The 122,967-nt window shown below is 33.8% G+C and overlaps 1 protein-coding gene and 1 pseudogene across 2 annotated transcripts; one reads left to right on the top strand and one right to left on the bottom strand.

Moving 5' to 3' along the window:
* Positions 1-28,048: 28,048 nt before the first annotated feature.
* LOC149963075 (uncharacterized) lies at positions 28,049-87,038 on the bottom strand. Of its 2 annotated transcripts, none has more exons than XM_090170454.1 (5): positions 86,757-87,038; positions 37,899-38,225; positions 31,193-31,847; positions 30,040-30,344; positions 28,049-28,551 (listed from the first exon to the last, which is right to left on the bottom strand). In XM_090170454.1, the coding sequence occupies exons 2-5, from the start codon at positions 38,102-38,104 to the stop codon at positions 28,401-28,403; spliced, it is 1,317 nt and encodes a 438-aa protein (XP_090026580.1). In that variant the 5' UTR covers positions 38,105-38,225; positions 86,757-87,038; the 3' UTR covers positions 28,049-28,400. The 2 variants fall into 2 exon arrangements, with proteins under 2 accessions (XP_090026580.1, XP_090026581.1); XM_090170455.1 differs by having other exon boundaries at positions 28,049-28,542.
* On the top strand, positions 53,700-55,305 carry LOC149963076 (uncharacterized; annotated as a pseudogene).
* Positions 87,039-122,967: the final 35,929 nt, after the last annotated feature.

Here is a 122,967-nt window from a genome sequence, read left to right as displayed (position 1 = left end):
GAGTTTTGCCCATCTATGGGCGCAGGAGCTTCACTCCATATTCTTACGTTACCCCGAAGTATTTATTGAGAAAGTGGGCCGAACTAACCTGGTCTATCATGAAATAAAAACGGAAAATAGTCCACCTATAAAAAGTTGTCCTTACCGAGTAAGAGACGAGAAAAATAAAGTTATTGAAGAACACGTTAGGGAGATGTTACGTAGTAATATCGTAAAACCCTCACTTAGTCCGCGGTCAATTCCCGTTGTGCTAGTATATCAGCCCACTAGAGGGAATAAGATACGTTTCTGTATCGAATCGATTACAGGAAACAGTGCCGTAATTAGCTTTTCTTGGGCCCTGTGCAAAGTTCAATTTTTGGCCCCCTAATTTTTTACGATAATCAGAAGGAAATCCCTAATCCTGCTGAAAATATTGCAACGGTACGAGAGTCTTTAATCGCTACTGAATACTAAATTGATGACAAAAGCGTAGCTTAGGAGAAACCCCTGCTAGCTGGTTGGATCCGAGAGATATGCCCACGAGCAACAGTAAGAGCTGGTGGACCATCTCTCGATATTTATTATTACCCCCCGGGTCACGAAAACGACTTCGTCTAAAACACGAAGTAGCTAAGTTCTTAAAAACGAAACCCGAGCTCAATCTAACAATTGATAATTTTACTTTTAGTATAGACTATCTATCTCAAAGCCTCCGTGGGAGCGTGTTCGAGAAGCACTAGGTCAAAACATAGACTACTAAAAGAACCATTGTTCTTATTTTCAGGTCACTATGAAAATCGAAGAAAGGGTTACAGCGGTACCTTCCTTGCTCCGTCGAAACTCTTTACCTCCGCCCTCATAGTTCACTTAAATTTGTAGGTGCTCCACCCGTCGGAGGAACTCCTAACGATTATTGTATACCGCTTTCCGGATTTTCCTGGCCATAAGCTACTTGGAAGCGAACGTAATGTCCAACTAGAAATTGCAAATCAAACAACCATCCTTGCCGTAGGAATAGTTAAAGCCGACGTCGACAAAGCCTTTATATTCGGCCCCCATGCGTTGACTTTATTGCAACTTTCTTTCTGCCCGTGTGTTAGTTGCCTCACGCAGACGGGAGGATTAAGATATTTCATCTCTAACACATGGTACTCACACAGGTCCAACGATGTCTCTGTATTTCACAAAATCTGAGGAGTACGAACCTCCGGTCTCGTGGCGTCCTACTTCTTCACGTATTCTAAATTTTACCACTGAAGAATCTGATATAAATGGAAACGTATGCCTAATGGATCGTTCCAACTCTCTTACTCCTCATCCATAGGCGTGCGCACGATAGGGCCAGGGTGGGCCATGGCCCGACCTGAAAACTGAAAGGGCGCAAAAAATCTGGGGGAAAAGGGCGCAAGCCTTAACATTGTCGGTGTCCAAAATTTCCTAAAATCCACCAAAATAAGATTCTAAACTAGAACAAGAGAAAATCGATAAAAAATGGCGACTGAAGGACACTGGCTCGAAATTAGTCGTTTGGAGCTAGGATACGTTTTTTTTGGGACTCTGTAGGCACGGTCACACGACTGCAAAAAAGCGATTCGATAGAACATTTCAAACTAGCTGCTAAAAACGGCTTAACCGTTTCAATGCTAGTTTACTAAATGTAGCTCACACGAGCCCTAAATAACAACTAGTATTCGTTAGTACAACGTCGTAACTATATTTGCTACAGCGAAATATATGACGACGGCATATTAAGCATGGACTCTAGACAGGGACGTCATTAGAATGGGGCAGGGAGCATTGCCCCCGGCATTTTTGTGAGCCAAAAAGGTCACGAAAAAATTTCATATAACTACATTGGTATATTCCCATTCGATCGAAATCCCATTCGACCGAATTCAATATGTTTCCGAAATATAGCCCAAAAGGCGGATTCGGTTCATTGGGACCTTTTCTTTTGTTTTTTACTTCTGCCCCGAGATATAGCAGGGTACGCAAAAAACGTTATACCTAAACAAAGTTGCTACAGGTGTACTAACGGTAAGGTTAGGTTAGGTTAGGTTAAGTTAGGTTAGGTTAGTCTCTCACTTCCCTAGGGTGGCGCGCTTTTATAAATATATTTATGCTTTGAACTTTTTATTTATATCAAGAATACAATAATTCGAACAATTTCATTTTTTAATGTGAATGGTTAAGTTTGTAGCAATTTCGTCGAGTAAGGCTAACGCGACTTCTTCATTCGATTTTTTCGGATTTTTTTGTGAGCTATTTTCTCCATTTTAGCTAACTGGCTCCAATAAGACTATCAACACTTATTTATATAAGAAGTAAACCTATTTAAAAAACGTCTCATAAAAACGAAATTTGATGTACTATAAAAAATAATATAAACGTGCAAACTTGGGCTGTAAACCGCACAATTGGGGTATTTTCGATCGATTGGGACTCAATGTTAAATCGTTTTCGAACGAATGGGATTTCGGTCAAATGGGACCAAAGCAACTACATTAGAAAGGTCTTGTTTAATTTCATGTATACATTCTTTTCGCTTGAATGCTATTATTTATTTCATTCTTAAGTAGTTCGGCGATATCCATTTACACTATGCAGCTTCAGTGACTAAACAGGCGACGGTCTAAACATCGATTTTTTTTACATTTTAAACCGGGAAGTTTTCGACGTATGGTTTCGTTTTTTGTAGGGCGGAGCTGTATGAGGAAATTGTAACCAAAACGGTGGCATTTTCGGTAGTACCTAGGGCTGCAGTCTGTAGTCGGTGTAGTGTAACGCTGTCGGGGAGTTTCCCTAGTTTTTTTAAGAAAATAAAAGACGTAATTTCTTGAAAGATGTAATTAAATAAAGTTTTGGCCCCTCCTGAAAAATCCAGAAATGGCATCCCTGACTGTAGTCCAATGGGATTTTTACCATTGCTGTAGTGTCGTTCAATCACTTTTTCTTCTTCGTGTATCCTGCTTTATCAGAAAAAGGTGCAAACGAGTGCTTTCCCCGCCGAAACTGCTCGCCGAACCGCCGAACCCTCTTCGCATTGCTTCGCGAACCAGCGGGTAGAAATAAAAATATTAAATCGAAAACGTAAATCATGCAACGATTTTAAATAATAATATAATAATAAATCAAACACGAATACAGATACCTGGATTAAAAAGGATAAAATAAAAGTTTGACGGATTTTTTTCGATATAGTAAAAATATGATATTATGGGATTATGAAAATCAAATTTTAAAAAGTAGAACACGTTTTTGTTAAAGCAACACGCGGCAATGTAATTTTGTAAACTATATTGGTTTTTAGTATAGTTTAAAATAAAAAGTACTATTGTTTCGTCACATACTCTACTATACCAATTTGTAGCCACATTTATTGAGAAAGAAAGGAACTACACAGGACTCAGGAGTGCCGTGGTATTTAATAAGCTTAACAAAAAAAGGACAGAGGGCGCAAGAGCTTAAAAGGGCGTAAAAAATAAGCTGGCCCGACCTGCTTAAATGCCTGCGCACGCCTATGTCCTCATCTATACTCTGCGAACCAGGACTTAATAATTTTAACTAACGACTTCGACGAAGACCTCTTTTCCCCACCAATGGAGGATCTTATTCCAAAAAATTCCGACATAGCATTCGAAATAGTGGACCCCACAACTTTACCAAAAATCGTGGACTACAATGAACTCGGTATGACTGTTGTATGGGCCACTACTGAAACCTACAGATAAACACTGGAGTTTAATGCTTTCAAAAAACGTCCCGCTGGACAATCACTTTTAAGTGAGGCTAATACTCCTAATCTAGACTTGTCTTGGATAACGGCCTCATTTAAAGATTGAACCTTTTTCAAATGGAATGGAAGGTACTGGTGTCCTCGAAGAATACGCCAGACAAGTACATGGTCGACTCGCAACTGACGTCCAACTTGCCTCGAACCCGAGCCCTCCTGCATGACAGGTGAGTGTTCCATTTGATACAAAGTTACAAATGTCAGACGACCGAAATTCAGATAAATAGCCTTGGAGATTCCGCTCAATTCGCGACTTTATTTTTTTCGGATACGCAAATTTTGGTTTTAAAATAATATTTTATATGCCGAGGGTTAGTTTTCGATTCCTTTAATGTTTTATAATTAATATGGGTAGTTAACTAGATGTAAAAATATTACATATTTCTAAATTTATAATTAATGAGTTAGGCCTTTGCTTGATTTATCACAGTCTGAGGTTCAATGGATGATATTATTTTCTCACAGATCAATTTTGGAAGAACCAGCAGAATCCCTAATTAAAGAGGAATATATAGACTTAAAAGTTATATCTAGCCCAATCACCGCATTGTTGGATGGAAATTGAATCAGATGTAAAAAGGACACAAGATCAACCTTCAATATCTATTAGCTTGCAAGAATAAAGATGCAACAGTCCCACCAGTGAATAAGGCAATGAAAAGAAATGAAACCATCAAATCAAGTAGGTTGTCGTAAACATATAAGTATGTTTACTGAAAATAACGGTATTTTACGCACTTTCACCGAGATCACCAAGGAGAAGTTTCATGAATCCGTAACAACAAGTTTGAAACTTATCTCTGAAAACGACGACTTAAATATACTCTTACAAGAAATTCGGTTAGATACAAGAATTCCTCAATGGTTAAAAGGATATGAAGCCATAAGCAACGTTACACTCAAGCCATCTAAAGTTTATTAGACATGGGACCAGTCGTTACTCTCAGATGAGACGATTATAAATTAAACGATCACCTACTTAGGTTCATTCGCCCCACCGGTAATATTGTTTAATAATTTCAAGAGTTTGAATAATAAATATTATATTTAAGTACTTATATTTAGATTTACAGATATTTCTAAGCATCAGCCGTCACCTACAAAAATTTTGTGCTGCAGAATTATTTCGAAATATCCTTAACCAACTTAAAATATTTGTAGATAAGGAAGAGAGTGCCAATTAAAGGGAATAGAACCTCCAGCGCGTTCTTTATGGAAGACCCCATCAATTTCCTTTATTCCCTTCACAATCAATGATTATCAGCGCCGCAAGTGTGAAAATATTGGAACCCTCGGAGGGCGACAGAAATACCAGAGGTTATATTCCCTTTAAGGTAAATGGAAAAATCAGGTCTACAAATCAAACCTCAAAATCATCGGAGTCATTTTAGCGGGAACTACAAATTGTATTCTACATTTCTGGTTCAACCGTAAATGCAATATGCAAGCGAATGCCCCGACATTATGAACTTCTCAATGCTCAGGCTATTAAAGGCTCAGGATAACAAGTGAAAGAGTATTTATATCGTGAATTACCGGACCTGGCCATAACGGATTGGGTAACCCGTAAAAACAGGGGTAGTTTGTTGTACAGAAGGAAACTTTTGTCTTTTTTCAAAAGGTTGATAAAATAGTTAATACTTTCTAAGTTTCTATGATCGCTTGGCTCTAATTCAACACAATTCTAACAGGAAGTTGGATACTATAAATTAAACATAAGTGAAATTTCCTTTTCAAGAACTCTTCAGTGACAAATGAATCAAATACCAAAGAGGCCATTTTTCAGAAACTAATTGAGAGCTACCTTAGGTTAACGGAGAAAGGATTACAGTTATATTAGCGCGCCAAGCATTTCGCTGTATTAGAACGAGGAATATCCCCAATTTTCAATTATAAAATGTCAAAGTTTTTCACGATAAATATATTTCCAATTGTTTAATTGCTTTTAAAGCTTTTATTTTTCCATTAATCAAATCAAAAATCAAATCAAATCAAATTTTATTGTTGTAAGTATATTCGTTATTTGTTAGATATTTGGGCTAAGTCAACAGTGTGACTTGTGAGCCCTACAACATTTTAAAACAGTTCCTTAAAAGACACCAATTTTAAAAATTGAAAAATTCAAAAAATCAATCAACATCTTAAATTATACACTTAAAAATAAACATTCATATATATAGATACATTCAAAAATACACTTTCCAAAATATAAAACTAAAATTATACAATAAAAATAACTGCTATACCCTTTTGATTATCCTATTGTTAGTTTTTATTTTTGGACGTAAATAAGAAAATAAATTAATTTTAGATTTCATTATTCAAAATCAGAGATTTCAATTTACACTTAAAAATATTTTATTTTTCTCTGATATCTAAAGAATACCTCGCCAGAAATCGCGTGGGACATCGTGTTAGTTAAATGGTCCCATTTTTTTATACTGAATTAATTCTGGTCTAGGTTTTGGATCCAGGTTGAAGATTTAAAAAAATCGGTGTGGGATATAAAATTGATTTAACTTAAAACTACTATATTTTAAAGTTGGATAAATCAGGTATTAGATTGGCCCAGCGGGAATTAACTCGGGGCTTTTTAAAACCGGAAGTAGTTAGCGTATTAATATTATATTAAACAATGTTTATAACGCATTGCAACAGGCCTGACACATTTTTAACAGATATAGAGGGGCAATGAAAACGCATAGGACAGTTGTGGCTAGCCTTGCCACAGATAAACACTGGCGTCCCTACACTAACTATTGCTTTAACCCCTCCTCAAGTCTTTAGGGAAAGAGAAAACCGAAATATTCCCCTTTAACCGACAGGGAGAGAACTTACAAACTCAACGCGAAAGGAATTGTTCCGAGTTTTCACCCAGTGACACAAGCTGGGATCGAACCTGGGCTCCTTTTGCTGCGAGGAGAAAGTGCTGACTACTTCGCCATCCTGAAAGCAAAAGCGTATCGTAACAAGAAAAAATAAACCGAATTCCTCTTTGGTCGATGTGTAAATTCAAGTTGGCTGCAAAGTGTATCACAAGAACTTTTTTAAAAAAACTAACCTTGCCATCATAGTGTATGCATAATATTTACTTTTGTTATCGTTGTCGTTTACTACGGTGCCGTGATAAAAGAATAACAAGTGAAAAAGGTAAACTGGATTTTTATTGAAATAGAGATTGTGATCGAGTCGATAGTTACATAGCTCAGGTAAGTTGACATTGATTCTCCTGGTCTTCTGTCTCTTGATTAGATCACTGAAAATCAACCTACAGCACCTGAATACGACATATTTCATATCGAAAAAGGAGGAGTATATCATGTTACGACCTAATATACATCGGATAATGTTAAGGTTGTTTACTTAACAATAAAACTTAATTGTAAATGAAATAAACCTTTAATTAACTGTATTAATAAATCATGTTACAACAGGTAAATTTACAACATTACAGCTCGTAACGAAGTCGCCGCGAGAAGTGCGCGTTTCGTTGATCTTTTTCCCCGCTAGTCAAACACGGGTGAGAAATAAAACAATTGTAGAGAAGGTGGCGCCATCATTATGCAGTTACGTTCATTAACTAAATATAGGTTAACATCAATAACAAAATAGCTAACCCTAACAGATAATATGTAAAGTCAATGGTGTCAGCACCGAAATGGAAATCGATATCGGATCAGCTTTTACGTTGATGGCTGATCATGATGTTAAAAAATTATTGACATCAAAAAGGTAGCTGGAGTGGCTCACGCTAAGTTGGAACACGCTGGTCACTTGGAGAAATTACCAATTATCACGGTAGAACATGGACGTCATCCTCTTTGCCAATTATATCCGAAGGGGTCATTTCAATGGTTACGAGCGCTGAGTATCATCCACCCAGTATAATTTCTCCCGCTTCTCAAGAACCTGTAGAGCTTGTACAAATTATGGAGAAACACAAACGATTGTTTTCTCCGGGAATTGGTTGTCTGAAAGGCATCAAAGTTCATGTTTATGTAAAGGATGACAACAAACCCAGAGGGGACAGTGACGTACGCATACGCGGATAAAGTGGACGATAAGTGGCATTGGATTCAAACGCTGCGAATCATATCACCGATACTGTTACCACAATCAGCGACTCCAATTGTACCGATACTCAAGCCAAATGGGAAGATAAGAGTTTCCGGTGATTTCAAAGTCACCACTTATAAGATTACTGACACCGAGAAATATCCACATCCTCGAGCTGATAGTATCTTCGCCAAACTTGCTGGATGCACAGTCTTTTCAAGAAATAAGTGACGCTAACAATCAGCTTGAACTGAACTCGACGATGAATCCCAGAATTAAGTGGTTATAAACACACCGAGGGGTCTCTTCAGGTAAAATCATTCATCTTTTAGATAAACATGGGTTCGCTTCTACAAAATCAACGTTCGCCATTCCAAGTCGATATACTTATCGGCGGAATTGACGTCAAAGATCACTTTCAAAGGTTGTATTAGGTCCTTACTGCGTTGGAGAAAGCGGGTCTCAAGCTGGTAAAAGAAAAATTCCAGTTTTAAAAATAATCAGACATCATTTGGGCAGCGAAGGTGTACATCCACAAACCAGCAAACTCGCTGCTATTCAAGACGCTCCGGAATCTAAGAATATCGAAGCACTGAGGTTTTTCTTAGGACTCAAACTACTACTCGAAATTCATACCTAATCAAGCCATGTAACTATCTCCATTATATCGATTACTTTGCAAATCTACGGAATGGAAATGGACCAACATCGAGAAAGAAACGTTTCAGCTAGCAAAGTGACTTTTGACTGAGTCACGGATGCTCGTACATTACGAATTAATTAAGAAATTCGTTTAGCGTGCGATGCCTCGCCGATCGGAATCGGTGCCTTATATCGCACGTGATAAATGGGACTGAACGACCAATATCTTTCTCATCGCGTACACTGCCAACTGCTGAGAAGAATTACTCCCTGATGGAGTAATAATTCTAAAAAATGCAGATCAAAATGAGTCTTGAATTTGGTTTAAAAATACAGCCTTAGTAACCTAGAAGAAATTAAAATATGCGGTGTAAAATATCCATATTTTTAGCTTAAAATAATCTTAAAATAAGATTGGCATAACAACGTTTTTAAAATTAATTTAACACTTAAATTAGGCCTTATTAGCTCTTAACAACGACTGTTTTTCAGCTACATTCCCGTTTAGTTAAAATATATAAGAAATAATATTATTTTAAAATAGTCTTAAAATAAGGTGGACATTACAGCGTTTTTTTCAATTAACTTTCAAATAAGAATTGATTTAACTCTAAAATAGTTTTTCCCCAAGCTACATTTATATTAATCTTATATTTAATTAAATATTTATAAATTATATTAATCTTATATTTAATTAAATATTTATAAATTATATTAATCTTATATTTAATTAAATATTTATAAATTATATTAATCTTATATTTAATTAAATATTTATAAATTATATTAATCTTATATTTAATTAAATATTTATAAATTATATTAATCTTATATTTAATTAAATATTTATAAATTATATTAATCTTATATTTAATTAAATATTTATAAATTATATTAATCTTATATTTAATTAAATATTTATAAATTATATTAATCTTATATTTAATTAAATATTTATAAATTATATTAATCTTATATTGAATTAAATATTTATAAATTATATTAATCTTATATTTAATTAAATATTTATAAATTATATTAATCTTTTATTTAATTAAATATTTATAAATTATATTAATCTTATATTTAATTAAATATTTATAAATTATATTAATCTTATATTTAATTAAATATTTATAAATTATATTAATCTTATATTTAATTAAATATTTATAAATTATATTAATCTTATATTTAATTAAATATTTATAAATTATATTAATCTTATATTTAATTAAATATTTATAAATTATATTAATCTTATATTTAATTAAATATTTATAAATTATATTAATCTTATATTTAATTAAATATTTAAGTAATTTATGTAAAATTTGATCGTGATCAGGAATTGAACTCGGGTCGCATTGTTATCATGCGGATATTTCACCGCCGAGCCATTGACTTCCTTAGGGAAAATATTAGAGTAAAGGAGCCATTATGATAACGCGGGTTTTTTTTGTGGAGATATCTTTAAGGGACGTCTCGATAAATTAATACCACTAGGCACAATTCTTCCGAGGAGAGGTATATTTTGGCTTGCCAACTTGTTAATAACCTATAAAAGGATAATGGACGGTAATATTTAATCCGTTTCATTTCAATAATATAATTATTTTTGACGTTGTTTTATTGGACAAGTTAGCTATAAATCGTATAACTTACTTTCTTCCTAGAAATCCAATTTATTTCAAATAAAATTTTTTTAATGTTCATTCATAAGAACGGAACCCATACACAATTTGGTATAAGATCCAATTATGTTTTATACTTAGGAATTCGTAAACAAAATAATAGTATTGTTTAATATAGTTTTCTCGCCAAATAAGAAGATCAACGGCTTGATGAATGTCATTTTGTTGTCCATTCTAATATTTATTCAAAAGAAGTACTTAATTTCAAGCAGATAATAGTGCTCTCAACACAAATTTATAGATTTAAAGCTACAATCTAAAAAGTTTTAAATTGAATGAAAGCTTAAATTAGAATGAGAATTGCTATTATTATTGCAATTAAAATTGAAACTAAAATATTCATTATTTTTGCGGTTTAAATTGAGTCTTAAATTTATATTTTATTTGCAGCTAATAACATGTGTAAAATAGCCCTAGCAGTATACGCTCAATTTAATCATTAACAAGCCTTCTTTTTCATCTTAAACAAGACTAAATTTAGAGGAGGAATATTAGGCCTAAATTAACCGTTATAAGGAGTCTGAAATAAGAATTCGTAGAGCTGAAATAAATCTAAAATAAGGATGTATCTGGGACTGTGGCAGTTTCAATAAAGTGTTATATAAGTTTTATTTTGGCCAAATATTTTGAAACTTAAACCAAAATATAGCAGCATTAACTAAGTCTCGATTTTCACTCTAAATAAGAATTAATTAAGTCTGAAACAAGGATGAATTTGGGACTATATCAGCTTAAAAGGAGTCTGTTTTTATATTAAAAATACAACTTCGGTTTTCTTACGGGTCGTCAAGATGAAATCATTGGCCTAATCACTGCTTTGGTGGCCTGGAGTTGACAGCTCCATTGAGAAATTGGTTCAGACGGGCGATCATTTTTTTTCCTCTCAAATTTTTTAATATAGCGCCACTATCACTATTCCGATCAAATTTTCTATCAATACCTCAATACCCGATCAATCTTTTTTTTAAAACCCACAAAGTTTAAAAATCAAATTACAATCAAATCTTAGTACTTCCTACCTAATGGATTGTTTTACCTTTCAAAAATCTTTAGAAAGCACCACTATCAAATCCCTATCAATTTTTATCTAAAGCCCTTAAAGTTACATATCAAGTAGTAAGTTATAATTTTTACCTTTTTAAACAAAAATTCTAAATTTGATACGAGTCAAACGACTTTTAAATGGTAGGCTTTCCAATCGCAGTGCGAGCCACGCATCCTAATCTCGCGAATAATGTATGGTTTGGTTTGGATTTAGTTTTATTTACAGCGCCCTAAAGAAATTTCTACAATTTGTGTACACTTTACCCGAAAGATGCAGAGTTCCGATGCTCTCGGCTAGCCCCCAAACCCACGTGATGACATCGAAATTTCGAAACAACCAATCAGCAATCACTGTAGCTGGCGCCCTTTTTCGGACACGGCCAACTTTAATCTATAGCGCAAGATCAAAGTTGGCCGTGCTTAATATAACGCGTACGTATGTACGAGTTACAATAAAACCTTGAACCTTGAACCTTTTAACGGACCGACTGAATAACGTGGAAAGTGAATGACGTGGAAACTGAATAACGTGGAAACTGAATAGCGTGGAAACTGAATAGCGTGGAAACTGTATAACGTGGAAACTGTATAACGTGGAAACTGAATAACGTGGAAACTGAACAACGTGGAAACTGAATAACGTGGAAACTGAACAACGTGGAATCTGAATAGCGTGGAAACTGAATAGCGTGGAAACTGAATAGCGTGGAAACTGTATAACGTGGAAACTGAATAACGTGGAAACTGAATAACGTGGAAACTGAATAACGTGGAAACTGAATAACGAGGAAACTGAATAACGTGGAAACTGAATAACATGGAAACTGAATAGCGTGGAAACTGTATAACGTGGAAACTGAATAACGTGGAAACTGTATAACGTGGAAACTGAATAACGTGGAAACTGAATTACGTGGAAACTGAATTACGTGGAAACTGAATAGCTTGGAAACTGAATAGCGTGGAAACCGAATAACGTGGAAAATGAATAGCGTGGAAACTGTATAACGTGTAAACTAAATAACGTGGAAACTGAACAACGTGGAAACTGAATAGCGTGGAAACTGTATAACGTGGAAAGTGAATAACGTGGAAACTGAATAACGTGGAAACTGAATAACGTGGAAACTGAATAGCGTGGAAACTGTATAACGTGGAAACTGAATAACGTGGAAACTGAATAACGTGGAAACTGAATAACGTGGAAAATTTTCCCCTTGTTGTTGCTAAAAGTCGCCACTGACTGAATTTTAAAGGCGTCGTTTTCCATTTAAACAAGCAGGATAAAATAGTACAAATAGTTTCACTTGCTGATTTATTTAGTGAAACATTTATTATTGCTTCTCTTTTCTCGAAATTCTTTTTATTTGATAAATATAGCGACTCCTTATGCATCAGGTTAGAATGGTGATATAGCCCCCTGGTGGTAATCGCTTAATGGTGGCTGTTGTTTCAATATTGCACCGAAAATAATTACGATTTTGTATAAATAAAAGGGTGGCAGATTTTTGGGCGGAAAAAGTATAAAGACGGCCCTGACTATAGATTTAAATTAAAAATCAATAAATTATATAAAATATTCAGATGTTCTATTTCGAAATTTAAAAAAAGGTTAATTAACAAAGAAATATAAATTAAATATTATTCTTATATCAATTGTCTAAGAACGAGTGATACTTCCTTTACAAAAGTAAATTTAGACTAGAAATGAAGTTTGTGAGTGAACGGGTGGAACACTTTTTACCAAAGGAAATGACGTTGTAGCAAATTAGGTTTCAATATTCACTATATGAGGTAAAATTTATGTAGTCGCAGATTTTTTTAATGAAATTTAAAGAATTATAGTAAAGTTGCACTTCAAAATTCCACGACTTGAGTTTTGGTCTGCTAGTGTGCGGAAGTGGTCTGCAAGTGAGCGAAATGGTCTGCGAAGGACCGGAAATGGCTTTCGCATGTGTTTGGAAAATCATTTTGATAACCTCACTGTTTTACCAAATAATAATGGTCCTTCTCTCGACAATATAAAGTTCTTAAAAACTTTGTATAATTAGTTATTGATTATTGCACCTTCTACCCAAATGATTACTTATGGCTTTTATTTACAGTAATAAATTATGCACAAAATATACCTTGTGAGACAGAGAAAAGAAACAGCTATTAAATAATAAATGGTTTTATCAAAGCAGTTGAAAGGTTGAATTAAGGGGGAGTAGCTGAGATCTATGAAGGCGCGGTTATTTTTTGAATTATTTTAAAAATCAATATATATTTTGGTACATTCATAAATGTTCAAAAATAATTTCCATCGATTTTCCTCACATTTACACAAACTGATTTACATATTTATCAGATCGAAATGTATATCTTTTAAAACTTTTTACTTAAAATTGAGTCTTGAAACTCTAACGGTAAACTGAGAAAATATTAAATTGTGAAGTATTACGAGAAAAATAAAGGGATTTAACTTGTGTTTATACCAGTGGTGGGCATTTTCTCTGTAACCTCACTTTCGAATATTAACTTCAAAAGAAGCAAACATTTATTAAGAAGAATTTAACCTTACACTTCAGTAAGACATGCTAAAGGCGCCTTCTCCATCAAGTTTTTTTCCCTAAAAAATAGCGCTTTTGCCTCAAAAGCAAACGCACGAAGCTTCTTCTTCGGCTTTATCGCCCGTGCGAGAACCAGATCTCGAATGGATTTTAGATAGGCTTCTTTTGGTTCTAGAAGTGTGTTAAAAAAGCGAAAATGGAAAGTCCGAAAGAAGGTTTTTTTTACATTAGTCACATTTAAGTTCGCGCCTGTGTTACAACGCGTTCGATGAGGTACAGTAATTAAATTAAAAACTACCTGTGTTTTATTGGAAAAAAAAACTTCCATTCTTGCCATGAAAATGTTTGCACTTTGTACAATGACATATTTCATTTACGTGAATTTGATTTCTGAGTACTCTTTAGGCGCGTCATGCTGAAATTAATCGCCAAGTGAAGCGCAAATAAAATCTTTAACCGAATGCTTCAGGCTCATGCGCTTCTGTAGACTTTATTAAAAAGTCAGTGTTTTGAAGAAAACACCTTTTAGAAGTACAAAAATCCGCTCGTTACTTATCGCCTAGTCGCCGAGAGGTAGCGCTTTGTCTCGTCGAAGTTGTCTATAGTATTATCATAAGTAACATAATACAAAAAACGGCGCGCCTGTCAGATCTGTGGCGGCAACGCAAAATATACAAATGCACCAACCAGAAACAAAATTTCGCGCGCCCACGATTCGACGAAACTACGAGTGTTTAACAATTTTTGTTCAGTCGAAATGATAAATATAAAATATTAACGATATAAAATTCAGACTCCAGCCTTTTCCTCTACAGGGTGCTGCGAGGCCCTTTTGCGCCAGCCTGTGCTTTACCGCAATGCTCTTACTACTCAGTCGTCGTTGGCATGATGCCAGCTAAGTCGCTCGCTTTATACTCACTATTGACTCGCAACACCCGGTATAATTTGAAAGTTTTTAACCCTTTTCTTCGAGGGATACCGGATTGGTAGAAATTTAAATTAGCAAAAAGAGACCTACAAAGAAAACCATTCCGGGTTGTGGAGTTTAAGTATGGCTGTGCATTATTTATTCGTACTTTTGAAATTGCGTATTTCAGAAATCTTATACGTTTTTTTTTAAATATTAGGGTCTTTTTCATAATTTTTAAAATAAGAGGGGTCAAATTTGAAATGAAATTCTGAATAAAACCATTCTCCGATTTTATTTGTGTTTTTTTTTCTGTATTTAAAGATTGCTTTATAAACAAGCAATCGTCTGATGTGTGATCTGTTTGTGATATCCAAGATGTAAGGCATGAAAATGTGAAAAACATTATTTCCGTGGAAAACAAATTTTTAAAGACAAACGTAATTTTTATTCAGCTAGCTATTAAAAGACAATTACTTGACCTGAAATAAGGCCTGTGCATTATCTATGCATACTTTTGCTATTTTAAGCTTGTCAGCCTTCCTTCGAGATGAAGATTGTATATTTTCCTTAGTTGGTGGTGGTAAAATGCACAAAATACAATTCAAAGGAACGAAACATACGTCTTTTTGCGAAGGCCAATAAATTTCACCATTATTTTTGTTGCATTTCGAGAATCTTAAAAGGAAATCATTTTCTTCTTTGATCTTTTCCACTACTAAGCTGTGCCGTATTTCCGCCTAGGCCAACCTAGGCCGTGGCCTAGGGGGCCTTCAGTGACCGTTATTACTGTATTCGAAGGTACAAATCTATAATATCAATCGTAATTTATATAATTTAGTACAATAAATACACTTATTTAGCGCGTACCGCTCAATGATGTTAGTGCAGTGTGCAACCTCTTTGAAGAATAACTGTCCAGTTTTAACTTCATATATATCTATTAAGTATATATTAGTTATCTCCTGAGCGTTCTCAAAGATGTTGATGAAGGCGAGGGAAGATGGCGTCAATTGCAAGTCGTGGTCTTTTCGTGGGGTTAATCAAATTGGAGAGAAGGAGTTACATACGAGGGAAAGGGAAAAAGTGGAGAAATTCGAATTCAGAATGGAAACCACTTTGTTCGTAATTATCACAAAATATTTATTTAACGCGAAACATAAATACGCTTGAAAATATATATGTATAAAGGAGAGCACTTTAAATATCTTTGGTGGCGGGGAAATCAATTATCTAAACTTTCGTTATTTGTAGGAAACAACGACTACAATTACACTCAAAAAGATTTCATTTGCGCTGGAAATTTAAATATACACTCTTGACTATAGATTCATAAAAAAGCATTTATCTTACGGTTTTCATTCGGATAGTTTTCGACATAGGTGAATTTCGTCATACCAGTGACAAAACTACTGGAGCTTCTCAAAGCGGGGAACAAAATTTACACTACTCACACTAAAAATATGACAATTACACCAAGCGACAATTAAAACTCCCAAATAATGACTAATGGAACTTAAAAAGCGAGGGATGCACTAATTCTATGATCTGTATAAATTATATTTAATTCTTAGGTATCACTCGAAATTTATTTAGGTTAAAGGTTAATTTTAATTTTAATTACTCTTAAACCACATTGGCAAAATTTGATTTATTAGGAGTTGAAATTTCAAGTCTTTTGACGTATTGAAGTCAGGGGAATTGATATTATATTTGAATCGTTGTTGTAGGTCAAGAGTATATGATATAAAAACTATTATACAAAGTAAACAAGAAAACAAAAAATAATATTATGTGCACAGTAGCCTGTTAAAATCATTAACGTAAGAAAACTTTTCCTTTCTCTATTCATCTATAAGGCCAGACAAATTGCCCCCTTGTACTCGGAGGCTCTTCCTTTAGAAAGAAAAACGACCGTTAATCATAGAAATAGAGGTCATAGTTGCAGTAAAGGTTTCTGTTACAGTGGCGGCTTAAGAAGGCTGGGTCCCCGGGGCGGCGGCAGGGTTTTGTGACACCCCCCAGGACCGTGCAGACGTTTTCACGTCGGTCTTCTTCAAGTTTAATCGTTCTGATTTGCAACCCCCCCCCCCCCCTCGAGCTTCTCCGATGACACCCGTGGCTACTCTGGTACCCGGGGCGGACCGCCCCCCTCGCCCCCCCCTTAGGCCGCCACTGCTGTTAACCTTAATACATTCCTCAAATTGCTGATCAGATTTATAAAATAAAATTTTATATGGGAGGGAGAAAGAGTGCGACTCCGAGTCAAATAAGCCGCTTCTATAACCCGTCCAGCCGCAGCTGCCGCCATTCGTTCCCGTCCAGCCGCAGCTGCCGCCATTCGTTCCCGTCCAGCCGCAGCTGCCGCCAGCCGTTCCCGTCCAGCCGCAGCTGCCGCCATTCGTTCCCGTCCAGCCGCAGCTGCCGCCAGCCATTCCCGTCCTAGTCCAGTAACTTTAGGATTTCACTTCGGAAAAAATGCCCCCGGGCTGAATTTTCGCATACACCTTTATTTAGTGTCTATAAACAATGTGTCAAAAGTCCTCATCATTGGGGTGTATGGAACTTTTTTTTTGGCGGGAAAATGCCCGGCAAAAATGGTTTTCACCAATATCTTCGTTATTATTACTTTTACAGCTATACTGTCAATTACAAAATTAATGCTGAGCACGTTTTTGACAAGAATGGTCTTTTAAGAATTTAGCGTCTGAGCAGTCGTTTTTGCGCAATCGCAGTACCAATGTTTTTAGTACAGCTTCCATGTTTTTTTTGTGGAAAAAAATATGCCATACCTAAAAATTTCACAATCGAAAGAGGTTATGGTCTTATAGAACCTCCGCAAAGTCCTAAAGTCTGCAGTGCCAACTTTCACCGCCATCTTGGAAAATGGCCGCCATTTTATTTTCGCTTATAATTCAAAAAATATTTACCCAAACTCAACATATGAGTTGTCATTCTTCTTCAAATTGTCTTATCCTTCTTTATAAGCTCTTAAAAGGTTGATTTTATCAAAAGGTCAAAGGTCACGAGCTAAAAAAGTTAAAATATCTTTAAATTATAACGAAAAATGGTATATTTCTTACATATTGCTTATTAATTAAAACTTCGAATAATATATCAAAGTAGCCCTGTTGCTCTGGAGAAGGTCAAAGGTTAATTGGATTAAATTGATTAAGTATTTATTTTAATATTAAATAATAACTGATACCCCACCCTTCGTTTTCTATTAAAAAAAACGTCCTTGGTTTAACGCCAATTTCGAATGAAAACTGTTCTGAGGCGAATTCTAAGTCAAAATATTGCGCTTTGTTCGAAATAAATTGTTTCAAGACTGCCCGACTTGACATTCAACCAACAGGGGGCATTCTAGGTCGTTACGACCACAGCACATGCAGTTTCAAAGCGAACGGTACGAAAGATATTTTTTGAAAACCAATTTTATAAAAATAAAGTAAATGTCAAATAATTAATTAATAAAAACATTAATAAATACATGTAGAAAGATTGAAGAACAAGAAGAAAATGAAATTGAAGAACAAGAAGAAAATGAAATCGAAGAACAAGAAGATAATGAAATTGAAGAACAAGAAGATAATGAAATTGAAGAACAAGAAGAAAATGAAAACGAAGAAAAAGAAACTCAAAGCGAAGAATAATAAGTTTAAAAAACGAAAAAAATTAAGAACATTAATTTATCATATCTATTTGTTTGTATTTTATTTACTGTTTAATTTATGTATTTATTAATATGGTAAAAATAAACCTATGCATTAAAATATAGAAAGATTAAAAAAACGAACCCTCTTGCATAGTAAAATTTTAAAATGTTTTATTAAAAGACACGACTAGTTTCACTGCCGTTCGGTCGCATCACAGGTGCGATGTGCATCTGATAATGCTACCGAACGGCAGCGAAACAAGGCGTGTCTTTTAATAAAACATTTTAAATTTTACTTTGCAAGAGTGGTCTTTTTTGTTAAATCTTTCTACATGTATTTATTAATGTTTTTAATAATTAATTATTTGATATTTACTTTATTTTTATAAAATTGGTTTTAAAAAATAGGTTTCGTACCGTTCGCTTTGAAACTGCATGTGCTGTGGTCGTAACGACCTAGAATGCCCCCTGATGGTTGAATGTCAAGTCGGGCAGTCTTGAAACAATTTATTTCGAACAAAGCGCAACATTTTGATTAAGAATTCGCCTCAGAACATTTTTCTTTCGAAATTGGCGTTAAACCAAGGACGTTTTTTTTATTTATTTATTATTTAATATTAAAATAAATACTTAATCAATTTAATCCAATTAACCTTTGACCTTCTCCAGAGCAACAGGGCTCATTGAAATATTATTAGAAGTTTTAATTAATAAGCAATATGTAAGAAATATACCGTTTTTCGTTATAATTTAAAGATATTTTAACTTTTTTAGCTCGTGACCTTTGACCTTTTGATAAAATCAACCTTTTGAGAGCTTATAAAGAAGGATAAGACAATTTGAAGAAGAATGACACCTCATATGTTGAGTTTGGGTAAATAATTTTTGAATTATAAGCGAATATAAAATAGCGGCCGTTTTCCAAGATGGCGGTGAAAGTTGGCACTGCAGACTTTAGAACTTTGCGGAGGTTCTATAAGACCATAACCTCTTTCGATTGTGAAATTTTTAGGTATGGCATATTTTTTTCCACAAAAAAAACATGGAAGCCGTACTAAAAACATTGGTACTGCGATTGCGCAGAAACGACGGCTCAGACGCTAAATTCAAATAAGACCTTTCTTGTCAAAAACGTGCCCAGCATTAATTTTGTATTCGACAGTATAGCTGTAAAAGTAATAATAACGAAGATATTGGTGAAAAACCATACACCCCAATGATGGGGACTTTTGGCACAACGTTTATAGACACTAAATAAAGGTGTATGCAAAAATTCAGCCCGGGGGCATTTTTTCCGAAGTTTGGTCGATTTTTTTCCTAAAGTTACTGGATTATCCAGCCACGACGCTATAGCTTCCGACCTCGAACTTTTCGTCCCAGTTATAAAACTTAAATAAACCTCTTATATTTAAACATCCACTGCAATAAAACCATTTAGTTCTCATGAATTCAATGTTTCAATATGTGCACAGTAGCCTGTTAATATCGTTAACGAAAGAAATTTTTTCCGCCGCCAACCGTTTGTGTCCAGCCACAACGCTATAACTTCCAAACTCAAACTTTTCTCAAATTCCTGATCAGATTTATTAAAAAATATATTTTAATGATTGTAAGACTGTTTTCTTTATATTTCAGTAATTAAGTCTCTGTTACGAGTTAATCTCAGTACGTATAAACACAAGTTAAATCCCTTTATTTTTTTCGTAATACTTCACAATTTAATATTTTCTCAGTTTACCGTTAGAGTTTCAAGACTCAATTTTAAGTAAAAAGTTTTAAAAGATATACATTTCGATCTGATAAATATGTAAATCAGTTTGTGTAAATGTGAGGAAAATCGATGGAAATTATTTTAGAACATTTATGAATGTACCAAAATATATATTGATTTTTAAAATAATTCAAAAAATAACCGCGCCTTCATAGATCTCAGCTACTCCCCCTTAATTCAACCTTTCAACTGCTTTGATAAAACCATTTATTATTTAATAGTTGTTTCTTTTCTCTGTTTCACAAGGTATATTTTGTGCATAATTTATTACTGTAAATAAAAGCCATAAGTAATCATTTGGGTAGAAGGTGCAATAATCAATAACTAATTATACAAAGTTTATAAGAACTTTATATTATCGAGAGAAGGACCGTTATTATTTGGTAAAACAGTGAGGTTATCTTGCGATTGACCTTTGGTCACAAGCAAAATGATTTTCCAAACACATGCGAAAGCCATTTCCGGTCATTCACAGATCATTTCGCTCACTTGCTGACCACTCCCGCTCACTTGCAGACCACTTCCGCACACTAGCAGACCAAAACTCAAGTCATGGATTTTTGAAGTGAAACTTTACTATAATTCTTTAAATTTCATTAAAAAAATCTGCGACTACATAAATTTTATCTCATATAGCGAATATTGAAACCTAATTTGCTACAAAGTCATTTCCTTTGGTAAAAAGTGTTCCACCCGTTCACTCACAAACTATAAATTTACCTTTCTAAAGAAAGTATCACTCGTTCTTAGACAATTGATATAAGAATAATATTTAATTTATATTTCTTTGTTAATTAACCTTTTTTTTAAATAGAACATCTGAATATTTGATATAATTTATTGATTTTTTATTTCACTAAATAAATCAGCAAGTGAAACTATTTGTACTATTTTGTCCTGCTTGTTTAAAAGGAAAACGACGCCTTTAAAATTCAGTAAGTGGCGTCTTTTAGCAACAACAAGGGGAAACTTTTCCACGTTATTCAGTTTCCACGCTATTCAATTTCCACGTTATTCAGTTTCCACGCTATTCAGTTTCCACGTTATTCAGTTTCCACGTTGTTCAGTTTCCACGTTGTTCAGTTTCCACGTTGTTCAGTTTTTACGCTATTTATTTTCCACGTTATTCAGTTTCCACGCTATTCAGTTTCCACGTTGTTCAGTTTCCACGTTATTCAGTTTCCACGTTATTCAGTTTCCATGTTATTCAGTTTCTACGTTATTCAGTTTTTACGCTATTCATTTTCCACATTATTCAGTTTCCACGCTATTCAGTTTCCACGTTATTCAGTTTCCAAGCTATTCAGTTTCCACGTTATTCAGTTTCCACGTTATTCAAGTTGCTGTCAATTTCCACGTAAATCAGGATGCATGTTATTCAGTTTCCACGTTATTCAGCGTCTCCCTTTTAACGTGATTCAAAGTCATTTTTTGTAAAAAAAAAAGACTGAGACAGACAGAGCACCAATAAGGCCACGAGCTTACCCCTTTTTTTGTCAGCCCCCATTATGCCATACTCCTACTGGCATCCCGTTGGCGCGTTTGCTAGAGAAGGTGAAAATAACATTTGTGTCTCTTCTCGAACGGTAGTGAGGGGGGGGGGTTGGAAATGAACAACGCGTCAGAAACAAGATCTGCACATTTATCCTATCTATCATTTACCTCTCAAAATCATTTAGATGGCGCCAATATCATTTTCAAATCAAAGATGAATAACTTTAATCGATCAATTTTTTTCCTCTCAACGCGACTATCACTATTCTGATCAATTTTTCTATCAATAAAAATCGGTGGAATCAATACCAATCAATTTGGATATAATTTTTTGGTTAAAAATCGTATCGAAAATGATAAAATTATAAGGTATATTTCTGAAATCAATCAAAAAAGTATCAGATTCAAAAAAGATATGATAGTGCCCATCTTTGGTTGGACGATATCAAGTGTGGTAAACTCGAGCAATGAATGAATGAATACTTTTGCGTTACAGATGAACACCATTATCGGAATTTGTAGAGCCGGATTTTCTAACTGTATTAAATAATGAAATATATTAATATAACGAAAGTATAAAAACGCCGTTTTTGGAGTATATTAGAGGAGCCTTCATTCTATTTCTTTCGGATTTTATGGCTATCCAGAACCGGAAAACTGGTTGTCAGAATAAACTAGGAAATTATTAAAGAACTATAAGTCATGAATTTACGAAGCTTGCTAATAATTAATTTATATTAATTAATCAACTCCTATTGGTTCCTTAAAAAATTGAATCCAACTCCAGGATGCAAAATACGATTTGAAAGTTAAACTAATATTAGAATTTAGATAACGTGTTAGGACCAAAGCCAGAAAACATTTTCTGGTTCCACTCGAATTTTTATATTTTTAAGCGCGCTTTAGGAACTAAAGCTTTCAAATAAGACTGATAAATTAAAAATTAATTAATGTTACTGTGAAATACGTACATGTGTTTTAGTAAAGGCAATGTGAGTTAAAATCAGAAGAATATAAAAATATTATTAAGGGCGCGGTGTTGGCCAAATATATTATGATATTAAATCGAAAGCTTAGCAACAGCCCCCGAATTCTGTTACTTTTAATTTTTTCCCCTCATTTCAATAACTTCGTTATTAATAATGCATTTAAAAATATAAGATGAAGCTTAGGGCCCTAGGCCCAAGATCCTATGACACCCTTCGAGTACAACATGAACAGCTCGCATCACTTTGAACATTTATTCAAACTAAACAGAATTTTTATTTGAGCAATTTTGGGAAATGTAACCTAGTTAGAAATTTCAAAAATCGAGTTGGAGAAAGTTAGTTTTGGCCTCAAAAAACCATTGATTCACTAGTTTCCTGAATATGGTAGCTCAACTTTAGTAACTATTTTAAAAGTGAGAAATGTCAATTCATTATTAGGCCAGCGCTCTATCCAAAAGCTTATGAACAAACTTCCTTAATGTCAGAGAAGAATGGGCGTGGATTCAATCATAATCGTTGAAGATTTTTGAGCTGGACATTAATAAAAAATTATTGTTAGATTATTGTTTTAACCCCAAAAGTTATTTTTATAGTGATTTTCAAGTAGTTAATTTTTTTTCCAGGAGGCATCATACTAACAAGGAGACTACCCGAGTTGTTTATCTCCGATTCGGTTCAAACTCGGGTGGTAAGTAGACCTTCATGTAACTTGAAAATCCCCAAAAGGGTGGACAAGAATGGGCTTTAGTTTTGCCATGGCAACCAAAAATGTTTTTCACAACTTAAAAACTGATTACTCGTATTTACCCAATATATGTATATTTACTCATATTTACCAAAATTGACGTATATTGGTCCAAATGTACCAAATTTAGCCATGATCTGAATTATGTATCTAATTGATTAACCTTTTTTTTTTAATTTTTTGAAAAATATTGTTATTGAGGACCCTTAAAATCTTCGATTTTACCATGTTAATTTTCATAGAGAAAATCAGTTTTTAAGTTGCGAAAAACATTTTTGATTGCCATGGCAAAACTAAAGCCCATTCTTGTCCACCCTTTTCGGGATTTTCAAGTTACATAAAGGTCTACTTACCACCCGAGTTTGAAACAAATCGGAGATAACCACCTTGGGTAGTCTCCTTGTAAGTCTTTTAATTGAAGTTCATGCTTTTGTAAAATATTTTACCCTAGAAATTGCTATGATGTATGTAGTTTGCTGAATAAATTAATATCCTTTAACTTGGCAGTTTCTTATATTTTAACTATTAATTTTCATTTTATTATTGAAGTGTTTTTGTAGAATAGACTTACTTTAATTGATATGAACACAGCTTAGATGTTACCGAATTTCTTTTTACCATGTCTATTATTAAGAATTTTTTACTGTTTGTGGGTTAAAATTGTGAAAATGGAGAAGAGCATTTCGTGTTAGTTGTTTAAAATTTTAATAAATAATTTTGTTTATATACGGTAATAAAGATTGAAATGCATGATAATAGTTTCATATTATTGTGGTATTTTGATATACACTGCTCAGTCCTTCATACGGACTTTAAGTTCTTAACAATAGGGCGCCAAAGTATTTGCAGTCGTCAAAATCAAACAAAATAACTGTACAAATAATTTTTTTCATAGTAAGTCAACAATTCACCAACAATCAAATAGATTTCATGCATACATAAGATTTGCCAGAATTAATCAGTCTTTCCGTTTGTCTCATTAATGCTTTCGTGTTGCAAACATAAGTCAATTTTATAAAGCCAGTGGCAGCTCCTAAAACTTGCCTTGGACCAAAAATACCCCGGAAAGTATTGACACTTAATTATACTACCGGAAAAGAAGCTATTTTAGTTTAACCGGATAAGAAAACCATTATTATATTTAAAAAAAATACGTCATATTGTAAAATATCTTTGGAAAAACATGCAGGTGTGAACCTTTTCGTATTTTAACTCATTTTTGTTTAATTGAAAATATATTTATTATAATTTACGAAAAAAACTTAACGTTAAGCCTTGGACAAAGGATGGCGAATAAAATAATAATAAGCAGCTGAGCTAACACCCAAGGCACCACCATAGTCCTAAGTCAAGTAGCGACTTGTTAAGTCTATTACCAGTGGCCGGGTTAAAATGCGTAGGTAGCATGCCCTTCATTCTACGCGAGCCCACAGTTCAATACCCAAACTATTACCTTTAACCTTGACAAATTTTTATCGAATTGGCAAACTGGAGAACTCTGCTGTAAATCCCTTTAACCAGGAGAGAGGGAACTTGCAAACTCAACGTAAAAGGACTTGTTCCGAGTTGTCACCTAGTGCAACAAGTTAGGCTCGAACACGGCTCCTCTCGCTACGAGGTGAGAATGCTAACCACTTCGCCATCCCACCTTAAATAAGGGACTAGAACATCAAAATGACGTGATATACTAATTGGGACGCCGATCGTACGATCCAGGTACTACCCAAGAGTCACCACTAGCTTTAAATTGAAATTAATACAGCTCAATATCATGGTATTTTTTTTTACAATTCAGTTACGAAACAAAAATCAAGAAATATGACCAATGTACCACTACTTCAAAAATAAACATTTTTGAATTTCAAACATGCTTATTTCAATTTAACATGATAAAAGAACAGTTTTTCTGACCATTCAAAATGAAGCACTCACAGAACAATTTTAACCTTATCGCGGATTCTTTTAAATGGAGACGACAACAAACTTAAACTCTAACCTGATATTATACAATGGATAAAAGGAATATTTTTCCAAATTCTGTAAAATAAAATCCTATCTTTGAAATTTCTCTAAACGGTTTCGGCTTGATTAGCGTAACGTTATAGAAAATTATTTTATATTCTAAGGTTGCGGATACGCAGGGACTTGTCGCTGGTTTTGATTTTTCACAACGAAACAAAATTGTTTTTAAATGTTTAAGTCGTGTAATGAATTGTAGGGCGCTCGCAGCAAATCAATCAATCTCAGAGGTCTGTGAGCGCCGTAAAATTAATCCCACATTGGTTTTGAGCTATTTTTAAAGAAGGACCTCCTGGGAATAATTTTAATATTATAATAAAATCGAATTCAGAAATAGCGCGATAAATCCTTTGTACGGTACATCCGAGGCTTCACATTAAGTAACTATCAAAGTTTCAAATAAGGCTTTTAATAGACGCAAATGGTAATTAAAATCATTATTTGGATATCAATATTTTTTATCTTCAAAATCAGTTTTGTATTTGAAATATCTACAATTTGTTTGGTATTTGTAATATCTACAAACGGTTTTTTAACGAAACGTAAGTATTTCCAAGTAACCACGATCATTATATATTTTGACACAATTAGTTTTTAACAATGTTTTAAAAATTTAGATTGATTATAGCCATTAGATATATTTAGGTTTGTTTATAATGGATTTATTTTGGATTCGGGTTACGGTATGTAATAAACACTTATATTTTACCATTGGTAAAATCTCATAAAGACAACACGATAATATATTTGTTCTTTAACGATATTGTATAATTTAATATCTAAATATCTGTAATGTCACACTTCGCAATACAACTAGAAAACTATTGCTATAATAAGGTTGTACTTTTCAAATCTTATCGTCTACTATATATACGAAAGGCAGTTCTAGCCTACGAAAGCCTAGAATTACGTCTTAAAAAGAGCTTTTAGAAACGATTCTCTTAAAATTTGAAAAAAGTTACTCGATTATATATTGTTCCCTTTGAATGACTGCATATAATATTCTCAAACCTTGCAAAACGTACCTTTAAAATTATACACGTAAATTATTATGTTTGATTATTAGGTCTTAATACCGTACATCACTTTTGTAACGCGTGAAGTAATTTTACCAAATTAAGGCACAGAATTTTACAATTAAAAGAATTTATCATTAAGCGCGGATTTTTAAATTATCTTAGAACATAAACGCTAGGATTATGGAGAGCATAGGCCTCACTCATTGAACTAGAATGTGTTGGCTTCTAAGAAATGCTATTAGAATATTCGACAACAATTCTTCGATCAATGCGTACTGACAAATATTTCCATAATCCATTCGGGAAACCGAAAACCAACTCTAACAATATTTGCATTAATAACTGAGCCAAAACTAAATACGCATAGGGAACAATCAGATTTAAGTAAATCAGTAAATTACGATTTACCGCAGATATTGCGATTGAGATAAGCCCTTTAGCCGGATGGCGTCAGATTTAAAACAAATCAATAGGTCTCATCTGCTGCTGGTGTGACCAGCTTACACAGATAGTTTCGGATAAATCGAGTAAAAACTACTGCAGTTATTTTGTCAGGGACACTTAGAGTAACTCACTAACTACCTGACTGTACTTGCTGACTAAGCTCCGTCATCAAAGTATGATTAATTTCTAGTTATTATTAAGATTATTATATCATAAGCTGAAGAAACCAAGTAATTCAAAATGGATTATAATATATCCATTTCGAAGATGGAGCACCAAATTTAAAACGCCATTTTATTATTTTTATTATTCTATCGCCATTTTCAGAAATTTAACTTATTGCAAAGCAGTCAGTGAAGCTTCGTTTAAGGAAATTTTAGATAAACTTACGTCGCGAAATTGGGGAAAAACACTATTAAAAACTACCGTACCCGAATTCAAATTTAACTAATACTGAATTTTTTCATTTCACATAACTCCGATGCAGTAGCGGCTCTAAGCGTGGGACTAGGTAGACTACCAGTCTTTCCAAGGGGATACAGATTTTTTTAAAATCGGAGCCCCATTTAATAGAAGAGTTTAGTTATTAATCTATTCCGAAGCAATTTTCAATGACTGCTAGCAAAATGCTCTTACCAATTTTAAAGGTTTCGGAACATACTGGAATGTGGCGCCATCATTGTGTTTGTTGCTCTTCGATCTTTTAAAATATAAGGACCTCACATAATAGGCACAAATTTTGCTGCCTAAGGGTAAAATAAAAGTGTCCCGCACTGCTACTGCCGGGACGTCACCATCAAATGAGCCTTCTTAGTTTTAAAAACGACATCTTTGATTTCCAAAAACATAACCTAAATCTCTTCATTTAAAGTTACTATTTACAATCCATCTAAGTGGGTTTCACTTGGGTAACAAATCAGTTGGCACTATCAACATATATCCTTTCACATATATATTATTACAATTATTGAGTTTTTTTAAAAAGGTTTTCTACTGCTGTATATTTTTGGCTTTATTTTTAATGCAAGTATAATTAGTTTTTCCAAAAGGTGGATATTTAAGTCTCAATGTATACGGTATGACCTTTATATAATATAGTCGAATAATTTAGAACTTTTAAGAAGGTAGAAAATTTTTATAATTTCCCGGTATATATAATTTTTTATAACATTCTACTTCCTAGTTCTATTTTGAAATATTCTGGATTAAAACTGTTTAAAAATCTTAATTCTTAGCAGTGATTAAAAAAATTAGTTATTATATCTAACGGCGATTTAGGAAAGTAGTAAAGGAAAAAATCATGACTGAAAATTATAATTCATTCGTAGTAAATTAAGTGAAAAGTGACCCTTAACTGCAGTGGGATAACGTTGTTTAAAGTCGTTTGGTTGGGCCATAATATTTTCAACCTTTCACAGTTTCAACTGGCATAACTATTTATATTGAGCATAAACGTATTTAGTTACGAATACAATGTCCTTCGAAGAAACAAAGTTTTGGTACATTATGTTTTGGGAAAGCTAGACTTAGGCTCTTAGTAGCCCCGTTCCTGTTAGTAACCATTTCCAAATTGTTGTCAACAGTTGATCCCTCATCCGTTTCTAAGCTCGAACCTTTTTATTTCTTGCAGAGGGTGGTAAGGATGGCCGAATGTAGAGAATGAAGGAGTGCAGTCCACTGTTGGCAATGTACTTAAGGACGATCTTCGGTTATCAGCTGGTTGATAATATATCCTATCGGATCTGAAATAAATTACCGTTTCGTTATACTGCAATTTTATCTTTATGTCATGCTGGAAGATGGAAAATGCGTATAAAAGCCATGCTTTTCATTGATTATAAATGGTCATCTCACATCGGCGTTTAAATGGGTTACTCGAGAGGGCAAAATTATTTATCTCACAAACCAAAGCTTCGTTCTTAGAAAATTAGAAACTTTTTTCCCATTGGAGATGTAAAAGCGACTACAAGGATGCGGAACTGTAATCTCCATAGAGCTTCATCCATTTTAAAATAAACGCTAACTTAATTTTCCTTAATATTACACTGTACAAATGTTAACAGCAATAGAGTAGCCAATCTGAAGGTAATCACTTAAACAGTTAATATTAAAATAATTTCAAATTAAAGTCGTATCTATGAAAGCATCTTATTTTCCCATTATGAAAAAGATATAAATAGAACCATCAATGTATTCGTTTGCACCATAAATATCGAACTACCTTATGTATTCTCTCCTCAATCTCGAAGGAGGGAGGAGCTCTGATTCTATGACGTTGGTCACGCGCTGCTCAACAACGGTTTCAACGGGCCACATTATGAAATTTTGCTACTTTTAAATTATAATTATAAAACATAATCATTCGTCCTCCTAATGATACACATATTGATATTTATGGCAGTAATGAATACTTGATAGGGCGTGAAATTAGCTTCTCGACAAATATCAGCAATAACGACAGGCCGGAGATAACGGATAGTTTACCAACGTCATTTTAACGACGTCAGGCGCATGCGTGACACTTGGTGACAAGAAAATGGGTATAATAATAATAATAATAATACCCAAGTCACCACCATATCAAGTGACTTATAAAGCCATTAATTCAGGTGGCCGGTATTTTTTCATATTGTGACGATCGTAGTAACGATCACTAGTTTTCGAATCATCAACTATATTTTAATTCTGGTAGCGATTAAGGATTTTAAACTTCATTAAAAATTATTTACAAACAATCAAACATGGACGATCTTTGATGAGAGTAGTTTCGCTTCTACATAAACTTACAAATTATAGCTTTGATAGGTTCCATATACTTTACGCGTTCTTGGTCTCCGCAAAAGCTGACACTTAAGCCGAAAATTTTACCTCTCCAGCTAAGGTAATTCTTGTTTAACAGATAGTAGTGTCCAAAAGCTCGCGAGAACCACGCCGCTTAATATTCACAAACCGTTTTCTTCACGATTGCTAACCTCAACTGAATCTTTAACAAAACATATAGATTTTGGATAGAATCGATCGCCTTCTATCCGTTACCCGCTTCCTTTCACTTGAGGGACTGACATTTGAGAGAACACAATTGATCGATAGTTAATTATCAAAATTAAATACCGTATGTTTACTATTTTAAAATAGCACCCTCCCTCCGAATTTCCCATATTCCCTATGTAACATTGAATTCAACATAACATGGTATAATTCTTCATCGTGGATGAAGAGTCTGTTCCCACCTTCCAAATAGGTGTATCGACATGGCAGCGTTTCTATCGTCAGATGGCGTTACAGGATATGAAGCGGGAGTCACGGCAGTGACTGAAGTTGGGGCGGACCGTGGCCTATATCCAGCAGATATGTTAAGTGGGATATTCCAGAGGTGAGCCGGGATTTCTCTGCCCATTGCCGGATGATCGTAATTGGTCATGCCGGCAGCTCTCGCCGTCCGATTGCTTTTCAAACAGTTAATTAGGCTCTCCGTAATCTCATTATCCTCGTTTTCCGAAGCTTCCGTCACGTGACCATCATCGGGCGTATTCACCTGGACGAGAATTGAACACATTTAGGACACTTTTTCAAAGCGAAAGTATGCTCTACTTTACAAATAGTCAAACGTCAGCAATTGGACGACAATACGTCACACAAAATCAATTGACAATTTAACACGTCCAGGTTAGTTAGAATCAGTACATTTTTTTAGAGAAAAAACCTTATTCGACAATTATCAACCTAAATTTTATAAAAATTCCATTTTAACCAAGTATCTCTATTAATTTCAATATAACTCTATTTGCTCAAAACATTTGTACAGTGATGATTTCACGGTAACGTGGTTGTAATTTCGCCACTTTTATCAACCTGGGAGACTCGCTATATCAACGAACATTGATGATAATCTATTTCTCGGTCCTCAAGCGATAATTACTCCAACTTAAATGATGATTGTTGTACAAAATTAAAACTTAAAAGTATTAGATGATAAGTGCACAGTGTTAAGTGAAACAAATGTTTAGTTGTGCTTCGTGAAATAAACGTTATTTTTAAGATAAGATGAGATTATTTATACAGCCATTATAAATAGCTGGAGGTTATTTAAGACTAAGCCTAAAGACGAATCGTAAAACCATGTTTTAATTATTTATTATAATTAACTATATGACGTTGTTTAATACTTGTGTTCTTCGTTCATCTGTGGCTATTTTTAAAGTAAGGAATTTGGAAGCTTTAACTGTGGCTTAATACCCTGCACAAGAGGACAAAGCTACGATAATCAGTGCTACGTTCGCGTCATAAGATATCGATAAAAATGCTAAGAAAAACCATAAAATGAAAAAGGAAGATTAAGTTTCAGTGACGGTACATGCGGGAAAGGAAATTGTCGATTCTCACTTTGGAGCCAGCTCTGGAGACGGACAAATCGTTGCTTGGTGAGGTCATGGCCGGAGAAGAAGAGATGTGATTCGCGTTGACGGTGCAAGATGCCATCAGGACGGAAGCGTCTAAGTTGAGAGAACTTCTGTTTCCGTACACGTTGCCGCATCCAGTTTGGGCCTCGTCCGTTAAGATCGCCGTGTCCGCCGGGTTCATTCGGTGTTTCGCCAGAGTCAGGGACTGATCCGAGCCATTGAGACCAACATCGACAGTCGCTCGAAATCGCTTTTTGCAACAACACTTGAAACAATTGGGAAGTTTAGGTCGCCAGAAGAACAGCCTCAGAAGACCGAAGAGGAGCCCCATGGCGACCAGAGAAGGGCCGATGCCCATGACTAGAGTGTGAATTGCCGGATTCGTGATTTCCACGTGAATTCCGATGATTGTCACAATAGAACCAATAATAGCTAACGCGATGCCTAAAATTATCAGAATGTCCGGTCCAAAATATTGCCGACGCGATAACATGCTAGTCATTGATGCCGTCACGGCTCTTGGCACAGCTTTTGATCCCAGGGCGGCGCTCCCAGGCAGCCCTACCATGCGACTCTCGTCCTTGTCTCCGGCCAAACCGATCACGTTGTTTCCGTTCTGCATTGCTAAAGGTGTGTTTCTGTGCGGAATCAAAGAACAGTTTTAGAATTTAGAAACAATATATCAAGTTTGTTGATGCCAATTCTGTCTTGTTAAATTTCGATAAAAACAACCGCAATTGCTATTAGGATCAATGGCTTTTAATAATAATAAGCTAGGCTAATACCCAAGGCACCACCTTAGGCCCAAGTCATCTAGCGACTTTTAAGGAAGAGTTGTACATTTTGACAGGGTGACCACTGAGAAACCCAAAAACAAATTATAAAAATATAGGAAATTCAACAGTCGATTTTTAGGAGAATATAGGAGTATAGGAACATTTAGGAAAATTTGCATAAATAAAATTAAAATTTGTTTTAATATAAAAGGAACTTCTTTTAAGCAGACGACGATATTCTTAATTCCGTTCAGTGCAGTTATTTGGAGAAGCAGTTTACATTGTATCAAAGGGATTTAGTATGTTGAGCGACATCTGTATTACGAAAAGTGAACTAGGCACGCGGGAAATTTTAAAAACCGCGCGAAATACAAAATAATATAATATAATATAATATTATAGGAAAATATATGAAAAATGATTAAATTAAAGGAAAGCATTGAAATATAGGAAAAAATATAAAATAAAGAAAGAATGGTCACCCTGTTTTAAGCAAATGCGATTATAGTATAGTACCTTCATGGTCCTAATGAGTCAAAAATGTTCCACAAATAAGGGTCCTAAAATGCTTTGTTTCAGAGGTTAAGGCCCACAAAAACCAGGCCCGAAATCAACGAAATAGTCAGTAATGTGAAGTTTAGTATTCGGCCTTGAACCCAATTGTTTCCATTTATTATGCATTGGTTTTTAACGGTGAAGCGATAAACACTATAGCAAATGCCAAAAGTGCATTATTGAACTAGGAGAAGTGTGCTAAGCCCTACAATTGTTTTTTATATGCCAAAGAATCCAGCTTAATCGACAGTTAAAGATGGTCAGAAATTTGCGAAATAAGCACGAGGCCATGGCAATTCAAAGTTTTTCCCCGATTGACGCTGGAATAGTGTTTCTTATTTTGCAAAGCGCACAAGAGCGAAATACCAGTGTTAAGGAAACTTTTGAAGACACGGAATGGTACTGATACCATTTTATTTGCGTAAAGCATGACCATTTAGCCTAGGCGGATGAAAAAAATTACACTTCAGTACCGCACCGAACATACTTGCCTAAGCTGTACTTAATGAGACCTAGCACTAGTTATGTAGGCGTTATCTAATTTTATCTCCTCTGAACGCATTAGGCCAGAGGGATAAATTTCAATTTCGTTATTTTACTTTTGGGAAAGTCAGCCCTTTAGACTTTGTCTATACTATTAAAGGTAGTGTACTTTTTAAAGAGTAATATAAAGCGCTGTATCGACAATTCCATATTGTTTATCCAAATTTAGGATAAATTAGGCAGATTTTACTAATTGTGAGTACGCGGGTATCACCTAATCTACGGGCGGGCTCAGCGAAATAGTGTAGAAACCCAAAGATACTACCAAGTACAGTTCCCTAAAAGACCGTTACCAGATCTACGCACATTTGCCGCTGTTGACGGACGCTTGATAGAGCACGGACAAATTTAACCAGGACAAACTCGTGAGGGAACGCAAAACGTACCAGAAGATATTGGGGAAAAGTTACTTACACCAATTTGATTCAACTAATTTTTATAGTTAAGTAAATTATTTTACGAAAATGGATTTAAACCAGTGGCGCGGATCGCTTTCTTCCCCAATGGGGGCCGAAGCTAACTAATAAACTTGGAATGAGGCTCCTGGCAACACTTTCTTGCTACGGATTCTTAAAAGTAAACGGCCATTAACATCGGCGGTTTAACCAATAGGGCAAAGCCCCCATTTATTTTTCCCAATGGGGGCTTCAGCCCCCGACTCAGCCCCGTAACCCTCATGGGATCGGCGCCACTGATTTAAACAATAATTACTTAAGTTTTTAAGACCCTTGTTGAAAACGATCCTGGAACAAAAACCTGGCGAGTTGGGAGACAATTAGATGTAAATCATATTATGGTTAGGCGAATTCTGCATGGTCATCAATTTAAACCGTATCACCTTCAAAAGGTTAAAGCTCTGACCGACCCAGACTATCCTAAGCGAGTTGACTTTTCTTAGTGGTTTGTTGACAAAGTAGGTCATGACCATCAGTTCTCGAGTATTCTGTTAACAATCGATGAAGCAAATTGTTCCCGTGGCATTATACTCAACTAGCACGGGACTATTGTTAGATCTTATCACGTGCAGTTTTGCCTAAATGTTTGTTGTGGTATTGTTGGTGACCATTTAGTTGGCCCTTTTTCATTCCGCCTAGGTTAAGTGGTCAGGCAAACTTCCAATTTCTGCAACATAATTTACCCAAGCTTCGCGAAAACGTGCCGTTAGAAACGAGCAGGCGAGTGTGGTTTCTGCACGATTGGGCTCCACCCCACTTTAGCCACGACTCAAGAGCTCATCTTTAAGGTGGATAGGTTGAGTTGGACCAGTTATGTGGTCAGCACGATGTCCTCATTTAAGACCCAATGCGAGTTTTTCCTCTGAGGCTATCTGTAAGATTTAGTTTACATGACTGAAGTTCGGAACGTTGACGACCTGCGACAACACGTAATTGACGGCTGTGAAACTATCCGCAACACAGTTGTAAATTTAAGAGAGTTCGAGAATCATTTGTACGACGAACATATTTTGTAACGTTTTAAATAAAACGGAAATTTGCATTTGTAACTTCAATTCTAAGTACTTTACATTTATGTCGATTCCTTAAAAAGTCTATCTAAGTGTTTTATTAAATTCATCGTAGGACTTATGTCACTTAATACTCAAGTCTATTAATGACATCAGTTATGGTCATTATTGTTTCACCATTAAAAACAAATGTTTACTAAGAGGAAGCAATTGTAAGCTTTCGCAAGTACGATTTCACATATTCAACAGAAAAAGTACCATTCCGCCTCCTTAACACTCGTACTTCGCTTTTGTGCGCTATCCAAAATAAGAAGCACTATCGCAGCATCCACCGGGAATAGTACTTTGAATTGATATTCGCCTCGTACAAGTTGCTTATTTCCAAAATTTATAACCATGTTTAACTGTGTCGATTAAATTCGATTCTTTGAAATAATTAAACTTGACGTTACTTAAATCATTGTAGGATTTAGCACACTTCTGCTAGTGCAATAATGAACTTTTAGCATTTGCTATTGTGTTTATGACTCCACCGTTAAAAACCCCATGAATAATAAATGGTAACAATTGGGTTCAAGACAGAATATCGAACTTCACATTACTATTTCATTGTTTTGGGACCCGGTTATCGTGGGCCTAAATCTCTGAAACCAAGCATTTTAGGACCCAAGTTCATATTTTATTTTGGACTCATTAGGTTGAGATTTCCAAAGCTTACGTACGGGGCATAGCTTGTCGCTTTGCAAGTTCTAGTCTCGTATTTAACAAGTTTTATGGCCTAGTCTTAATATCAATTTTATTTGGTAATTTACAATAAACATAATTCCGATTAAACAAAAATAAGTTAAAATACGGAGAATTTAACTACATTATTTTATCACCAAAAATTATTTTACCTTAAGTACATTTTAAAGAGTTAAGAGTTATTTTCAGCTCCAGCTAAATTAAGAAATCGTCGAAGCTTCTCTTCAGGTAATACACTAAAAAAAATTGTGGTGTTCTTGTGGTCTAATGTACCGAAATATTTTTTGGAGCAGCCACTTTTTATGAGCTAATAATATCAAATAATTTGATTTCTAGCCTTCATTTGTCAGTTGCATTAGCAAAATTAATTTCAGTTGCATGTAGTGTGTCAAGGTTATATCTCAACAACTAAAGTTATATGAAATTCTATAAGTAGTAGGATTGAAAAGATATCCATTTCCCGGTTGACATTTTATATTTTGATCTGTAAAAGACATTCAGTGGCATTTGAGTTATTCACAAGTGTTTAACCGGATTGCGTGACATTCTGTGCGTGAGTATAAAATTCCATGTTCTAGTTTCGTGATAAAGCTTTAATTTTTAATATTTGACGTGTTCCATGAGATAATTAGAGTCGCATGTCATGCACTCTTAAATCTAAGGACAAATTTCCAATAAGAATGAATTAATTACACATGATATATTTTATATGTAAATTCATTGCACGGAACAACTCCTTTTGTGTTGATTTTTCAAGTTCTATCCCTTCTGGTTAAAGGGGTTTTCCCTCTCCACAAAACCTGATTGAGTTAACGGTAATACTTAAAGTATTGAGGTGTTGGCTCGAGAAGCATGATAGGTTTGCCACCACGCTCCTACACAGTGTTTTCTTGCCCCTTGAATAAATTGCAAAATAATTAGCTTGCTGACTTGTAAATATTAAGATGCTACCTAGCTTAGCTGATTATATGTTATATATTAAGTCTATGAGAAATACTATAAATTAAAAAAACTGGTGGTTTTAATATTTTAACATTGTGATTTTTCTGAGGTGTTAGCCTTTTCAGAACAACTCGCATTTATTTAAATAATGATTAACCTTCACCTATATAATGTTAATAATGTTCTTTTTGTAGACTCAAAATTTTATGGAACAGATCAAAGTAATAAATTCGGTCTAAGCCGTAACAGTTGGTGAGTCCTAAATTTCATTAACATTTGTTGAATTTATGCCATATAATAGACTTATAATTGCCTGACATTCAACCTCAAAGTCACGGGTCTTGGTGAAACGTAGAACATGGAATTTAACCTAAGACATGAAAGTAGTAATTAAGAAATAGCGTGGATAACAAAAATGGCATTTAAGGTTTTTAGGGTGGATTTCTAGGAAACCTTGTTTCAATGTTGAACTCCTAGTGCGCCTAATATGATTTAGAAGAATTTAAATAAAAATGGTTGGTAAGAGAGATTTAGATTTTAAAATCGAATTCTTAGCGTAAAACTTTAGTTGGTTTCTTTTCTTACGCCCATATATTTACTATCCGCATTAACCTTTGACGGTAAAGATCTCGGATCAGGGGTTATATTTAAAAATTCAGACACGTCTACATGTATACATATTTTATGCAAATTATTTTCGTAGTTATTGATTTATTGTGTTGACAACACTGATGCCATTGAAAGTATTTCGGGCTAGTTACCCCAAGGAAGCTAAGCTGGCTTGGCTTTAAATAAAGTTCTAAAAAAATTGTCTAAATCTCTAACTGATAGTGTCAGGTCAAGAAAGCCTTCACTATTAATTTCGAATTGGACAACAAGATACAAATTAAGGATTTTTGTTGTGATATACTTAAAAACTTGTAAATAAATTAGTAGTTTTTACTTGAGTAATCAAGGTTTCTTAGAGACTCATTTTAAGTAGCGAGATTGGGGTTTTTACACCAGCGGAAAAATCGATTGAGTACACATTCTTTGACCTGGAAGGTTGGTTTCCGCAAATAATTCAGGAAATGACAATCATACCTATATATATTATATATATATGTTTGCTTAGATAATGTATTATTTTAATGTTACAAGGTTATCTCAAGTGTTCGTATACGAAATTTAATATTTGGTAGTTAAATGTTTAATAAATAGTTTTTAGCGCTTAAGCTTAATAATAATCCAAGATGCTAAAACTATATTTGTAATCACGCTTTGCTGATGAGTGATAGGTATCGCTATGCAAAATTTTCATAAACCTCGCTTTTGGGTTGATCTACCGATTGCTTTCCACTAACGCGTGTAACGACGCAATGACACCTAAGAGCAACAAACACACAAGGAGAACGCAACCCGTCAAAAGTCGTGCATTTTCTTATATACATTTTTCATTGGTTAGACGCATTATCGCCTGCTGCCTTTGGAAGGGGAAAAATCGGAAATTGTCTTCCCCCTTTCCGTAAAACGTTCAACGTAAAGGCTCGTCCAATGAAAGTTATACGCAACACTGCGTTATCGTGTTTAAAGGCTAGCTGTGTTCTCTTTGCGTTTGTTGCTCCTAGATGGCACGTACAAAGTTTTTATGATCGCTAGTGGCTAGTGAAAATTAATAATTTTACCTGATAAATCTATTGTTAAGACGAAGCGGTCTGGAGCTCCAAGAAGGGCCTTGATTGTCAGGCGAAGAACTGGAACTGATAGAAGGAGTGACAATGTGCAAAGAAGGCGGCGTTTTCCGGAATGTCACGTGGTGTTTGATGTTTGGCGGACGCAGTGGTGGCTCTCCATTGCGCTCCTTGCTCCTGTTCTCCTTAGCCGTTCGCATGGCACCGAAACACTGACGAGCCTTTGATTCAACATTGGAGAATTATTGCTTACTCGGAATCGATAAAGCCATCCTTATTTGCCCTAGCTTTGTATATTTCTTGTTGTTGCACTTGTTCTATCTGCAATAATATAATTATTATTATTGATAGATAAATAAGTCGTATGAACGAAACATTTCAACAACAATGTACTTATTTACTGTCGGTAGAATGACTATAGTCTGAGACCATCCGCGGGCATCATGGTTCAAAGTGTCCCTGGCACCTAGGAGCAACAAACACAGCCCCCCACACAAGGAGAACGCAACCCGTCAAAAGTCATGCATTTTCTTGTGTACAGTTTTCATTGGTTGAACGCTTTAGCTGCAGTCTGAAGGGGTAAATTCGGAAATTGTCTCCCTCCCCCCGCCCGTAAAACGTTCAGCGTAAAGGCTCGTCCAATGAAATTATTACACAACACTGCGTTAGCGTGTTTAAAGGCTACCTGCGTTCTCCTTGTGTTTGTTGCCCCTAGCTGACACGAGAGGGCGGAAGCAAAAACGTCACCGCCATGGGCTTTAATCACGCGGGAAGCCTTCAGTTTTAGAGAACCAGTGAGATACCGAGCTGATTTAGTTTATTTTACCGGAAATTTAGCTTACTCTTCGAACATAAGGGGTTTTGGAAGCAAAGCTAAAAATCGTCATTATTCTAAGTTGATATAAATACATCGTTCGCTCGACATCGTTGGTTTCACACAAAGAGTAAAACATTTGAAATTCTAAGCGCCCAAGATTAAAGTTGGAGTAGAGAAATGAACGTTAGGGTTAATTAATTAATAAAAAAATTAAAATAAAATTAATAATATTAAGTAATTAATTATTAAAAAAATTCATAATATTAAATAATTAATCAAACAATAAAAATAAAATTGATAATACTAGATAAATAATAAATAAAATTATAATTAATGATATTAATTTTGAATAACCATAATGAACTAAATATACTTTTATCTAAAGAGCTGTTTACAAATTACATTCGCAATTTGATACTTGTTTACCTATTATATATGCGATTGATAATTTATGAAAGGATAAAAACTTCGTTAGATTTGCATATTTAATTGTAAATATCATCATTGTTTTTATTAAATATGCAAATCTAACGAAGTTTTTATCCTTTCATAAACTATTTATAATAGTGTTTTTTCTTTTCTACTAGAAGTTGAGAACATAAAAAATTGAACGTCATTTAATTAAATTAAAGTGTATTGTGCAATTATAATTGAGAAAGTCAGAGTATCTATAATGTCATTTGAGAACAGCCCTTAAGTGATTTAAAATACTTTCATATTTCAATGTACAGCTTATAATTATCTAATTTTAATGCTATTGAAGTATTTCAAAAACAAGCAAGATTTTTGTTAACACAAATTTAAGGATTTCATTAGGTTAAAATAGCAATTCCTAATAATGTCCTTCGTTAACATTTAAAATTAAAATTTGGAGCTGTTAACAATTATCTTTAATTTTCAGAGCGAAAGTAACGAAAGCAAAGATTCTTTTATGTGCCTTTGCTACTTTGTGTTTTAACTTTTTGTATTATGATCGTTAAAACTGAAGAAAATCGTGTTTTTCTAGTGTTGGGTAGTATTTTAAATACTTGTATTTAGTATTTTATTTTAAATTCTTTTAAAGAAATGTATTTAGTATTTTATTTTAAATTCTTTTAAAGAAATGTATTTAGTATTTTATTTTAAATTCTTTTAAATAAATGTATTTAGTATTTTATTTTAAATACTTTCAAAGTAATGTATTTAGTATTTTATTTTAAATACTTTCAAAGTAATGTATTTAGTATTTTATTTTAAATTCTTTTAAAGAAATGAATTTAGCATTTTATTTTAAATATTTTAAAAACATATTTAGTATTTAATTTTAAATAAATTTTCTTGTATTTTGAACAATTTACTGAATATTATTAGCGAAAATACTTTATACATCAAATTGAAATAGTCTCTATGCAACTAAATTGTCCGCGACAAAACCCCATCAAGCCGCAAGCGGAAGAAATACGCGTAATTCATATTCACCCACAAACTCGTGAAAAATCCCGCTTATCGTCAAAATGTGAATTTCCTTCCACTGTCTCGCTCGGGAATTCTAGGTAGATGGGAGAGCTGACTCTAGGCACACCATTAGCCGACTGAAAAACTAAAGGGCCTTATCTTTAGGCGTGTGTATAAGGTGACATTGAAAACGACTTCGAATTAAATCTAAACATTTATTTACAATAAAACATTTCCAAATAAACTATCCATTTGGGGTTTAAAAAAGTTTCTCCGTTTGCGGAGACATTCTAAGGTCGACCATTCGGTCCGGGGTAAAACACAAGCACTCTTCTCCTGAAGATATTGAAAGAGTTCCTGTTTCTAAAGGGACCCCCAGCTGGTTTCAGGTGGTCGTTGCTCGGGGCTGTGGGAGCAGAGGGCCCAAACATTTGCGCGCGATGGCAAAATCGGGAAAACTTTCGAAATGCCTCGCTATTTCACTTCCACAGCTCCGGCATTACAATAGACCGATTTACAATTTTTAACCGGAAAAGACGACTTTAAAGGGGTAAAATTCATCCGAGGTAACGTGGTGATGGCGTTATTTGTTAGTAGACGGCTCTCTGATAGCAACATGACGTCATAATTTTGATTTTCAACGATTGGTTGAAAGTTTTCAGTTTTTAGTGGAGGACGGTTTTGTCGAGATTTAAAATACCAAATTATCTTCCCTGATTTGATAGTTTAAAATTGTATTATAGTGCCATCTATGGCGGAGAGTGTTAACTACTGTTAAAATTAATTGTTAATTTAAATTACAAAAATTATATATTTTTAATAAGAATTTAAAGTACTATAATTAAGTCATTAATTAATAACTTTTAAGAAAGTATATTTTTCATAAATTTATAGTGTCGCCATCTACCTCAAACATTATCATATAGGAAGGTACCTCGGGTGGATTTCGCCCCTTTTTGAATATTTTCCTGTAGGCAATATGTGAATGCGTCTATAGATACAACTAAATAGATTTAAGTAAAATAGATACAAGTAAATACGATTATATAAAATTCGGCGCGTAAATTTCTACAATCGCGCGCCGTTGGTGGCTTTGGAGTATTGAGGACTCGAGTCTTACGATACAATCAGCCTTTGGTTTTAGAGCGCGCGTAAAAGCGGAATATTCTCGATCTTTCAAACAGTCTTGTCTAGGTCGGTGTGGATGATTTTTGTTACATGCTGTTACTTCTTAAAGCCAATTAAAAAATTTGATCAATTGGATTAACCAGTCCACTGCATCGCTTTTTTAAGTAATAAAGCATTTTTTTCCGCTTTCAGGGAAATTACAGTATTTTGGGTAATTAATATTTTAAAATACTAAAATAAAGTATTATATTTTAAATACTTTACGCTATGAGTATTTAGTATTTTATTTTAAATACTTTACGCTATGAGTATTTCGTATTTTATTTTAAATACTTTATCATAGAAGTATTTAGTATTTTATTTTAAATACTTTATCGTAGAAGTATTTAGTATTTTATTTTAAATACTTTATCGTAGAAATATTTAGTCTTTTATTTTAATTACCGAAAGTAAAGTTTTCTACCCAACACTGTTATTCATGATAGTTTTTTGCCCTTCTACTTATCATACTCAAATAATTGTACCCTGAGAGAGGGCCCGGCCCCGGTAAAATATAAATTTCGGGCGCCAAGAGAGCTATTACTACTGTAGATAGCTATCCTTTTTCGGAGAAGTTTGTTCAAACCCAGACCCTAGGCTGCACGGGCCCCGCTGATTGATACCGGCTTCCCCCCTCTCATGTCGGGCCTGCGTTCAAAATGGGGAAAATGTGTTGCTTCTCTGCCTCAAATAGCAGGGATAAGGGGGATAATAATATAACATTTAATCAAATTATTTTGATTTATTTTCTTATTTTAAAAAAGCCGTTAAAATAGCCCTATCAATCTACTTAATGGAGATATCCTAACAGTAGCTATAATATTCTATCATTTTCCTTTTTTGTTATGAGAGTTATATTGACCTTCAACCTAAACAAAAAAAAACATAAAATGAAAAGCGAACTAAAACGAAAGTGCCATTAACCAACGCAACCCATTCAATAGAGTGTAATTCTTTTAGGGTGATGAAAAACTTTCCACTTTTTCTTTCAAAAGTCTGACTTTAGCAACTGTATAAAGTTTATCAACAATTCGTTGCGTATATAAATTCTATCCTTTTTTATCGTTACAGTTTTATCGCGAACAAAAAGGAAATTGTTTTGATCGTAAGGAATAATTTTGGACTTCAGACTTTACCGCCATCTATCATAACTTCTACATTTAATAGGCGCGTTTGTTGAAATGATAATAGGTCTTTTAAATAAATTGCACGATTCTATTACCGTCTCTATTTTTAAACCAATCGGATATCGATCTTACAATTATTTCGTTACTTTTCGTCACCGGCAGGCAACAATCCAATCGATTTCGAAGGTGGAGAATTTTCTATTTAGTAGGCACACTAAGATTACGATGGAACGGCTAAATAAATCAATGTTCCCAGAGCAGTTACCCGACTCAAGCGTCAGAACGTGGGGTTCTGGGCGCTCTGACGTCGACAAACTCGTGCGTCGTGCACGCGCAGCTGCGTGTTCGATTATTTATTAAAAACAGCGACCCAGTAAAAGCATTCGTTTATTCCATTTCAAGAGGAGAGCGTCATTGGCTAACTTTATGAAGTTCGTGTTAATGTAAAAGTAAATATTTTTTTCGATAGAAGGTCACGATTCTACGTAAAGTAAATATGCTTCTACAATTAGCACTAAAAATATCTTTTGTACATCGGAATATTTGCGTTTTAAAGAGTTAAACAAAACCCAATTTAATACTGAAATCTTACGTTTAACTAACTATTGCGATTACACGAGCCGTAATTTGGTTTCGGAATAAGTTTGAATCTCTATAAAATCAGTCTATTTTTAGTTTAGTACCCTTAAGGCATCTATACCCACAGAACCATCTACACTGCTAAAAAAAAGGTTGTATTTTAGACCTCTAAAGTGGTTTTAAAAATTCCAATAGTTAAGACCATTCAGGATATTGACCCAGAACAAATTTAAACCTCCTGCTCTCCAAATTCAGTCCTTTTGTGGAGTGTTTAAGTACTTAATTTAACTTTTTATCCATTTTACTTCATAAACAGTAAGAAGTTAAACCCGTCTGAACTCTATTTTCAGACCTTTATTAAAAGATATTTATTTATCTTTTAATTATTCATTACGACTAGATATTTTAACCTTTAATAAAGCCAGATTAAACTGGTTTTCACCCGAGGGCAATAGCCGAATGACCGTCTCTGAAATCGCGGAACAAAGGCGGGTTGCATAACCTAGAATATCATTTAAATATTTAGGGATTTGATATAGATCTAACAAGAGCTCTTCGACGCTTCTATTAATCAATATCTCCTATATGTACAATCTGTAATCAAACTTTTAAAGGTTAATTGTTTTTAAATATTCCAGGTGATTGGAATCTCTTCGCATTGCGTTATTTTAAAGAAAATATTTAAAATGGAAATAAAAACTAGTCTCGAAATTGGTCTACATAATTTTTTTCTTCGTTTAAGGTATTAAATAGTATTCAAAAGGATTAAAAGTAAAAACATAACATTTTTATACCTCAACCACGAGAACCGGAAAAGGTATAGTCTTAGGGCTACTTCCCTTTCAATGCCCCGAAAAAAATTGTGAAAGAGTAAAATGGGTCTGAAATAAGTTATTAGCCCTTTTTTAGTACCGAAATGGTTTGAAATATATTAAAAGTTAAATTTAAGTCGTTTTATAAACCTTTATTTTTAACAGTGTATACCCACAAAAACCAACTAATAATAATAATACTAACGTGCGCACTGCTAGCACGAGCTACTTCACGCGGCAGTCGAGTCGCCATGGAAACAAACGGAACGGTATCGCTAGTTGAACTAAAACGAAACCGTTAAAGAGTTTTTAATGTTTTAACTAAGTTTAACCACCTATGTAGGTCTAGTGTGAAGTGGTAAATACAACGTCGCACTGACAATTTGGCGTTTAACTGGAGCCTAACGAAGATAATTGGGACGTTCGTGGTACAATTTTATATTCGTTGACTATTATTAAGAATAACCATTTTAAATCATTTGAAAACATTTGGTAAGTTTGAACGATTCAAACTGATGTTTCCTAATATAACTTACAAATCTGGAAACTAAATTTGGTATTCACAAGACGATGGTGTAGGTACGTTTCATAAATTTGGAGAGGGGCAAAGCAGCTAAAACCCTGTGGTCGGGTGCAGCCCTTTGGCTATCAGAATTATTTAAAAAGCAAATACCGGAAAGGATTTAGTTTTTTCTTTCAAAACTTAATAGATAGATTTAAGTTGATATTTAACACAAAAATAGAGCCCATTTCAGTATATTTCAAGTATATTGTGATACAAAACCAATGTTTCTCAAACAATTAAAGACCGTAAGTTAATTTTATTTCTATTTAGCTTCTAATATTTTATATTAGTCAATTTGTAGTTTTTAACCGACCAAAAAGTTGGCTGGGGAAATTACCCAGTTAATGTTTTGGCGGGGTATTTCCTCCCCCGTTTGCTACGCCCCTGATAGACTTGGCTTCCTTCAGCTATTTCAGGCATTTTATTATTTTCTATGGGGTCAAGCGTCCGCTAGATGGCCACACAGAGTTCAGTTTTTGGTGTGACGTGTATAACGTCTACCACGAAATGCCCCCTGATTTTAAGCAATTTCGGTTCCTATTCTGCCGAGACCACTGAATATCCCTTTACCCCGAATCTTCATGATCCACCTGAGTTCACTTGTAAGTTGATTTTATTTGGCGAAAATATCCATTGAAAGAGGTTTTACATTTGCAGATTCAATGCCACTTTAAGTGAATAAAGCCCCGCAAATGGTTTCCCGAAATAATATTAGAAAATTTAAAACCGCATTTCCACAACATAAACTCAAATAGAAACGTTTAGTGTTTTTTTTTATTCAAAGAAGAAAGGGCTGATTTGAGTCTGAGAAGACCGCGAGCCCGGCGAAGACACCATCTGATTAATCAGGGCGAGATATGTGTGACGGCCACGCCAACGGTGGGATACGTGGAGACAGGGGTGGGGACACCCGTGGCGGAAGTATTCCGACTACCCATTGGGGGACTGGTGGTCGTCCTCACACGGCTATCCACAAACTCTGCCTCCCGGACCCCTGGGATTACAGGAGTGAGCCACTACTCCCGGCAACGTTTAGTGTTAAAAGATAAAGTTTAAAGACACATATTTACTTTGGCATTTTTAAAGGCACATCTAGCTTGTTTATTTTTCATATAAAGTATACATTAGACAGGTTAAGCCACCCTTGGCAAACGTGTAGATTAAACTTGTAGCTGAGTATAAAGATTGTAAAGAATAAAGCAAAGTTTTGTAGCATTGGTTTAAACTTTCTAATAAGGTTGCTTTTCACTAAAGAGAAAACGGGGTGACGGAGCACGTCACTTTTCAAAAATCTTCATTACCTCTAGTCCATTTTTTTCCGTCGATGATCACCGTTGTGACATTTTTTCCCTCGGGAAAACCTTCCTTTTTGTGTACTCGAAGCAATTTTGTGAATGGGATTTATAAAAGCTACAAATAAATGACTTTTGTTTTCTTAAAGTCACCGTACTTAGGTTGAATGGACCTTCGTGGTGACTCAAGGTAGACCTATATGTTACTTTACAAAATAAATTAAATGAAAAAGCGAAATAGAGGTAAAAGCTGGAGTTAAGTAGTGTTGTTAATATTCCGGAAAAATAAAATGCGGAAAAATTTCCAGAAAATTTTCCGCAAATCGGAAAATAAAAATTAAAACATAAATAACGTTTTAAGGGTTTTTAATTTTTTTTTACTTTTTATCGATATAAAATGTCTAATAACAGTAAACATATTACAAAACATTAATAGCGTTACATTGTTAATCAGTTTAAAGCTAGTCTAGAGGTTTAATTTTACTTTTGGATTCGAAAAAATTAGGCGAAAATTCAGCTTTATTTAAATTTGCAAACGATATTAAAATAATCATGGAATGAAAACGTTTTGTATTTTTTTCGGAAAAATACGGAACATTTTCCGGAAATAAGGCCTCAGTCATTTTCTAACTTACAACACTAGATTTAAGTAAGGAGCCAGGTCAGAAAATCAATAAAAATGAAGAATATTGCGAAACAAGATTTAGATTTGCTACTATTCTTTCTACAACGCAATACAATGGCGTAGCCATTAATTCGTCTAGGCGTTTAGACTAAGGCTGTGTTCAGTACGACTAGATGGTGCAGAAACCGTTTTCTGAAAAAAGTATTTCCATTGAAACCGTTGCTCATTTTGTGCAATCCCATCCGCCTAAGAGTACCTCAAAATCCAACGTTTTAAAATAATTTAGATAAAATATTGAAACAAAATTTCGACAACGAAACGACACTCCGACGAATATCATTTTCTAAATATACGTTTATTCTTACATGACTTTGTCTTACAAAAGACGTTACGAATAAAAACGGTTCTGGCGTAACTTATTAGCATAAGTCTACAATTATTTTAATAAGCATGCCAGCTAGGACCAAGCCTTTAAACACGCTAACGAAGGGTTGTGTGCGAATTTCATTGGACGAGCGTCACGAGCCTTTACGCTGAACGTTTTACGGGCGGGGGGAAGACAATTGTGAGGTCGTTGTAGAAATGGCTCTCAGTCAAAAATTTAAACGTGGAAGATGTGATTTTATTTTAAACTTAATGGTAGAAACCCTAACATTAAGCCTATTTTATCTAAATTGGAAATTGATTTATAATTATGACTCTCATGGCAGAACCTAGTTAACATCAATTTTGAAAATTTAAGAGTTAGTCAAAATTTTAATATATATACGGTTAAAATATCGAAATTAAAAATTGAAATTAAAAATTAAATATCAACCGGTCAAAAAATCGCGGTATGAGTTGTACCAGAAAAATATCACTTACATTACGTATAATAATTAAATAATACAAAAAGTTTCGTTAATATTGCATCTATAAAACCTAGTTGGTTATTTATTTGGTTTAATTTCAATTATACCAGCATATAGAATGGCAAGTCCCCCCACCCTGGTTTATGGGGTTTTCCTCCGAGCCCCTCTGTTCCACGTCCATAAAAACTTGTTTACGTTAAAGGTAATTGTTAGTGTAGGGAGCTATTGGCTCGAGTGCCATAAAGGGCTTACTGCCACTCGCCTACGCCTTGTAACCCGGCCACCTGAATTAATGGCTTCAAAAGTCGCTCGATGACTTACGTCTAAGGTGGTGCCTTGGGTATTAGCCTAGCTGATTATTATTAACTCTCTATCAAATATTTAAAAAAAAATTGAAATCATAATAAAGAAACTGAAATATCTGAACTTTAAAAAAACTACATTTACTTTTTTTGCCATGAGACAGTGGTATTGTTTTGGTGAGACATATCATCGGTACACGTAATCTATATTAGCTTTTCAAGGTGAAAATCGAAAAGAACTGACTTAAATTAAAGTAATTTATTCTAATTGGATAGTTAGTTAGAGACTCATTCATGCAATGCTCTTTCAAGGAAACTAATCCACGGGCGCATAAAAGATGAAAGTTTTCGTCGTAAATCACGGCGGTTCTTTAACAAATTATGAGAAATGAATGATTGCGGCCATTAAATGGGATTCGCACCGAAAGTAGCGGAATAATCGCTCGAACCAATTCTTTGTTATTCCGGTTAATACGCGCGAGGGCGTTAATGGGACAGCCTTCGCAACAGCTCCCCTTCCCCCGGGTCCCACCCCTCCACGTATTCGGACAAGCCCAGACTGGCTTCTACTAAATTGACGACGACGGAGATTCCAGCCAGTTCTCTCACTTTGCGTTATAAAGTCCGCCCTAATGGAGTTTGCTCACTCCAACTTCCTCTTTCACGGCATCGCGTGGACGAAGGTAATGCAATCGTTAAGTTCCCTTTTTTATGTAAAACCTTTATATAGGTACCAAAGCATTTGGGAATCATAACAAAAGCGTCAGATACAAAGATGATTCTAAGTAGTGAATGTCAAGAGCTTTCACGTGCTAGTTTGTTATTCATAGCAGATTTCAATATACGTGCAATTTAATACAATTCAGCTAAGCTGCTAATTAGTGAAAACGATCTTGAGTAAATGTTGAGAGATTATGGTTTTCTACTGCCGCTGTAAAGAGTTAAATTATTGATTTCTTTGGACATCAATATTTAATGGAGTGTCTACACGAGGAGCTAACCACTTCTTCAAATTTTGTACACCGATTACAGCGAGTACAGCATTTGTTGGTGCTAAATCTGTAATCAATTACGTAATCGCTTTAGTACAGATAAGCTACATGCTTGTACACCGATTACGGATAGTGGTCAGCCCCTCGTGTCTCATTGCTCCTGAGGGTAAAATTAGTAACTCATTTCATTGATGGAATCTTCGGTGATGGTGTCGGGTTGTCAAAGAAGAACATGGACTTATTAAACATCGAGTGAAATCGGCTCAGAGAACAAATCCCATTTCGCTACCCTTTTTTTTCGAAATACAAATTTCGAATTGCTTAAGAAGCGGATAAAATTACATAAATTTTCATCATGACCTTTTCAGACTAATATTTAATGCAGTAATAGCACTTCGTAGCTTTAGAAATGGCTGACATGTTCTTATACAATTTTCTATTTATGCATAAAAGAATGAGTGACGTTCTATGACGTCATAGTGCCGAATCCCTTTTGAAAGTTTGTGCAAAAACCAAATAAAAAAATCAAATTATCCAGTTTTTTCGTGACGTCAATAAACTTAATAAAATTTTATTTCAAGAGTATGAGATTTTCCACATCCTTAAAGTGGCTCTTTCTGCATTAATCTCCCACCTATAGTTAGACGAATAAAATATTACTCAAAAATTGTATTTTTCAACCTATCAGCGGGTAAATTTATCTTTCCACTGCCCAAATAGTCAAAGAAATATCGCATTTATAAATTATTAGAACCTTATTGAAGATAATATAGTACTTCACGATTCAAATAACCCGAAGTGACATTCAAATTATTAAAGGGCCACGGAATCAAATGAAGAAATCCTCCCAAATTTCAGGTAGCACCTCCTTTTCCGTACCTCGCGAAAACAGATACGACCAATCGTATTCAGGTATTTGTTCACCCCTATTTAGGAGAGTATCACTGGGGTGGCGAAGTGGTTAGCACTTTCACCAGCAAGAGGTTTCGGGTTCGATCCTAACTTGTGGCACTGAGTGAAAACTCGGAACAACTCCTTCCGCGTTGGGTTTGCAAGTTCTTTCCCCTCTGTTTTAAGGGGTTTTCCCTAGTGGTTCGGTTTACCTTTCCAAAAGAACTTGTTGAGGTTAAAGGTAATAGTTAGTGTATGGAGCTGTTAACTCGCGTGGCGTTAAGAGCTTGTCACCACCCTCCTACGCATTGTAACCCGGCCACCTTAATTAATGGCTTCAAATGATGACTTAGGCCTAAAGTGGTGCCTTGGGTATAAGCCTATCAAAACTAGTGAAAAAAACGATTCGGTCACCCTAAGAGGTCGGCGTTTGGATAAAACTTAACCGTTTATTTGGATAATATCCATAAACAAAAATTATCCAACAAATAATCAGTTATTTTTGCCTTTTTTCCCATATTAAATCATTTCTATCCATGAATAATATCCATGGATAAACGGTTAACCGCATTTTTTATGATTAATTGAAATTTTGCCAGTTAATTTATCTGTTACGCCGATCTCTAGTCACTCTTTAATGAATAATTATTTCATCTTTAAATACCGAAGTAAATATCAAATAACTTTACCGTCTAGTGAATTAAAAGTGGTTTAGTGTGTTTCGTTTGACGACCAGCCCGACCTGTTACGTGACTTTTATCGGTCGAGTCAATTCGCCTCTTGAGATGCGGCGGCCACTGACTTCTATCGATAAGAATCGATCGGATAAAACTTCTTTCTTGTTTCCGAAGAATGAGGCTTATTGAAAGCGATAACCGACCGAAGTAAATCGATTTTTCAACTACAACCTCCAGCTGGGTCGCTGTCGGCAGACTAATAATTTACTTGATAATTTTATCGACATTTTAATGTTAGTTTTGTCTAGTTCGATAAAGGTAGCGGTTCTGAATGCTCTACGTTAAAGTACTACTTAAACTGGGCCAAAAATATTATACTGTCTAGCGAAAATAGGTTAGAGACCATTTACGTTTTTTCGGAAAAGTTTTAGTTTAATAGTTTTTGGAAACCATAAAATAAGGAGCTACACCAAAAACCTATTAAATTAAATTGCTAATTTTATACATTTTTTTCGGAATCCTAAAACTGGAACAGAGATAATGGTTTAATATTCTACAATTTTATAATATATCGATTTGATATTATAATCTTTCCATTTAATTATACTTCAAAATTAAAGTCAACAAAACTGATTTATAAAATGTCTTAGTTAATAATTAATAGAAGATTGTTAGGTGGAGAGCAGGCTTTAATTTTTCATAATCTAAAACATTCATAATCTACAACTTTTATAATTAACAAAATTCACTGAAAACTATGTATTCAGTAACTACAATATCAATTATCTAAAATTAAAATTTTCTACAATATGCAGAACGTGCAATATTAATTATCTACAATATAAAGTACGTACAATATTTATTATCTATACGATATTAATTTCTACAATAATAAGTAAATATCGTATTAACTAACTATAACATTCATTTTCTACCGTCAACATCATCTACCGTATTCAAAATATACTAAATCCATTTTAAATAATATTTATTTTCTACCATATATATTATCTACCATATTCATTATAAACCATATTCATTGTCTATCCATATTCAAAGTCTACCCTTTTCATTATCTACAATATTCATTATCTTCAAAGTTTAATATCTACAATATTCGTAATCTTCCATGTTTAACATCTACAATATTCATTATCTACCATATTCATTATCCTCCATATTCATTATCTACCATATTCATTATCTACCATATTAATTATCTACCATATTCATTATCTACCATATTAATTATCTACAATATTCATTATCTACCATATTAATTATCTACCATATTAATTATCTACCATATTCATTATCTACCATATTCATTATCTACCATATTCATTATCTACCATATTCATTATCTACCATATTCATTATCTACCATATACATTATCTACCATATTCATTATCTACCATATTCATTATCTACCATATTCATTATCTACCATATTCATTATCTACCATATTCATTATCTACCATATTCATTATCTACCATATTCATTATCTTCGTTGTTTAATATCTACAATTTCCATTATCTTCCTTGTTTAATATCTACAATATTCACTATCTTCCTTGTTTAATATCTACAATATTCATTATCTACCCTTTTAGTTATCTAACAAATTCATTATCTAGTTTATCTACCCTTTTCATTATCTACCATATACATTATCTACCCTTTTCATTATCTTCAAAGTTTAATATCTACAATATTCATTATCTTCCATGTGTAATATCTACAATTTTCATTATCTACCATATTATTTATCCACCATATTCATTATATACCACACTCATTATCTACCTATTTCATTATCTACCACTTTCATTCTCTACCATATTCATAATGTACCATATTAATTATCTACTATATTAATTATCTACCATATTCATTATATACCATATTTATTGTCTACCCTTTACATAATTTACCCTATTCATTATCTACCATATACATTATCTACCCTTTTCATTATCTATCATAAATATTATCTACCATATACATTATCTACCCTTTTCATTATCTACCTTATTCATTATCTTCAAAGTTTAATATCTACAATATTCATTTTCTTCCATGTTTAATATATACAATATTCCTTATCTAGCATATTCATTATCTACCATATTAATTATCCACCATATTCATTATCCACCATATTCATAATCCACCATATTCATTATCTAACCTTTTCACTATCTACCGTAAACATTATCTACCATATTCGTTATCTACCATATTCATTATCTACCTTTTCATTTTCTACCCTTTTCACTATATACCATATTCATTTTCTACCCTTTTCACTATATACCATATTCATTATCTACCCTTTTCATGTTTAATATCTACAATATCAATTATCTTCTATGTTTAATTTGACGGTTAAATGGCCCCTACGGCGTTAGAAAAAGGAGGTCAAATTTGAGAAGCATCTCCTCTTTCATATTTCGTGATAGGGCTTTAATGAGACTATGGGAAATGATCATCTAGGCCTAAATAATTCAAATCCTTTAAGCCAAGATATTCAAAAAATGAAATAGACGATTTCAGAAACGATAGAGACCTACGGCGGCATATTTTTCCGGGCTCGATTTATGTAGATGTATCGGCTGCTAGATTGGAGTTTTGAAGAGGCCTGGAAATAAGCCTCAGTAAGCGAGCTGCAGCGATCTTTGCAGCTGGTCCGGATTCAGCTGAGCTGCAGAAAACCAAAAGTGTTGTCTGCTAGTTAACATTATCGATTCGTTTAGGCCTTGTAGGCTTATCTTAATTTTAAAAACCCCAAATGATAAGAAAAGTAATCCTAATTAAAATTTAAATAATTATAAGTAAAAATAAACTTCGAGGAACGAAATGGAAGTTTTTGTGGCACAGATTGAGCCTATGGTTGACGAGTCACGTAAAATACTACATAGGTATGTTTTGGTCGAGTCTTATGTTTAAACAAAATTTAATGAATTTAATTATGGTGGAGGAGGAACGTCATGTTGTGTGCCATCATGTTCAAATAACTCAAAAAAACACCCAATATTAGTTTTCATAATTTTCCAAGTGCTCCGAGAGAAAAAGAAAAGTGGATTGCATGTGTTAGAGAAAGTATCTCAAAGCCAGATAGGCCTGATGTATTATGGTCTCCCAAACCTACTAGCAAAATTTGTGGCAGTCATTTTGACAAATCTGGCGTGAAGCTCCAAAGTCAAAATATACCGTTACATTTTTCATGGAAATCTAACTCTACAAATTCTACTAAAGGTAACGATGATAGCCAGTTTGATTTTAATATTCCAGAAAGACCACATTTAAAACGTAAGGCAAATTGTAATGCTATTGGTGACGAGTATTTTAGGACTGATATTAATGAGGAAATATCTCTCGGAAGACAAATTTATTACCCTGAAAAGGTTCGATGTTCCAAAGTGAAAATTACATCGCTTATAACAAAGTCAACTATGGAACCACTGACAGATCACAACTATAACATAAAAAACAAATCCGTTATTCTTGATAATAAATCTATCATCAAACAGCAGTTGAAGAAAATAAAAAACTTGGAAGAAAATATAGTAAATTTTAAACAAAATATAGACGCTCTTCAACTAAACTACGATATAACTTGTGGAAATTAATTCAAATGGATCTTGACCTAAAAACTGAAATGGCAAATTCAAAGAAAACTCGATTTGATATTGAATCTATTGTAGACGACGAATTTGCGTTACATTTTTATATGGGATTTGAGAACAAGGAGCGATTCATGGCATTTTTCAACTTTGTTGAAAAAGGTTATCAAGATGCTTATGATACTTTCGATCTGGTCTTGAAAATGAAAACAAATCTAGAGTGAAAAAAGAGACACTGAGAAAATGTAAAACTGCAAGAAAGCAAATTTATAGCCCTATAAATCAACTGTTCCTGGTTCTAAGTCGTCTACGAGTACGCTTGCTAGAACAGGATATTGCTTTTAGGTTTGGAGTAAGTGTTTCAACCATAAGCTCCATTTGGTCATTTTGGATTGACTATTTAAGTAACCTACTGCGACAAGTTCCCATATGGCCAAGTCGTAAAGTGGTGGATAAATATATGCCTGATTCGTTTAAAAAGTTGTATCCCTCTACGAGAATTCTTTTGGATTGCACCGAATAATTTATAGAAACTCCATCAGATTATAGGGTACAAAGCGCAACTTTTTCAAGTTAAAAGTCACACAACACTGCCAAGGGACTGATAGGGTGCACCCCTAATGGTTTCATTTCATTTGCCTCGGAATTATCTTTTGGTCGCATATCTGACAAGGAAATCACGCAGAAGAGTGGGATCCTTGACCTCCTTAAAGAGATTCAGGGTTTAAAAAAACCCGGGTTTTTTTAAAAACACCCAGCCCATTGGGCTTTTTTGGGTTTTATTGGGTTTTTTACCTAAAATGATACCCTAAATCGATGATTTACTTCATTTTTATTTTTTATTTTCAATTTAGCACTACTTATTTATCGCTCTTATTCTTATCTTTCGTAGACGTAAAGTATCGTCTGCTCCATGTTCTGCTAAATATTTATTGAAAGTTGCAGAAGTTTAAAACTTACTGTTTAGTTAACACTGTTAACTTGCTACTGTTAGATTAGTGTTTACCAAAACACTGGTAATGTATTTTGTGTAAATACGTTTTATAAAAAAGCAATATTTTTGTATTATTATAGAATTTAAAGAATTAAAGTTTAATTTTTTAAATTCTTTAATATAGTTTAATATAGTTTAATTATTAAACAATAAATTTAAACTTTTTTCGTCATTTTTGAAACTATTTAAGGTGGGTTTTTTTAAGTGGGCTTTATTGTGGGTTTTTTAAGGTGGGTCCAACCCAAAATAACCCGTGGGTTTTTTTGGGTGGGTTTTATAAATTCGAACCCTGGAAGAGAATGATGAAGTAATGGCTGATCGAGGATTTTTGATAGAGGAAGACCTCAACAAGAGAAATATCAAATTAAATATACCACCATTTATGGGAATGAGGGACCAGCTTAGTTTAGAAGATGAAAATGAAACTCGGGAAATAGCTAGCGTGAGAATTCACGTTGAGCGAGTTATTAGAATGGTCAAAAGCTTCCGTATATTAAAATACACTTTTCCGAATTCTATGCATGATAAGTTAAACAAAATTTGGCTTATATGCTGTTATTTGTGTAATGTCATTGGTGATCCATTACTAGAAAAAAAAGGCGATAAATCAATTTCGATTTAACCAGTATTTGATGTAGAAATTAATATCACCAGGAATTTATGAAATAAAAATGTATGCAATTTATTTCACTTGATTAAATTTGCATATAAATGTGAGATTTATCACAGGTCCCTTTTGTAAACAAAATATAAATATAATGAATATAGATTCCTTTTTACAAAATATCACATATCAACTTGGTATAAATATTTAGATAAAAATTTCCTCCAAAAATAAGAATTTAGGTATCACATTTCATCATGATTTATCTATCCATAAAATATTGTAAATAAAATTTTGTTAGCTTCGGTAGCATAGCTGAAGTCCAAAATACTTTGTCAGCTTCGGTAGCATAGCTGAAGTCCAAAATACTTTGTCAAAAGCTATGCGTTCAACATGGAAATCACAGCCACTATACACTAAAAAATTGCACCATTTCAATCCAGTTATTGCCATTTGCCCTTGTATTTGATAAAAGAAATTATGATTTTTTTTAAGCTGATTTGACCATCAGTAATTTTCAGGTAGTCTGGTTTTAATGTGGTGATACATTCAGTAACCGTTAGGCCCATTTCTTTTCCTTTAGCCAATGTTTTTATTTCAAGGATGCCCCATTCTTCAAGAGTATTATCATAAATAACCCTGTCAGGTGTTGCACCAAGATAAGGGGTAGTGGGATTCACACAAAAGCCGACTGCATGGTGTTTTGTTATAGTACTGTGACTAGATAAGTAAAGTATCACTGCATCACTTTCACTTCTTAGGCCTTCTTTCATATATTTTGTCGAGATATTGGACCGCACTTTCTTGATTCGATCCACAAACTGAGTATTAACAATCTTTTTCCTTTTGCAAATTTCTCCAAACTGTGACGCTGTTACTCTAAGCTTTCGCTCCTCCATCCATTCCTTACTATTAGATTGTGCACAAGTTTTTTGTTCCAAATCCCAAGCTTCCTCAATGGATAAAACAATCTTGCTAGGTAAAGCAGTCATTACATTTGGTTCTAACTCCGAGTCTTCAGACATCAATGGCAATTTTGGTCTACAATTTAACACTTCAGTTGTATTATTGACAGTTGTTGCTAATGACTTTCTTGGTAATGGTATTGGCTGGTAATTACACTCTGCTAGGATATCCTGCAACATCAAGCAGCTGCTCGCACTTGTTAAATCTTTGGAAAGTTCAATCAGGGACTGTTTAGATACTTCAGTGTATGTGTTTTCACACCGTTTTACACGCTTGGTCAGTCTTTCAGCAGTGGAACTCTTCTTATCAGGAATGTGATTTACAAAAAGGAGCGATTCAAACTGTATACTGGTTCCTGCAAGATTTCCTGTCCCTTTACATTTGTTCCACTGACATTCAGTTTCCGTACAGGATATGTCTTTCGACAAAAAACTATTTCCCATTTGTAAATTGTCAAGCAAGTACCACAGTAAGGCCACTACATGTTTACACCTTCCACCAGCTCCAGATTTGCAACCACATTTTCCATAAGACACTGTACCTTTCAGGGTAATGATAGCAAAAACCGAATAGTGTTTTTTCAGAGTGAAAGATGCTTGGCAGGTTCCTTTCACAAATATACTAGAGTATCCATAATGTAACAGTGCATTTGTTAATTTAACCGGTTTTAAACATTTTATAACCATTTGTATAATGTTTTCTATCTTTGCCAAGTTTTTGGTGCGCTTTAATCTGATGTCCTCCAAAATTGTCGGGAAAGTTACGTATTACTTTGGTCCAATTTCCTCTAGGAAATGTAGGTTCATCCTCTATCTGAATATTAACATTTCTAAGTGGTGAACTACGTGATGGTGATCCCATATTATGACCTGTAAAAGAAAATGTTACACATAGAACAGTTAAATATTTCATAAACTTACCCTGATTTTGGAAAGTTTTATTTTACCACCAAATCGAAAGCTACGACAAGCCTACAAGGCCTAAACGAATCGATAATGTTAACTAGCAGACAACACTTTTGGTTTTCTGCAGCTCAGCTGAATCCGGACCAGCTGCAAAGTTCGCTGCAGCTCGCTTACTGAGGCTTATTTCCAGGCCTCTTCAAAACTCCAATCTAGCAGCCGATACATCTACATAAATCGAGCCCGGAAAAATATGCCGCCGTAGGTCTCTATCGTTTCTGAAATCGTCTATTGTATATTAGTTTTTAATTCGACAGATAAAAAGGAAGACGATAGACCAATCTAAAGTTTAGATGGAGTTGTTTCACTCTGAAATGTTAATAATCATAAAATCGTCTTCACTAACGACGTAAGTAAAGAAAATATTTTTTAAACTAACAATATTTACCTGTTATTGGTCAATTGCAACAATATGTTATTTTAAAAACCACTTTTGTAGATCGTATTGACCAAAACTTTATCCAATGTTTGTATTATTGAATAATTTAAATATTTTTTCCTTAATTAAAACTTTCATGGACAATATTATTGAAACATAATATTAATTGAATACTACTATATTTACAACCATTTTTTTATAAAAAGATAATTAACAACCAGGTTAATACCCAAGTCATCAACCAACTTTTAATGCCTTTAAACCCGTTACCGGTTATAATGCGTAGGCGGGTGATGGCAAACCTTTCATTCCACGCGAGCCAACAGCTCCCTACACTAACTACTACCGTTAACCTCTTCACGTTTTTCCGGGACGAAAAACCCGAAGAACTCAACGCAGAAGGTATGGTTCCAAACTTTTACCCAGTACTTCAAGCTGTGAGCGAATTCTCTATGGTTCTAACCACTCCACCACCCCACTTAACTATCTTTACTAAAGAAAAAATTGACTATCCTTTACTTACGAAAATATTTAATAGCTTTACTTATGAAAATATTTAATAGCTTTACTTATGAAAATATTTAATAGCTTTACTTATGAAAATATTTACTATCCTTTACTTATGAAAATATTTAATAGCTTTACTTATGAAAATATTTAATAGCTTTACTTATGAAAATATTTACTATCCTTTACTTTTGAAAATATTTAATAGCTTTACTTATGAAAATATTTAATAGCTTTACTTATGAAAATATTTAATAGCTTTACTTATGAAAATATTTATTAGCTTTACTTATGAAAATATTTACTCTCTTTACCAAACAAATATTTACTCTCTTTATCGAAACAAATATTTACTATTCTAAATTAAATCTTTACTATCTTTACTAAAAAACATCTTTATTATCTTTACTAAAGAAAATCTTTTTTATCTTTACTATCTTTACCAAAGAAAATCTTTATTATCTTTACTAAAGACAATCTTTACTAAGGACAATCTTTACTAAGGACAATCTTTACTAAAGACAATCTTTACTAAGGACAATCTTTACTAAAGACAATCTTTACTAAGGACAATCTTTACTAAAGACAATCTTTACTATCATAACTAAAGAAAATCTTTACTATCTTAATTAAAGAAAATCTTTACTATCATAACTAAAGAAAATCTTTACTATCATAACTAAAGAAAATCTTTACTATCTTTACTTTAGAAAATCTTTACTATCTTTACTTTAGAAAATCTTTACTATCTTTACTAAAGAAAATCTTTACTATCATAACTAAAGAAAATCTTTACTATCTTTACTTTAGAAAATCTTTACTATCTTTACTTTAGAAAATCTTTACTATCTTTACTTTAGAAAATCTTTACTATCTTTACTTTAGAAAATCTTTACTATCTTTACTTTAGAAAATCTTTACTATCTTTACTTTAGAAAATCTTTACTATCTTTACTTTAGAAAATCTGTACTTATTTTAAGCCTTATAAACTGTTAACCAAATGGGAACTTTAAGTTTAGGAAAATCCATAAGGCTTACTGGAATAGTTGCAAAAAAAGTTAAAATCTAGTGAAATGGTCGTTATAAATAAATATTTAAAATTGTTACTGAATAACGTTATTGCACTTTGGTGTTCAATAATAATAATAATCCGATCTTTAACGTGTTTTGCTACATAAACTAACTAAATGGTCACGCGAGACGGTTTTTCGTACTGAAAAGATTATTGTATCAAAGTTGTGAAAATTACGGAAACAATTAAAATCTAAATGGTGAAGAACGAATAAAACGTTTAAAGCGCCATCTTGGCGTTGCAGTTTAATCCGTTGAAAATATCGTTCAAGCTAAAGCAAAAAATGCCGCAGATGGAGTTCCATTTCTAATTATCGCGAGAGAGAGCAAGTGACAGCTTCATCTGTTGTTGCCTTTAGCGGCTAACCCTTGCCACTTTTCTTAAGCGGTGTTGGTACAAAAACTAGTAAGTTTTTTATAAAGACAGAGGTGGGCAAAAATAGTGAGCACTCGTTTTTGAAAATCCTGCAGTAATGAGCGAGCGCTTCAAATTCGAATTCCAGCTGCTCTTGTTCAACGAGAGGGCTAAATTGAGCAGCCTCTGGGCGAGCGCCGAATAGTTCGCTCCGGCGTTGATGGCTGACGGCGCGCTGAGGGAGATTCCCCCCTCAACGGGTTAGTTCCCTCACTTTTAAGCGCTCACCGCGCGCTGAGCGAGATCTCCCGATCTTCGGAATAGCCCCCTCACTTTAAAGCGACGCGTTAGTACCCTCAGTAGAAAGCGCTGACGCAGCGTTGAGGGAAAATAACCGAGAGAAGGAATAGTTCGCTCAGATTTGAGCGCGGATTTTGATCACGGTGAGCGACGGTAAAGTTCGTTTACGCAAATCGCTCACAGCGCGGCGAGCAAAAATTTCAAAAATCAAACATTAAACTATTACTCGGCTATGGGTTTATTATATACTTTTTTTATTAATAAAATGAAGGGTACTCTAAACGTCGGGAGTTAATGATATCTTCGATTGAATAAAATTCAAAGGTTCTTCCTAATTTATCCAACGATAAACTAGACTGCAAATATTCCGTTTAGTGTTAAAAGAGCTTTATTAAATATTAAAAGCCACAAATTATAACAATAGGCGCTAGTATACAATCTTTTGGTCTTGACAAACTTGGCAGGTGAAATGGGCTACGCGGTACGCGTTTCTTCATTTTTAGGGGATTGTGGCTCGCGCTACTTTAATCGAAAATATTAATTAATGATCGGTACCATAAAAACAAGTGGACATTTACTAACCCCTAATCGAACTCATTTGTAAATCTCCAGAATTTAATAGACAGTTTTAGCAACTACCTACAGGGGCGGTGCCAGAAGATTCTTAGGTGTAGGCTAATAATGTTTATCATTTGTGGGCCCCCTGTTCCTCAATATTGGGCCCCTCTATGTATTGACTTAAAATTCAATTTTGCAAATTCAGGTAATTTATTTATTATTTGATATTAGTGCGGTTTTTAAAATTTTACAGTATTAACTATCATCACATATTTTATTTGAATTTAAAAATCGACTTGATGTGGCCCCGTCAGATCGATTTGTGGGCCCCTATTTAAACACAAAAGTAGGTTATAGCTCTAGTTGCCTACCCCTATAACGCCGCTCCTGACTACCTACACCGGGATTTTAATCACAGTGAACGACGACAGAGTTCGTTTACGGTAAATCGCGAAGAGCAAACATTTCAAAAATTAAACTTCACATTTGACGGTATGAATAAGTTAATAATAAGATTATTTTTAATGTATATGTAAAATATAATACAATATCTGTGCATATAACCATCTTCGATTTTGTCCATTGTTTATGACATCGACAAAAATAACCATATCATCCAATGATCAAGCTAATTGCGAAGATTCACGGTTTTTAAATAATAATTTTTTTCAGGAAAAAAGGGAGGGGTTGGAATTAATATAATGGCCAGCCTGTGCCAATATTAAAACTGTTTTAGTTCCAAATTGAGGTAACTCGATTTACGCGAATTTTCTTTTTTGCCGTTTTTCAAACTTCTTTTACACTAAAAATATAAATATTACAAATAGCGGCCAATGTATAGTTACAAAGTTATCGATTATTTTCCATTTTTAAAAAGAATTACGTTATAAATTTTTATCAAATTTAAATAATATTTTTTAGATACCTGGTTTTGAAACTAATAGCGTTCTTTTCGTTTTTATTTCACACCGAATTTTAGTAATAATAAAAATGTTTGAATAATTCTAATGTCTAGTTTGTGCGGGTAACAAAAATCAACAGTGAAGAAGCTGTCAACGATCACCGTCAAGCTCAGCGTGTGGGAAGTGGGGACCCGCTGGCTGCCGGTGAGTATGAACAAGGAGGGAGGGGGGTGGCATTACCAAGGTAACCTATTTAAAGTTACTATAGACAATAGGCTATAATCACTATGCTGTAAACATTTGTGTCGCGCGAAAGCGATCCAAATCTAACGACTGACGATTATGATAAAAATTACATCATTCTTCCGAACTTCAAAAGGCCGTTATTTTATTTCTGGGGGGGGGGGGATTTCTATTTGAACTTGTAATAACTTACACACAAATATTTTCTTTACATTTTTCTGTTTTTATTGCTTACGATGTTACATTTTATATACAATATTGGAAATATTTCAATAATTATTTAAATCTTCGCTCTTGCTTGATACCTACAAAGATTCTCAAAAACATTGTGTGGAGCGTGTCATTTTCGCCTAATTTGGTTTGACAACAATGAAACGAAACCAAAATTAGTTACCGCCATACGCCAAACGAGGAGGCAATGAACACCGCTAATGCCCCACAATGGAACATTTTGAAAAAAAGGATCCACCGTGGAACTTCGGATGTCATTAGAAAGTGTTCATCTTGTAAAATACGGAAGCGAACTTAAAGCCTGAAACTGAATAAAAAAACTCAAGCCACAGTCGAAGTACTATAACTCCAAAACTATGGACTCGAAAAAATTAAACTTCGAAGGCGAGAAAAATTATGAACAGCTAAAGCAAAAAACACGAAAAAATTAAACTAAGGAAGGACCGAAATACGAATCGAAAGACGCAGACTTGAGAAAAGTCGACAAGAAACTGTAACGAAATGAGAAAGGAACCTACTATTTATACTATTATTGTAGAAAGGATTACGAAGCGAGGTATAAGTATAGGAAACTTCGAAATTGCCCTAGCATTGGCTATCTTAAACGGCTAAGACCCAAGGGAGGGGCGACTCATTGGCGTCAGTTCGGAATTCTGGCGTTGACCCCGTCATATGACGTTAAGAAGTACACGCTATTGTTGAAATTGAAAACTGCGAGAATGAAGAAAATGGGTTCGATGCAAAATAGAAAAAAACCTCCATCGACTGTCCCCCTATTTTAATATTTTTGTCAGGTGCAGTAACGAGTAAGTGGCGCCCTTGCTGTCTGGAATGGGCAGTGTTGGAAAAAAAAGCCCAAAGTGGGAAAAAAGGTTTGCAGAGCCAAATAGATTCTTTTACGGAGAATATTCGTGGGGGAATCCATAGCTTGACTACATGGGGAGGGGACCGTTAGGGGAAAAAATTCAATAGTGGAGGCAGAGGTAGTACGGCGGTGGCGGCCGCCACATGGGAGATTGTAAAGGGGGGTCGATACGCTCGTAAAAGAGTGTATAGGATTTTATGAATCGGGCCAAGCCGCCAATTCAATGCTTTTGAATTAACTAATATTATTCTAATGTCTGAATATGTCGGCTATAGATTCCAAGGTTCAATAATATCTAATCGGCCCGATTAGTCGCAACTTAGTAAATAGTAACACAGAATAAATAAACATTGTAAATAAATGTAGTAAAAATAGCTAATAATACCATTAGTTAATAATATTGTTACATAAGTATGACACGTCTTATTCTTTATATGCAAAACGTTTACTGATAACTAGCCACAAGAGACACTCTATATAGAGGGCTTCTCGTGTATGACGTGCCCTTTATCAGCATCTCGCTAGGGGTGATTTTTTACCGTGATGACGTCACTCTGTAAATAGGTTTTAGTGAATTATTTCCATTAAATTATGGATTTATGATATTACGTAGTATTTTTATTTTTATTGATTAACGTTTTCATGTTAGTCTATCCGTAGTCCAGAAAAATATACTTTGGAGCTAACGTTCCGTAGACGCGACCCGAATATACATGGTTTTCTCCGTTTTCCTATATGGTATTTTATTATAGAATACTTATTTCGGTTTCAGAAGGGCTAGTTTTGATCTAGTCTATGAAGCTATACGACTCATTTTTAGGGGGAGTTCAGTTTAGCGAAAAGTATATTTATATATGTATATTATAAGTCAAGCCTAAATTAGCGAGTGAATGCCTATTTCGGGGAAATATTTGGTTAGTCATGTCCCGCTGCGACGAAGAGACGTTTCCTATGAGTGGTCAACCTTTCCCTTTTCGTTAAGATGCCGAAAGAGACGCCTTCGTGTCTGGACTCCACCTGCGGGTCCCAAAATTGAAACGATTGGGATAGTTTGGAAAGGGGTTGAGGTTCCACCCCCCCCCCCCCTCTTTTCAAGCTTCAAGTTGAAAGCCGATCGCTAAAACGTAAATACAGCAAATTAGTTTTACCTATAGTTATTATTATTGTTACTAATTATTGATAATTTTTGTTTTTTTATATTTTAGGACGATTTACAGAAAAATATTTTGATATTTTCTGTAACGAACAAGAACTTGACCAAAGGCCAGATGAGCTGATGAATGCCAAGTTAAAGAACGGGGCAATGGAATTTGAACTCCAGTTGTATAAGGAGCAGTTGGACAATGCCAACAAAGCCCCCGAAGTGGCTGTAGCTGGTTGTTCTTGCGTAAAGGTCTCAAAAATTCAAAAACCAGAAGAAGCCAAATAATTGGCTAAAACCAAAACGGTCCTTTTCAGGACCACCTTCGTTTGGTCTAAAGGCCATTAGGCTGTGTGATTCTAAAATGCTGAACTATTGAACCTAAAATATATTCGCTGTTTTAATTGTTCCGTATTTTACAAGATGAACACTTTCTAATGACATCCGAAGTTCCACGGTGGATCCTTTTTTATTTCCAAATGTTCCATTGTGGGGCATTAGCGGTGTTCATTGCCTCCTCGTTTGGCGTATGGCGGTAACTAATTTTGGTTTCGTTTCATTGTTGTCAAACCAAATTAGGCGAAAATGACACGCTCCACACAATGTTTTTGAGAATCTTTGTAGGTATCAAGCAAGAGCGAAGATTTAAATAATTATTGAAATATTTCCAATATTGTATATAAAATGTAACATCGTAAGCAATAAAAACAGAAAAATGTAAAGAAAATATTTGTGTGTAAGTTATTACAAGTTCAAATAGAAATCCCCCCCCCCCCAGAAATAAAATAACGGCCTTTTGAAGTTCGGAAGAATGATGTAATTTTTATCATAATCGTCAGTCGTTAGATTTGGATCGCTTTCGCGCGACACAAATGTTTACAGCATAGTGATTATAGCCTATTGTCTATAGTAACTTTAAATAGGTTACCTTGGTAATGCCACCCCCCTCCCTCCTTGTTCATACTCACCGGCAGCCAGCGGGTCCCCACTTCCCACACGCTGAGCTTGACGGTGATCGTTGACAGCTTCTTCACTGTTGATTTTTGTTACCCGCACAAACTAGACATTAGAATTATTCGAACATTTTTATTATTACTAAAATTCGGTGTGAAATAAAAACGAAAAGAACGCTATTAGTTTCAAAACCAGGTATCTAAAAAATATTATTTAAATTGGAAAAAAAATTATAACGTAATGCTTTTTAAAAATGGAAAATAATCGATAACTTTGTAACTATACATTGGCCGCTATTTGTAATATTTATATTTTTAGTGTAAAGGAAGTTTGAAAAACGGCAAAAAAGAAAATTCGCGTAAATCGAGTTACCTCAATTTGGAACTAAAACAGTTTTAATATTGGCACAGGCTGGCCATTATATTAATTCCAACCCCTCCCTTTTTTTCTGAAAAAAATTATTATTTAAAAACCGTGAATCTTCGCAATTAATTAATTAATTATTTAAAAATAATCTTATTATTAACTTGTTCATACCGTCAAATGTGAAGTTTAATTTTTGAAATGTTTGCTCTTCGCGATTTACCGTAAACGAACTCTGTCGTCGTTCACTGTGAATAAAATCCCAGTGTAGGTAGTCAGGAGCGGCGTTAGGGGTAGGCAACACGAGCTATAGCCTACTTTTGTGTTCATATAGGGGCCCACAAATCGATCTGACGGGGCCACATCAAGTCGATTTTTAAATTCAAATAAAATATGTGATGATACTTAATACTGTAAAATTTTAAAAACCGCACTAATATCAAATAATAAATAAATTACCTGAATTTGCAAAATTGAATTATAAGTCCAATATTGAGGAACAGGGGGCCCACAAATGATAAACATTATTAGCCTACACCTAAGAATCTTCTGGCACCACCCCTGTAGGTAGTTGCTAAAACTGTCTATTAAATTCTGGAGATTTACAAATGAGTTGGATTAGGGGTTAGTAAATGTCCACTTGTTTTTATGGTACCGATCATTAATTTAAGTTGAGAGCGCGCTAATATTTTCCTTTAAAGTAGTGCGAGCCACAATCCCCTAAAAATGAAGAAACGCGTACCGCGTAGCCCATTTCACCTGCCAAGTTTGTCAAGACCAAAAGAATGTATACCAGCGCCTATTGTTATAATTTGTGGCTTTTAATATTTAATAAAGCTCTTTTAACACTAAACGGAATATTTGCAGTCTAGTTTATCGTTGGATAAATTCGGAAGAACCTTTGAATTTTATTCAATCGGAGATATCATTAACTCCCGACGTTTAGAGTACCCTTCATTTTATTAATAAAAAAAGTAAATAATAAACCCATAGCCGAGTAATAGTTTAATGTTTGATTTTTGAAATTTTTGCTCGCCGCGCTGTGAGCGATTTGCGTAAACGAACTTTACCGTCGCTCACCGTGATCAAAATCCGCGCGTAGCTAGCGCTCAAATCTGAGCGAACTATTCCTTCTCTCGGTAATTTTCCCTCAACGCTGCGTCAGCGCTTTCTACTGAGGGTACTAACGCGTCGCTTAAAAGTGAGGGGGCTATTCCGACGATCGGGAGATCTCGCTCAGCGCGCGGTGAGCGCTTAAAAGTGAGGGAACTAACCCGTCGAGGGGGGAATCTCCCTCAGCGCGCCGTCAGCCATCAACGCCGGAGCGAACTATTCGGCGCTCGCCCAGAGGCTGCTCAATTAGAGATAGAGAAAATAAACTCGTTTGCCTTGAGTACTCGCTCACTTGAGCAAGCCGTGTTTAAAACTCTATATGCTCATTTTTCCGAACGCTCGCAACTTTTTGCCCACCTCTGTATAAAGAGCATACATCTATTACGGAACCGTTTAACAATGTCACTTTATGGAGGCTAAGCAATTTTCTGTTGAAGCTTAAACTTTGCTATTTTAAGTTTTAAAAACAACGGCGAATTCAATAAAACGCTAACTAATCAAAACATAAAAATATTTTCAAACTTTGCAAAATTATGATAACCATAAAATTAAAAATAAAGCATTAAAGCTATATTTTCCCGTTGCGTAGTTTCTTTCAGTTAGCATTACTTTAATCAAAATAATTTAAGTCGGGCTTCGTTTAATGAGTGCGATGAAGGTGAGGAGAACGATTCCTGAGATATTAACAAGATTTTCCGAAATTGATTTGAAGTCATCTTGCAGAGGTTTCCATTTTACTCTTTAGTATTTCATTATTTATTGAGAAAAACATTACGTCGTTAATACACCTTTCCATAAAATGTTCGTTACGGTAAGTGGGGAAGGAAAACTGTTTTTGCAAGGATGATTTAGATCAACGTTATATATATTACTCCTTGTTTTTACCCTCGCTCGATTTTTGAGCTCGTCTGCTACTAAGTGTAAGTATTTACAAAACACGGCGGATTAAAATTTATCCAAGTGATATTGTTAAATTTGTTATATCAAATTTTTAAAGTATGAACGTATTTCGTTTACTTAACTGGTCATAAGAAAAGAGAATTTAAATATTTCAAATAACGAAAAATTAGTACGGTTTAACAGTTTATAGTCTCGTGAACTAAGGCTTAACATTTCATTGACAGTCACCGTAGTGTATCAGGTAAAGATTGTTGTTTATCATTAAATACTAGCTAGTAAATATCTAAGTATTAACAATACTTTCACAGAGTTGATATAAGTACTGCAATAATAATTCATTTAATTAGTATCGACAATAAATTAAAATCAGTTTGAACTCGGTTGTCACTAAGGCTAACCCGAGCTCCGTGTAAAATATTTGGAGAAATCTTACCGAAAAATGCAAAAAGTACAGCCAACTTATTGTTTAGTTTTAGCGAAATTGGTGGTGTGTGACGTAGAAAAAACAGTGAAAGCACGTAGAAATATTTTATGGAAAGGCCTATTTAGAAATATATAAAAATTGTGATAAGCTGAAGCTTTCTGTATGACATATTATTTATTTTTGAAATTAATTGGATTTTAATTTACTCGTAGTTATTTATGTTATTATAATTATAAATAATTTTGGTTCATTTTATGAAATTCATAAATAAACACATATGTGTTACTACATCAATAATGATACTTCTTAAAAAAATTGCAAATTAGCTTCAAAACGTTTCTATTCAACCGCTACTGCGGCCATATATGAGGCAGGTACGTGGATTAGTTTTTCCGTTTTGAAAAGGATTTATTTAGAACTTGTTTGGGAAAAAGCAAGAGTTTCACATCAACTTATTTCCTATAATGTTGTTATTCTCGAAATGTAGGTTTGTTGCTTGCACTGTGCCGCGCGATGTTATTTTCTAATAGAGGCTAAGTACGTGACCCGAATGAAACGCCCTTTGATTTTACAGCGAGTGGTTCCTGAGAGAGTCGTTTCTTATTGAGGCGCGCTCAGAGTAAGTCATTCCCCAAAAAGGCCAGAATTGCCTCGAGCCGCTAAAATCGATGTCAAGCCAAAGTAAAAATTACCACGAAATGGGTTTTTACTTCTGTACAGCTGCTCCCCGCAATAAAAAAAAGATACTTTTCATACATTTTCCGAAAGTTAGCTCGATGTCAGCCAAAGATAGGAAATTTTCAACGTTATAACTGGAAGGGGAAAATTGCTTAAAGTTGCGTAATCGCGTGTATTTTCGAGAAATATAAATTTAAAACTTGGCAGCGTTTTCTTCCTTTTTTTTACAAATATGTATAACGCTAAGCTAGAGCTATTAGACTAAGTGTTAAGTACTTAGGAAGCTAGGGTAAACGATTCGTTTTGTGAGGAAAGTGGACATAAAAGTTCTAGAAAAGATTTTTGAAATAAATTCAATACCACTCCAGAAAATGGACCCAATTTAATATTGGAAATTGCATTCATATCATAAATATTTAAATATTTATTGAACATTGTAATAAGGGAATATATTACTTTTTCATCTACAATATTTCCCTTGAGTAATATGGGCTAGGTAACGCAGGAACTATCGTGCCATCTACTATCAAAAAACCAAAATACTTTATTTTCTCCCTATTGTACAAAACTATGAAAAGTATTTCAACTCTTTTTTTTGGCGAAGTGTACGGATTTTTTCTTTTGAGTGGTGAAAATTGCTCTTCTCAAAATTGGTTTCGAGCACCTTTAAAATAATATTTTATAGCTCAGTTTCACTCTAATTTTCAAAAACAACTAGAAATCACTCCTTCCGTAAATGGCGCCACAAAAAATACGAAAAAAAGCCCATTAATAATAATATTAGCGAATCGCCCATGGTACAAAGTGGTGGAACTTGCGATTTTTTCTTTTTAACTGTATCAAAATTAAATTTAAATAAATTTGGAACCATCTGCAGATAACAGTTAGCTGGCTCGCGATCATCTCAATAAACCAAAATTCAAATTCAAAGGTTTTCCTGTAGCGAAAATATAATAACGTTTTTCATCCGAGATCTCATATCAAAAAGGAAACGTTACGTTTACGTTCACGAGAGTTAATAATTTTTAAAATGTGTTTATTTCTTATTAATAAAACAATATAGATTTGTTTAAAATCTGTAGGAAAAGGCTGTTTGAAAAAGGAATTAAACATTAAAATAAGACCAAAATATTAATAAAGATAAAGGTGTTGCACGTGTTTAATCTGCTACGTTATCTCTGTATAAGAAACCGAAATAGATATTCCTTAACAGTAAGAAGTGGGAATCACTAAGTAGAAGGTTACAGAATAGCCTATAGTCCTAACTGCTCCCTCAACGACTGAAGTGGGTTACTTCTCTTTCATCTTAATACAAGGTCGATAAAATAAGCTTATTTGCTAAGCTAAGAGTGTATGCGCTTTCGATAGGCATAACTTTAGCGAGGCGAAGTGCTTCTCGCGGAACTAATCAGAAGCTAGAGTAAATATCTATTTTCCGAAAACCCTGATTTTTCTTCACTGGTCTCGTTTGCAATTGCATCGCCTGAGCGCACGTCTGATCTCCGTTAGTGAAATTACTTAATATGTTTTGCCTGAGCTCTATTTGGAAAGGTTAAAAGGATATCAAGGGTTTGATTTTCTAAATAAAAAATGTCATTTAACAATTTTGGGTGAAATGAAATTTTATTAACTAGAAGTGAATCTCTTTGATAGAAATATCAACTTTTCTAAACTACTAATTTAATTTGCTTTAAACATACAATTTACGTTTAGAAATGAAAAATATACGAAACAGAGATTTCCTACGACTTAAAAATTAGAAAAATATCGTTTCTAAATCGATAAATATCGCTACGCCAGAGGGAGTTCACATTTTAAGTTAAAAAATTAAATGTATAATTTTTTCCCTGCGTCATGAACTTAAGCTTTTTAGTACTGTATTGGCCCGCGTGTTTTGCACGTGGACTTCAAATTCCAAAATCTTTATCGACTGGAGTACGTTATCTCTATCTTCAAATTAATAAAGCTAGTGACGTAGGAAAACATTTTCACGTAACCTCCCATTTTAAGGAGACATCTAAATGATCTAATGATCTTCCTCGAGCTTACGAATGACATTTTAAATTTGTAAAGACTAGGTTAGGGCTACCCAAATGGGTAGTCTTTGGTAAACGGCTATCTCGACCTAGAAAATGTTGATTGAAAATGTACTAAAATCTTACAATAAACAAGTTGGCAAGCCAAAATATACCTCTCCTCGGAAGAATTGTCCCTAGCGGTATTAATTTCTCGAGATGACCCTTAAAGATAGATCTCCGCAATTCAGAGTTATTTACGAAAAACGTATTCTCGGTTCAATCCCGCCCGGTATAAAATTTTAATTATATTTAAAATAATTGAGACGAAACAACAGAAATTAATTAATTCAGAATATTATAAATTAAGTAGTTACAATAGTGAGTTAGACGTACTAAAACAATGCACAATTGAATGTAACCCTATTTACGGTACAAGTTTATCAGTTAAATATAATACGAAGCCAATTTTAATGAAAGAAATATCTACAGAGGGTATTTGTATTTTTCTCGCTTACGAAATACTTGCCGCATCTTTAACGCTCATTTTATTTCAAATTAAACATCTTAATCAGTCTAGAAAACGTTTAAAATAAATTACGAAGTAATGATGACCCAGTTAAAAACCAGACCAACATAAGTGTAAGCGCACGATGTATACAACTCGATAAAAATATACGACTGAAAAACGAAATAAAATACAAATAAAACGAAAGATATTTAAAATTAATAAAAAAGATCCTAATAAAACGTGAAAATACCCTCCACGTCACGCACATTCGAAATACGCAGAAGTAACGTTATACTATATCCAGTTTAAAATATTAGAGTATCAAAAAATAAAAATAACGAATAGAAAAATACACAATAACAACCCAATCAATCAGACTTCAGAAACAAAACTCATAGAAAAATATTATAACGCAGTCAAGCAATCAGACTTCAGAATCAAAATATTTCATAGAAAAATATTATAACGCAGTCAAGCAATAAATTAGTTCAAATACTTAGAAATCAAGCAATAGAAAATATAATATCAAGAAGCGCAACACCTTACCATTCACAAATACGATTTTTCACGTTATTATAATGAAACTGGATAAGCTTTTGGGCATGACTTACGCTCTTAAAGGTTCCTCTAAAGCTTGGTTTCCACCAACGCGCGTAAGAGCGCGTCATAATGTTAATTTTTGTCGCGCGTAAGAACATATGCACGTTTCAAAGCTGAGTGTCGCTTTTTGACGCGCGCTGGTGGAAACCAAGCTTTAGACTGTACGATTTTGCGGGAAAAAGGAAATAAACTTAAAAAATAGTAGATACAAATATAAGACAGAAAAAAACCAACAATACCAAAGATAAGACAAACTAGGTGACGCGGGATCGATTTCTGCTACCGATCGCATTTTACATAAAAATAATTAATTAATTTTAAATTCAATATAATTCACAAAAGCTTAAAATGTTGTTGAAAAAAAATTTACAAAAGAGTAAAATGTTGTAGGAAAAAAATTGACGTCAATAACTTTATAACAGCGTAAAGGACTATCGCTTAGCTGTTTTTGAAAAACACCGAAGCTTAACAAGCGTCGGTGGCTGAGGTGTTAGAGTAAATCTCTCCACGCAGCAGACCCGGGTTCGATTCCCGGCCGGCGCCAATAAATCGCAAATAGACATTAAGACGAATACCGTGAACAGTTGGTGGAAACCCTGCCATTGGAAGGTGAGAGGTTGTTAAACACTCAGCATTCGGTCCGTCCCAAAAGTCAACAAGAAAAAGTTGGAGAGAAAATGCACGTACACACAACTAACACAGCCAACACTAACACAGCCAACACTAACACAACTAACACTAACATAACCAACACTAACATAACACACTCAACACCCACAACCGTCATAACACAAACTAAACATTCACACCCTACACATAAACATTAAAATAACGTAATATCCAATCAATCTGCATCCACACTGTCCGTTAGACTTCGCTCCCTAATTCCTAGCAACTGCGAACGCAAAGAGCCCTAGCAACTGCGAACGCGGTGATTTCAAAACAAAGCATACGCAGTGATTACACTTTGCCCCGAAAATGCGTACGCGTTCGCAGGACACACACACACCCACACACACACCCACCCACAGACACGGTGATTGTATAACCCCTCCAGGGTACAAAGTACCCCAGGAGAGGTAAAAATAGTTATAACAGTCAGCGCGATCTCAACGAGAAAAAAATCATATCGAACTTCAAAATAGTGATCTTTCAAATTGTAAATTTGCGCACTCCTGGCCTGGGTGACTATTTCTCCAAATAATTATGATTTAAACCAGTTTAAAAGCTTAGAAAGAAAGTTAAGAAATAGAAAATAGTTAATATAGACTAAAAAATAAACGACTCTTCTCCAACAATTTGCGTGAAATCTCTCAATATAAATTAAATCGTTTTCTGGTGAAAGGGATTTGCATACATCTGGATTTAAAGGCATTGCATAAATTTATTTGAAACAACTGAGTAGATAGACGCTCGTGTTAAGAGTTATTTATAATTTACATTGAAATGAATTCAGCGTTGTTAACTTGAAATGAAACTCTCTAATGTATTATGTAAAATATTGTAATTCCATATAAGTTTCAGTTGAAATGCTCTACATAAGCTTCCAAAACAGTTTTGGCTGTATATTACTAAGTTCAGATGATGGAAATGTTACAAAACTCAAGAAACAAATTCAGGGATAATGTCCATGTTGAGATGATCTCAGGACGTCATGGACGAATTTTGGCCAGCCTTTCGAGGAGACAAGGAAAATGTCGCCGCCATATGCTTCAATCGCATCAGAAGAGGTCTGTTGTTGGGAACGAGCTTACTTTTCGAGCATGAGCAGGATTGGAAGCAACGCCCAAAATCGTCTCAACAAACTCATACTTTCCAAGTTGAAATAGATAAATGCTTGATTAAATATATTATATTATAAATTACATTACATTACATTAAATTAAATTACAATGCGTTGCGTTGCATTGCATTTCATGTCACATTTTATACATTAAAATATCTCATCGAAAACGTAAGCAGAAGAATTTTTGCTAAACGACTTTGCGGTAGCTTCCGCGATAGAGCCAGAAAATAATAAGCTGCGTGGAAGGTTCATTGTGGAAGTTATCCGGACACCGTATATCGAAGAAGCGCGTATGACAGTGTGTCACTGGAGTCGGTTGCTCGCACACTCGTATTTCAGAGAAAGTGGAGCGTGAAACCTCTATCCATATTTCACGAGGCTGGATTGATGGAGGCGACCAGCGCGTTTAGACAAGCAAAAAGGGGAAACTGATACATGAAAGCCATTATTCCGTTCCCGCGTCGAAGCACGATCGTTTATAAAAAGGAGAACCAACCGAAACGGGAAACGGTGACTATCCCGCAATACATATATTTGCTTGGAACGGATGTATCTCTATATATCAATCTTATGGAATCATCTGCTATACGAACTTGATAAGACTCTAACGCTCAAAATATGTTCGTGTATTGAATTGACAGGTTACGTGCAGCTTAGCCCATTTTCAGCAAAAGTAAACTCGCTACTTGGTAGCTCCCACCGATTTTCACACTTAGTTTACTTGATTAGGCCATTATATGAAAATATAGTGGGAAAAGGTTCTTAGATTAGTCTAAAGAGCTTTTAGAGCATGAATCACAAATCGTTAAGCAACTGAAAGCTTTGTAATGAAGATACATAGTGTTGTAAGTCGGAAAATTTTCCGGAAAATTACCGAGGCCTTTTTTCCGGAAAATTTTCCGTATTTTTCCGAAAAATATTAAAAACGTTTTCATTCCATGATTTGTCTAATATATTGTTTGCAAATTTAAATAAAGCGGCATTTTCACCATATTTTTTCTAATCTAAAAGTAAAACTAAACCTATAGACTAGTTTAAACTGGTTGAAATGTAACACTATTAATGTTTTGTAGTATGTTTACTGATATTAGTCATTTTAAATCGATAAAAAGTTTAAAACATTAAAAACCCTTGAAAAGTAGTTTATGTTTTAATTTTTTATTTTTCCGATTTGCGGAAAATTTTCCGCAATTCGGAAAATTTTCTGAAATTTTTCCGCATTTTATTTTTCCGGAAAATTAACAACCCTAAAGATACATAAGGTTAATTCCAGTTATTTCAGCATGCGGTAGATACCAAAACCCCACACTACTAAAAACCTACTTTGCTCTTTGTTTCACTTCCTATTCATTCGTTAATAAGAAAAAGATATAGCATATATTACTAAGTTTATTTTTTTAATTACATGTTTGGCTCAAATCAAATCAAATATTTTCTTTTAAATTTTGGGTTTCTTTTAAAATGTCCTTAGAAGGCCAAGTCATCGGGCGACTTATAGTCTTCTTTTTCTACTTCGAAATAAACTTAAACTCGATAAATACGTTCAACTACGGTTGATCTGCATGGATGGTGATTTGCATGTCGGCCACTTCAATCCATTTTATTTATTTCAAATTATTATTGAAAGTAATTTCCTACAAAATGCCTTTAAAAGTAATTACCTTCAAAATACCATTGATAGTAATGTCCTAAAAAATTGATAGTGCAAATGTCTTACTATTTCATACCATGGGATAAAGCAAAGGTCTTACTATTTTGTACTATTGGGTAGTGCAAATGTCTTACTATTTTGTACCATTGGATAGTGCAAATGTCTTTTCATTTTATACCATTGGATAATGCAAATATATTTCTATTTTATAACTTTGGAAATTGCAAATTGTCGTACTATTTTATGCCTTTGGATATTGTAAATTGTCTTAATATTGTATACCTTTGGATAGTGCACATTGTCATACTACTCTATACCTTTGGATAGTGCCAATTGTCTTACTGTTCTATACCTTTGGATAGTGCCAATTGTCTTACTATTCTATACCTTTGGATAGTGTTAATGACTTTCTATTTTATACTTTTGGATATTGCAAATTGTCTAACTATATGTATTACAAATTTATACCATTGGATAGTGCAAATGTATTTCAATTTTATACCATTGGATAGTGCAAATTTATTTCTATTTTATTCCATTGTTTAGGGCAAATGTCTTACTATTTTATACCCTTTGAATAGTTTAATGTTTAAATATTCGATTTCAAAGATTAACAGCCTACAATTTCCTACTTATGGCGGGTAAGGTAAAAAAATTCGCTTTAGGTCTCCATCGAATTAAGAAAAAAATAATATCCTCACGAACTGTAAAATTATTACCAAATGTTTCTACTAATTAAGCAAATTCGCAACAGTCCCCAAAGTCATATTAATGTATGCTAGCAGCTATTTAATAAAATATTTTGAGAACCAAATATTTTAGACACTTCACGTTCGTGTTTGTAAGTTTACGTGAGGGACTTCAACGCTATATTAATAGACACGATAATTGAGGAAATTGAACCTATGTTTCTTTACACGAAAGTTTTTTTTACAGATTGCATATACTCTGGCGTATTTGTTGGAACCTCAAATAGACCATAATAATATGTATTACGTCTGTGTTCCCTACCGGAATGGAAATTAATAGTCTTCATTTATAGTGAACTAGAAATTAGATAATATATTAAACGCCAACTGAATGCTCTATTAAGTAGACAACGTAGGGTGAAATTAGATTACTGCATTCGTTTTTTTACTCCTAAGGACTAATTATCGTAACCGAAATTAATAACCCTAATAAGCCTAAGTGCTGAACCCAAATTGCGTTCTGGAACTACTAAGGTTTTATAGATTTTTAACTTTTTCTATTTTCCAGATATTGATTTCATGATTTATTATATTAATTTTCTAAGAGGAGGATTTCGTAATCTTTCAGATACATTTGGGTTTAATTGAACATGATTTTACATGAACAATTATTTCATTTTAAAATCGTACTTTAACTGACATTCGCATAGTCTGTTTCTTTTACAATGTGCTTCTCGCTTGATCTAAATAAATAAATAATTTGTAAGGCAAGTTTCCGTTACTACAACAAAAGGATAGTTATCCGTTACGTTAAAAATGACGAATTTGATCCTATTTCCCAAGTTTGATTTGTAGTTTATCATTTTCTAACTCATGATATAAAAATAAACGAACATCAGTAGAATTACAGGTAACCTGACATAATAGGTGGGGTGGCGGAGTGGTTAGCACTTTCGCCTCGCAGCAAGAGGAGCCGAGTTCGATCCCAACTTGTAGCACTGGGTGAAAACTCGGAACAACTCCTTCTGCGTTGAGTTTGCAAGTTCTCTCCCCACTGGTTTAAGGGGTTTTCCCCCGAGTTCTTCGGTTTCCCCTTCCATAAAAACTTGTCGAGGTTAACGGTAATAGTTAGTGTAGGGAGCTGTTGGCTCGATCTCGTGGCATGCAGGGCTTGCTACCACCCTCCTACGCATTGTAACCCGGCCACCTGATTAAGGGCTTCAAAAGTCGCATGATAACTTAGGCCTAAGGTGGTGCCTTGGGTATTAGCCTAGCTGAAAGATTGCTAGCTGTGAGATGATTTTACGAGTTTTTTCTTGAATTCTATAAACTAAATATATTCATCGAAAAGGTATTCAAGGACATTATCAATCAAGTCGAAAAAGGTTTTGTAATTAATCTCTAGAATGGAGACTTAGTAACATATTAATTAGGCTAATTGCGATGACTTTTAGCATGATGAATTGAGGTCTTAGAACAGAAAATAATGTAACGTTTGGTTAAACCACTCAAAATGGTAATTGCCACCCATCAGACCAAGTGTCAAAGAAAGGGTCAGTTAGAGCGACCTTGGCTTTGGCGAACAATGATTTTACCATGGAATTAAGTTATATTTTCAGAATTATTTTTAACATTTTCTATACTATATTTCTTTGATATCTATTTATAAATTAAAAATTGTATAATTTAATTAAAAATTCTAATAACTTATGATCATCAAATATGCATTTCTTATGAGAGTATGAATAAGTAAATAAATTGAGCCACTGATTAATCATAGAGTAGACGGTAACTTTTAAATATTTATGATTCAGGGATAAAAGATTCAAAATTGAATTCCTTAATTTAGTTCAAAACTTTCGATTTGGTTTTTGAAGAAAAAGTTAAATTTAGACCATACTGTTATTTGCCTAGTCTGCTTAAATGTCTTATATATATATTTGGATAACAGAATTTACAAGCTAATTATTCAATTGAGAAAATGCTTTAGTGGGATATAATGTGTAACATGATTAAAAGTTTAATAAAAAACAGCTATTTAATTTTAAATGTAAGCAATTTAATTGACATCACACTGCAACGCCTCTTAAAAGAGCTGTCTTAATGTCTGTTATTTTGACTTAATATTTCAAAACAAAACTTTAATTACCCCAGACGTATAATATAACTTATATAATTTCGTTGCTTAGATAAAATTAAATGCATTTATAATAATTTATATAAATTAGATAAAAGCGTGGTCGATTTTATAATATACCGTTTTTATTTTATACAAAATGTTAGAACTACACTCAAATGGGCTTTGGTATTTGGTCTAATCTTATCGGTAAACGTTTACCCAAAGAGGGCCAGGCTCAATTTGATATCTGAGCTCTGAAACCGAAGATTTAAGGCTATTTTTAAAGCTACACTCAATCGAATTACCGGAGCTCAATGTTTGTTCTAAGAGCATTGAGAATATACATTAAAACCAGGGAGTTGAGGTTATTTTTAAAGTTACACTCAATCGAATTACTACAGCTTGAAATTTGTTATAAGATCATTGTGATTTTAGATTGAAACCAGAGGCTCTAGGCTATATTTTAAGCTATACTCAATCGAATTACTAGAGCTTGAAAGTGGTTTTAAGAAAATTGATATTTTACATTGAAACCATTGACTTGATGCTATACCTCAAGAGCTCGAAAATTGTTTTAAAACCATTGAGACTTCTTAGAGAAACCAAAGAATTGAGGTTGTTTTTAATTGAATGGAATTACCCGAACTACAAATATGTTAAACAACCATTGAGATTACACAAAGAACCCGGGAAAATTTCGGCTATTTTGAAGCTATACGTCAATTTAACTAATGTAACTCGTTAAATAAAAAGTCAAGCATAAAGATTATCAGTCGCTATGTTGGAAAGCAACCCTACTGCCCATAGCTCTAACTATCACATGTTCGACAAAACTAATGAAAATAAATTATGCGTCAAAATGTTTACTATAGATTATCGGTTCCATTGGTATAAATATTGCTAATTAGTTTTTATATATGGCTTACAGGCATTAAATTATTTGTTTTGTACGTAGACCGGTCAGATTTGAGTAAATGTTGAATGTATTAAAAATTAGCTTGTTGTTAGTTTGGTGACTAATAGTAAATCCTACCGGTAACACATTTATCGACCATCTTGAAATATATGTTTAACTTTTCGATGTGAATAAAACGCGCCACTATCGGTTATTTTCAAATGCAGAAGCTAATAAAAGGATGTCATTTGCTTATAGTGAAAATTGATTTACATTTTATATCAGTCATTTTTGAAATTATGACGGTTTTTTTTCGTAAAATGAGTTTGCTTAGAAAAAAGGTCGGGTTTAACAAAAGCGTTATTTGTAAGTTTAGAAGACTTGCAAAATTAAAAAAAATCGGATCCCCTTTCGATTACAATAACAAAAAAGGGGATGGTTTAAATTTTCGAAGAAAGGGTAAAACTTTTAGGAGAATCAGAAGAGGTTTACCGGGGAACATTTTCGAAAGGAGAAAACTTTGATTAAAAATATTCGCCAAAGATTGGATGAATGGCTATAAAAATTATCCTTAAGATATTTTTATCTGCACTAAATTCTAAAATGTGGAGACTTAAGTAAAAAATAAAGCCTTTGCAGTTTCTTCGAAGATGACTAAATTTTATATATGACCTTGTTTTTGGAACGATAAATGTGTCTTATCTTTTTAAATCCATTGAAGATCCTACATAGTGTTTAAACGAAGACAGGCATTTAAAGGGTTATTTTTTATATTTATTGTAAGCCATAAATATGGATGGTTTGTTTGGGATATCAAAGAAATGTTGTTTTTACGTTGATAGCTGCGGGCACGCGGTCAAGGATCTTTGTCGCATTAGTAGTAGGGGGAAAGCGCATGTATATTTAAATGGATATCGATTTCTAACGAAATACGTCTATTTCGCCGCCATAGTTTAACTTTCAAATCTGAACAGCGGCATCAGAATCGCTCTTCTTTGGTACCGATAAACAAGAAAACAATATTCAATACTCTTCATACACTATATGAAAACTACCAAGTCCAATAATATTTGAAATATTAGTTCACTGGTTGGGAATCAGCTTTTTCTGGAATGTGAAAATTTCGGTTCTTTTAAACAAACCAATTGGGGAAAAAAGAGTAACTTTCCGCATTTCTTGCCCGTCGAAACAGCAGCCACATTACGGGGTTTATTGGTGCGTTTTTCGAAAGACATGTTTGCCTTTGTACCACGAAGGCAGGTTACAAAGCGCAGGAATGTGGTGGAAATACCACGCGTGCCAACAGCTCGTTAAATTTCCTTGTATAAAGCCTTATATACGCAGTTGAGATTTTTTTATTGGTAGTGTTGACTTTACAGCCTTAACGTTGCCAGGGTTCATCTACGGAATTTGGAGATATTTTAGTATCGCAGTAAGGTATTTAAAGCTTCATGTTCGATTACGATTAAAGAAATAGAAGAAAAATGTCAGGATTCTGTCCCTAACTTATATTCCGTTTTGACTGCACCACGACGTGGTAATCGGCATACAATCACTCATAAGCCAAACTAATCTTATGAGTGATGTTATCAAGATGATTTGATTTCAAAAAATGTTTACACAAAGTTGCGTAATTAATTTTTGTAACTTGATGGAATTTTGAACTAATGCGTAATACAGAAACGGCTCTTGTTTTAAATGAAAAATTAGTTTTTAGCTAGTGCGGTTATCCTGATATCGTGTGTTTCCCACCCACGTTTGATATAGCTCGATTTCCATCTTTTTCGAGCGTAGCTGGTTGTTTGGTCGCTGGGTAGGGGTTTGTTTGCAAGCATTTGATGATTATTTCCCATTTGTTTTCTTTCCATGTTTTCTCCCTAATTCTTCATCAGACTTATTTAAACTTCCCCCTTTTATGACAGCCCCGCTCTAGTATAGTATAGCCTCTTGGTCGTCACGTTTTAAAGTCTTGCGTCTCGCGCTTTCATTTAAACATTTTAACTTTTGAAAGTGTTTTGGTCCTTAGTCCTAAAGGCCGAAGAACCAAGCTTTTTTCCTAAATAAGCTTAGTTTCCAGTTACTTTTTCGCGATTAATTTAGTATTTCTTTGAAAGAGAACAAAAATGTCTACCTAATGAAATCAGATATTCATTGGGTAAGGTTAAGTAAATTTTTTATCTAAAAACAACCTTCATAAAAATTTGTCAATTTTGTACCGAGAATCACTATCTTCGGGTTTTTAAGTTTTAATTCGAAATAAGGCTTAAATTAATTGAAAGAGTTTTGATAAGATAAATTAAAATCAATTTGACATTTTCACGTTAAGCAATTTAATTAATACACTTATATTTACGACTTAAACTTTTAAACCGATTGTTTTTAAAATCCCACTGCCATTGGCGATTATTAACTGCCAACTAAATAACTTTTAAATTTATATTGTTTGCCTACTAATTTTTATATCAATCTTTTTAAACAATCGATTTCTCTTTTCTTACAACCACGCTCGGATATTTCATAGCAGGACATAATTAGAATTATGCGAACACTCAATCAATAAAACTATGCTCGTCAATTACACGTGAATTGCTCTACAATAAGAATAGAAACATATTGATCGCTATTGATGATAGCTATATTTTAATGTAACAGAAAAATACATGGCGAACAGGGGGAAATCTATTTTATTGTCCTAAGATGGAACGCACTGCAGCCAAACAACACAACGACAATCAATATCAAGACACCTTCAAGAAAGTTTTGTTCAAATTAAAGAAAATAGCAAGTGAAAGTTTTCAGTAAATGGACTACTGACTTTGAATAAAAGAAATAGTGAATCTCCTTAATGAATTATTTGAAACAGGAAGCTCCTAAAAAATCTATTAGGGGCCCGGGCTATTCAGCCAAATCATTTACTGTGTTATTTAAAAAATCTAGTTCTATTTAACTCATTAAGATGGTAGAAAAACGTGATGTACTTAAAGCTCTTAAAGCAAATGTGTCCATCTTGACCTTTAAAAGGACTATCTCGAAATATATTGAAATGTTGTAAAAGAAAATAACTATTATAAACAGAACACTATCGACCTTCAAAATGGCGTTCTCTTAATTTAGTAATTTTGTGCACCCATGTCTTAAAGAAACAATGTAAATTTAACGTCCCTTAAAAGAATCAAAAATATTTTGGTTAATCCTTATTGTAGGATTATACAATCCATGTAGGCTTTTGCGCGGTGTGCGCGATTCAACATAGTCCCAGACTTTTTTTATGAAGCCACACAAATGACTGGGCCATTATTATCATTGGCTACGGGTTCATTTGAGGAAGCTCAGTCGAGATCGATTGTATTTGTGTAGTGTTGTCGACTGGACGGTAGCGTTTCAAAGTCCACTCACGTGCACTCTCAAATTCAACGCCACTATTTGTTCTCGTAATCGATTATGTAAAGTAAAAGAGCGGAATGGCTAAAAATTAATCTTTTCTAATATTAAAATATTTGACGCATAAATTCCACCTTCTGAATACGATTTAGATTGAACTATTTAGTTAAATATTATCCCAAAAGGAATGAAAAAATTATTATGGACCTGTATTTTGAAATATTCACGATTAGTGCTTCTAATGTCCGTCTGATCTGGTTATTCAAGTCATATATCTCAGATATCTGATCAGGTTATTCAAGTCATAAATCTCAGATAAACAAAAGTGGTATATAATTAACAATATTTTAGGTAGGAAAAAAGCAAATGTAACTTGCACAACCACAGACCCAGATGTTTATAATAAGTTTTTAGCTCGATTGCTAATCAGGAGAATAGTTTAAATAGTGAAGATTCAAATAAAACCGTTAAGCGAATCCCGAACACTATGGGGCTAGTGGACACAAATGAAAACGAAGTTTTCCAAAATATAAAAGGCTTATCAAATGACTCAGCCCCTGGAATTGATGGAATCTCTCCCCGCATACTTAAACAAAGTGCTGCCTATGTCTTAACCCCTCTAACGTTTTTGATTAATCTCTCTTTTATTACGGGAACGTATCCTGAAGCTCTAGAAACCGCGATAATAATTCCGATTTTGAAAAAGGGTAACGTGGATAACCCTGGTAACTATAGGGCGATCTCGCTCCTGTCCGTTCTCGCAAAACATTTTGATAAATGTTACTATATTCGCTTAAATAGTTGCTGTAGAAAATATAATATTATAAAAGACAAACAATACGGTTTTAGAGAGAACACGGGGGGGGGGGGGGGATTTGCGGTTGCCAGGGTGCAAAATAGAATTCTTGAGTTATTAGAACATGGCTGCTATGTAGCTTCGGTTTTTTTTACCTTAAAAAAGCCTTTGATTACGTATCACATGACAGGCTCTCGTATAAATTATCGTTAATGGGTATTAGGGGAAATAGCTTAACATGGATTAGATCGTATCTTATGGGTAGAGCTCGGCGTTTAGATAAGAAATAATCACTTTATTTATTTTTATCCACAAACGAAAATTATCCGGGAAAAAACGATTATTTTACATGTTAAATTGCTATATAGCCTTGGATAATATCCATGGATAAACAGTTAATCGTAATTTTTATGGTTAATCAAAACTTTAGCGGTTAATTTATCTGTTTCGCCGAGCTCTAGTCTACTTATGGGTAGGAAAACTAAAACTAAAATTGGCACAAAATATCGGGTACTGCAAAAGTACAGGCGGTGGTACCCCAGGGATCTATCCTATCACCATTTCTTTTTTCCCTATTTATTAACGACCTTGCGACCTTAGATAATGACGACTTAATAATATTATATGCAGACGGCACAATTCAGTTGGAGGGGGGTATAGATTTAAATATTTTATTAACTAATGTCAATGAGAAACTAAGGGACATAAATGGGTGGCTTGTGGATAACAAACTACAATTAAATAAAGAAAAAACAGTCTTTATGATAGTAACGTCAAGAAATAAAAAAAAACAACGATTTAATTGAACTAGTCATCGATTGCACTAAATTGGCAAGAGTCAGGTAATATAAATATTTGGATCTGAGGTTGGACGAGAAGTTAACTTTTAACAAGCATGTTAATGTTATTGCAAAGAAAATTGCTTATTATATACATTTAATCTCTCGAAATAAGTCATATTTAAACACGAAAGTAATGCTATATTCATATTACAGTTTTATCTATTCATCTCTTTCATATTGTATAATTATTTGGGGAAACACCTCCCAACGAAATATTGAAAGATTACTAAAATTACTAAAACTAATTATTAGAATAATAGAACGAAAACCATATTACGAACCTACACAATCAATATTTAAATCATTTGACATCGTTATCATTTCTCAATTACTTAACTATTGCTGTATAAATTTCATTTTTAAATCAATGAATGGTATTTTAGCACATACTGAATTTAAGATTAAGAAAGCTACTCAATACGAAATGAGACGTAAAAAAACACTAGATGTTCCAAAATCACGACTTTTAGATTAAATTCACTTTTCTATAAAGCAGTGAACCTTTACAACGAGTTAATTAGCGATGACGTGACAAGCTATGCTTCATTCAAAAAACGAAGTAAACATTATGTAAAAACCATCGATTAAGATTAAGCTCTAGTACACCAATTTTTTTTCCATCATTTTTGTTTGTTTTATATTTAAATTAAGAATACTGTAATGTTTTTTCTTCTTGTTTCCTCTTTGGTGTATTTATAATTACATAAAAAATCCTAATTAGTGGAAGTCAATAATGCGAGGGCTTAAAAGTCAGAAAATGACTTCGCCCTATTACTAATTTGTGTGTTGTTGATTAAAATCGTTAATAAAAAGATTTATTTAATATCTGATCAGGCTATTAAACTCATAAATCTCAGATATCTGATCAGGTTATTCAAGTCATAAATCTCAGATATCTGATCCGGTTATTAAATTCATAAATCTCAGCTATCTGATCAGGTTATTCAAGTCATAAATCTCAGATATCTGATCAGGTTATTCAAGTCTTAAATCTCAGATATCTGATCAAGGTTAGGCAATATGATATCAAATTTTATCTGATTCATTATCTCAAGTTACCGATCTGAACTGATTTGCTATAATTCTACTGACGAAATTCTGTTATATCAAACTGCGTTCAGACTTTGCATTGATATCGATTCCAATCGATTCAAAACGTTTCTAAGGAATTGTGTGTATCAGGATAAATCGTTTTGAATCAATTCAAACTGTTTTTATCGCTTACGTGTGAACGTAGCTTTAATATTTAGATGTTGGGAAAGTGAATCAAAATATAGAGTAGCCTAATACAAATTGCGAAAGGAGAAATCGGGAATATGTAGAATCTGCTTCGCATTTTCACCTGTATCAACTGATTTGATAATATCTAAATTGAAATATAAATAATCTGATATCGGACTAATCATAATTATTTGCCCAACTACTATCTGAGAATCGGTTATAAGCACCATACGAAAATGAAATAATTGAACACTTTGCGTTCTTGAAAATATTTCTATTAAATGAAAAGCTAAAACTAAATATGTTTGTGGCCAGTCGCAGCATTTTACAAAATAAAAGGCGTATATAAAATGGAGGTGTTTTATTTACAAGAAAGTGATATTTTTGTTCATTGTAAATTTTGTTAATTTAATTTTTAATAACATATTTAATATTTGCTTCATTCCATAACTATCTGTTCTAATATGTACGTTTGTTGGGCACAAGGTTCAACGTGCAACTTATCATCATACTTCACATTCGTATTTAACAATGGATGCCTGAACTATAAGCTTACAAACATATTTCGTGTTGCGGCGCGGGTCTTAAATTAATAATTAATATTTATGACCTTAAATACCTTTCTAATAATAGTTTAACGATCTTTATAATCAATCAAATTTATTGATATCTTACATTTAGTTTACAATTATTTTAATAATTAAACTCTTCTTATTTTCGAGGTTACTGTCTACTTTTAGACTCGCGTAATTTTTGCTAGTACCATCTGGTAAACAAAAACACTAGAATGGTAACCCCTATTGATTTCCTCCTCTAAAGCGCTTGTTCCGTAGTTTTAAAATGAACACGAGTAGTAAATGTAATTTCTGATAGCAACTACTGACGTCATACTTAAAAACAAAAGTACCTTCCCCGGGAAAAATTCGAAACTTCAAAACAAATGAGCACCGGTGCTACGCCTAGGCATCGCTCACTATGACGACGAGACAAAGACCAAGAATTACAACTAATGACTTCGTCTGAGCTCCACCAAAAATATGTGGTCGGTCTGGAAATGACTCTGGCTAAAACGTTTTCGCGCTTAGGATAGGACACACTTATGCGACACGTTATTATAAACATGTTTCTTAGAAGCGCGTTTTTAACAGAAGAGCATGGACAAAAGGGAGTTTATGATTTAACACTTTGAGAATCTTTTGATCCCTAAACCTTTCTCGCTAATTTAATTAGGCTTGCCGTTGGGTCGCGTTAACTGGAAGCAAGCCTAATTAACATATTAAAGGACAGCCTTAGTCCGCTCTTGGACAGATAAGGACAGAGCGAATACGGATGGCATAGTTATGATAAAACGCCTCTGACAAAGGAAGCTAGAAATAGGTTCGACTATTTCCAGCTCTTCAACCATTTTCAATTTAGGAAGTTTAACACATCCGTTAATAACTAAGCCTTGATTTTGTGAACTACTTCATTTGATAAAAACCAGCCAAATTTAGAAAAAAAAGTAATTGACGAATTAAAGTAAATATACCAAAAAACCATTGTAAGCTTCAATTTTGTAATACTTTGAAATACTAAATTTGAACGTCTATGTCTAAAGGTAGCTGCCATCTTGAATTCTTGTTGAAAACTACCCCGAAAGGAGTTTTATAAATCTCGGCAGAACGAGAATAACGTACTTCCGCTAATAACTAAATTTAATGTGACAAAGAAAGTGGTATGGAATCCATTTCGAAAGTTGAGAGGAGCCTCAGGATGTTTGTAAGAAAATTCAACCTTCCTCAGGAGCAATCGAATTATAACTTTCGTTTGTCTCTTGTCGAAAAAGTAATCGGATTCTTAAGGATAATATGAGTAAGGGACTGAATATATTTAAAAAAATATTGGTATATCACATAATACAGTTTCGTAGGCTCAACACATTGTAAGTAGGTCCAACACCCGCTATCATAAATTAAAAACTATTCGTTTTAACCAGTTTTCGAAAGGGAAAATTGAAGATACTGACGAAATGTCTGGCAATAGGGAATCAATATGTTTGAATCGAAAAAGTGAAAGATATAGGTGAAGTGGCTTACCTCGGTCGTTTACCGTCGGCGTTGAGTTGGATAATGACTACATGTCTCTCCGTGTTGTTGCGTGTTGCTAGTGCCGCGTTGGTGAGTCTCTCAAACGCGCATGCTATCCTCTTCTCGAAATCGCGAGCTCTATTCGGCAACACAAAACATCGATCTAACCTTACGTGAAACGAACATAATCCACGTGCGGAAAAAGTCCACCAGCCGCCAAATCTAAAGCTGAGCGCCTTCTCTCCACGCGCCCGACGAGGCTCTCTTCGAAGGCGGCCGCTCGATCTGGTCCGAAGGGGTCGGCTGCCCGCGTTGGCCCCAACGAAGCCTATTCGAGTCCCGCTCACGCTCTGTTGCAGCGCCGCCTTATTGATCGCCCTATTGATCCGTTTAGGGTTCTCTTCGGTGCTACAGCCCAAATCCACGCCGGCCCCATCTCTACCCGAAATTGCTCAGAAAAATAAATGTTTACCGTTTTCAACTGCATTCCACGATAATGGATACCTGTAACGTTATGTTCCACGTCTCTTACACTTACATATTCAATACACGGTAATTTTAAATTTTAATTTTTCTTGAAATAATTTATATCGAATGTAATTTAAAAAACGAATTTGAAATTCGTAATTTTTTTGCTTTTTTTAGGGAATTATTCAGTTTGGATTTAGAACGAATAAGCTTTCGATGAAACTTATACGTCTTACTAGGAGTATAATAATAGTACCAGTATAAAATTCTGAATATAATTTAGAAGCCATGAAGATATATTTGAAAAAAAAATCCCATGGATCCAACTCTTAATTTCAAGGGAAATAAATACAGTTTATAATACCATAAGAATATAACATATCTCTTACGAGAGAAGAATTCATCTACCTATCTTGATAATTAGAATCATATTAACTTGAAACATGTACCTACTTACTAATACTATTTCATTGGAATCAATTTATCAATAGAAATAATTTTAATTTTTTCATTTTTAAGCAAAGTAATAGACTTTGAGCCGTGGTACGGTGGGAAATTCGTGCCCAACTGAATCTATGTCTTGCCTGGGAAGGTACTTATTTCCTTTTAAAGGCCAAGATGGATTCTTCTCTCGTAAGAGATATTTTATTAGCTTATAATATTTTTCGTTGTGTTATAAGTGCTTATTGGCAATTCGGTTGATATCAAGCATAAGCTTCATAATTGTTCAAAACGTATATAATTAAATATATTTTTACCAAATAAATGATAAAAGACAAAGACTTTCCATACACTGTTAAAAATAAAGGTTAATAAAAATCCAATTTTTTTAGCCTATACTTATAAAAATTAAAAAAGCTCGATCGAAAATATAGTGCGTCATGGAGAACACGGCATACCAAATAAAGGAAATACAATAAGTAAATATATTTAAAATTTAATAGCTACAAAACGTGTTTAGACATTAAATATATCACAATAAGTATCTTCCAAAGAGCCTTAATCGAAATTTAAATTACCCTTTTCTATTTATCTCTTAGTTATTACCCTTATACGTTTTGCAATACTATTTGACATATCTCTGTTCTTCACACAAGTTTTATTTTCTTTAATTATTTCTGGTACAAAACGTTTAATATTTATTCCGCAAAAAGACAAACTTTGCAGGTAACCACAGAGGTAAAGCCTATATGTTTATCTTGGAACTCTAACATGGAATTTCATAAAGTACACATAGGTTTTAATTAAGAAAATTCTTTAGCTCATGCGTTGATTGTTTCTGAAACAATATGTAAAACGAATTAGTCTAAATTTCTATTTAGTTTTTCTTTGGTGTTTTCATGTCTTAAGATATCCATTGTTTTCAGTTTTTGATTTTCTACACAGTTAAAACTAAAGGTTTATCAAATGACTAAAATTTAAATTTTCATTTATTACTAGAAAAGGTATATAATAACTTATTTGAGACCAATTTTACTCTTTCATGTTTAATTCAAAGGGAAGTAGCAATAAGACTAAACCTTTTCCGGTCCTCGTGGTATAGGTATAAAAAGGTTATGTTTTTACTCTTAGCCCTTTTGAATACTATTTGATTCCTTTAAACGAAGAAAAGAATTACGTGGACCAATTTCGAGACTAGTCGTTTTTTCCTTTTTAAATATTTTCTTTAAAATAAAATATCGAGTCGTATTGAATAATTGAATTAAATTTGAAATAAATAAGGTAATATAGAGTTTACATGGTATAAATTGATACTATTTATGAAGTAAAATGGACATAAAAGTTTAAATTAAGTGCTTAATCACTCCACAAAAGGACTGAATTTCAAGCGCATAAGGCTTAAATATGTTCTGTGGCGATACCGTGAATGGTCTCAGCTATTGGAAAACGCTTTTATCACTTAAGAGGTCTTAAATAAAACCTTTATTTTTAACAGAGTATACATGTTCGTGTAATAATTAAATTGGTGAAAATTTTCTTAGTTTAATTTATATAAAAATAAATACGAATACAGGTATTAATTATAAGTTGATTTAAAAAATTCATAAATATGAATACATATATTAATTATAAGTTGATTTAAAAATCTCATAAATATGAATACAGATATGAATTATAAGTTGATAAAAAATTTAAATACGAATAAGACATCCGCATGCAAGGTGGAAAAAAAGCTAATTCTTAGAGACCATTTACTTTTCTTCCATCCTGTTACGAGAATAAAAAGCAGAAACAGTTAAAGAGGGACTCTTTTGGTCGAGGGGGGAAAGCAATCTCCTTGACCGAAAACGATTTCGTGGATAAAAAATCCTCTTTCCGAATGAATTTATTTCCAGCTTATTCCACGTTAAGGCCGAAACGCTCTCATCTTTTTCCACTAAAGAAAGCTATTTTCAGCAATGAAGGCTTTTGTTAGCCTATGTTCCTCGTAGCGTCCAAACGGTAACCCTTCGAGAATTATTCCGGAGATGCGTTCCGATTCCCGAAAAGAGACAGATTAACCTAATTTGCTTCACTGTGACCGATAATACCCAAATTTTATTTTCATATCAGCGTCTATTTTAAGTTCCTTGACCACTTATTCATGTCCTCTAGACTGGAATAATTTAAAACTTAACTATTAATGTATGTTATTGATTAGAAATCCAAGTACTAAGCAGTATCTAGAGCCTGGCGTAACAGAGAAACTAACCGTCAAATCTTCGATTATTCATAAACATTTCGGTTAACTGTTTATTTATGGCTATTATTCGCGGATATAAAACGATTTAACAAGAAAATTTTCGGTTTTGGATAAAAACAAATAAACCGGATATTTCTTATCTAATAATTGTAAACATTTGTATAAAAGGAAAGTAAATAGTCAATTTAGTCCCAAAACGTTACGGGTTTAAATTCACTAGAAGACTTAAGTTGAAGCTAATTTTGATACAGGTGGTTCCTCATTTTTAAAAGCCTCATAAATAAAGTTTTATAAAACTTAGATAAACCCTTACTGATGAAATTCATTTATAGGAGAAAACTCAATATCATTTCTTAAAGCTTCAAAAAGTATTTTCAAAAAATATTTCAAATCGAAAATGTAAATTGAACACCTCCAAACACCCAGGTATACAAATATTTTACTCTTGATATTGAATAAATTAGAAGACTAGAAACACTTTATTTCCCCTAATCTAAAAGTTAATCTAAGCCTTATTTTTTAAATAATAATCAGCTTAGCCAATATCCAAGGAACCACACTAGCCCTTCAAGCCACGTGAGCTTTCTAATTTTACTATTACCGTTAACCTCAGCAAAGTTTTATGGGCAGAGAGTGGTTGCGAGTTTTCACCCAGTGCCACAAGCTGGGATGGATTGATAAGGGACGTTTCACATTGGTAAAGTATTATTAGAAAAAAATAAGGCGTATAGAGGAAAGGTAGGTTAAATCGTTTATCCCATTCGACCGAAAGAATTTTAAAATGTAGCCCAATTGGCGGGGTGATTTGGTATTTTATTTATAAGGTATGTACTATCGAAGATCCATGTTTAGGTTAGGTTAGGTAAGAGTTGGTTAAGTTTACTATTTTAGTTTTGGTTCAGTTACTTTTCTTGACTAGGTGAAGATAAAAATATAATTCATGCTCATTCCAAAAGCCAATTTAGATAGCAGCGTTCGGTCGAATGGGACGCATAAAAGCGTTCGGTCGAATGGGACACATAAAAACCGCACGTTTCGGCGGAATTCGGTCGAATGGGACACCTCAAAAACCGCCTTCGGTCGAATGGGACTAAAGCAGGTTAAATACCAAACCTACCTTTGTGGCATATTCTTGTTTAATTCTTCGAAGAAATCCAGCGGCTTTGATATTTGTTAAACTAAGAAAGTGAATAGTTAGGAGAATAGGATTTCCTAATGCTCTTTGATGTTAAATGATAATAGTAAGTTAAATTATTCAAGAATCTAAAAATATGTTCGCAAGTATTTCTGTCTCACAGCAGAGTGATCTTAGATTTGATTTTAATCTCGTAACAATGTAAGTTATCTACACGTCTTAGGTAACACTGAACAACAAACAAAATGTTTTGGAATGTTTCCTAACCCAATTGAACTATTTCTGACTATTTTTGGGTCAAGAAAAATGAATATGGCAATGAATTTTTTTTTATTAAATACCGTTTCCACAATACATAATGCATTGACATTAATATATTATAGGCTGTTTTTAATCTTTCGAAGTAAAATTATAACCGGTATTATAATGACTTGAAAAGTCACTATGTATCTCAAAAACTAGAGCTAACCAACATTTGTATTGCCATATTCGTGTTCAACAGACAAAAATACATTAATATCAGCCCGAAACATTTTCTTTGTTGTTCAGTGTAATCTATACAACAATCCAACTCGATTAAATACCCTTTATCGTTATATCAAGTACCTCGTAACCCGTGAGGTGCAAATATAAAAGTATAACTGGGTGTTAATAAAACGATTTTAACTTACTTGTTAGTGAGTTTAGCGTCACTATTGTGCTATTTATAAATCTCGGACTGTTTTTAACAGTGCAATGATTGTGGCATTGTGTTTTACTACAGAACCACAAATACATGTTACGGTTCACTGAAAATTATAAGCTCAGCTTAAGCGGAAGAGTATATTAATAGTTTTTAAATTCTTACATTTTTACCTCTCCGAGGGGACTTTGTACCCTAGGAGGGGTTATACAACCACCGTGTCTGTATGTCTGTCTGTGGGTCTGTCTGTCAGGCCTGCGAACGCGTTCGCATTTTCGGGACAAAGTGTAATCACTGCGTACGCAGTTTCTTGGCTCACTGCGTACGCAGTCGAATAACCGTTTTAGCAGTTTAAAGGTTGGCAAAACCACCGTGTGACGGTAAGCGTTAACGGATAAATTTGTGATTGCGTTGAGTTTGGTTAGTTGGTTTTTTTTCGTTAAAGCCTACCGTGTGTTTTTTCCAACTCCTTCTTATTAACTTTTGGGACGGACCGATTGCTGAGTGTTATGGCAACCTCTCAACGTCTAAGGGCAGGGTTTCCACCAATTGTTCACGGTATTCGTCTTAGTATCAATTTGCGTTCGCATCGGGCGGGTTTCGAACCCAAGACCGCCTGCTTGACAGGCGGATGTTCTACCACAGAACCACTGACATTCATTACGCTTCATCGAAAATTAGACCTTCAGCTTTATCGGAAGCGTATTTAATAGAGTATGAAATTTTGGTTTAATTGATATAGAACAAGATTTCGTGTAAGATTTAAATTATTGCATCGAAGAAATTTTAATTTAGCGATTTCTCTATTGATTAAAAACAAATGCGCCACCCAGGTTTTGAACCCGGGCCGTTCAGTTAGGCAATTGAGCGCTCTACCACAGAACCAACGATAACTCCTTAACTGTACTGCAAATAAGACACTCATCGTAAGCATAATAGTTAATACAGTTTACTTTAGCGTCGTTATAACGCGTGGGGAATGAACTTAAACCCCTCCGAGGAAAGGTAATAATACGGGCTTGACCGACTTGTTATCGTATGAAATTTTAAAGGTCAAATCTTGTTTTAGAGCAGTCAGCAGAGATAAGAGGTGGGTGGTCCACTTAGTTAGTTTTTTGTCTATCGGTACTTTTGAACCGTTAAAAGTCATTTATGTATACAATTTCAAGTGGTATACAACGCGATTTTTTCGTGTTGCTTACTTTACTCGTAACTTCTTAATTTATTTTACGTGTTTTCTTATCGGCTTTAAATGTGTGATACATTTTCATTAATGTGGTTACGTTGGTTTTATTTGTATTGAGATATGCGATGTTGTTTAGCCTTCACTATTCAGTTAAGGTTTTTTTTGTGCGCGTTATAAGCCGGGAAGTGTTAACGGTAAGGTGTTTTTGGTTTTTTCTATTACAATTTTCATTACCGTGGGTATACAGGGTGTTACGGATAAGAGTACCGAAACTTTCTATGTGCATTCTATGGGTCTCTATGAGTAAAAAATGTCAAATAAACATGGGTCCTAAAGTGCTTCGTTTCAGAGATATGGGCTCCCAAAAAACTACCCCAAAAACCGGACACAGCCTTAAATCTGGCCAACAATATTCTTCCTTGAACCAAATTGTTTTCATTAAACTATCAATTGTTTTTTATTCGTAAGGCGAGAAACTTTAATAACAAGTGGCAAAAGTTCATTAATGTCCTTTTCGAAGTAAAATGAGTTTGAAGACAAAGCCATTTTAATTTTGTGATACGTTTTTAATTATTAAATTTGAAGATACAAATTTCTTGTATTTCTCTTAGCCATCTATCTGCACTCAAACGCCAGTCGATCTGACACCAGTCTTTTAGGAATCTACTGCTGGTTGAATCTTTGAGCTTCTAACCCATTTTTCTTGAGCCTGTCCGTGCAATAAGCGTTCCTGGACCAATGTGCCATATTAGCTACAATATTAGACAATTTTAAAGCCATTCCTTTAGAATTTTTATGACATTTGTATCTTTAAATTAAATAATTAAAATCGTATCAATAAATGAAAATGGCTTGTATTTGTCTTCAAACTCATTTTACTTCTAAAAGGACATTAATGAACTTTTGCCACTTGTTATTAAAGTTTCTCGCCTCACGAATAAAAAACAATTGATAGTTTAATGAAAACAATTTAGTTCAAGGAAGAATATTGTTGGCCAGATTTAAGGCTGTAGTTTTTTGGGAGCCCATATCTCTGAAACGAAGCACTTTAGGACCCATGTTTATGAGACATTTTTTACTCATAGAGACCCATAGAATGCATATAGAAAGTTTCGGTACTCTTATCCGTAACACCCTGTATAGATTGACATTTTCTGTATTTCTAAGTATTGGAATTACCTTGTTGTTTGATTGGGTTATTATTGTGTATTTTTTATTGCATATTGTTAATACAATGTTTATTACTGTGGGTATTTTGATTGACTTTTTCTTGATTCCTAAGTATTTTAATTACCTTGTTACTTGTTTGTTGATAATGTGGGGGATAATTCATGTCTACGATTTTTTATTTGCATTGATTTTTATCGGCTTCATTGGGTTGTCGTCATGAGCCAGTGTTGTGCAAATTTTAATTGCTGGGGCAACTAAAACTATACAATTAATTAATTGTTAATCACGGCTATAAAAATTATCAATTAATTAATTGTGATTGTGAAAACTCACGATTAACAATTGATTAATTGTTATATACTGTAGTCGCAATTAAAAACTAATCAATTGTTAATCGTGACTTTTCACAATTAACAATTAACATTTAATAAATTGTTAATCACGACTATAAAAATTATCAATTAATTAATTGTGATTGTGAAAACTCACGATTAACAATTGATTAATTGTTATATACTGTATTCACAATTAAAAACCAACCAATTATTAATCGTGACTTTTCATAAGTAACAACTAATCAATTTTCAATCTTTTAATACATTTGATTAAACACTAACAATTAAAACAGATTATTGTAAAGGGCGCGGACTGGAGAGTCGCGTCCGAACCAATGTGTAGTGCGATGGAAAATGCGTAGCGTAGTAAGTGGGAGCGAAACAAAGTTGCCAGATGGGTGATTTCCCGCCAAAACGGGCTACTTAAGGAACTTCGTTGCGAAAAAAAAAATCGGGCGGAGGCACGGCCGTATTAAGGTATGTGTCAAGGTTGCTATGGTACAGGGCCCACGAAGTTGGGGCTATCTTTGGAGACCTCCGAGGTTGGGGCTAACTTAGTGGTCTCTGAGGTTGGGGCTTATTCAGAGCCTCGGAGGTTGCGTGGACTAATTCCTAATTTCTTAGACGAAAGAAACTCTCGCGATTTTGCGCGAGCCACGTTCATAAAAAAATGCGCGCGCTACGGACTTTGTAAGATCGATGGAAAGTAACCAAGGGACGTGACCCTACAACGCTTTCAGAGCTAATGTACCTATTCTTTTGGTGTTTTGCGTTTAGACATTATAAAAGTCCAAAAATAAGGGCCCCAAATTATACTTGGCACAAGGCCCCCATTAGTGTTAATCCGGTTCAGTTTTTAGGGTGATTTTATAATGATATTTAAAGACAAAATGACGCAGAATGATTTAACTAAAGCAAAAAAACTACGTAGTAGAGAGGTGCTGTCAATTAGAGAGCTGCAACGGAGCGGAAATTATTCCGTTTCCGCGGACTCCGTTCCCTTCCGCGGCGCTGGAACGGAACCGGAGCTAATTTATAAGAAAGTAGAGGAACGGAACGGGATCGGAGCAAAATTCCGAAAAATCGTTGAAACGGAACGGGATCGGAGCAAATTTCCGAAAAATCGTTGGCTGCTGATTGGGTCTCCCACTTTTCCAGACAGTGAGATCATGATCCCCCTTCTTCACCGGCTCGTGGGAAACATAACTGCAACTGAAGGCTTTTTCTCTACGACTACATTGCGTACATCAATGCGCAGAATCGCAAAAGGTACAAAGGCCGTTTAGCGAAAAGGGGGAATAAATTGGCGGGGTGACCCGGCTTGTGGTAAGGTTTTGGGTTTACATTCAATTCAAAAGAAATAATAATTGTTTCTGTAAATTTCTGTATTCAGGAAAATAAAATAATTTTTCCTCATTTTTCAAGACTATAGACTCTTAAACGCGCCTTCGCAATCGACCGCCATTACCTTACAGTCTACGGGGAGGGTGATGAGAAAACCGGTTTTGGATGTATGAAATTTTTGCGGTAGAGGCGGGTAGAGGGCTGGCTCGTTGGTTGTCTGTACGATAATGGCGGCGCCCAGTAAACGTTTCTAAAAAGAGTGTATACTGAGGGAAAGCAAAATATAAATCGGGAGCGGAAACTGAGCATAAATATTAAGTAATATAGACGATTAATGAAACTGAGCGGAACACGAACGGAAATAATATTGGAGAAACAAACGGAGCGGAAACGGACGGATAGTATTGACGATAAATGAAACGGAGCGGAAACGGACCGAATTGATAGGTGACAAACTAAACGGAGCGGAAACGGACGGAAATATTGTGCTAGAAATAAAGCCGAGCGGAAACGGACGGAAATAACGGACGAGAAACTAAACGGACCGGAAACGGACGGAAACAACGGACGATAAACAAAGCGGACCGGAAACGGATATATGTACCATACCGGGAAGCAAAACGGAGCCGAAACGGTATGGTATTTTCACTGCTCTGCAGCTCTCTACTGTCAATATAGGATTTTAATGTTTGCTTCTATTATAATTATGTAAACTATATGCTTTATGAAGAAGTATTTTACTGCTCTCTTTATTTTTGCCCAATTAGCGTTCAATAAATTGCGATAAATCACCAACACTTCTTAATTTGTTTAAGAGGGCCGCTAGGCGCGATATTTTTGGGCTGTATTGAGGAGAGAATGATGCTTGATTGAGCGCCATTTTGCTCAAGTTGTCCAATTGGAGTGTGCGGTATCCTTAAAATTAATCTGGCCTCTCTGGAGCGAAAGGCAAGTACCCTTTGCACTGCGTGCCGTGCCAACCGCCTACAAAACAAACAAACACGTCGCGACTTGTAACTTTTGCTAGTTTATAGTTACATTCGACAAACTAAAGAAATATGAACGAGACGACACACAAAGAAAATAATAAAAAAATGAATATTATCAAAATTGACATAATTACCAAAAGTGTGTCAATCGGACCTATTTCTTAATGAATTTTACGAGCGAAATACAAGTTGAGGGGAGAAGGGAAAGTATGCCTTGGGGAGGGAAGGAAGTTTAAACCAACAAATAACGCCTCGTAGTGAGGAACGGAGGAACTAAGTAGCACTTGTCAAACCTAGTGTATTTTTGTATTTTTTGTCGTTCTGTGGAGATGCTTTCGCCATCTACCTACGATATACTACCATAGACAAAAAAAGATCCAGAAGGACACAATACATATTCTTTTATGTGTTCGATCTCGAGTCGAGCATTCATTAAACCTTAGCATATTAAAATACAGGTAATTTTATCACTTTTGATATTATGAAAGTAATGTTTCCTACCAAGGAGTAGTGCTAAATTTTACGAATGAAGCAATATATCTAAGAGCAATTTCATATGCATAAATCTGATATCCGTAAAGTTAAATACGGTACTTAATTGTTAGTTTTAATTGATACTTTTAACAATCAAAACGTAAATTAACAGGTATTAATCCAAATAAACTGTGGAATTAATGGTTTAATTGCAACTAATTTTAATTGCTATTTATTTAATTGCAATGTGGAATTAATGATTAAATTCCAATTAAATTTAATTCCAATTAATTAAATTTCCATGGACGATTAATGGTTTAATTGAAATTTTGATTATATTAATTGCAACGTGCAATTAATGGTTTAATTGTAAATATTTTAATTGCAATTAAATTAATTGCAATGTGCAAATAATCGCTTAGTTACAATTAATTTAATTGCAATAATATTTTAGTCAAATATTTAATAGATTGAAAATTTAATTGATTAATGCCCAACACTGCCATGAGCCCACGTAGTTTTTACCTCTCCGAGGGGACTTTGTACCCTAGGAGGGGTTATACAACCACCGTGTCTGTCTGTCAGGCCTGTGAACGCGTTCGCATTTTCGGGGCAAAGTGTAATCACTGCGTACGCAGTTTCTTGGCTCACGGCGTACGCAGTCGAATAACCGTTTTAGCAGTTTAAAGGTTGGCAAAACCACCGTGTGACCGTAAGCGTTAACGGATAAATTTGTGATTGTGATGAGTTTGGTTGGTTGGTTTTTTTTTTCGTTAACGCCTACCGTGTTTTTTTCCAACTCCTTCTTTTGGGACGGACCGAATGCTGAGTGTTATTGCAACCTCTCAACGTCCAATGGCAGGGTTTCCACCAATTGTTCACGGTATTCGTCTTAGTATCAATTTGCGATCGCATCGGGCGGGTTTTGAACCCGAGACCGCCTGCTTGACAGGCTGACGTTCTACCACAGAACCACCGACATTCATTACGTTTCATCGAAAATTAGACCTTCAGCTTTATCGGAAGCGTATTTAATAGAGTATGAAATTTTGGTTTAATTAATATAGAACAAGATTTCGTGTAAGATTTAAATTATTGCATCGAAGAAATTCTAATTTAGCGATTTCTCTATTGATTAAAAACAAATGCGCCACCCAGGTTTTGAACCCGGGCCGTTCAGTTAGGCAGTTGAGCGCTCTACCACAGAACCAACGATAAATCCTTAGCTGTACAGCAAATAAGACACTCATCGTAAGCATAATAGTTAATACAGTTTACTTTAGCGTCGTTATAACGCGTGGGGAATGAACTTAAACCCCTCCGAGGAGAGGTAATATTAAGTATTGCCCCCGAGTCCGCGACCCATTGCTCACAACCCTTTTCCCACTTCCCATTGCCTGCGAACCATTGTTCGCGACCCTTTTCCTACTTCCCATTGCCCGCGAACATTTTCCCACTTCCCATCGCCCGTGACCCATTGCTCGCGACCCTTTCCTTACTTCCCATTGCCCACGAGTCCGCGACCCATTGCTCACGACCCTTTTCCTACTAGATAAACTGGACCAAATTGAGCGTAAACTAAATGACTTTGAAAAAGCCATAAATTATTGCTTAAAACGTGATAATGATATATTAACCGTAAAAAAAAGTCACATACATGGAGAATAAAATTAATTTATTAGATCAAAATCAACTTAAAATAATCTAGAAATAGTAGTTATTGACCAAACCAGAAATGAAGATATTGGCCATATAATTAGGATAGTATCGGAATTTTTAGAAGTAGAGTATGATGACGATGATATTGTAGACTATTGCTGACTTCCGCAAATTAAAATAGGACAAGATAAAATTAAACCTGCTAAAATCGTGATTAAATTTAATAACGAAAAAGATAAAAAAAACTGGATGAAAGCCTATAAAGAAAAAAAGAAAAGTGGATTTGTAGCAAACGACATTCATAAAAACCTCACAGCCAAACCAGTTTACATAAATGAAAAGTTAACAGCTTTTACTAAAAAATATTATATGATACCAAAATTTATGCTAAAAAAATAACATGAAATATGTTTGGATCTCGGCGGGAGAGATTTTTATGCGCAAAGATAACAATGCTAAAGCGACTCGAGTAAAAAATCTTTCTGATTTAAATTAAAAACAGTTATGGGCTGCGTTCAACAACTATCAACGGAGAAAAACCGCTGAGTTATCGTTGAGTTCTTTTAATCAACGCTACGTCACAAAAATCTAAAAGTTGTTGTACGATTTCATAGTTCGCTGACTTAACGAACCAAATATCGTCTGCTACCCCTCCTTTAACTTTGTCAAATGACGTCACGACACCGATGAGCAACGGAAAAACCTGCTCCTCCGACCGCTGACTTCGTTGAGCAACATGACGTAGAAACCGGAAGTTCAAATAAGCGTACAGTAAGCTCAACGCTCAGCGCTGACTCCGCTGAGTCCCGCTGAACGTAGCCCTTATAAGAACGTATAAACTTAGTTATTAATCTTTATTAAATACTAATGTCAAAATTTGTTAAAAATTTTGTGATAAATTCTAATCAAGTTATTACAAAACAACCAATTATTACTGATTTCGATGTGTGTGACACATTTCTTAATAAGAGTGGCCTAAAAATAATTCAGCAAAATATTAGAAGCATTTCCAAAAACTACAGCGGCGGACATAATAGTTCTAACGGAATGCTGGCTAAGAAATGTTCCAATGGACTTATATAAATCAGTCCAAACTACAAACTTTTATAACCAAAATGATGGGATTTTAATATTTTTTAAATAAACTATAAATTTTTATATTACTGAATTAAAATTAGGGCCGGCAAACTGTTAGAAATTAGATATAATTGAGGAAAATACAAATACTATAGACTGCCTAATTTTACAGGTCCCCAAACTCTAGTGTTAAAGACTTTTTAACTGACCTTGAAATTGAATTACAGAATTGTACTCTTAAGAATAATGTAGTAGTAGGTGACAAATATTCTAGATTCTCACCCGGGATCAATTAATGAAATCTACTTGGGATATAAAACCATATGAATGTAAAATGTCTATATATGTTAATAATTACACGAGATGTGCGATAGACTCAAAAACTTGTATAGACCATTACTTCATAAAATCGAGTTATTGTAATGTTGACAATAACACTGATTCATTAATATATGACATAAGTCTCACTGACCATTACTTAATAAACTTGAACTTAGATCTTACTAAGCAAAATGTTTACTTCCGTCCAAAAACTGAAAATAAACCTAGGATAAATTATAATAAATTTACCACAATTATAAGTTTTGAAAAATGGCATGTCGTTTTAAATTTGACAGATCTTGATAAAGCTACCTCTAATTTTATTGATTCACTGAAATTTTATGTTGACCTAGCTAAACAATGCCCTAAACCTAAGATTACAAATGATAAAAAAGTTTAAGCTATGTATATATAAAACCGTGGATAACTACGGGTCTTATTACAAGCATAAGAACAAGTGATAAGTTGAAATGGAAGCCGTTTAATTGTCACTTATTTAACTATTATTGTGATAATCGTCGTAGACTATCGGCTCTTCTGCGAATTACAAAAAACCGTTTTTATAGAAATAAAATTGAGCGTGTTAAAAATGACCCACTAAGACTTTGGAATGTTATAAAAGAAATTACTCCTAATAAAAATGTTAAAAACATAGATAGCCATATACAGATTAAAATAAATGATAGTTTAGTAGATTCAAATAGTGACGTTGATATATTAACAAATGTTTTCAATGATTATTTTTTGAATGTATGTGAAAAAATGGCTCAATCTTTAAAACAGTTAAATCACGAAACTGAACCTAGTATAACTCAAATTGTAAACAGCATTTATCTTGTACCAGCTTCTGAATGTGAAGTATAACGACTATAAATAGTCTAAAAAAGTCATCTTCCGGTTTAAATGGTCTAGACGTAGAAACCCTAAAAAATGTTAAACACTGCTAATCCCTTAACATATTTGATAAATCTGAGTTTTGAAAATGGTAAATTCCCAGATACTAAAAAAACTGCCGTAGTGGCGCTGCGGTACCAAAATTTGAAAAGCAAATTCACTTAGTGCCTTCCCCCCCGGTTGCTACAACTTCCTTTACTGCTTTCGACCGTCATTATATCTCTAGGTTACGTAGTTTTTATACTCTTTGCTCCTATAGTATAAAAAATTATAGACCAATTTAATTGTTAAGCCATATCTCAAAAATATTTCAAAAAATTATGAAAAACAGACTCGTAATATTAAAAAAAAACGGAATAATTTCAAAAAACCAGTACGGCTTTCAGGCTGGCAAAAGTACTAGGAGTGACGCACTGTAAAGTTTTTCAAATTATGTTTTCCAGTCACTAGATAAAAATCAAAAACTAATAGCCATATTTTTAGACCTTGCTAAGGCATTTGACACGATTAGTCATGAAATCTTATTAAAAAAACTTAACCATATTGAAATTAGAGGACTGCCATTAATCGGGTTTATGAGTTACTTAAAAGGCCGAATATATCGAGTTAGAATAAGCAATAGCTTAAGTTAACCATTAACTATTACTTGTGGAGTTTCCCAGGGAACAGTATTGGGCCCAATCGTATTCTTAATTTATATTAATGAATTATGCTGTAGAACTATATCTGACTTATTATTTATTCTCATATATCTGACTCTTTAAATTCGTTTGCTGACGATACCGTCCTGATCTACACTGCCCCGACATGGGAAGAAGTCTTTACTAAGGCTACAACTCGACTAGCCCAAACATATTTTTGGCTAAATGGTAATTTACTTAGCCTAAACAGTCAAAAAACCAAATATATGGCTTTTGGTCATTTTGCATTCCAAAAAGCATTGTATAAAAAATTACACTTTATGTAATCATTGTAAAAAAATAGAAAATGTATCAAGTATAAGATATCTTGGAGTATATATCGATAAAAACATAAAATGGGACATCTACATAAATGTTTTAGTCAAAAATATTAGACACTTTTTGTATACATTTCGAATCCTACGGGATATACTTACCTTGAAATTATTACGAACTGTTTATCTAGCCTTGGTGCAATCCTTGTTTAGCTACGGTATAATAACATGGGGCTGTGCAACTAAAAACGTACTAGATCTATTGACAAAGTTACAAAATAGACTGGTTAAAACATATATTAAAAAGCCATATAGATTTCCCAATAAGATAGCATATTCAATTTTCAAATATATGACGCTTAAACAGTTATTTGTAAAAACATTAATTATACACATTTCAAAATATAAAGAAAGGGATAACATTTTACTAGAGAGTTGTAAAAATACAAGCAAAGAATAGGGTCGATTAAGTTGGCCCCCCTTTTTTGATTTCCCAGAAAATTTTATGCACCCACAACGCAACAAAATGCGACAGCAAGAAAAAGATATTCGACTTAACCATTATCGAGATATAATTAAAATTAAAAGGGGGGCTAAAGTAACGTCAGCCCGCATAATTTCGTTATTCAACCAGGACACAATATCATAGCCACTTCATGTCAATGCGAAATGCGACAGATATAATTTTGATTGCGAAAAAATAGTTTATTAGAAAATTAATAGAGAAAGTAGGGGGGGCTAACTTAACAGTAACCCCCCATATTAATTCATAATTTTAATTAACCTTCATAAAAAGAGACGTTAACGCGAATTAATGCGACACTATTTTTAACGAATGCGACAAATTAGGTTATGAGATAAAAGACAAATAAAAAAAGTAGTTAGCCCCCCCCCCCCGAAATATAAAACAATAAGTTATATATAAAAATTAAGTCGTTAACGCGGACCGATGCGACAACCATTTTTCCAAATGCGACATCAATAAAAATAGTTCTTCGTAACCATATTGGAATGTGACCAGTAATAGATAATATTAAATGGGGGCTAATTTAATGGCAGCCCCCAAATTTTATATATATAATTTGTAATAAAAAATAAATTACGTCGTTTACGCGGACCAATGCGACAATAATTTCTTCAAATGCGACATCAATAGAAATAGTTCTTCCTAACCCGATTGTTATGTGACCAATAATAGATAAAAAGGGGGGCTAATTTAATGGCAGCCCCCAAAATATAAAAAAGTAAGTAAAAAAAATTACATTACGTCCTTAACGCCAACCAATGCGACAATCATTTTTCCGAATGCGACATCAAAAGAAATATTTCTTCCTAACCAGATTCAAATATGACCAATAATAGATAAAAAAGAGGGCTAGTTTAATGGCAGCCCCCAAAATATAATAAAAAAGTTAAAAAAATAATTTGAAAGTTTAACTCTAATTAACGCGACAATCGATTTTTTCAAATGCGACATCTATAGAAAGAGTATTTCCTAACCAGAATTTTTTTATCGGATTTAGAAAAAAACAATCTAAGGAGGCCGCAATCAAATTAATGCAACACTATTTTACACGAATTCAACAAATTAGGTAAAGTAAAAAGCTAATTTATTTGTAGACTCAGAATATTAAAAATTGAAAACAAAATTGTTTTTAACCCGGACCAATTCGACAGCCCCTTTATTAGTTGCGACAATATTTAATACCTGCGAAACTGACTACTAAATGTACTCCATTTGTGTTTTAGAAGCGATAGTTTTATTCAAGAAAAGTGATAAAAGCGGACATAACGAGAAATTGTAATTATGAAATTGAAGTTTTTAATTTAAAAAAAAAATATATATATATATATATATATATATATATATATATATATATATAAATGATTGCGACATCAATATCAATGATTGCGACATCAATATCAATGATTGCGACATCAATATAAATGAATGCGACCTTATTTTAAATTAATGCGAAACCATAAAATGAATGCGACATCAATATAAATGAATGCGATATCAATATAAATGAATGCGATATCAATATAAATGAATGCGATATCAATATAAATGAATGCGATATCAATATAAATAGATGCGACATCTATATAGACGAATGCGACATCAATATAAACGAATGCGACATCAATATATACGATGATACCGCATTCATTTAAAATAATATATTTATTAAAATGCTGTCGCATTAATTTAAAATGATGTCGCATTAATTTAAAATAAGGTCGCATTTATTTAAAATATGGTCCCATTTATTTTTATTAATGTCGCATCCATTTATATTGATGTCGCAATCATTTATATGAATGTTGCATTCGTTTATATTGATGTCGCAATCATTTATATTGATGTCGCAATCATTTATATTGATGTCGCATTCATTTATATTGATGTTACATTTTTATATTGATGTTACATTTTTACATTTATGTCGCATTCACTTAAAATTGATGTCCCATTCATTTAAAATAAGGTCACATTCATTAAAATGATGTCGCAAGCCGTCACCCAGATGTGGCTTTCGAATACAGATGATCCGTAATCATACGCAGTCGGTACTATCAGTTTTCTTAAATAAAACTATCACTTCTAAAACACAAATGGAGTGCATTTAGTAGTCCGTTTCGCAGGTATTAAATATTGTCGCAACTAATAAAGGTGTTGTCGCATTGGTCCTCGTTAATTTTTTTTTTCAATTTTTTATATTCTGAAGCTACCAATAAATAAGCTTTTTACTTCACCTAATTTGTTGGATTCGTGTAAAATAGTGTTGCATTAATTTGATTGCCGTCTCCTTAGATGGTTTTTTTTCTAAATCTGATAAAAAAAAATTCTGGTTAGGAAACGGTTGTCGCGTTAATTAGCGTTAAACTCGCAAATTATTTTTTTTAACTTTTTTATTATATTTTGGGGGCTGCCATAAAACTAGCCCCCTTTTTTATCTATTATTGGTCACATAAAAATCTGGTTAGGAAGAACTATTTCTATTGATGTCACATTTGGAAAAATTATTGTCGCATTGGTTGGCGTTAAGGACGTAATGTAATTTTTTTTTACTTATTTTTTTTATATTTTGTGGGCTGCCATTAAATAAGCCCCCTTTTTTATCTATTATTGGTCACATAACAATCTGGTTAGGAAGAACTATTTCTATTGATGTCGCATTTGAAGAAATGATTGTCGCATTTTTTATTACAAATTATATATATAAAATTTGGGGGCTGCCATTAAATTAGCCCCCATTTAATATTATCTATTACTGGTCACATTCCAATCTGGTTACAAAGAACTATTTTTATTGATGTCGCATTTGGAAACATGGTTGTCGCATTGGTCCGCGTTAACGACTTAATTTTTATATATAACTTATTGATTTATATTTCGGGGGGGGGGCTAACATTAAATTAGCCCCCTTTTTTCATTTGTCTATTATCTCATAACCTAATTTGTCGCATTCGTTAAAAATAGTGTCGCATTAATTCGCATTGACGTCTCTTTGTATTAAGGTTAATTAAAATTATGAATTAATATGGGTGGGTTACTGTTAAGTTAGCCCCCCCCCCACTTTCTCTATTAATTTTCTCATAAACTATTTTTTATTATATCTGTCGCATTTCTTCGCATTGACATGTAGTGGCTATGATATTGTATCCTGGTTGAACACGAAATAATGGGGGCTGACGTTAATTTCGGCCCCTTTTAGTTTTAATTATATCTCGATAATGGTTAAGTTCTATCTCTATTTCTTGCTGTCGCATTTTGTTGCGTTGTGGGTTCATAAAATTGATAGAGAAATTTTCTGGGAAATCAAAAAAGGGGGGCCAACTTAATCGACCCCAAAGAATATGAAGCCCCAGGAATGGCAGGTGTAGCTCCGTCTAGTGGAACTTTAGCGCCTCTCGTTCTTAAAGAGAGACCGGGTTGCGATAACCGTTTCCGGTTACTCTGATATTCTTTGCCGGAAGTTTCAAGCGCAGCCAATAATATCAATCCTTCCATTCCTGGGGCTTTATATTCTTTGATACAAGATTACCATTTACAATGAACTTTAAACTCCCAAAAATGAATAAAACTAAAACACAATGTACTTGGGCTATAAATTGTTTAATATACTACCGTTAAACCATGATCTCTTCAAGATTAATGTAAGTAAATGATGACTTGGGAAGGTATAGCTAACCCTATGCATTAAAATACAGAAAGAAAATAAAAACCACATTTGCATAGTAAAAATTAAATAACATTTATTAAAATACTAGTCACGACTAGTTTCGCTACCGAACTAGTTGTGACTAGCATTTTAATAAATGTTATTTAATTTTTACTATGCAAATGTGGTTTTTATTTTATTTCTGGAAATGATGTCTTAACAAGTAATTATGTCGGTTATTAAAATCTCAATAATATTTAACTTTAAATTGTCTGTTATAAGAATAAATATTGTTAGCTATGATTGTGTAAAATTAACGGTTTTTTTATTTTTTTTGTTTTGAAAAAAAGGAAAAAGAAAAAGAAAGTGGGTATATATATATTTATCGATGTAATCCTCAATATTAATGTATTAAATGTATTAAATTTGTAAATCTCCACCACGCACACGCGAAACGCCTATGTGGAGGGGATAACCAATGCATTTAAAGAAAAAAATATACTTATAAAAAAGTGTATATATTTATGCATTGAATAAACCATAATAATAATAATTTCCGATATTTGTGCGATAATTAAAGAAATTTTTAAAAGTTCCTTTTTTGTTAACAATAGAATGAAATTTCCAGTCTGTTATATTACTCCTAGTATTCTAAGAATGGAAATATTATACTCCTTGGAAGGCTTGGAGTATTTGGTTTGTACCTTCTTAGACTCGCTAATACCGCCGAATAATCAAGGGTGTTGTAGGAACAAAATAAGCCGTGGAACTTGGAAATGAATGACACAATAAATACGTGATTACGGCCAACTATGATCAAGTGCTACAACTGTATACTGAGCAATTAAAGTTGGCCGTACTTGTGTACTATAAATTTCTAGATAATTCGATTATTTTTGGCCTTTGATAATATAATATCAGTTTTTGGACCTGGCTAGAAGTGTCTATTTCTATAAGAAATTTAACTAGGGAATTTTGGGTACTGTAATTGAATTTTTAGCTGGTCGATCATTAGCGCGGGAGATAAAATTTCGATAGAAAAAAGCGTGAGTGACCTGAAGACAAAAACCAAAATTAACGAGCAACCTTTTACAATGGATTTTAATTCAATTGCTCAACAGACATAATGGGAGCCCGCTAAAGTCATGGTGAATTTCGTAATATAAACAATAGAAGCTAGGCTAGCATAGAGAACGACGTAGCGCGGGAAATTTGAAAGGATGATCGCTTAAGAAATACGTCTCCAGTGTAGTGTATATGAAGCTCTGATATCTTTGCTTCATTCACTTCAGTTGTAACTGAAATAATGCTTAAGAATTGTGACAAATATCCATTCTTCCTTCAATTTTGAAATAATCCCACGTGAAACAACGGTTTTTTCTCAACATATCCTGGAGCTGGACCTTCTGCCATGATATTAGTCTTTGGACACTAGCCATGAAATATTTACGCAAGCGCGTAGTAGAAAACCTCTTCGAGCAATCGGCAGACTAAAGCCCAGTTCACACTATACATTTAATTGGACCACTTAATGGTATCCAACTAATTGTAAGCAAGAAAATTGTATAGTGTGAACAGAAAAAGTGGGCGTTATTGTTACAATTTTTCTGTTCACACTATACAATTTTCTTGCTTACGATTAGTGGGATACAATTAAGTGTCCCATTTAATTGCACAGTGTGCACTGGGCTTTACAGATTTATTGGCTGCCGTAGCAACTACACTCTTTTGAAACAGAGTGGCTCCTTTCGGAAATTTATAGTATAAAAGTAACACCAATAAAATTAATAGAAATGCAGTGATATAAAATAGATTAGCAGAGTAATGGAAGGGATCAACTCGACAAACATGCACGGGTTTATAATATTCGTCATTAACCGACCCAAAAAACAAGAAAACCCTTGCCTAAATTCGAAATTTGGATTTAACAAAACATTATTTGTTTACTAATTCAACTGCGCATTTCAACGATTGTAAAGAAACTCAGTTGGTTTTTTTATTTAAAATTTATGAGGTAGTTTTCATCTAATAACATTTTCTTTGCGTAAAATATTAAATTTTTACCAAAAGAATAATATGTAATGTTTGTTTAATCTTCAAGGATAAAGTTCAAATTAATAATAATAATAATAATTAGCTAGGCTAATCACCCAAGGTACCACCTTAGAATTAAGTGGCAAGCCCTTCATGCCACGCGAGCCAACAGCTCTCTACACTATTACCGTTAACCTCAACAAGGTTTTATGGAAGGGGAAACCGAAGAGCTCGGGGAAAACCCCTTAAACCAGCGGGGAGAGAACTTGCAAACTCAACGCCAAAGGAGTTGTTATTAACGGTTATGCATTGTTGAATTTATAATTTTTACTAACACAGTTTAAGTACCTTTTTGTACAAAGCTATCGTTAACCGATTAGCGGGCCTAAAAAATAACGGTTAATGAATTAACGATACTAAATTTTGCTATTGATTAAATAAATTTTGAAAAATGAAATAACCTTTATGGTAAATAACTTTTACCCGTTTGCCGAACCCTATTTGAGCTCAGTCAATATTATTTTTATTATAACCAACAAAGAATACTGAAATAATGCAAAAAGTAAAAATTGTATTATATAAGGGAACAAAAAAGCTAAATGAAAGGACAACTTAAAAAAGGTCCTCGAGCAAAGACCTTTTCACATTTTTCAGTTTTCTTTGAATTCCAATTATTTGGTGCTTCCTATTAACATAAAAACGTTTAGATTTTTTTATCGGCCATTGTATCCATGTTTGTTTTTCCGTTGCTACGCAACGAGTTTTGAAATTGTTCAATTTTAGGCTTAGCTTATCGTTACGGTTTGCTAGTTGCACGCCAGATTTCCTGCACACTACCAAATAGGGCGAAACCAGTCTACTGTTGCCTATTAATTCGTTTCGACTTAAAGACTTCACGTCTTTGTTCTTTTCTCGAGGACCTATTCGTGCGTTTTTAACTTTTTGCCTTTCACATGACTCATAATAACTCTTAAGTATGTCTCTGTGTATCAATTCATAGAAAAAAAAATTGTTAAATTATTATCATTCTTGTGCTATTCGCGACCGAAAACTATCGCTCTGCTCCTTTGGTTATAAGATGATGACGCGTTTTTCGTCATGGAGTTTGAAGTGGCGTAATAAACGGCATATGTAGTCAACAAGGTATCTCTAAAGAAAACACCTTTAGGGCGTACTTATAATTTAGCATGTTACATATGCTTACTTTTTTACCTTTTCGCATTTTATGTAGAATAGCTTGTCATATTACATGCCATAAAGCTCAAATTCTGAAAATCGTACAGTATCAATTTTGCTTGTTCCGATGAACATCTAGGCTCATTTTGTGAGTTAAGTAACGTTGGTAGTTTTTAAACGCCGTCTACTTAGAGTACTTCTAGCTCACGCCATTAGCGGTGAAAGAGTCTTCTTGGATGTAGTGAAATGTAACGGATGCGACTACCCCAATATTACCAAGAATGCATTTATTTATATTCAATTATAATAATTATAAATGTTAAAAATTATAAAGTTTTTTTAAAGCCATGAAGTAGCAGGTTTTTTTTTTAAATAATAATAATTGATAATATTTATGTTGAAGTGATTGTATAAATTATTCCTGGCACGAGAGGGGGTTATGGAAAATGTCACCAACGTGTGCTCCAATCGCTTCGTAAGACGTCAGCTTTAAGAAACCAATGAGATAATAGGCAGATAATAGGAGGAAGGTAGCTTACTAAAATTACATTCGTGTCATAGTAATGGCAGATATTATATCAGAAAATCGTGAACGGTGAAATAGCGTTATTTGGGTCACCTTCCCAATTCATTTCGCTTCCGGTGATGGAAAATTGCGGCACTTTAAACAAGGCTAAGCCAATAAAAAGTCCACTTAAAGACAAAGTTATTTAAGAATATAAAACCAGATCCTTTTATTTGAGTCTCGATAGGTGTGTCGGGAAAATGGGTAACCCGAAATATACCGTTTTGAGATAAAGCTCGTTGAAGTAAATAAAAACTAACTGTACGCGGAGGTACTGGAGTTGGCTGTCGACGTCTTTAAAGCTTGATTCGAAAAAGGACAAAGGACACCCAAGAGACGTCGTTTAAGGGAGGGAGGAGGAGGCAGAGGGGAAAGTAGACGCTAATGAATAGCTCTTGTTTCAGCCGCGTAGTAGTCTTATATTCTTGAACGTAATGGCCACCGAAATGTACCGTCACTCGTAATGAAGCGAGACAGGAGCTCCCTCTCGCGGAATCTGGAAAGAAATTGCCAGAGAGCCAAGGTTTCGTTTACGCTATCGATTGAGCTAACAAAGGAATTGGTCGGCAGACTCCGGAAGCTGGATGTCTGCCAAAATATCTTTTCGCTGTTGAAGATAGAAAAAATAAAAATAGGAATTCCATCTTTTCGTCTTATTCCTCGATACGCTCGCCATTATTTTAAATTAATAAAGAGCCTATACGCGTAATTAAGGATATAGTTTATTTTATACATTCCATTAGAAGCTGGTTTCCGTTACAGAAATAAGCGTCGTGTGTACTAAATATTAAACCCTATTTTGGTGCGGCTATAATTTCGGGGTCGAGTCTCGGTTGAAAGATGCCGTCGTTAGTCAAGTTGTTGTCCAAATTCGAGGCCACTTAATGGTTGTTATTCGGAAAAAGGTTTGCTAGAGAACCTATTATAAAACAAATATCGTTTGTTATTTTACTGAAAGTTATTTAATCGTGCCATTATATTGAAATCGTTATTTGTGACCAAAGAATCTCTTATTTTGGTTTGATCACACCAAAAGCCATCAAATATATCTCTTACAAGGAGACGACCCGAGGTGTTACACATTTTGTTGAAACTCGGGGGATTGGTAGACCTTCATGTAGCTTGAAAAATCCTAAAGGGATTTTGTCCAATGGGCAACGGTTTTACTATGGCAACGAAAAATGTTTTGACAACATAAAATGGAAATTTTCCCATTGAAAATAACATGGGATTTGGACCGATTCCCCTGTGAAAGATTTTTAAAAATTGAAAAGTTTTAAAATACCAAAATTATAAAAAAAAAATTTAAAAATTGACGAAAAAAATCAAAATTGATCACATTTTGATCAATTTGAACCAAATGGGTGAAAATGAACCGATATGGCTTAAATAGGAAAAATTTCAATTTTATGTTGTCAAAAACATTTTTCGCATTATATTAATTGAGGTTTTTTCATAGAGATTCCAAGGGTCGTTTCTAATGATAGCAAGTACAGCTGATTGAATATAAATTAAATTAATTAAATTATTATTGAAATAATGCAATTTAAAATTTATCCCGTTTGGGACATATTTGAGCTCAAAAACCCAAATTCCGGTTCAAAACTAAACGACTAAATAGATTCGCGAAGGTACAAACACAGTAAAAACGATATCTCTCCTAAACCTCAAATATATCCTGAGTAAAAACTATTCTTTACAGAAAATAACGTGACGATTGTCAATGAAATTTATTTTTATTTCCATTTACAATTCCTTTATTTTTAATCCGTTCAGTTTAATATTAATGTTTAATATACAATAGAGTAAACTAAAGGTTACACTACCAGTACCAAAATTATATCAAGTTTTGAAGAAATTCAATTAAAAAGTGTCATAAAAATAAATAGAAACGGCGATTGAACATGTTTTTACATACAATTTGTATGTAAAAAAGCAGCTATTTCTCAAATAAATTTAACTGAAGGTTGAAGCTGTTTTCCTACCACAAACCGTTTCCGAAAAAAGATAAACTTAGTAAAGAAAACCATTTTCCGGCCTAATATATCCCGCTTGTTCTCCAACGTTTTAAGATGAAAACGTCCTTGGGAGTTTCATTTCTTTGTTCAAGATTTAATTTCTATGGAAAGTAAAATACGCGTACATACTTGGCTCCCTCTTTTAATAAATTTTATTTCCATACTAATCGCGTTTAAAAACGTGTTTCGTGGAAATTTTTAAAAGAATAATAATAAATTGTTTGTTCAGTTATAAAACTAGTTAGTACTTCTTCATTTATGAAACGGGTTAGTCCTTTTTCTTTATTTATGAAACTGGTTAGTCCTTATTCTTTAATTATGAAACTAGTTAGTCCTTCATTATTCAATTATGAAACTGGTTATTTAGATATGAAACTGGTTAATCCTTCTTCGTTAGATATGAAACTGGTTAACCCTTCTTCTTTAGATATGAAACTGGTTAATACTTCTTCTTCAGATATGAAACTGGTTAATCCTTCTTCTTTAGATATGAAACTGGCTAGTCATTTATTCTTTAATTGTGTAACTGGTTAGTCCTTTATTATTTAATTATGAAACTGGTTAGTCCTTTATTCTTCAATTATGAAACTGGTTAGTCCTTTATTCTTCAATTATGAAACTGGTTAGTCCTTTATTCTTCAATTATGAAACTGGTTAGTCCTTTATTCTTCAATTATGAAAGTGGTTAGTCCTTTATTCTTCAATTATGAAAGTGGTTAGTCCTTTATTCTTCAATTATGAAAGTGGTTAGTCCTTTATTCTTCAATTATGAAACTGGTTAGTCCTTTATTCTTCAATTATGAAAGTGGTTAGTCCTTTATTCTTCAATTATGAAAGTGGTTAGTCCTTTATTCTTCAATTATGAAACTGGTTAGTCCTTTATTCTTCAATTATGAAACTGGTTAGTCCTTTATTCTTCAATTATGAAACTGGTTAGTCCTTTATTCTTTAATTATGAAACTGGTTAGTCCTTTATTCTTTAATTATGAAACTGGTTAGTCCTTTATTCTTTAATTATGAAACTGGTTAGTCCTTTATTCTTTAATTATGAAACTGGTTAGTCCTTTATTCTTTAATTATGAAACTGGTTAGTCCTTTATTCTTTAATTATGAAACTGGTTAGTCCTTTATTCTTTAATTATGAAACTGGTTAGTCCTTTATTCTTTAATTATGAAACTGGTTAGTCCTTTATTCTTTAATTGTGAAACTGGTTAGTCCTTTATTCTCCAATTATGAAACTGGTTAGTCCTTCAATTATGAAACTGGTTAGTCCTTCAATTATGAAACTGGTTAGTCCTTCAATTATGAAACTGCTTAGTACTTCTTCTTTAATTATGAAAGTGGTTAGTCCTTCTTCTTTAGTTATGAAACAGGTTAGTCCTACTTAAATTACCAAAAAGGGTAATTTCTACTTGAATCATAAAACTGCCTAATCATTCATATCTTATTAAAAAAACTAGAATTTCCTCTTTCTCGAGACATAAAACTGGTTAGGCGTACTTATGTTATTAATAAAACTAGAGATTCCTCTTTCTCCATTTATAAATCTGTCTATTTCTCATTATCGTATTAAAAAAATAGAGATAACTCATTTTCCTTTTATAAATCTGTTAATCCTTCGTCTATTATTAAAAAACTAAAAATTGCCTTTTTATTAAACTTGTTAACAATTTTACTATAATTAAAAAAATTAAAACATATCTCTTACTTTTTTATAATACTGATTAATCCAACTTCTCTAATAATAATACAGTGAAATAGTCATTCTTCTCCGATTATAAAACAGGTTAGTCATCCTTATCTAATTATAAAACAGGTTAGTCATCCTTCTTCCTTTATAAAACAGGTTATACCGCATCCTTCCTTTATAAACCTGGCTAGTACTTCTCTCATTATAAAACATCTTCTCCATTTAAAAACCGCTTAGTCATCCTCCCTTTATAAAACTGTTTCGTCCTCCTTCTCTCAGTATAAAAACAGGTTAGTCCTCTTACTCCCATTTTAAAACAAATAAGTCATCCTTATCCCATTATAAAACAGTTTATGCCTCCTTCTTCCTTTTTAAAACAGGTTAAACCTCTTTCCTTTAAAAAACAGGTTGAAAACTTCATTCCTCTATACTGCCCAACAAATACTTTGATCCCTAACCTCAATTACAGTATATAATTATCAAACTTCATTCAAAACTAAGTCTATTTATATATGGTTTTAAATCTGAAAAAACTAATCAAACATTCATAATTATAATTAGAAGCCCTTCAAAAAGAGTATCACTAAGCCCCAGTTTGTTATGGAGGGTATCAGGGTCGTTCAAATGAGATAGGTGAGAGCAGGGCTCATGGAAATATGTCACCTCAGATCATAATTCTATACCGGAACTAGTTTTTTTAAGTTATATTAGCACTTGCTTTTCTCTATTATGATGTATGATTACTTTTCTAGATGTAAAACAATAAAAAATATAGACATTTTTAATGTAATTTAAAAAGTGGGTCAAAGTATTTTTCACGTCGAAAAGTGTTCGTAATTTGTGAACGGCTTTTATCTGTATACGGAAAATAAAACTCCACTCCAAATACAAATGGCGCCAAAGGAAAATGACCCTGACTTCAGCGGCTTGACAACCACTCATAAAACCGAACTGCCCAACGCAACGGTCCAATACTCCTATATGACCGCTGTATTTCAACAGCAACTCCTTGTAGAAAAGAAACTAGATATTTTCCATAATATTTCGGTATAACGAATCTACAAAAACAAAATGTCACGGACAATTGAGTATACACAATTATTCCGAATTGTTACGTGTTTACTAAATATTTAAGTGAAGTATTGAAATAAATTTTAATCGCCCTGTACGAAAAAAGTGCACAATATCAGCTTAAGAGCTACTTATAACATAAGTATGCTCTTTTTCAATCATTTTTGAACACGAAGAACATTTTACGTACGTGAAACTAATAAATACAAATCCGCCAAAGAAAGGGTGCGTAAAATTCGTGAAAATCCCCGTTAACTAAACCGGGAATAAAATAAAGTGTCTGTGAAAAGTATTTTGAAAAGAACATTGCTTGGGGGACTATTTCGTAGTTTTCTTTCTTATAAAGACCTTTAGGTACGTGTATGGAAAACTAAAAATATCCCTGGTCCCAGAAAACGGATATACGCTTGAGTTTCTTCGTCTATTTATTGATCCACAGCTGCAGTCCCATTCGCCATTTGTAGGAATAGAGCCGCGTTGGGTCCGTCTTGGGCCAGACTTGAGCTGGTCGACAGGTGCTTTCGGATTCTCAGGGTGTCTTATAAATGATCACTTTACCGTGAATCGGACGATGGAGAGTTAATGGACCGTTATAGGTTGCAGAACTCAAAAGCTATTCTTCCGACTTTCCAGACACGAAAGAAGTACGCGCTAAATCACCCTCGCAAAAGGAAAATCGAATTTTACCCGGAATGCAAAAGGAAAGACATTTTTACGAATTTCTGATTCCAAAAAAGAAAGAAAATGGTTATTAGAAGCAAAGCAAAAAAAATCAAAAAGTCACAAAACCGTCGAGAGATTGAGAACGTTAACAGAACTGAGAAAACTACACCTTTAATCTTGACAGCAGCTATAAAAAATAAAAGATCAGATAAACTAAATTAAAGCAATTAAATGAAAATATGTTTCTTATTATGTTAATTATAATTATGAAACACCATATTTATTTATTTTAAATGGTCTTCATATTTATTTTTATCAAATTTGTTTTAATAATTTAAAAGCTGTAGAAATAATGCCACTAACCAGGTTAATCATTATCTATAAAGATTGGTATTTAAGGGCTTTCCTCATGGTGTATGGTAAAACAATTAATAGCGACTTTGGCACCACCTATGTTTATTTAGTGACACAATGTAAAAGAAGCTTAGAAAATTAGACTTTGGAATTTAAACTAATTGTTCTTTAATAAAATGAAATACGTTGCTAAAAAGCCTTGATAATTACGCTTTAAGACCAACTTTAATATCGAATGTTTACGTCAAGGAAATTTCCGCACTACCAGTATTAAGAATGCCGCGTAATGCCATGTGTAGAACTTACAAAAATGTAATTGTTACAAAATATTACCAATTAAATGTTTAATTATCACTTTGTAATTCAAATAGTATTTAATTTCTCGAAATATGCATCTAAAATATAAGTTTATAAAATTTTAAAAAGGTGGAACTATCAATATTATTAAAATGAAAATTTGATATTTCAGAATAATAATAATAATGCAATGTACATTTTAATGTTTTATTTTTCCTTAAAATATTTACATATGTTAAATAAAAAATATATGTACTATATTTTACCGATGTGTTACCGAATCCAATAGAGTAAATAAGTTATAACAATTGATTAAGGATAAAATTTTGTTTAAAAATATGCTAAAGCCTACCCTTTATCCGCTTGTAAACCTCATACGTGCGATTCGTATGTTATTGATTTTGTACGACTGTGGTGCCCTCTTTTTTGAATGCGCCGTTTTCTAAAATCGAAGTTTGGACTTTCAACGTAAAATAGATATAAAAAATATTACACTTAAACCATAATAATATTACTTATGAGAGTGAGTGCAGAAGATCTACAAAATAGCACAATCGAATATAATTGTGTACGTGTATAATTGCTCAGTCACCTATTGACGTTATTCTGTAAGAATTGTGAAATTTAATTCTATAAAGTTTGTATTTATTTATGCTTCGTTTAAGCCTAATTTTTAGAATTTGAGTATTTCTTTTGTTGCATGTTTTTGTTGGAGAAGAATACGCAAAATAATACAAACAGATGGCGTTGTTCTGAGGCAGCTCATTTTGAGTTAATATAAAGAAAAAATATTCAATACTTATTTAGAGAACTCTGATTATCATATAGGTTCCGTTCACAATTTATCAAAGGAAATGGGCGAGGGCTCGTGTTGGTGTTACAAAATATGTAACAGGAGGGATGCGTCACTTCAATTGTTACCAATTATAATTAAACAAGTTAGCCAAGCCGTGATATTAGTTTCCCATCAACATTGAAATACATTTAGCAACCGAATATCAAGAGCCACATTTATGAACCCTCGAAGGCCAAAACGGGTAAAGCGATTGAGAGAGATTTCCATACCCGATCTATCGACGTGTCGTTTATATTTGTAGCCACAGCGGTTGCTTAGAAATCAAGTGCCCAAATTTATAGGCTTCGAGAGTAGAGTTTATATTTGCCTTCCAGTAGTTGCTTAGAAGTAAAGGGTCTAAATCTAAAAGCGCTGAGATTAGGGTTATATTTGGTCCCGAGCGGTTGCTTAATAAAAGTGCTCAGATTTATTCGGCTCTGAGAGTATAGTTTATAATGTATGTGCCGCCTCAGTGGTTGCTTAGAAATCAAGGGCACCATAGGATATATTAAGGCCAGGGCCGTTTTAACCCTTCAGTAGGCCTTAGGCGCCGATGGCTAGGGGGCGCCCAAAGTATTACATGTAAAATGGATTGAAAATGTTGGGTGATATATTAAAATAATTTTTCTTGAAACTTGAAAAGTACCCTTTTTGAATAAAACAGTATTATGTGGTTTTCCAGAGGAAAGGGGGGGGGGGGTTTCAATTCGGCTGTTTTGCCCCGGGTGCCAAATAGCCTCGCTACGACACTGGACCTTCGTAGGTCATTTATATGTAATCATAGGCCCTAATTTATACTAAAATTTTCGTAGGCCCTATGGATAAGGCGGCCCTGATTAAGGCACCACTGTTTTTGGCAATATGACTAAAAGGGTCTTTTATTTACCAAAACCCCACCATAAAAACAATCCAAAATATGTACGTTTTCATATGGCAATTTTACGAACAGCCACTCCCTCAAAGTGAGAATATTCTTAAATAGTACAATTACTTTACTTCGATAATTATATCTATGTGAAAATAAAATCTACATAACGTCCGAATAATCGCTATAGATGTTCTAATAAAATAATTTTTTTTAAATTTCAATATAAAATGTGTATCTTACATCACAAGTCAGAGCTTTATAAGTATAATCGTAGCTCGCTCGACTTGCATGCGCACTAGAAAATCCTAAATTTATTAAAATTCAATTTCGTGCTTCTAGACTTGTACAAGTAAGAGACTGTGACGTGACAGGCACATTAAAACAATAAGGCCAAGTTAATTTATAGAAAGAACTATTGGTTTTTAAATAGTAGTTTCATTTTTATTGGCTTTAAAAGCCTTAAGATGTCTGTATTGATACGTCGATTTTGATCGCAAGTAGTTAAAGATTCATTTCTTACGTCATAACGTTACCTGTTGCGTTGTTTTCCATTGGATGGGGACAATGGGGACGGGGGTGGGGCAGGAATCTTCAGTCAACCTTTTTCCTAATATTGTTAATAAAGTATTTTGAATTAGGGGTGGTTCCGATGTTACTATTTACTACGTGGGTTGTGTTCAATAATATTTTGATATAATGTTTTGTTCATTATTTGGTTTAAACAAATTTTAACAGGCTTCATCAAGTTACTGATAACTGAAATTTCCTTTCTAATTTGCTGTTGCTCTGGCATATACACTAACTTGTAAGTCACATGTTCATAAATCTTCTACATTAGGCTTATTTATACTGATTTCATCTATTTTGACTTAATCTATATTGTTTCATCTTTATTGATTTCATCTTTATTGATTTCATCTTTATTGATTTCATCTTTATTGATTTCATCCTTATTGATTTCCTCTTTATTGATTTCATCTTTATTGATTTCATCCTCATTGATTTCATCTTTATTGATTTCATCTTTTTTGATTTCATCTTTATTGATTTCATCGTTATTGATTTCATCTTTATTGATTTCATCTTAATTGATTTCATCTTTATTGATTTCCTCTTTATTGATTTCATCATTAATATTTCGAATTATGTCACTATCACCAAAACTGAAAAAGGTATTTAAAATTTCCAATTTCAAATTATATTACATTACATTTTTTTGAAATGTTTAAGATCGAAAAAAGTAGTCCTGCCTAGGGGTGAACTTGGGGTGAACGAATTTTTAAGGTCGTGTTTATATATAAGTTAAAAACTAGCAAACCTTGAAAACATTTCAGTCAGTAATCACGTTACGTAAAATTAAGAAAACCTCATTCGATCAACCAATTAGATAAGCAATGTACTAACCATTTAAGAAATTATGGAAAAATGATTATATAATTAGGAAGGCTAAGATCATGAAAGAAAACCCAACTGTTCACAGCTTATTTTTAAATTGAGTTTTAATTTCTTATCTGAAATATCACAATACATTTGCTAAGTTTAACTTTCGGTGACTTTTAAATTATTGAAATAGCCTTTAAAACATTAGTTTTTCCTTTGAAATGTTATTTGGCTTACGAATTAGGGTTTCCGTTTCGGATAGGATCTTATATCCGGAAGCTACGCATGCGGGTTTTCGGAAAACCAAAATACATTCTTAATGAATAAACCTTCTAAAGTAATAGCAAGAAGGTATTTACGTATTTGAGAACGCAAACGGTGACCCGTTTACATCAGGGTTGGAAAAAACTCTTTTCATGCTAAATTAATCATTGATATATCTATGACTAATTTGGTCATTGCAAATTGGAGATATGAAAAAAAGGCCAGAAGAAGAGTGAATAGAATAGAAGAATATGCTGCTTCTATTATTTTTTATTGAATTTTGCCAATAGAGGTGGAAAAAAACCATGGAAGTACGATTTTCCACACGTTTTTTAACAGGAAAACAATAGGTGGAAAAACCCCCGGAAAAATCTAGTTTTTTAAACCCGGTTCTTTCCTAGAAAAAACCGCGGTTTTTTTCACCCTTGGCAAAATGGTATGTTCCCATTTAACCCAATTTTACCTTCTCCCAAAGTTATCAGTTCTCCCAAAAACATGGTGTCCCATTTGTCCCAATACCATTTCTCCGGACCGGAGTTCATTTAACCCAAAAATATGTATTCCCATTTTTCCCAACGATCAAGTTTCCCAAAAAAATTGATTCCCATTTCTCCCAACGATCAATATTCCCAAAAATATGGATTCCCCTTTCTCCCAATCATTATTTGGAATCGGTAAACAAAGTAAGTTTACCGTTTTGTGAATATGTGAATTGACTTGGCGTTAGGTTAGGTTAGGTTAGGTTAGGATCCAAAACCCCAGAAGAATTCCTCGAAGCGATAAAATGGGGATTCGATGTAAAATGAAATGGGCAAAATTTGATGTACTTGCATATTAAAATAAAACTTAGATTCATGTTTATACCAAGTGTAATTTTGGGACAAATGGGATTTGGGATAACTATTTTGGGACAAATGGGATTTGGGATAACTATTTTGGGACAAATGGGATTTGGGATAACTATTTTGGGACAAATGGGATTGGGACAAATAGGATTGGGACAAATAGGATTGGGAGAAATGGGATTGGGAGAAATGGGAATTGGGAGAAATGGGATTGGGAGAAATTGGAATTGGGAGAACTATTTTGGGCGAAATGGGGGTAAACCGGCAAAATTGGGCCAACCCTGGTTTACATAGTAGCTAAAAGTAAATTAATTAGCTATTTGTGATGACAGAATTGAAATCAGCATAGCTCTGGGGCGCGTTATTTAAATTCTTTGACACACATTTTTCTAAAGAAATTGTAGTTATTTTTATTATACAGTAAAAAAACTAAATCACTTTTTTTTTAAAGTGAGAAGTTAAAACGCGAACAAGTAAAGAGACCAAGAAGTGGGGGAGAAAACTAAGCTTTATTGCGGAAAAATATGCGGTACTTCGGCCGATAGGCCTTCAAGAAGAAAAACTTTGAAGGCCTATCGGCCGAATTACCGCATATTTTTCCCCAATAAAGCTTAGTTTTCTCATCCAACTTCTTGGTCTCTTTACTTGTTCGCGTTTTTACTCCTCACTCTCTAGACCATTGGTGGTTCTCGTGTTTTTGCTGTAGCGGTTTTTAAGTATCAAGATTCAATATTTTAAGGTTTCGTAAAACCTGGTGTAAAATTCGTTAATCCATTAATACTTTAAACACAATGTTTTGAAATTATCATAATTTAAATATAAGTAAACAACCTAGACTTATTATTGATCAATGGTTTAATTTTTTTGTTAATTTAGTGTAAGCTATCTACTTCCCAAAATTCATAACTCCAACGCTGTATACGTCAAATATCCTGTATAGTAAAAGCTTACGATATTATCAATTGCGGTATTTGGAGAGGGGACCCTCGGTTAGTTTACATATTATTGCCTCGGCAAAAAATTATTGTTAGTTTAAATAAATTTTCCCCAGCTGACGTGAGCTTTGTGCATAATGAACAACTATGGAGTCATATCATGTATCTAACCATATTAAACATGTATACATTTTTATTTAAAAAGTTTACTGTTTCACCTGCATTGCAATATTTTGCAATGCACGTAATGCTTCTGTTAATTGACACGATAATATTTAAATTATAAACCATCTATCACAGGTAATAGATTTTACCAAAACCAGATAACGGTTTTATGTTGATTTAACTAATAATGATCAGCTAAGCTAATATCCGAGTTATCTCCCAACTGGTTAAATGAAATTTAACCTTAGCTTTTCAGCTTTCCCTTCCATAAAAACATGTTGAGGTCAACGGTAATAGTTAGTGTAAGGAGCTGTTGGCTTGTGTTTCATTGAGGGTTGCCACCATTCTCTTACGTATTCTAACCCGGTTAATTGAATTAATAGCATTAAAGTCACTCGATGATTTAGGCCTGTTTGAGTAATTGATGCAACACCAGAAAAGCTGATGAAATGACGAGACAGTAATTAAAACTAAACCTGTATATTTAGATAACATAGTTAAAGAGAAACAGAACACTTTATACTCAGGCTAAATTGAGTGAACCAATGTTAAAACCGTGATACACGTGTATATACACATTTAATTAAAAAACATCAAATTATGTACAAAAGCTAAAAGATAAAAAACCCTGGGGATTTAATAATAATCAGCTAGGCAAGGCACCACCTTAGGCCTAAGTCATCAAGCGACTTTTCAAGCCATTATTTTAGGTGACCGTGTTACAATGCGTAGGAGGTTGATGGCAAGCCCTTCCAGCTAGATAAGTGACGCATGTGGGTTTTTATTATATGAATCGTAAAAACTTGAACAAGGCTTAAGATCTAAACCAGCGTGGATGGCAATCATTTTACTGTTGCCATTATCGTGGTTCGGATAAAAGTCAGTAAAATCTTTAATTTAATTCGAATACTGAGTAGGAATGTACCATTCATCTGGTCCATTTGAAAATTTTCAGAACACTGAAATAGTTAAGTCAGCGAAATTTATATATATTTACTTTTCGACACTGGCTAGAAGACTGAGTAACACGATCAAATGTATCAAAATTCCATTTGATACAACAGACCAAGATGGTCTTTCAAATTTTATTTTTTCGTATTACCACAACTATCTTTTATCATTCTCTAGTGGCTAGCCAAGCTGTTTAAGTTTCATCATAAATAGATATTATTATCTAATTTTATTGAAATTAGGTTTTTGTATCTTGGATTATAGGGAGAGCGTTTTTTTTCTTTAACTAAGAGGGTTTACTTATTTATAATGATTTAACCAGAATACCAAATATCTGTACTTTCGGAATGTCTATAGATCCATGGGCACCCCTTTATATGTAAAGCATCGGCGTCATCGTACTCTTCCTTGGACATTTCAAGTGTATACATAAATAGTTTACTGATATAACTGAGTAACTTCCGATTAATTTTAATCCACTCCGGCAAATTTTGTATACAAGATTACTTATCTTCATCTTGTTTTTGTCCAAAATCCCTGTTATTGGTCAAATTAGGTGGGATCAAA

The sequence above is a fragment of the Leiobunum rupestre genome, chromosome 1 (assembly GCF_980474605.1).
Source record: "Leiobunum rupestre chromosome 1, qqLeiRupe1.1.hap1, whole genome shotgun sequence".
Taxonomy (NCBI): domain Eukaryota; kingdom Metazoa; phylum Arthropoda; class Arachnida; order Opiliones; family Sclerosomatidae; genus Leiobunum; species Leiobunum rupestre.
Note: the sequence above shows the minus strand (reverse complement) of the source record. Positions and strands in the feature narration are given on the sequence as shown.

What these genes read in the sequence shown, in the direction of transcription:
- LOC149963075 (XM_090170454.1), bottom strand. Translation starts at nt 38,104, where the DNA reads ATGCGAACGGCTAAGGAGAACAGGAGCAAGGAGCGCAATGGAGAGCCA. An exon ending in CTTAACAATAGATTTATCAG is followed by an intron (nt 31,848 to 37,898) that starts GTAAAATTATTA and finishes GATTCCGCACAG; the next exon opens with AAACACACCTTTAGCAATGC. An exon ending in TCGATACACCTATTTGGAAG is followed by an intron (nt 28,552 to 30,039) that starts GTGGGAACAGAC and finishes AATTTATTTCAG; the next exon opens with ATCCGATAGGATATATTATC.